The 116,924-nt window shown below is 42.1% G+C and overlaps 3 protein-coding genes across 13 annotated transcripts; 1 reads left to right on the top strand and 2 right to left on the bottom strand.

Moving 5' to 3' along the window:
• Positions 1-6,070: 6,070 nt before the first annotated feature.
• On the top strand, positions 6,071-74,855 carry mapk8ip3 (mitogen-activated protein kinase 8 interacting protein 3). 8 transcript variants are annotated; one of them, XM_036937917.1, is made up of 36 exons: positions 6,071-6,527; positions 6,758-7,116; positions 24,840-24,960; positions 33,357-33,427; positions 33,591-33,682; positions 34,281-34,304; positions 38,439-38,496; positions 39,385-39,619; positions 39,886-39,988; positions 40,059-40,177; positions 40,955-40,966; positions 41,422-41,439; positions 42,086-42,143; positions 42,583-42,735; positions 42,813-42,876; positions 50,224-50,375; positions 50,634-50,690; positions 53,852-54,022; positions 54,721-54,880; positions 58,783-58,833; positions 60,224-60,310; positions 61,172-61,336; positions 61,479-61,553; positions 61,684-61,774; positions 63,586-63,774; positions 65,245-65,434; positions 65,742-65,864; positions 66,126-66,206; positions 66,333-66,400; positions 66,599-66,747; positions 67,025-67,196; positions 67,627-67,740; positions 69,106-69,144; positions 69,725-69,901; positions 71,881-72,027; positions 72,302-74,855. In XM_036937917.1, exons 2-36 carry the CDS (start codon positions 6,817-6,819, stop codon positions 72,427-72,429), a joined length of 4,014 nt encoding a protein of 1,337 aa, XP_036793812.1. In that variant the 5' UTR covers positions 6,071-6,527; positions 6,758-6,816; the 3' UTR covers positions 72,430-74,855. The 8 variants fall into 8 exon arrangements, with proteins under 8 accessions (XP_036793812.1, XP_036793815.1, XP_036793811.1 ...); XM_036937920.1 differs by having other exon boundaries at positions 6,071-7,116; positions 54,754-54,880; XM_036937916.1 differs by having other exon boundaries at positions 6,071-7,116.
• Positions 74,856-84,059: 9,204 nt separating this feature from the next.
• nme3 (NME/NM23 nucleoside diphosphate kinase 3) lies at positions 84,060-89,323 on the bottom strand. Of its 4 annotated transcripts, none has more exons than XM_021624342.2 (6): positions 88,933-89,265; positions 88,491-88,544; positions 85,358-85,488; positions 84,964-85,065; positions 84,679-84,791; positions 84,060-84,361 (listed from the first exon to the last, which is right to left on the bottom strand). In XM_021624342.2, the coding sequence occupies exons 1-6, from the start codon at positions 88,973-88,975 to the stop codon at positions 84,244-84,246; spliced, it is 561 nt and encodes a 186-aa protein (XP_021480017.1). In that variant the 5' UTR covers positions 88,976-89,265; the 3' UTR covers positions 84,060-84,243. The 4 variants fall into 4 exon arrangements, with proteins under 4 accessions (XP_021480017.1, XP_021480016.1, XP_021480018.1 ...); XM_021624341.2 differs by lacking the exon at positions 88,933-89,265 and adding an exon at positions 88,663-88,808; XM_021624343.1 differs by lacking the exon at positions 88,933-89,265 and adding an exon at positions 86,076-86,238 and having other exon boundaries at positions 88,491-88,760.
• Positions 89,324-93,352: 4,029 nt separating this feature from the next.
• Positions 93,353-103,421, bottom strand: mrps34 (mitochondrial ribosomal protein S34). The gene is made up of 5 exons (XM_021624339.2): positions 103,301-103,421; positions 102,412-102,615; positions 101,824-101,979; positions 100,629-100,671; positions 93,353-94,314 (listed from the first exon to the last, which is right to left on the bottom strand). The coding sequence occupies exons 2-5, from the start codon at positions 102,574-102,576 to the stop codon at positions 94,016-94,018; spliced, it is 663 nt and encodes a 220-aa protein (XP_021480014.1). The 5' UTR covers positions 102,577-102,615; positions 103,301-103,421; the 3' UTR covers positions 93,353-94,015.
• Between the last annotated feature and the right edge of the window lie 13,503 nt (positions 103,422-116,924).

The raw sequence follows: 116,924 nt of genomic DNA, 5'->3' as shown, positions 1-116,924 counted from the left end.
GGGCGACCGGGAGCATTCAACCAGGTAAGGTTGGGCAGGCTCGGTGCTCAAGAGCTCCAGTGCGCCTGCACGGTCCGGTCTATCCAGTACCACTTCCACGCATCAGAACTCCGGTGGCAGCTCCATGCACTCGCCCTGAGGTGCGTGTCCTCGGCCCAGTACCACCAGTGCCGGCACCACGCGCCAGGCCTACAGTGCATCTTGTCTGTCCAGCACTGCCAGAGCCTTCCTCCTCTCCAGCGCTAGCAGAGTCTCCCGTCTGTCCAGAGCCGCCAGAGTCTCCCGTCTGTCCAGAGCCGCCAGAGTCTCCCGTCTGTCCAGAGCCGCCAGAGTCTCCCGTCTGTCCTGAGCCGCCAGAGTCTCCCGTCTGTCCTGAGCCGCCAGAGTCTCCCGTCTGTCCTGAGCCGCCAGAGTCTCCCGTCTGTCCTGAGCCGCCAGAGTCTCCCGTCTGTCCTGAGCCGCCAGAGTCTGCCGTCTGTCCTGAGCCGCCAGAGTCTGCCGTCTGTCCTGAGCCGCCAGAGTCTCCCGTCTGTCCTGAGCCGCCAGAGTCTCCCGTCTGTCCTGAGCCGCCAGAGTCTCCCGTTTGTCCTGAGCCGCCAGAGTCTCCCGTCTGTCCTGAGCCGCCAGAGTCTCCCGTCTGTCCTGAGCCGCCAGAGTCTCCCGTCTGTCCTGAGCCGCCAGAGTCTCCCGTCTGTCCTGAGCCGCCAGAGTCTCCCGTCTGTCCTGAGCCGCCAGAGTCACCCGTCTGTCATGAGTCGCCAGTCAGCCAGGATCTTCCAGAGCCGCCAGTCAGCCAGGATCTGCCAGAGCCGCAATTCAGCCAGGATCCGCCAGAGCCGCCAGTCAGCCAGGATCCGCCAGAGCCGCCAGTCAGCCAGGATCCGCCAGAGCCGCCAGTCAGCCAGGATCCGCCAGAGCCGCCAGTCAGCCAGGATCCGCCAGAACCGCCAGTCAGCCAGGATCCGCCAGAGCCGCCAGTCAGCCAGGATCAGCCAGAGCCGCCATTCAGCCAGGATCCGCCAGAGCCGCCAGTCAGCCAGGATCCGCCAGAACCGCCATTCAGCCAGAAGCTGCCAGAGCCGTCAACCAGTCTGAGCTACCTCTCAGTCCTGAGCTACCTTTCAGTCCTGAGCTACCTACCCCTCAGTCCTGAGCTACCCCTCAGTCCTGAGCTACCTCAGTCCTGAGCTGACCCTCAGTCCGGAGCTGCCCCTCAGTCCAGTGGGGCCCTCTGTTAGGGTTCTTAGGCCTAGGTCGGCGGCGAGGGTCGCCACTCAAGGGATGCTAAGTAAACGGACTAAGACTGTGTTGGAGTGGGGTCCACATCCCGCGCCAGAGCCGCCACGTAGACAAACGCCCACCCAGACCCTCCCCTATGGGTTTAGGTGTGTGGCCTTTGGGAGGGGGGGGGGGGGGGGGGGTACTGTCACGCCCTGGCCTTAGTATTCTTAATATTCTGTGTTTTCTTTATTATGTTGGTTAGGCCAGGGTGTGACATGGGTGATTTATGTGTCTTGTTTTGTCTAGGGGTTTTTGTAGTCTATGGGGTTGTGTTCAGTTGAGTGTTCTAGGTAAGTCTATGGTTGCCTGGAGTGGTTCTCAATCAGAGGCAGGTGTTTATCGTTGTCTCTGATTGGGAACCATATTTAGGCAGCCATATTCTTTAGGTATTTGGTGGGTGGTTGTTCCTGTCTCTGTGTTTTGCACCAGTTAGGACTGTTTCGGTTTTTCCACATTTTCTTATTTTGTATAGTGTTCACGTTTTCATCTTTCATTAAAGATGTTTATAAATAACCACGCTGCATTTTGGTCCTCCTCTCCTTCCCAGGAAGAAAACTGTTACAAATTAATTGAAGCTGGTTGAGAGAACGCCAAGAGTTTGCAAAGCAGTCATCAAGGCAAAGGGTGGCTACCTTTGATTTGTTTAACACGTTTTTGGTTACTACATAATTCCATATTTGTTATTTCATAGCTTTGAAGTCATCACTATTATTCTACAATGTACAATTGAATGAGTAGGTGTGTCCAAACTTTTGACTGGTACTGTATGTAAATTAAATGTTCCTGTTTTTCATTTTCAATTAATTTGCTAAAAAGTTTATTTTTATATAGTTCCTTTCTGTTCCTTTTTTAACCTCTGAAATCAGTTTTTTTTTACATTTAGCTCATTAATTACTTCACAAATAATTTCGGTTAGAGCAGGTAAGCTAGTGATGGACAGACAAGTGTAGCCTATTGCGCAAAATTCTATGGGTAGGGAGAGAGCTAGATTGGGTTGAGGAGCAGGCTTGAAAAGCTACTCATCTTGTTATGTCATGCATTATCTGAAATAGGTCCACAGAATTATGCCTAGGAGGAGTGGTTCTATGAAGGAACTTTGAATGTCATTTGCGCTAACTAACAAGCTTGAGCTAGCAAGCTAACAAGCTTGTGTGTGCAGAGCGGCACTAGAATTAAAAACACATCTTACCTTTTTGTAGTTAATAAATACAACACGAAACGTGATACCTAGGCCTGAAAAAGTGAATCCATTCTTCTCTAGGTAATAAAACATCTCTCTATTCAGCTTCTCACACTTCTAATGTCAGTACAGTAGCCTATGCTTCAGAGGGGAGGGGCAGGTAGCCTAAACATGCACACACATTGGCAAAGATTTTCAGCTTGCAGGCAGATGCTGGAATATGTTTCTGAGTGACAGAGTGAGGGCTTTGCATAGGCACTTTGTTTTGTTTCTTTGTGTGTCTAGAAAAAAATGGCTGGAGTTACTAAAACATCGGTTCAATTCCAGAACAGTATTGATCACTATTGTTCCAGGTTCCGCTTATGTTTCTTGAAAAATGTCATTATTTTCTGGTTTTCGGTTCTGTTCCCTGAATCTGTTCCAACTCCTGGTCCTCCTTGTTGACTAGCGGAAGCGACACCAGTAGACAGTGTCTTTCGCTCCTGCCAGCCAAACACCTGGCCTCACCCCGTCGTTAACATAACTGCAGGAAAACAGTTCACGACACGCGGTGGGCGAAGGACTGGTCACCCCCGCCTCCCAGTAGGACAGCAGGCAGAGGCTGTGACACCGTGTGCTAGCTTGCTAGTTAGCCACACCGTGTGCTAGTTAGCGACACCACGTGCTAGCTTGCTAGTTAGCTAGTTAGCACACAGTGTCCCACAGTGGCCTCGCACCTGTTGTGTACTGGAGTAAAGCGTGTCTGACAGGCGTGGGCAAAGGACACTGTCTACCGGTTGTCCTTGCCTCCCGCTAGCACAGCAGTGCCAGTTCGCTAACACACGTTGTCGTCTCCCGCCTGCTGTGTACCAGAGTCCTCCTTAGGACTAGCTGGCTAAGCTATCACACACTCCCTGCCGAACACCTGCCCTCGCCGTCATTAACAGAACTCTGGGAAAACAGTGCCCGACAGGCGGGAACTAATGTCACTGCCTACCAGTGTACGGCTAGCTTGCTACCATTGTCGCCACCGGCCCTTCTTCTGTGGGGTTTATCGGTGGCTAGCATCCAACGTTATTGAGAATTAGCACCACCTACTGTACTGGAGCGCCCCCGCCTCCCCCTGTACTAACTTAAAAATGTACCAATATATTGAACAGAGGCGATTTTAGCATGTAAATCATATAAAACATGTTTTAGATGCATGTCAGCAAACCCACAACACAACACTAAACAATACATTAATTGCACTATAACAGTGACAAACGGTGCTCACACACTGTAAAGCTGTCCCAACAGCAGAGTCCCAACAGCAGTGGCAACCCCTTACCCCTGCTACACCTGGCTATCATCTGAGCTTTGTCCGGCAATGAAACAGTTCTTTCAGACTCATTTACTGCCTTTAAAAAAATCATAGCTGATATGGGTGACTTGCTTAAACAAATGTGGTTCTACTGACTATTGAGATGTTCAAACTATGGCATAAGGGGATGACGAGTGGATAAGAGGCAATCCGTAAATGTAATTAAGATATTAATGAGCGAGCTCAGATGGACGTAGTCAATATAACTATTTGTTCAGCAATTTTGAAATGTACAGCAACAAAACTCAAAACATGGTCCATTCTTACAGTATTCTCCCTGTACACAAAGTCAAAACTATAGGATAAATAAAGGGGGCATATAAGCAAACAATGAAAGCTCTTACAATATTCAATAATTACATTTCTCTAAAACAGGCTACATGTGCACCACCAAGTCAGAACAGTAGGCGAAATTAGGAGGGGAAACGGGACCAAATTATTGGGGTGAGGACCATGGGCTACTAACAGCTTACTTAGCTTACACAACATACACTTAGTATTACTTTCTTAGCTACAGTATACGTATCTCCCTGGTATATTACATAATTTATGCAACAGCATACAATACATTTTTGGACTCACCTTGTTGTGCTGTGCTCACTTGAACAGGAAGGTGGAATGACTTTCCTTCGTGGGCAAATTTTGTCATCAAACATTGTCATCAAAGTCTGGCATTCTCTGGATTTATGGTGCTTTGAGGTCAACTGGAAACTCGTAAAAAACAATGTTGAATCATGATGACATCAGTGACCTTCAGGTCGGAGCTCCCGACTTGCAATTCGGTGTTGGATGGCAGTTGAAAATGTATTTTCCAGTTGTTTGAGTTTGTCAGAAGTCATGCTGTATTGACACCATGGCCAATGTTAAATGTGTATCCTTTTAAGCTTGGAAAAGAGACTCTTCAACCCAGACTTGGGACCACACACCTACTCCACTGAATAGCAGGCTAGTGATTGCTTTGCAATGCTTGCAGTCAGCCACTGATTCCTTCCAAACCATTAATTGTTGAATTTGCGATTTCCAACTTGTTGTATAATGTCCAATGGCCGATGAACACCGATACATTTTATCTATAATTTCTCTTTATTATATATCTTCATATGACAAGGAGATGGTCGACTTGATTCATGATGATTACTGCTAGCTTGTACTTTTGAGTAAAAGTACAAAGTAAAAGTAAATGCTCTATATCAAATTCCTTATATTAAGCAAACTAGATGTCACTATTTTATTTTTTGTTATTTTATTTACAGACAGACAAGGGTAAACTCAAACACTCAGACATCATTTACAAACGCAGTATGTTTAGTGAGTCCACAGGATCAAAGGCAGTAGGGATGACAATTCGTTATATTGATAGGTGCATGAATTGGACAATTTCTGTCCTGCCTCGGCATTCAAAATGTAACGAGTACTCATTGGTGTTTGGGAAAATGTATGGGAGCAAAAGTAAAAATTGTCAAAAAATATAACTGCAGAGTAAACAGCATGACGTCAGCCAGAATTGGTCAGCTGGCACCTCCATCCATCTACAGCCAGGGAGTTCCGAGCCGATTACCGTTCTCCTAGCAGCAGGATATTATGCTGGCAGATGATCCGGATTTTTTTCAAAGTTTTATAAGAGTCTCCCTGCAAAGAAATACTCAACTTTGGGAATATCGATTTTTTTTTAAAACGCTGTGCAGTGCAACTGTTTTTCACAGCTTGCAACCACCTTTGAAAAAATACATGGACCATTTTACATATTTAACCAGCCTTTATTTTTAAAGTTTACACATACTGTTATGTTGAAAGCTATTGTGTAGTCTATATTTAAAGAAATACCCCTTTCATAAAACACAGATACATGTTATTCGAATTACTCAATCGAGTCTGCCAAAATTAAATGGGTCTCTTGTGCTGGACAATTGGTTTAATGAGTACTGGTGACTCCTTACTCCACCCACTCCATTCACTGCAATGCAATACATGGTACATGGGATACCTGGTAGAAAAGGTATCTCTACAGTCCAATATTCTCAACATACCAGTGTCAACATTCTATTTTTTTCATTTTTTTGTCTTAATTATTTTTTTCACCATATTTTTTTTATTTTTATAAATTACTTATTGCATTTTCTTGTTGGCACAATAAAAGTGTCCATTGATTCAAGTTGAATACAATTTGAATGAGTTATCCACATTGAAATGTATTGAAATGCGGGCTTTTATTTAGAAGGTCTCACTAGTATCATACGAAAGTGACGTTATAGTTTGTGCTGCTGTCAGAATACTAGTGCAGAATACTAGTCCACAGCGCCACCGACTCCGAAACAGCATCGTCCTTCACCGAGAACAACATCGGTAGAAAAAAAACGGATCAAATATGATTTAAGGGGCGGCTTGGGTGTTGGCAGCACAAGGGAACGCCGTTATCCTCTTCATTTTACCTATTTATATATTGTTTTTTTTATTTCCCAACGGATTTCGAATCCTCCCAGTAATGGCTGGGGCCATGCCTCCGGCTGCTGAGCGGCAGGTGTATTGTTGAGGACTTATTTCTCATACATTATGTATTCAACTACGGCGGATACACAGGTCGGTAAGGACTGAACCGACTGCTACCGGAATTGGATGTTGCTGTCGCGCGGAAGGCAGTAGCAGGGTGCGTCGTTCCGTCCTCGAGGCTGCGGTGCAGCAGCAGCAGTGGTGGTCGGCTCGGGAGGGCGGTCTCTCTATCCCCTTGTAAATAGCCTATATATTTTTTATTGTGAATAAAAATGTCTCAATACAGTTTAGTAGTTCAAGGTTATAATCCTAACTGCCAAAAATACCACCCAAATGATAACAATCTTTGAAATCGTTCGGAATATGGAATGACACAGGAAATATTTATTGATGATTAATCAGAACGGATTATAATTTCAATGAGTAGTATTTTCCCTTTCATCTTGGTAAACGTGTTTTATAACTAGGCCTATCTAATCAACATCATCTCACATCTGGAATCGGACCCAGACCTCATTTTGCCAAGATGATGGAAATCGACGAGGTTGTCTATCAGGACGACTATGGCTCAGTTTCGGTTATGTCGGAGCGGGTCTCGGGCCTGGCCAACAGCATCTATCGGGAGTTCGAGCGCCTCATCAGCAGCTACGATGAGGAAGTGGTCAAGGAGCTAATGCCGCTGGTGGTGAACGTTCTGGAGAATCTGGATTCGGTTTTAACTGAGAACCAGGAGCACGAGGTGGAGCTCGAGCTGCTGAAGGAGGACAACGAGCAGCTCATCACCCAGTACGAGCGCGAGAAGGCGCTGCGCAAGCAGGCAGAGGAGGTGAGGGTTACTCCATCCATGGCTGTTTTGTTTATAAATACTCTGCCAGTGTCTTCATCACTAGACATATCTATGACTAATAATCACTGCACATACATTCACTTTCAATAGCAGTTCAGTTTTCATTGCCACTGTATGCCCATTTTACCAAAATGAAACCCTAAACCTAACCATTATAAGCTACACCCACATCCCATCACATTCCTTCTGTAGGCCATGTATTTCTAGGCCTAATTGGCCAGGCCCATATAACAAGGGATACGTCTCAAATGGCACCCTATTCCCTATATTCTGCACTACTTTTGACCAGAGCTGATAGGGCCAAATGTAATATACACTGAGTATACCAAACATTAGGAACTACTTCCTAATATTGAGTTGCACAGCCCCCCTCCCCCTTTTACCTTCAGAACAGCCTCAATTTGTCAGGCATTGACTATACAAGGTGTTGAAATCATTCCATAGGGATGCTGGCCCATGTTGACTAATGCTTTCCACAGTTGTGTCAAGTTGACTGGATGCGCTTTGTGTTTCTTTTTATTCTTGATACACACGGGAAACTGTTGAGCGTGAAAAACACAGCAGCATTGCAGTTCTTGACACAAACCGGTGCGCCTGGCACCTACTACCATACCCCATTCAAAGGAACCTAACTATTTTGTCTTGCCCATGCTCTGAATGGCACAAACGTGGCCAAACGTTTTGAGAATGACACAAATATTAATATTCACAAAGTCTGCTGCCTCAGTTTGTATGATGACAATTTGCACATACTCCAGAATGTTATGAAGAGTGATCAGATGAATTGCAATTAATTGCAAAGTCCCTCTTTGCCATGCAAATGAACTGAATCTCCAAAAAACATTTCCACTGCATTTCAGCCCTGCCACAAAAGGACCAGCTGACATCATGTCAGTGATTCTCTCGTTAACACAAGTGTGAGTGTTGACGAGGACAAGGCTGGAGATCACTCTGTCATGCTGATTGAGTTCGAATAACAGACTGGACCCATCAAAAGGAGGGTGGTGCTTGGAATCATTGTTCTTCCTTTGTCATCCATGGTTACCTGCAAGGAAACACGTGCCGTCATTATTGCTTTGCACAAAAAGGGCTTCACAGGCAAGGATATTGCTGCCAGTAAGATTGCACCTAAATCATCCATTTATCATCAAGAACTTCAAGGAGAGTGGTTCAATTATTGTGAAGAAGACTTCAGGGCGCCCAAGAAAGTCCAGCAAGCTCCAGGACCGTCTCCTAAAGTTGATTCAGCTGCGGGATCGGGGCACCAGCAGTACAGAGCTTGCTCAGGAATGGCAGGAGGCAGGTGTGAGTGCATCTGCATGCACAGTGAGGTGAAGACTTTTGGAGGATGGCCTGGTGTCAAGAAGGGCAGCAAAGAAGCCAATTCTCTCCAGGAAAAACATCAGGGACAGACTGATATTCTGCAAAAGGATCAGAGATTGGACTGCTGAGGACTGGGGTAACGTCATTTTCTCTGATGGGTCCCCTTTCCGATTGTTTGGGGCATCCGGGAAAACCTGTCTGGAGAAGACAAGTTGAGCACTACCATCAGTCCTGTGTCATGTCAACAGTAAAGCATCCTGAGGCCATTCATGTTAGCTTCTCAGCCAAGGGAGTGGGCTCACTAACAATTTTGCCCGAGAACACAGCCATGAATAAAGAATGGTACCAACACATCCTCCGATTGCAACTTCTCCCAACCATCCAGGAACAGTTTGGTGACCAACAATGCCTTTTTCAGCATGATGGAGCAACTTGCCATAAAGCAAAAGTGATAACTAAGTGGCTTGGGGAACAAAACATCGATATTTTGGGTCCATGGCCAGGAAACTCCCCAGACCTTAATCCCATTGAGAACTTGTGGTCAATCCTCAAGAAGCGGGTGGACAAACAAAAACCCACAAATTCTGACAAACTCCAAGCATTGATTGGACCATCATGTGACCCAGAAGTTAATTGACAGCATGCCAGGGCGGATTGCAGAGGTCTTGAAAAAGAAGGGTCAACACTGCAAATATTGACTCTTTGCATCAAGTTAATGTAATTGTCAATAAAAGCCTTTGACACTTATAAAATGCTTGTAATTATACTTCAGTATTCCATAGTAACATCTGACAAAAATATCTAGACACTGAAGCAGCAAACTTTGTGGAATTAATATTTGTGTCATTCTCAAAACTTTTGGCCACGACTGTACATATACACAATCCATGTCTCAATTGTCTTAAGGGTTAAAAATCTTTCTTTAACCTGTCTCCTCCTCTTCATCGATACTGATTGAAGTGGATTTAGCAAGTCACATCAGTAAAGGATTATAGCTTTCACCTGTTTTCACCTGGTCAGTCTGTCACCGATTGCATGCAGTGAGTACTCATATCTGGACTAATGGCCCATCCATATAAACACAGCAGATCAGAGACAGTGGAAAGGCTTATCTATGTAGCATCATCAGTGGTGGTTCAATGAGGATAGGGGCTTTTGAATAGCCTAGTGCCTGCATTGTGCCTGGGCCAAGTTTGTGATCAGTTCAGTGTGCTTGTGTGTTTGCTGAAGGATTCCTGCAAAGCTGGGGTGTTGTGATGCTGACGTGAATGTACTATATTTCATTCCATTTTATTCAATAAAATAATTGTATTTGACACAGACTTTTAATTGACAACAATATGCCTGAAATGAAACTGGACTTTTCACAATTACAAGTTGTCTTGTAAACTATTACGGACTACAAAGGGAAACCCAGCCGCTAGCTGCCCAGTGACGCCAGATGGGCTCAATGCCTTTTATACAGACTTTGAGGCAAGCAACATTGAAGCATGCATGATTGCACCAGCGGTTCCGGACAACTGTGATAATGCTCTCCATAGCCGATGTGAGCAAGACCTTTAAACAGGTCAACGTTCACAAGGCCGCGGGGCCAGAAGGATTACCAGGACATGTGCTCCGGGCATGTGCTGACCAACTGGCAGGTGTCTTCACTGACATTTTCAACATGTCCCTGATTGAGTCTGTAATACCAACATGTTTCAAGCAGTCCACCATAGTCCCTGTGACCAAGAACACTAAGACAACCTGCCTAAATGACTACAGACCCGTAGCACTCACGTCCGTAGCCATGAAGTGCTTTGAAAGGTTGGTAATGGCTCACATCAACATCATTATCCCAGAAACCCTAGACCCACTCCAATTTGCATACCGCCCAAACAGATCCACAGATGATGCAATCTCTATTGCACTCCTCACTGCCCTTTCCCACCTGGACAAAAGGAACACTTATGTGAGAATGCTATTCATTGACTACAGCTCAGCGTTCAACACCATGTACCCTCAAAACTCATCACTAAGCTAAGGATCCTGGGACTAAACACCTCCCTCTGCAACTGGATCCTGGACTTACTGACGGGTGATGGTGAGGGTAGGTAGCAACACATCTGCCACGCTGATCCTCAACACTGGAGCCCCACAGGGGTGCTTGCTCTGTACTCCCTGTTCACCCACGACTGCACGGCCAGGCACGACTCCAACACCATCATTAAGTTTGCAGACGACACAACAGTGGTAGGCCTGATCACAGACGAGACAGCCTATATGGAGGAGGTCAGAGACCTGGCCATGTGGTGCCAGAATAAAAACCTATATCTAGCTTCACATAGATGAGTCCGACCACCATTAATCAAAATAGAACTGTCTTATAAATCAGGGTTATTTTAGATAATGACACCTAGCTATATAGTTAGCTAACTATAGCTACTGAAACATATTATGTTGTTTTGCTATGTTTTTGGGGAAGAACATTGTTCGCATCCATTAACTAGCTTTTTTATGACCAGCACTGTAGGTGCGCGAGACAACTTTACCAGCATCATAGCATACTTATCGATGAATTGTTTGTGACATATGAAATACGATTGATAGTGAAATCCATGTGTAATAATTACGTAAAAAATGTATCAACAGGTTACATTATTATGTGACGTGCAGTCATATTCAGGTCCTGATTGGTCAACAAGCTTATTTGACACATCAAATAGTGTTATTTGACACGTCAAATAGTGTTAAACAGTCTGTCCTGAGCACTCTGGAGCAGGTCTTCATCAAGGATCTCTCTGTACTTTGCTCCATTCATCTTTGCCTCAATCCTGACTAGTCTCCCAGTCTCTGCCGCTGAAAAACCTCCCACAGCATGATGCTGCCACCACCATGCTTCACCGTAGGAATGGTGCCTGGTTTCCTCCAGATGTGATGCTTGGCATTCAGACAGAGTTCCAACTTGGTTTCATCAGACTAGAGAATCTTGTTTCTCATGGTCTGAGAGTCTTTAGGTGCCTTTGGAAAACTCAAAGTGGGATGTCATGTGCCTTTTACTGACAAGTGGCTTACGTCTGGTTATTCGACCATAACGGCCTGATTGGTGGTGCTGCAGAGATAGTTGTTCTTCTGGAAGGTTCTCTCATCTCCACGGAGGAACTCTAGAGCTCTGTCAGATTACCATTGATTTCTTGGTCACCTCCCTGACCAAGACCTTTCTACCCCGATTGCTGTTTGGCCCGAGCGACCAAGAAGAGAATTGGTGGTTCCAAACTTCTTCCTTTTAAGAATTATGGAGGCCACACTGTTCTTGGGGACCATCAATGCTGCAGACATTTTTTGGTACTCTTCCCCAGATCTGTGCCTCGACACAACCCTGTCTCGGAACTCTACGGACAATTCCTTCGACCTCATGGCTTGGTTTTTGCTCTGACATGCACTCTCAACTGTGGGCCCTTATATTGACGGGTATGTGCCTTTCCAAATCATGTCTAATCAATTTAATTTACCATAAGTAAACTCCAAGTTGTAATAACATCTCAAGGATTATCAATTGAAACAGGATGCACATGAGCTCAATTTCAAGTCTCATAGCAAAAGGTCTGATGTAAATAAGGTATTTCTTTTATTTTTATACATTTGCAAACATTTACAAAAACCTGTTTTTGCTTTGTCTTTATGGGTTGTGTGTAGACTGCTGAGGATTTTTATTATTTAACACATTTTAGAATAAGGCTGTAACGTAACAAATGTGGAAAAGTCAAGGGGTCTGAATACTTTCCGAAGGCACTGTATGTACATTTATGGAAATTAGGTGCATATAATTATCTTTATTTTAAACAAAAAATGAAATAAATACCTGATACCATTAGACCATTTATATATGAGTGCATTCTAAGAAAAAAGTGACATTTGACAATACATTTAATACCTGAATTCCCACCAAAATCCTTGAACTCCATTTGTTATTTGTCCATTCATGTCAAATGTTTTATGTGCTATAAATTCAAAATGTTTGGAGTATCTTCATCCATTGTCCAACTGTTTTATAAGAATTGTTTTTAAAACCTTTTAACAATTTTGATGACTGTTGCTGGTGTTATCCTAGACACATTCTAGTACAGTATAAGCAGACAGCTGTGCAGGGTTTTACCCAAAATAAAGGTCCAATGCCACATGATGCTTAGTCATAGATGTGTGTACAGTCATATACCACGTCACATTGTAAGGTCCCAAATAGCACCCTATTCCCAGCCTAGTGCATTACTTTTTACTCGGGCCCATGGGGCTATATAGGGAATATGGTGCCATTTGGGACAATGGGGTTTTCTCTGTCTAATTTTTTGCTACATTTGAGAGAAGAGAACATGATTAAATGCGTACATTTGAAATAGATTATCATGAAAGTGTAAAGAGGATTTGTTTATATGCTTTTTGAAGCAAGTGACACAAAAATAGCATGTGTAAGAATTAGTAAGTGTGCCGGTCAGAAAATATGATAAGTATTTGGATGAAATAGTGCTTGATACAACCAAAATGAATAATGATAATGACAACCTGTAAAGATATAGTGAAAGTCCTTTGGAGTAACTCGTACTGTATTATATGAATTAGAGACTTCATGATGAACTGCAGAATAGTGTGCTATACACTAAAGTAACAGTAATAATCACATTACATTACCTGTACAATGTTATAAGGGTAAGAGTTGAGGTCACAGTTATAACCTTCAGAACAGAGTCCAAGAGCTCCATTTTCAATGAGACCATAACACACTATATTTGCTGTGGTGGATTAGAACTTTGAATACAGCACCGAACATATGAGTGCACAGATGCTATTTCGAACATAAATGTTTTAGATGCGACCCAGGGATTGGTTTTAAGGCACTGCCTGAGACAGTGGAGTGGTGCGTTGTGGGGGGATGGGGCAGGGTGCATTATGGGAAATCAATTGTACACCGAGGGAGATTGGCACTGTAACCTGATTTTGTGCTTATGACAGAGAGCGAGAGATGGAGAGAGAAGGGGCAATACAGAGGAGGAGAGAGGACAAGAGAGAGAGTTAGAGAGGAGAGAGAGGGGGGATGAGAGAGAGAGTGATACAGAGGAGAAGAGAGGATGAGAGTGACAGATGGAATATGAGCAGGAATACAAGCCATAAAACAGGGATAGAGAGGAGAAACAGAGGGAGTTAGAGAAAGGTAGACAAAGAGCGAAAGAACAAGACCGAGATGGAGAAATACAAAGGGAGGGAGAGAGAGAACATCTTCCCAGAGAGAGAGAGAAAGAGGCAGACAGAGTGAAAGAATGAGAGACAGAGATGGTGAGAGATACAGAGATAGAGGGAACATCTTCCCAAGTCTAGAGAAAAAACAACAACAGCCCACACCCTGGCTGGAATCTCCTCCCTGTGCCATGTGTTTCCTTTGGAAGTGATTGTGAAGGCTCAGATTACAAGGCCTTTAGACAGACCCAAAAGGCGCCCTATTCCCTAGTAGAGGTCGACCGATTATGATTTTTCAACGGCGATACCGATTATTGGAGGACCAAAAAAATCCGATACCGATTAATCTGCTGTTTTTTAATTTTTGAATTTGTAATAATGACAATTACAACAATACTGAATTAACACTTATTTTAACTTAATATAATACATCAATAAAATCAATTTAGCCTCAAATAAATAATGAAACATCTTCAATTTGGTTTAAATAATGCAAAACCAAGTGTTGGAGAAGAAAGTAAAAGTGCAATATGTGCCATGTTAAAATGCTAATGTTTAAGTTCCTTGCTCAGAACATGAGAACATATGAAAGCTGGTGGTTCCTTTTAACATGAGTCTTCAATATTCCCAGGTAAGAAGTTTTAGGTTGTAGTTATTATAGGACAATTTCTCTCTACCATTTGTATTTCATTAACCTTTGACTATTGGATGTTCTTATAGGCACTTTAGTATTGCCAGTGTAACAGTATAGCTTCCGTCCCTCTCCTCGCAGAGCAAGGGGAACAACCACTCCAAGTCTCAGCTCTTGTGACGTTTGAAACGCTATTAGCGCGCACCCCGCTAACTAGCTAGCAATTTCACATCGGTTACACGAGCCTAACCTTGGGAGTTGATAGGCTTGAAGTCATAAACAGCTGCTGGCAAACGCACGACAGTGCTGTTTGAATGAATGCTTACGAGCCTGCTGCTGCCTACCACCACTCAGTCAGACTGCTCTCAAATCATAGACTTAGTTATAACATGATAACACACAGAAATACGAGCCTTAGGTCATTAATACGGTCGAATCCGGAAACTATCATCTCGAAAACAAGACGTTTATTCTTTCAGTGAAATACGGAACCGTTCTGTATTTTATCTAACGGGTGGCATCCATAAGTCTAAATATTCCTGTTACATTGCACAACCTTCAATGTTATGTCATAATTACGTAAAATTCTGGCAAATTAGGAGGCCCAAACTGTTGCATATACACTGACACTGCGTGCAATGAACGCAAGAGCAGTGACACAACTTCACCTGGTTAATATTGCCTGCTAACCTGGATTTATTTTAGCTAAATATGCAGGTTTAAAAATATATACTTCTGTATATTGATTTTAAGAAACGCATTGATGTTTATGGTTAGGTACACATTGGAGCAACGATACGCACCGCATCGATTATATGCAACGCAGGACACAACCATGTGCAGTTAACTAGTGATTATGATTGATTTATTGATTGTTTTTTATAAGATAAGTTTAATGCTAGCTAGCATCTTTCCTTGGCTTACAGCATTCGCGTAACAGGCAGTCTCCCTGTGGAGTGCAATGAGAGGCAGGTGGTTAGAGCGTTGGACTAGTTAACTGTAAGGTTGCAAGATTGATTCCCCCGAGCTGACAAGGTAAAAATCTGTCGTTCTGCCCCTGAACGAGGCAGTTAACCCACCGTTCCTAGGCCGTCATTGAAAATAAGAATGTGTTCTTAACTGACTTGCCTAGTTAAATAAAGATTAAATAAAGGTGTATAAAAAAAAATACAGATTTACGATTGTTATGAAAACTTGAAATCGGCCCTAATTAATCGGCCATTCCGATTAATCGGTCAACATCTACTTTATAGTGCACTAGTTTTGACCAGGGCCCATAGGTAGTCAAATATAGTGCACTATATAGAGGATAGGGTACCATTTTGGACCCAGATTTAGATAGACCCACTGATAAATAAAGGCAACAACATGTCCTATGATTCCTCCCTGAGTCTCCATTGTATCCACGAAGGAGTGTAATTGACAACCACCGTCACTCTAAGGCTGAAATGTAGATAAATATGTTCAAAGGACCATGAATGTTTATTGTTTGATTCCTGATAGTTTGAGACCTCAACATGTTGATACCAATATGCTATATGCTATAAAGCACTTTGTGACAAAATGTTGTTTTGAAAGAACAATATACAATTTGATTTATTGATTGAAATACAGTATGTTCTATCAGAATATAAATGCACCATCCTACTGCGCGGAGCTTCAATTCATTTATTTTGATTAATAAGAGGGCCTGTTATTGTTTTGGCTGCATCTAGCTGTGGATGCTGCTGAGAGCTGGCTGGGTTGCTGGGTCTGGCTGGGGAGGAAGGGTGCACAGGGGCAAGCAGTGTCCTGGGGAGGGCGTTTGAAGAGCAGGAGGGTCAGCAGGACAGTTGCCCGGGGTGTAATAGTATAGTGTGGCAAGGCGGAGTGTGTGTGTGTGAAGCCAGACTGCAGCATGATGCTACTGTTTTCTCATGATGTTGCCTTGCTTTGGTCAACTGGTGAGAATGGAGTTGTGTCCCAAATGGGACCCATGTTCCCGGTTCCCTATAGTGCACCATGGGCCCCGGTCAAAAGTTGAGCACTATGTAGGGAATAAGGAGATGAGGTGAGATGGGGTGGGGTTGTCTATTCGTTGAGGTCAGGGGTAGAGGTCGACCGATTATGATTTTTCAACGCCGATAATCGTACCGATTAATCGGCCGCTTTTTTTATTTGTAATAATGACAATTACAACAATACTGAATTAACACTTATTTTAACTTAATATAAAACATCAATAAATCAATTTAGCCTCAAATAAATAATGAAACATGTTCAATTTGGTTTAAATAATGCAAAAACAAAGTGTTGGAGAAGAAAGTAATATGTGCCATGTAAAATATGTGCCATGTAAAAAAGCTAACGTTTAAGTTCCTTGCTCAGAACATGAGAACATATGAAAGTTGGTGGTTCCTTTTAACACGAGACTTCAATATTCCAAGGTAAGAGGTTTTAGGTTGTAGTTAATATAGTATTTATAGGACTATTTCTCTCTATACCATTTGTATTTCATATACCTTTGACTATTGGATGTTCTTATAGGCACTATAGTATTGCCAGTGTAACAGTATAGCTTCCGTCCCCCTCCTCGCTCCTACCTGGGCTCGAACCAGGAACACATCGACAACAGCCACACTCGAAGCATCGTTACCCATCGCTCCATAAAAGCCGCGGCCCTTGCAGTGCGAGGGGAATAACTACTCCAAATCTAAAAGCGAGTGAGGTTTGAAACAGTATTAGCGCACACCCAGCTAACTAGCTAGCCATTTCACATTGGTTACACCAGCCATTTGGCTGATAGGCTTGAAGTCATAAACAGCGCTGTGCTTGCGAAGAGCTGCTGGCAAAACGCGCAAAAGTGCTGTTTGAATGAATGATTACGGGCCTGCTGCTGCTCAGTCAGACTGCTCTATCAAATCAGACTTAATTATAACATAATAACACACAGAAATAACACACAGTGAAATACGGAACCGTTCGGTATTTTATCTAATGGGTGGCATCCCTAAGTCAAAATTTTCTTGTTACATTGCACAACCTTCAATCTATGTCATAATTACGTACAATTCTGGAAAATTAGAACGCAATGAGCCAGTCAGCCCAAACTGTTGCATTATACCCTGACTATGCGTGCAATGAACGCAAGAGAAATTACACAATTTCACCAGGTTAATATTGCCTGCTAAACTGGATTAGTAGTTTTAACTAGTGATTATGATTGATTGATTTTTATAAGATAAGTTAATGCTAGCTAGCAATTTACCTTGGCTTCTACTGCATTCGCGTAACAGGCAGGCTACTCGTGGAGTGCAATGGTTAGAGCGTTGGACTAGTTAACTGTGCGGTTGCAAGATTGAAACCCCTGGCAGTTAACCCACAGTTCCTAGTCATTGAAAATAAGAATGTGTTCTTAACTGACTTGCCTACTTAAATAAAAGGTATTAAAACATTTTGTTTTTAAATACAAAATAATATTAATCGGAAATCGGCGCACAAAAATACCGATTTCCGATTGTTATGAAAACTTAAAATCGGCCCTAATTAATCGGCCATTCTGATTAATCGGTCGACCTCTAGTCAGGGGGCAACGCCGGGCATTTGTAGGAAAATGGCAGTGGACAGGCTCCATGAATAAGGCTGCCGTAGACTTATAACAGGAGCATTTTTAGGGACGTACTGGGTGAGCAAATGGACATATGTCCCTGTCCCTAACTTTGGCAGGTTTGCCTCCCCATGTTCCCGGATCCTGTTATTTGAGGTCAGCCAGGCGATGGTAGAGCATATCTCTAGCAGCGAGCAGGGCCTCGCTGCAGTCGGGGGATTACAGTCGTAAGACTGCAGCCCGGCCGGCCCATTGTGCAAGGCTTTATAAATCCCTGCAGGCTGCAGAGAGAGCCCTTGGAAGGAAGGCTGGCAGGCCAGGCATCTGTGTTAGTTTCTGTTCGTTTTCTTCTTTCTGTATAGAGAGAGAGGAGAGCAGGGTCTGGTTCAGTTGGCACGACATGGGACAAAACGCTTTGAAATGGAGGAGATATGCTAATACATAAACGTGTCACAAAAATAATGCTAATTTTCATGTTTCTAAATCACATTTATTCACATTTATTTATAAAGCCTTTTTTACATCAGCAGATGTCACAAAGTGCTTTTACAGAAACCCAGCCTAAAACCCCAAAGAGCAAATTAATGCCGATGTACGGCGGCAGGGTAGCCTAGCCTAGAGCGTTGGACTAGTAACCGAAAGGTTGCAAGTTCGAATCCCCGAGCTGACAAGGTACAAATCTGTCGTTCTGCCCCTGAACAGAGCAGGCAACCCACTGTTCCGTCATTGATAATTGATAATAAGAATTTGCCTAGTAAAATAAAGGTAAAAAATAAATAAATGTAGAAGCACGGTGGCTAGGAAAAACTCTCTAGACATGCAGGAACCTAGGAAGAAACCTAGAGAGGAACTAGGCACTGAGGGGTGGCCAGTCCTCTTCTGGCTGTGCCGGGTGGAGATTATAAGAATACATGACAAATAAGGCCCAATTGTTCTTCAAGATGTTCAAACGTTCATAGATGACCAGCAGGGTCAAATAATAATCACAGTGGGTGCAACGGGTCAGCACCTCAGGAATAAATGTCAGTTGGCTTTTAGAGAGAGAGGCACATCCGGTGAACAGGTCAGGGCTCCATAGCCACAGGCAAAACAGCAGCATTAATGTTTTTACGTTTTGCGCCCTACTGAACATGACCCTGGTTTTTGTGATTGGAGATGACAGGTTAGACACATCTCTCTGTGACTCACCCTGTCCAAAACAATACTAGCAGTTCATTTTACCCATCTATCCTCTAGCTTCAGAAATAGGTGGAGGTTTTTTCCCTGACCATGACAGACGCAGAAAGCGGCATTGAAAAATAAAAAGTCCTTATTGATGACATTGCTATTTTATGAGAGACATTTCATACTGTGCAATATTTATTTAATTTATTTAACCTTTATTTAACTAGGCAAGTCAGTTAAGAACAAATACTTGTTTACAATGACAGCCTACCAAAAGGCAAAAGGCCTCCTGTGGGGACAAGGGCTGGGATTATTTGATTTTTTATAACATATAAATATAGGACAAAACACACATCATGACAACAGAGACAACACAACACTACATAAAGAGAGACCTAAGACAACAACATAGCAAGGCAGCAACACATGACAGCACAGCATGGTAGCAGAACAAAACATGGTACAAACATTATTAGGCACAGACAACCACACAAAGGGCAAGGTAGAGACAACAATACATCGCGCAAAGCAGCCACAACTGTCAGTAAGAGTGTCCATGATTGAGCCTTTGAATGAAGAGATGGATATGAAACTGTCCAGTTTGAGTGATTGTTGAAACTCGTTCCAGTCGCTAGCTGCAGCGAACTGAAAAGACAAGCGACCCCAGGGATGTGTGTGCTTTGGGGACCTTTAACAGAATGTGACTGGCAGAACGGGTGTTGTATGTGGAGGATGAGGGCTGCAGTAGATGTCTCAGATAGGGGGGAGTGAGGCCTAAGAGGATTTTATAAATAAGCATCAACCAGTGGGTCTTGCGACGGGTATACAGAGATGGCCAGTTTACAGAAGAGTATAGAGTGCAGTAATGTGTCCTATAAGGAGCATTGGTGGCAAATCCGATGGCCGAATGGTAAAGAACATCTAGCCTCTCGAGAGCCCCCTTACCTGCCGTTCTATAAATTATGTCTCCGTCATCTAGCATGGGTAGGATGGTCATCTGAATCAGGGTTAGTTTGGCAGCTGGGGTGAAAGGGGAGTGATTTACGATAGAGGAAACCAAGTCTAGATTTAACTTTAGCCTGCAGCTTTGATATGTGCTGAGAGAAGGACAGTGTAACATCTAGCTATACTCCCAAGTAGGGTTGCAAAAGGTTGGACATTTTAATGGGAAGTTAAGTCCGTGAATTTTGCTTAAATTCATCAAAGTTAGCTTATAACTGTGAACCTTTTTTGTGGGATACACACATATTTTGGATAAACTATCTATAAAAACTATATTGCAACCCTCTGCACGCACAGTGCATTTTTCCATCACATGTGCAGTGCACTCTTCCATCACCTGTACAGCTGATTCTCAAGATCTTGCACACTAATGAGATGCTATTGAGCCCACACTACTACACTGTCTGAGTCAAGGACTACATGCTTTCCGGGAGGTTTTGATTACAATACTGGGTGGTGTGAATATATTTTGTATGACATACATGTTTTTTGTTAACTAGTAAGTAGTAGCCTACAGCAACGTGTGTTTAAATCATTTCTAACTTGTTAACAATTTCTGCTAGTTAGTTTTTGCTACCATGTGGGTTTTAGCTTGCTTGAGCCTGCTAACTGAGGAGAGTTAATTCACCTGTTTCCATACATGTTTCATTTTAAAACATTTATCTTACAAAGGAGTTGTTTAATCTGACTCCTTAAATATTTATCTGTACATGGAATTGTATTTTGTTTGTTTTTTTCTCCTTTTTTTCTATTCTTTACAGGAAAATGCCACGGGCACTATCTGATGTGTGGAGATATTTCACTGCAGCTAATGTAGAAGGAAAAGCTGTGTACATTTGCAAATACTGTGCCAAATCATATGTGAAGAATGTAACAAAGATGCAGAATCATCTGGCCACGTGCATAAAGTTCCTTCAGTGCTCACAACAAGCAATCTCTGACAAAAGTCCCTCTACTTCGTTTCGAGGTGAAAATGATGAATCAGACACCTTATCGATAGCAACAGTTCATGGTCCTCCTGGAATCAGAAGGTTTTTTGACTCAATGGAGGAACATAGTCAGAAAAATGCTGATGAATGTCTTGCTCAAGCTGTGTATGCAACGGGTCACCTCTGATGCTCACAAGTAATGTGTATTGGAAGAGTTTTCTGAATGTTCTTTGCCCAGCATACACCCATCCAACCAGACATGCTTTATCTACTCATTTGCTGGATGCAGAGTTCAACAGAGTTCAAGTGAAGGTCAAGCAAATCATAGAGAAAGCAGACTATTGCAATCATCTCAGATGGGTTGTCGAATGTTCGTGTGCAAGGAATAATTAACTACATCATCGCCACCCCTCAACCAGTATTCTACAAAAGCACAGACACAAGGGACAACAGACACACCGGTCTCTACATTGCAGATGAGCTGAAGGCAGTCATCAATGACCTTGGACCACAGAAAGGTATTTGAAGGTATTTGAACTTGTGACAGACAATGCTGCGAACATGAAGGCTGCTTGGTCTAAAGTGGAGGAGTCCTACCCTCACATCACACCCGTGCTGCTCATGCATTGAATATGCTCCTCAGGGACATCATGAAAACAATGGATACATCACTGAAAACAATGGATACACTCTACATGAGAGACAAGGAAATTGTTAGGTATGTGAAGGGTCATCAAGTTATAACAGCAATCTACCTATCCAAGCAAAGTGAAAAGAATAAGAGCACGACATTGATGCTGCCCAGCGACACCCATTGGGGTGGTGTTGTCATCATGTTTGACAGTCTCGTGGAGGGGAAGGAGTCTCTCCAAAAATGTTCATATCACAGTCTGCCGATATTGACAGCCCCATCAAGAAGATCCTCCTGGAGGATGTATTTTGGGAGAGAGTGGTAAGCAGTCTGAAACTCCTGAAACCTATAGCAGTAGCCATGGCACAGATTGAGGGAGACAATGCCATCCTGTCTGATGTTCAGATTCTGCTTGCAGATGTAAGAGAAGAAATCCATACTGCCATGCCCACTTCAATGTTGCTCCAAGCAGAGGAAACTGCAGTTCTGAAATACATCAAAAAGTGTGAAGACTTCTGCCTGAAGCCCATACCTGCCGCAGCGTACATGTTGGACCACAAGTATGCTTGCAAGAGCATTCTGTCTGGTGCAGAGATCAGCAAGGCCTATGGTGTCATCACTACCGTGTCTCGCCACATTGGCCTGGATGAGGTCAACGTTCTTGGCAGTCTAGCGAAGTACACTTCCAAGCAAGGGCTTTGGAATAGAGATGCAATATGGCAGTCGTGCCAACATATCTCATCAACCACCTGGTGGAAGGGACTTTGTGGCTCTGTGGCTCTTTCCCCTGTTTCCTCCATCATCCTCCAAATCCCACCAACATCAGCCGCCTCAGAGCGCAACTGGTCCTTGTTTGGGAACACACACACCGAAGCACGCAACAGGCTGACCAATACAAGGGTTGAAAAATTGGTGGCCATCCGGGCAAATTTGAGGCCTTTTCAGGAGGCCTCCAACTAGGTTGGAAAGTGACAGTGAAGATTCTGATGTTCAAAAGGTGGACATTGGTCCCGGGAGAAGACATGTAAGCCTGAGAGGAAGACCACCAAATCTTTAGTTTCTAGGCTATCATTTTACATATGTATTTTGAAAATTATTTTGGGAGATGAGATGGATCATTTAATATTCCCTTTCTTTTGTTGTTCAGTGAAATCATCCCATGTGAAGAGTCAACTCATTTAATTAAAGTTCAGTTCGTAACTCATTTTTTATTTATTTCTCTATTGGAAGGATTTAATCATTTGCAATTATGTCTACTTATGACAAGGTGAAAGGTTTGTTTCTGTCTCTTTATGATATGGTAAATATATCCAATGCAAAAAACATTTACATTTAAATGGTGTTAATATTAATTTGCATATATTTCCGTTAATTCACATATATTCCCATTAATTCACATATATTCCCGTTAATTCCCACAGAAAGTTTCTACATCTGAATATTCATAAAAATATGCAATCCTACTCCCAAGTACTTGTATGAGGTGACTACCTCAAGCTCTAAATGCTCAGAGGTAGTAATCACACCTGTGGGGAGAGGGCATTCTTCTTACCAAACCACATGACCTTTGTTTTGGAGGTGTTCAGAGCAAGGTTAAGGGTAGAGAAGGCTTGTTGGACACTGTTACGTTACGGCCTTATTCTAAAATGGATTAAATCGCTTTTTTTCATCAATATACACATATTACCCCATAATGACAAAGCAAAAACAGGTTTTAGAAATGTTTGCACATTTATTACAAATAAAAAACAAAAATATTCCATTTACATAGGCATTCAGACCCTTTGCTCAATACTTTGTTGAAGCACCTTTGGAAGCGATTACAGTCTCGAGTCTTCTTGGGTATGACGCTACAAGCTTTGTACACCTGTATTTGAAGAGTTTCTCCTATTATTCTCTGCAGATCCTCTCAAGCTCTTGTCAGGTTGGAACGGGAGAGTTGCTGCACAGCTATTTTCAGGTCTCTCCAGAGATGTTCGATCGAGTTCAAGTCCGGGCTCTAGCTGGGCCACTCAAGGACATTCAGAGACTTCCCCCGAAGCCAATCCTGCGTTGTCTTGGCTGTGTGCTTAGGGTCGTTGTCCTGTTGGAAGGTGAACCTTTGCCCCAGTCTGAGGTCCTGAGCGCTCTGGAGCAAGTTTTCATCAATGATCTCTCTGTACTTTGCTTTGTTCATCTTTCCCTCGATCTTGACTAGTCTCCCAGTCTCTGCCGCTGAAAAACATCTCCACAGCATGATGCTGCCACCACCATTCTTCACCGTAGGGATGATGCCAGGTTTCCTCTAGATGTGATGCTTGGCATTCAGGCCTATGTTCAATCTTGGTTTCATCAGACCAGAGAATCTGGTTTGTCATGGTCTGAGAGTCCTTTAGGTGCCTTTTGGCAAACTCCAAGTGGGCTGTCATGTGCCTTTTATTGAGGAGTGGCTTCTTTCTGGCCAGTCTACCATAAAGGCCTGATTGATGGAGAGCTGCAGAGATGGTTGTCCTTCTGGAAGTTTCTCAGATCTCCACAGAGGAACTCTGGAGCTCTGTCAAAGTGACCGTCGGGTTCTTGGGCACCTCCCTGACCAAGACCCTTTTCCCCCGATTGCTCAGTTTGGCCGGGCAGCCAGCTTTAGGAAGAGTTTTGGTGGTTCCAAACTTCTTCCATTTAATAATTTGTTCTTGGGGACCTTGAATGCTGCAGAAATGTTTTGGTACCCTTCCCCAGATCTGTGCCTCGACACAATCCTGTCTCGGAGCTCTAAGGACAATTCCTTCGACCTCATGGCTTGGTTTTTGCTCTGACATTCACTGTCAACAGTGGGACCTTATATAGACAGGTGTGTGCCTTTCCAAATCATGTCCAATCAATGTAATTTACCACAGGTGGAAACATCTCAAGGATTATCAATGGAAATAGGATGTACCTGAGCTCAATTTCGAGTCTCATAGCAAAGGGTCTGAATATTTATGTAAGTAAGGTATTTCTGTTTTTTATTTTTAATACATTTGCTAACCTTTCTAAAAAAAACTGCTTTCGCTTTGTCATTATTGTGTGTAGATTGAGGAATTTTAGAATAAGTCTGTAACGTAACAAACTTTGGAAAAAGTCAAGGGGTCTGAATACTTTCCGAGTGTGCTGTATTTCCTATCTATTTTATTTTTGATGAAGATTTTTCCATTCTTGATTTGCAATTTCAATTCACTTCCTGAATTAATTATTGGTTGTTTTATCCCACAGAAATTCATAGAGTTTGAGGATGCGTTGGAGGGGGAGAAGAAGGACCTGCAGACTCATGTGGAGAGCCTGGAACTGCAGGGGAAACAGCTGGAGCTCAAGACCAAGAACTATTCTGACCAGAGTGAGTATAAACTACTGTTACTGCTCAGAACTAGAACTACTCTGACCAGAGTGAGCATTAGGATGTTTTCACACTTGGTCCCTTTCTGACAATTTTCATGACCTCAGTGTGGCTCGCTTCATTTTTTGTCCAGTGTGAACACTCAAAAGGAACTCAGAACCCTCAAAAGGGACCCAGAAGGGAACCAAACACTTTTTTAGGGCAATGTACAACACAAAGCTACCCAGTTTCGCTTGTTATTATTCCCGCACCACATACTAGAGTTCTGCAACACCGTTTCCCCTCCCATAACCCCTCACATTCGTGCCACATTTGTTTGCAATATGTGATCTGTAAAGAGAGATTCTAACCTGTTTATTCACCCGTGGGGTTTGAATAGTGTGAGATGACAACAATATATTTGGTGAGAATCACAACATAAGGTACAAAATCAATTCTAGCTCTTAAAGGGGAGTAGACTATATTGGGTGTACAATTTTAAATTACAGCATTATTTAATCTGCAGTTATTCTTCTGCTATTTATTCTGTTACTAATAATATTTGTTCATAGTAATTATAATTATTATGTCTCATCTTTTAACTAAATGGACTCTATTAGCTTCCAAAATATAAGTAGATATAAATATCTGTAGGATAACACGTTCTGATGGATTGTCCTGCACTTTGCAAAAACCCAGAGTGCATTCAGTAAATGTTGGATAAAGATCTTGGTTCCTTTCAAAGCGTAGCGATGTGAATGCAAAGGAGACTCGGACCACAAAATAGCTGAAGTGAACTGGAAGAAAAAAAAGAGTTGAGTCCTCATTCCAAGTCAAGGGCAGTGTGAATACAAAGAGAAGTGAGTTATTTTGCTTTCTTTTACCCCAGAGTTCACTGAGATCGGTTATTTTAAAGAGGACTATTTGTGAATAGACCCTTAGACTTAATAAGTAGGACTACTCTGACTAGAGTGAGTATAAAATTATAATAACCAGAACTACTTCGATCAGAGTGGGTATAGAACTATAATAACTAGAACAACGCTGACCAGAGTGAGTATAGAATTACTACAAATATGAATAGCTAATTATGGAAATTAAGATAAACAGGATTTAAATATATATTTTTTAATAGCTATATATAATACAAATCGAGGTGAGGGCAATGGAAATGCTTTTGGCGGTTGATCTGCTTCTGTTCTGTGGGTGGCACTGTGTGGTCTTTCGAAGGATGGTCACGGTCTCTCCAGGGCCATGGGATCTGGGGGGTTGAGGGTGGTGTGCCGGTCATTGGGATGACAACCCAACTCGGGATGAGGAGGGGTTTTAGCGGGTGGAATAGTGGGGACCAATTGGTGGTTTACTTAGTAGCAATTCAAAAATCATGGTACAGCTATATAGACACTCAATCATCATGTTACTTTTTAATGGTATGTTTACAAACATATATTATGATGAATAGAATTGAAACTTGTCTCATTATTGTAATTGGTGAAGTAAGTATAGCCAGTTATAATTGTAATGGCTTAGCAGATAATAAGAAAAGACGATCAGTATTTACCTGCCTAAAAGAGAAGGAATATAATATCTATTGTTTAAAGGAAACTCCTTCCAATTTTAGATGAAGTTTTATGAAAAAAGGACTGGGGAAGTGAATATATTTCTCCCATGAGCAAAGAAATTCAAAAGGGGGTGATGATATTAATTAACAGTAATGTTGATCCAAATGTGCAAATTGTCCAAACAGATCCTCAAGGTAGATGGATGATTTAAAATATGTTATTGTGCCATAAACAGATATGACTTATTAACCTATATGGTCCAAATAATGATGATCCAAGCTTCTTAGAAAATATAAATAAGAATTTATCAACTCTACAAGCAACACTAGACTCTATTATTATAGTGGGAGATTATAATACTGTTTTAAATACTGATATGTACCTTGTTTTTAACTAGGACAGAATAATTTATAACTTACTTTTTCCGACATAACATAGGTACAGCAGATCTCCTTATTGCCTAAAAGAGTCCATACTAACAAAGGAAATTGAAGGACTAACAGTACAGATATAATTATTATTTTTACTTTTACCCCTTTTTCTCCCCAATTTCATGGTATCCAATTGGTAGTTACAGTCTTGTCTCATCACTGCAACACCTGTATGGACTCGGGAGAGGCGAAGGTCGAGAGCCATGCATCTTCCGAAACACGACCCAACCAAGCAACACTGCTTCTTGACGCAATGCCTGCTTAACCCGGAAGCCAGCCACACCAATGTGTCGGAGGAAACACCATACACCTGGCGACCGTGTACGGAAAAACTTTTGATAAAGTACGACTGGGGTTTATATATAAATGCCTGGAATATTTCAATTTGAGAATCTCTTATAAAATGGGTTAAAGTTATGTATAGTAGGTGTAAAATGGTAAATAATGGCTACATCTCAGAAAGTTTTAAACTGTCGAGGAGTAAAACAAGGTTGTCCACTATCGGCATATCTATTTATTATTGCCATCAAAATTTTAGCTGTTAAAATTAGATCCAACAATAATATTAAGGAATTAGAAATCCATGGCTTAAGAACGAAGATGTTATTGTACATTGTACATGTTTTCTTTTAAATCCACAATAAGAATCCCTCCACGGCTACATAGATCTAGATACTTTTTCTAACCTCTCTGGATTAAAACCAAATTATGATACTATATTACATATTGGATCACAAAAAAATGTAACTTTTATATTACCATGTAGTTCACCAAAAAAATATCTGACGGGGATGTGGACATTCTCAGTATACATATCCCGAAAGAAAGAAATCTCACTCCAATACATTTTAATAGAAAGTTAGCAAAAATAGATAAGATCTTGCTACCATGGGAAGGATAACACCTGTCTATTCCTGGAAAAATCACCCTGATTAACTCTTTAGTCATATCACAGTTTACCTATTTGCTTATGGTTTTGCCTACACCTAGTGACCTGCTTTATAAATTATATGAGCAAAAAATATTGAATTTGATTTGGAATGGCAAGCCAGGCAAAATTAAAAGGGCCTATTGATGATGATATATATGATGAACATGAATTCGGAGGGCAGAAATTAAATATCAAAGCATTAGACCTCTCACTAAAGGCATCAGTCATAAAGTTATACTTAAATCCCAAATTGTTCTCTAGTATATTAGTAAGAATGTCTCACCCCATGTTCCAGAATGGCTTTTTTCCCTTTATTCAGATTACAACCGCTCACTTTTGGTTATTTGAAAACTAAATAAGTTAGCGGTGGTGCGCGCTAATAGCGTTACAATCGGTGACGTCACTCGCTCTGAGACCTTGAAGTAGTCGTTTTCCTTGCTCTTCAAGGGCCGCGGATTTTGTGGAGCAATGGGTAACGATGCTTCGTGGGTGTCAGTTGTTGATGTGGGCAGAGGGTCCCTGGTTTGAGCCCGGTTAGGGGACGGACTAAAGTTAAGCTGTTATAACACCATATAAATTGCGAAATAGTTGGTAAGGGATTTTGATGTACCGATTCCATGGCACATGGTTTATGAATTGACATTCAAAACTTGCAATCAATATAATGTTATACAATCTTCTCAGCTCTGCAGATTTTGTCAGCGAGAAGGCGGAGTCATTTATTTTGGAACTGTCCAGATGTAGCTCGTTTTGTCACAGGTCCAGGGATGGCTGAAGAATTGCAACATTTACCTAGAGCTAACGCTGCAGATAGCAATACAGGGTGATTTGAAAAGTCAGTCAATCGATCAACAATGAGATCAATAATGATTTTAGCAAAAATGTTTAATTTACAATCTGTAGAAACTATGAGAATAGAAAGGTTCAGTACTTTTGTGAAGCCTCACAGCACAGTTAAAATAATGGCAAATAGTAATCCGAGATGGGAGGGGTTAAATGGAGTTGAAGGGTGGGACTAATAACAAATGTAAAACATACGGGGTCTGTAAAATGTATATAGGTTCAGAACCTTTGAAATAGCACAGTTACAAATATATGGTAAATAGAACATCAGTAATAGAGGTAGGCCAGGACTAAAAACAAAAGAAAATATATCTATTGTAAAATAGATTGTCTGTAAAATGTGCATAGTATGTATAAGCTGGAAGTAGAAGCCTAAGTGTTATTGTTTATTAGTTTACTCCAATTGGGGGAGGGGTGGTAGGGTTTGCAGGGAATAATAAAATAAGGTATTGGTACGTGGAGTGGAACAGGGAAATCCAAGAGCAGACTCAGCCGAGGAAACTGTGATGATATTACAACACAGGGGGGAAATGGAGTGCAGGCCAGGGGAAGCTCTGGTGGGTTGCAGGAAACCAGGTACGGAGGCTGAGGTGAGAGGGGTTGGGACAGGGTAAGCAGTTCGAGGGGAATCCAAGGAAGTAGTGGATTGTGGAATCCAGGACAGAGTAGCAGGATGACGAGACGTGGGACTGGAGACAGGGACCAGATTCAGAGCGGGCAGAACTGTAGCGGAGAGGAAAACAGCGTCAGGCAAGGAAAACTGGCATAACAGGTCCTGAATAGTAACAAACTGCTAGAACTGTAGACTGACTGAGCAGAGATAACGATCTGGCAGCGTGGAAGTGGCAGTCCTGAGTATTTGTAGAGGTCTTGATTATGGAACAGGTTGCAGCTGGTGGGGATCTGCTCTGACTCTAGCATACCTATCTCCGCCCACACAATCACACACACACAGAGAGAGGGAGAGGGAGAGAGTACTGGGGGAGTGGCGGCAGGTCAAGGAGACACAGGATGAGCAGTAGAGGACGTTGCAGGAGCAGATGTGACAGGTATATATTTTTTTTAAAGTGTGTGTGTGTGTGTGTGTGTGTGAAGATGTTGACAAGATTATAAATATGTATTTTTTATTGAAATAATAATTGTGTCCTTCAAACTTTGCTTTCGTCAAAGAATCCTCCATTTGCAGCAAATACAGCCTTGCAGACCTTTGGTATTCTAGTTGTCAATTTGTTGAGGTAATCTGAAGATATTTCACCCCATGCTTCCTGAAGCACCTCCCACAAGTTGGATTGGCTTGATGGGCACTTCTTAGGTACCATACGGTCAAGCTGCTCCCACAACAGCTCAAGAGAGTTGAGACCCTGTGACTGTGCTGGCCACTCCATTATAGACAGAATACCAGCTGACTGCTTCTTCCGTAAATAGTTCTTGCTAATTTGGAGCTGTGCTTTAGGTCATTGTCCTGTTGTAGGAGGAAATTGGATCCAATTAACCCGTCGTCCACAGGGCATGGCGTTGCAAAATGGAGTGATAGCCTTCCTTCTTCAAAATCCCTTTTAACCTGTACAAATCTCTCACTTTACCACCACCAACGCACCCCCAGACCATCACATTGCCTCCGCCATGCTTGACAGATGGCGTCAAGCACACCTCCATCATCTTTTCATTTTTTTTTTGCGTCTCACGGATGTTCTCCTTTGTGATCCAAACACCTCAAACTTAGATTTGTCTGTCCATAACACTTTTTTCCAATCTTCCTCTGCCCAGTGTCTGTGTTATTTTGCCCATCTTAATCTTAGCTTTTTATTGGCCAGTCTGAGATATGGCTTTTTCTTTGCAACTCCGCCTAGAATGCCAGCATTCCACTTCACTGTTGACTTTGAGACTGGTGTTTTGCGGGTGCTATTTAATGAAGCTGCCAGTTTTGTGAGGTGTCTGGTTCTCAAACTAGACGCTCTAATGTACTTGTCCTCTTGCTCAGTTGTGCACCAGGGCCTCTCACTCCTCTTTCTATTCTGGTTAGAGCCAGTTTGCGCTGCTCTGTGAAGGAAGTAGTACACAGCGTTGTACGAGATCTCGCATGGAATAGCCTTCATTTCTCAGAACAAGAATAGACGGACGAGTTTCAGAAGAAGGTTCTTTGTTTCTGGCCATTTTGAGCCTGTAATCGAATCCACAAATGCTGATGCTACAGAAACTCAACTAGTCTAAACAAGGCCAATTGTATTTATTCTTTAGTCAGGACAACAGTTTTCAGCTGTGTTAACAAAATTGCGTTAGGGTTTTCTAATGATCAGTTAGCCTTTTAAAATGATAATTCAAGTTTATCTAACACAACGTGCCTTTGGAACAGAAGAGTGATGGTTGCTGATAATGGGCCTCTGTACGCCTATGTAGATATTCCATAAAAAAAATCTGCCGTTTCCAGGCCTCCCGGGTGGTGCAGTGGTCTAAGGCACTGCCACCAGAGATTCTGGGTTCGAGCCGGCCGCGACCGGGAGGCTCATGGGGCGGCGCACAATTGTCCCAGCGTTGTCCGGTTTAGGGAGGGTTTGGCCGGCAGGGATATCCTTGTCTCATCGCGCACTAGCGACTCCTGTGGCGGGCCGGGCCCAGTGCACGCTGACCAGGTCGCTAGGTGTACGGTGTATCCTCCGACACATTGGTGCGGCTGGCTTCCGGGTCGGATGTGCGTTGTGTCAAAAAGCAGTGCGGCTTGGTTGGGTTGTGTTTCGGAGGACGCATGGCTCTCGGCCTTCGCCTCTCCTGTGTCTGTACGGGAGTTGCAGCGATGAGACAAGACAGTAACTACTACTAATTGGATACCATGACATTTTTTTAATTCTGCCGTTTTCAGGAACAAAAGTCATTTACAACATTAACAATGTCTACACTGTATTTCTGATCAATTTGATGTTACTTTAATGGACAAAAAAATAGCTTTTCTTTCAAAAACAAGGACATTTGTAAATGACCCCAAACTTTTGAAGGGTAATGTATATGTATGTATTTGTGTGTATGTACACCAAGCTCTGTCAGGAGTAATGGGCCAACATTCACCCAACTTATTGTGGGAAGCGTGTGGAAGGCTACCTGAAATGTTTGCCCCAGTTAAACCATTTAAAGGCAATGCTACCAAATACTAATTGAGTGTATATAAACTTCTGACCCACTGGGAATGTCATGAAATTAATAAATGAAAAAAAATCGTTCTCTCTACTATTATTCTGACATTTCACATTCTTAAAATGAAGTGGTGATCCTAACTGACCTAAGACAGGGAATTTTTACTAGGATTAAATGTCAGGAATTGTGAAAAACTGAGTTTAAATGTATTTGGCTAAGGTGTGTGTAAACTTCTGACTTCAACTGTATATAGTTACCCCAAAAATATACTGGGGATTGTAAATGATGCAGACTATTACATTGATGGAAGCAACAATCTATCCGCAATATTAAAGCTGATCCACCCCCTAATAAAAAATACATTTAAAAAAAACATGACTTCAACAAGTGTTAACTAGACTTATTAACTAGAAGTACTCTGACAATTTGATTTTGACAATGCCATTTGCCCACTACATGGGATAAACAGCTGCAGGTGATTACGCTGTATCTAATGGCATATGCAGCGAGACAGTTATGCCCAGCAGTGCGATGGATCAGACTTTGTTTACATAAGACAACACATCGATTCGGCATGTGTTTTTCCGTTGCTCATCAGTCTTTAATAACTAGAACTATTCTAACCAGAGTGAATAGTACCTCAGTAGTAAAATACTGTGTACTATTACTCAGAGCAAGAACTACTTTGACCAGAGTGAGTGTGTACTTCTCAAAACTAGCATACTGTAAGTGTGCATTAATCAGAACTAGCACAACTCAGAACTAGCACACTGTGAGTCTTCCCTTCTCAGAACTACCACACACACACTGTGAGTCTGCATTACTCATAACTAGCACAATGTGACGGTGCACTATTGACAGCCAAGCACAAAGTGCATAGCCCAGCACATAGTGACTGTGCACTATTGTCTACCTACACTGTGGAGGACTACACATAGCATACTAGCACACATTGGTTTTGCACCGTGAAGAGCTTTGCATGTAGTATTCAAGGACACGGTATAGCCTGTTTTACACTTAACCCACCATGAACGGATGAGCCAGTGCATGTTCTGTCTTCTGTGGTCAATATGGCTTAATAGGGTTTTGCCTCTGACAGCAAACAGACTCACATATTCAATCAATGAGGAAATAGGCCTGCCACCATTTAGTGTTTCAAAGCAGACCAGCTTTAATTTAAAAAAAAATATTTCACCTTTATTTAACCAGGTAGGCTAGTTGAGAACAAGGTCTCATTTACAACTGCGACCTGGCCAAGATAAAGCATAGCAGTGTGAACAGACAACACAGAGTTACACATGGAGTAAACAATTAACAAATGGAGAGCACCATCACACTATCCACTGTCCAATATGGAGCCATGTCCAGCAAGTCCTGGACTAATAGACACTTTCAATGGAGAATCTCATTTGAACAGGTTTTTGTCCAAGATCTGTGTCCAGGAAACCAGCCCGAAGTATATAACCCACAGTTCTGTTGCAATATGAGGCTGGTTGACTCTGATTCTGTTTTTCTGGGTTTCAGTCACGCGTCTGGAGGAGCGTGAGTCAGACATGAAGAAGGAGTACAACGCTTTGCACCAGCGACACACAGAGGTAGTAACAGCCGTGTGTGTGTGTGTTTGTGCATGGGAGAGTTTAGTATCTGACTCCATACTAGCTGCTAGGTTTGTATCTTGATGTAGTTTGGCTGGTACAATAGAATCAAGTCAATGGTATTACGTACAGCTTCCTCACTCATCCTCTATCTTCCTGTCAGATGATTCAAACATACGTGGAGCATATTGAGAGGTCCAAGATGCAACAGGCAGGGAACAACAGCCAGCCAGAAGGACCAGGCAGTGGACGGACGTGAGTGGCTGACTTAAAAAAAAAAAACATTTTCATCAGAAAACGTTATTATCCCCCAGTGAAGAATTCCATTGAGCAGCATACAGACAAAACAATACAGTTCATACAACAACATAGATATAATATAATTAGTTGTGACCTTTCTGGAAAGTGTGCATGGATGGGTGGGTGTGTTGGTGGGAGTGTGTGTGCAGGGGGAAGAGTATAGAAATTGATCCTGGCATAGCTAGTAGTAACAACTATGCTGAGGTATTGGTATGTGGTTTGTTGTGCTTGGGTTTAGTGTGCTGTAGTTGTGTTGTGCTGTGTGTGTTAGCCTGTGTTAGCTTGTTTTGTGACCAGTGATGTAGTGGTTTACCAAACAGGTTAGTAAAAGATGATCGCTGTTTGTGGTGAGTAAAATAACACTCCCTATACTTTCAATGCCCTTTTTCTGCAGAAGGTGGGTAAATGCTTGTGCAAAATAAAATATTTCACTAAACAAAATGTATGTGTGTTTACCCCCCACTACACCACTTGTGACCTGTTTGGTTTCACTCTAATCACCATATGTCTGTCTCGTTGTCTCACTCTGTGCTCGTGCTGCTGTGTTGCACAGTCAACGCCACGTGTGGAGGAAAAGGTAAATCACTACCCCCAAAAACCTCTTTGCCTCTTACCCCCCCCCATCCCTGTCCCCTCAATCCCAATCTCATTCAGTGTTTGTCAGTCTTGGTCCTGAGTATAGGACCCAGGTTCAAATACTTGAAAAATAATTTTAAACACTCAGATTTTGTTTGAGTCTCTTTGGAACTTTTCTATTGGTTTATAAAGCCAGGCAAGCTGAACCAGGCTCAGATATTTATTTCAGTAGTGCTGAGCGATTAGTGATTTTCGAAGTCTGTTCGGTTTCAGTTCGGTTATTTATTTTTTACATTAAAATGAGGTTTTTAATGGAGATGCCAAAAATAGTGAACATTCAAGTGCCAAAACATTGGAAATATTCCATTGTCTCTGTCAGGTCCACAAATAGAGAATTGTTATTAAATAATTAAATATTTCAGTTGTGTATATTACTTAGTTTTATTTGACAACTTTATAATTTTTCATTCCTTAAAGTCAGCATCTCGTCTCAACTGCTCAGGCAGTAGCAGCCAGCAAGACAACCATCTAACGTTATCTCTGTTCTCACCATACTGTGTTGTCTTTAGTCATCCTATTTAGCTAGGCTAGCCTGCCTAAGTATGCTGCAAAACTGTCAGACGAAATCATTTGAATAGTTCTTTAAAGTAGATAAGGCATACTTTCACAAACTTTCTATCCCTCACTCTCGTCATTGTGTTGTCTACTATCCTCTCTCTCATGCGGTGGCGAATGCGGTCTGTGTGTATCTAACCTAATGTAGCAGGCGTAAAAATGTATCCGAACCAGAAAAGAACAGGCACAATGGATTATGGCCATTGTAGTTAATTACCACATTTCTGAGCTGAGCTAGGTTGATTATTTGCTTAATGAAAACTACAACTCCCTTCAGCCCAGCATCCCATATACAGTGCCTTGCGAAAGTATTCGGCCCCCTTGAACTTTGCGACCTTTTGCCACATTTCAGGCTTCAAACATAAAGATATAAAACTGTATTTTTTTGTGAAGAATCAACAACAAGTGGGACACAATCATGAAGTGGAACGGCATTTATTGGATATTTCAAACTTTTTTAACAAATCAAAAACTGAGAAATTGGGCGTGCAAAATTATTCAGCCCCTTTACTTTCAGTGCAGCAAACTCTCTCCAGAAGTTCAGTGAGGATCTCTGAATGATCCAATGTTGACCTAAATGACTAATGATGATAAATACAATCCACCTGTGTGTAATCAAGTCTTTGTATAAATGCACCTGCACTGTGATAGTCTCAGAGGTCCGTTAAAAGCGCAGAGAGCATCATGAAGAACAAGGAACACACCAGGCAGGTCCGAGATACTGTTGTGAAGAAGTTTAAAGCCGGATTTGGATACAAAAAGATTTCCCAAGCTTTAAACATCCCAAGGAGCACTGTGCAAGCGATAATATTGAAATGGAAGGAGTATCAGACCACTGCAAATCTACCAAGACCTGGCCGTCCCTCTAAACTTTCAGCTCATACAAGGAGAAGACTGATCAGAGATGCAGCCAAGAGGCCCATGATCACTCTGGATGAACTGCAGAGATCTACAGCTGAGGTGGGAGACTCTGTCCATAGGACAACAATCAGTCGTATATTGCACAAATCTGGCCTTTATGGGAGAGTGGCAAGAAGAAAGCCATTTCTTAAAGATATCCATAAAAAGTGCTGTTTAAAGTTTGCCACAAGCCACCTGGGAGACACACCAAACATGTGGAAGAAGGTGCTCTGGTCAGATGAAACCAAAATTGAACTTTTTGGCAACAATGCAAAACGTTATGTTTGGCATAAAAGCAACACAGCTGAACACACCATCCCCACTGTCAAACATGGTGGTGGCAGCATCATGGTTTGGGCCTGCTTTTCTTCAGCAGGGACAGGGAATATGGTTAAAATTGATGGGAAGATGGATGGAGCCAAATACAGGACCATTCTGGAAAAGACCTGAGACTGGGACGGAGATTTGTCTTCCAACAAGATGATCCAAAACATAAAGCAAAATCTACAATGGAATGGTTCAAAAATAAACATATCTAGGTGTTAGAATGGCCAAGTCAAAGTCCAGACCTGAATCCAATCGAGAATCTGTGGAAAGAACTGAAAACTGCTGTTCACAAATGCTCTCCATCCAACCTCACTGAGCTCGAGCTGTTTTGCAAGGAGGAATGGGAAAAAATGTCAGTCTCTCGATGTGCAAAACTGATAGAGACATACCCCAAGCGATTTACAGCTGTAATCGCAGCAAAAGGTGGCGCTACAAAGTATTAACTTAAGGGGGCTGAATAATTTTGCACGCCCAATTTTTCAGTTTTTGATTTGTTAAAAAAGTTTGAAATATCCAATAAATGTCGTTCCACTTCATGATTGTGTCCCACTTGTTGTTGATTCTTCACAAAAAAATACAGTTTTATATCTTTATGTTTGAAGCCTGAAATGTGGCAAAAGGTCGCAAAGTTCAAGGGGGCCGAATACTTTCGCAAGGCACTGTAGTTCTGGACTTAATTTATCTGGTCAATGATTTGATTTCTATCTAGAGAAATGGCACTAAGAAAAAAATATATAACTCGATTTCAAGTAATTGAAACGACGATGGTCAATTAGTTGTTTGTAATAACAACAAAAAAACTAAAACATGGTTAATCGCTCAGCACCTTTTCAGGTATTTAAAAACCTAGCTCTGCTGGGTATACAGGCGTTTGCTCAAGCCCAGCACTAACACACCTGATTCAACTACTAGGGGGCTTGTTGATTAGTTGAATCAGGTCTGCAGACACTGTGGTTCCCAGGACTAGGACTTGATGATCACTGCCCTGGCTCCATTGACCAACCAGCCTCTCCTTCTTGGACTAGAAGTTCCCCTGCCCCCACTATTTCCCAATATGGAATGACCCAGAGTTCGTGCCTTTGTCCTTTACCTTCTCCTCTATCACCAACTGTTTATGGTCTGTCTGTCTGTCTGTCTGTCTGTCTGTCGCGCAGCTGAATCGAGTGGAGACGAATGGATTCGGTTCAGTTAGTTCATGCAATCGTCCTGATGAGCCCTTCCCAGCTCGCTAGTTTATGCTTGTGGCTAGAAACTTCAGCGAGAATTTGAAACTTGTCTGCCGAAGTCGGGACTTGGAATGTATTCAGAATCATTACGTTTTTATCGGAGTAATATATATTTTTTAAGTAGACGTTAATAGCTTAGTTGTACTTATGTATTGCATATTGTTTTTTTGTGGTGTGGTTTTCATATAAGCCCTTGGGCTTCCAACCACACCTGCGCACCGTTTTTTTTGTTTTAATTTGTTTTTATCTGTATTGTTGTTTTCACTTGTTTGCTTTGGTGGAAAAAAGAAGAAAAAAATGTTGCCGACAAACTCTCCCCATTGAGCAGTAGACTGTATCACGGTGACATCCATATGGTTACTACCAATTTTACACATTCTTTTTCATGTAGGCTGTTATCCTACTCAAGATAAAATCAATTGGGATGGAACAAATTGCCCATGTGATACAGCTACCCTGTGGTAAGCAACTCACGTCGGCAAGCCTTGATACCACATCGTTGCACTGGTCATTCGCACCGGCTTGACTGAACCCAATCCACTCGTCTCCACTTTACTCTCAGTTGCGCAACATACAGTACGTCATCAATTTGGGCAACAGGCGAGTCCATATAGTCTCTCCCGTTTCTCCATAATATGGATATATTGTGTCATATTATGTTGGTCTGGTTTAGTGTCAGTCTGTCCAGTAGCTGGCTTTGTGTGTTGTGCTTAATTCAGGGGATTTTCAGTTTTATGTTATGCAACCCCAAAGTTAGCTTTCACGTCTCTCCAGATACCTAATGTACAGTATATTATCTCCCACCCTCCCTCTCTATCTCCCCCTCTCTCTGCCCCTCCCTCTCTCTATCTCCCCCTCTTTCTGCCCCTCTCCTCTCTCTTCCCCCTCACACCTCTCTCTCTGCCCCTCCCTCTCTATCTCATCCTCTCTCTTCCCCTCTCCTCTCTTTCCCCTCACCTCTCTCTCTGTCTTTCATTCTCATTATCTTTTTCTTCTCTCCCTCAAACCTTTACCCTTCCCCTCACCTCCTCTCCTCCCACCCCTCCCCCTGTCTTTTCCCCCAGCAGCAAGGTGGAGCGTCCCCCGTCATTGAGCTTGTACCCCAGTGGAGAGGGCATGGGAATGGTACGTGGGGGTCTCGGGGGGGGGGGGGGGGGGGGGACCAACGTCTGACAGGTCAGCGAGCTCAGCCAATCCCACCACACCTCTGGCTACCAGGTATGATAGAGGCTCTGTCCCAAATGGCACCCTATTCCCTTTATAGTGCACTAATTTTGACCAGAGCACTATGGGCCCTGGTTAAAAGTAGTACACTATAAAGGGGAATAGGATGCCATTTGGGACGCACTTGGACACTCCCCCTGGACCTCACATCTGCAGAACACGTCATGCCTCACGTCATGCCACACCCACCTTCATTCAGAATCATCCAGACACATCCCTCACGCCTGCTTGTGTCCCTTGTCTTCCAAGGGCCTTTCTTTGTGGTGTTTGTCGATTGTTTTTTATGGCAGTGAGTGTAATGAAGACATGACATTGTATAAACAGATATGAGGAATACATTAATATTAGGACAAATATTACATTCAATTTGTGTAATTTCTTTTCACTTAAGTGCTTTTTTCTACAATACTAGAACATAACTTAGCTTCTATCGTCCCATTTGCACCTGTCTTTACATCCCGTTTCACGTGTAAGGCTAAGTGTGATGCTTTGTTACTAAGTCTATGCGCAAGATTGTAAGTATAAGCAAGATCGTGAACGATCCTTGCAAGAGAAGATCCCTGGCTTCTCTATTCTCCACCCTTCAGCCTAAATGTGCACTTGCATACTCTCCGTCATTGATTTTAAAGCATTGGCTTGCTGCAAACATTGTCTGGAGGGAGTTTCCACCATTGTTAAATCCATGAAGGGAAGTGTACACTTTGGGAGAAGGGGGAAGAATCGGGATGCAGCCCCTCTTTTACAATATAACCCCTTGACCTCTTTAACCCCTGACCTCTGATGCCCCAGGAGGATGGTTCCGAGTCGGACTCGGTGGCAGCCACGCCCAGTAGCACAGGAAGTAAGTCCAACACGCCCACGTCCTCCGTCCCTTCCGCCACCGTCACGCCCCTCAACGAGGGCTTCCTCCCGCCCGGCGAGTTCAACCCAATGCATGCTGTAAGCCGCGGCAGGAAGAGTGCTAAACGCCTCAGCAGAAACATGGAGGTGCAGGTCTCCCAGGAAACCAGGAACGTCAGCATTGGTGAGTGTAAAGTATAGTTACACACACACACACACACACACACGCACCCACGCACACACACTTAACATGAGTGGTTCATTGTGTGATCAGGGCCTGTATCATAAAGTCCCTCATAGAAGGAGTGCTGATCTAGGATCAGGTCCCCCCCTGTCCATGTAATCTTATTCATTATGATCTAAAAGGCAGAACTGATCCTAGATCACTCCTATTCTGAGATACTTTGTGAATACGGTATTGAGTGTGTATGATATTCTATCTGTACTCAGGTATGGGTAGCAGTGATGAGTGGTCAGAATTCCAAGAGATCATCGATTCCACCCCAGAGTTGGATATGTGTGTGGACCCCCGTCTTTATGGTGGAGGAAACAGGTAACACACACACACACACACACACACACACACACACACAGCAATGATTAAATATCAGTGCGTGTGTCAGTCCTTCCCAGGGCATCGTGAACGAGGCATTCGGTATCAACACAGACTCCCTCTACCATGAGATCAAGGATGCCAAGTCTGACATCATCGGGGATGTTGACGCTGGGGCGGAGCTACTAGGTAAGCCAATCAGAGGAGTGTGGTATATGCAAATGAGCTATTGGAAGACAGCGTAGGCCAGTCTCTGGTGATGTTCCAGGCTGTCTACATTGTAAACATTGCGTTGCATTAACCAATGGTTGTGTGCCATGTCATCGACTGCACAGTCGTGTGTCAGATTGCTATTTCAAATTATGTGGTGAGCTGATATGTTAAACACCTATCCAGCATTGTGAGTTCTGGCATGCGTCTGGAACCCGACCTGTGTCTGCACTAAGCAAAGAGTCATTGGGAATAGAAGCTGCGGTGCTTAGTGCTAAGCTGGTGGGTGCCCCAAACGCCTCAAAAAGAGGAAAGGGTTATTCCTGTGAAATATGTTTAGCTTATTTTTTTTGTATAAATGTCACAATTAAGCACTATGTTTTGAGGCTGTGTCACCAGCTGTGTCACCGTTGCCATAGCACTGGCTGGCTCTGAACTTTAACCCTACACACGGCGGAATGTTCACCACCACCCCACATTCCCGGCAGCTCCCCCATCCTCCACTGCACTGCAAAGCACTCTAGGATATCTTGCACCATGGCTGCAGTCCCCATTGATTTGATATATTTGAATGGTTGATTTTACAGGGCAAGCTAAATTATTATTGATTTAGTCTTGGTTTACTTTCTGTTACTGGGTTTAGTTGACATAGCTTTATGATTGGTTTATTTCATTGCGATCATATTAGTTTATTGACCCGTGACCCTTCTCTATGCTTCCTCTCTCCCTTCCTGTGTATGCTGGACACGCCCCTAGGGGAGTTCTCAGGTGTGTATCTGAACCCTCTCTTTCTCAGACACACACATACACACACACCCCTGCCTCCCATCTTCCAATACATGAAGTTCCACGGTGTGCCTGTAGGCTTTACCCAATAACACTGCTGGCATTCCAGGCCACACCAGTTGTTTTAAATGTTGATCTAGTCCAGATAATGCTCTTTTTGATTGGTTGGTCGTAATGTTACTAAGCTCAACTGAACCCTGTGGTCAATAAAGGTAAATCTCTCTGAGTTTAAACTGACTTCTAGTGTTCTCTGGTCTTGGACAGGTCCAAGCTCTCTTTTTACTCTCTGAAGCTTTAGTATATAACAAGTGCTTATCAGCATTCTCTCTTCTCTCTCTCTTTTATCTCACCCCATCTCTCTCTCTCTCTCTCTCTCTCTCTCTCTCTCTCTTTCTTTCTTTCTCCTCTCTCTCCCTGTTTCTCTTCCTCTCTCCCAGTCCGTGATGATTTTTTCGGTAAGGCTCCCTCTAGCCTTATTCAGCATCTCTAGAAGGTTGCTAATCTTCCCATGCTGTTGTGTCTGTCTGCGATGTCTCGTCTTTGCTGTGTTCCATGTTGTGATGCCATTTCCTATCTGTTCCTCTGCTGTGATGTCACTTCCTCCCATTTCCTGTTGGCTGTTATTTGAGTCTGGCAAGCTTTTTTTTTTCTTCTTTTGTATTTGTTTTTCATCTTTGACTTAATTTCAGAGATCTATTCTCCTTTCATTTTAGCATGTCACAGCAAACACACTATCATATCTGTATTTCTTTTGGGCTTTTCTTGGTTTCATTTCAGCTTGCGGAAGTTGGCTTAAACACGATGATGCTCCCCAAAACCTCCAAATGTTCATACATTACTGAAGTAGAATTAATCCATAAAAAGCCCCAGAATTCATATTCAAAGACGATTCATGTGTTCATGAAAAAAAGTTAGCTAAGTTTATAGTTAATGAACACTTGGAAAGTTTGTGAAGTGTTTATAGAGCTATAGAAGAAGTCTGCTTGTGTTCTCTCCAACTGTTTGGCAAGACAGACAGCACAAACAGATCTGGGACCAGGCTAGAAAGAGTGTTGTTAGTGCTAATTAATGCTAACACTAACGCTAGCTGATACGTCACAGGGATGGGCAAGGAGGTGGAGAATCTGCTGACGGAGAACAAACATCTTCTGGAGACCAAGTAAGTGTGTGTGTTTCAAACTTACTCTTGTTTGTTGTGCTGCTGCATATTAAAGATGGTTTGGTGCAAGATAGATTTACTAGGGGGGCTGTTCTTTTGCAAGGGTTGAGTAAAAATAAAATTATTTTGATGAATAGAGAGAGCACACACAGACATGCAAGGGTGTGTGTGTGTGTGTGTGTGTGTGTGTGTGTGTGTGTGTGTGTGTGTGTGTGTGTGTGTGTGTGTGTGTGAGAGAGAGTAAGACACGTAGAGAAAGTTTTTTTTTTAATGTTTTTATTTAGTTTTGTCAATTTTTTTTGGAGGTGGGGTTACAGGTACAAAAAAAACAATCAAATAAATGAATGCAAGATGTCCCCATCCATCTGCCCGTCCTCCCTCCCCACCTGGAAACCATTATTGAGTTAAGCAGTATTGATTCCCATTTCTATCCATTCAGAAATGCTCTGAACATCGTGAAGAACGACCTAATAGCCAAAGTGGATGAGCTCTCTGGGGAGCATGAGGTGCTGAGAGAGGAACTGGAGGCTCTTAGGACCGCCAAGAACAAAGTAGACACAAAGGTTAAAGAACTGGAAGAAGAGCTGAAGAGGTGAGGGGTGTTGGGAGTGTGTGCATGCGGGCATAGTGTGTGTGACTTTGGACTCTTATGACTCTTTGCCTCTTCAGGTTGAGAGCAGAGGCTCTGACTCTGGGAGCATCTCAGGACTCCAAGGATGAAGGAGGAGAAGATGTGAGTAAAACAAACAAACAAATAAACAAATTTACATTTAGTCATATAGAAGACACTCTTATCCAGAGCCACATATCACGGTTATAGAGTCATAAGATAGGTTTCCATCCAATTGGCAACAGATTTTCATGCGAATATTCTAAAATATGCTTCCATCGGAGATGTGTTTCCATCAAATTGACTTGTTGCGGATTAAAGGCTATGCGTGGTGACTTAGTGCACATAAAACACACTTTTGCAGTTAAACTCCCATGAACCAAAGAAAAATACAATTTAAATGGGTTTCCATCACATTTTCAATTCTACTGATGGTTTTGTGACAAATTATTTTTGTTATATTGCGAATGTGCCCAATCTGGTCTTGGCACATGCGCTCTAGCCAATACCTCACAGACACAGTCTGGGAATAGCCTACAACATGATGAGATTATTATGGACAAAATAGCGAGATCGATCATCATGTTACCAGAATAAGACCCTAGATATTTATTGGAGAGGATCATTAAGCTCATCAATGTGGACTTTCACCACTCTGTGAAGTTCATAACTTATTTCATTTGTATCCTAATAAACTGCATGCTTTCCCGAGTCGTAGTGGGAGGACCACACAACACATTATCGCGTGACTCCAAGTTTACTTCGATATGAAGCAACAATTTCATAGATTTTACTGAGTTACAGTTCATTTAAGGAAATCAGTCAATTGAAATATATTCATTAGGCCTGAATCTATGCATTTCACAATACTGGGAATACAGATATGCATCTGTTGGTCACAGATACCCTTAAAAAAGTTTATGATAGAGAAATTAACATTCAGTTCTCTGGCAACAGTTCTGGTGGACATTCCTGCAGTCGGCATGCCAATTGCTCACTCCCTCAAAATTTGAGACATCTGTGGGATTGTGTTGTGTGTAACCACATTTTTGCACAAAACTTGAGAGAAATTAGCTTTTTGTGCATATGGAACATTTCTGTGATCTTTTATTTCAACTCATAAAACATGGGACCAATACTTTACATTTTGCGTTTATATTTCTGTTCAGTGTATATCATTATTTACTCATAAAGGCGTTTCCACCGCCTTTTCTTGCATAATTAATTTTACAGACAGAAAAATATCTCACTTTGTCTAGCGTATTTTGTTTTGTCTACATTTATCTACATTTGCTATTTCCATCAGGCCTGTGGTGCAATTGTTTTATCCGACATGTACTTTACGCGCATTAAAAGGTTGGATGGAAACCTGGTTTCTGTAGGTAACATTTTCTTTAATAAAGCAGAAAAATCTAGTAAGAAAAGACTAGTGTGGTGGAATTATTGTAATAAAAAATGAGAGACTTTTAGATTTCTTCAAAACAATCAAACTTTATTATTTAATTACTGCAGTAATGGAGCTGGTTGGTAATCACCCCTGGAGGTGATCACTGAGAACTCAACGAGCTGGTTTGAGCCACAGCGTTTTATAGCAAAGTCCATCCTCCTTCAGTTTACATGACAAACAACATATGTATGGAATGGGTCACGAGGTTAAGATTTATATGAAAGATACTTATAATTCACAGCAGACAGTATCTTCTGTAAAAACTGTCCGCATTGTGTGGAAACGAGGGTCTGGCCCCCCAACTCCACACTGAAGCCATCTCCCCCTGGTACCCCAGTACAGAAACATTAACTCATGTCAGTGTTAAATCCCCCAGAGGCCCACTTTCAGGTCACACAGACACAATAGAGTTATAAGAACTCTCTATTCTGTTGCATAAAACAACCATTTGATGCAATTACAGTTTTATAACATGGTCTGCACTTTTGCTTTCACACTAATGCAGCTGGTAGTGCAAGAAAGGCAAGTACAACAGTGATTTTTTGTTTTTTTTCAAATGTAGAATTACTGTAGTTGGTGGTAGATTTGTTGTATATGGGTTAATCCTGGGAGAATGCCACCTGCCAAATTACTATTGAGATTCTTGTGCCAGTTTTCTCTGTAGAACTGACCTTGGTAGTTTGACAGAAATGCCTTTGCAGGAGCCCTCAATCCTAATTGAGCTCATATGAAATTCACAACCGCATTTCACATACCTACCTGTTCAACTAAGATTAGCTAGGGCAGGGGTTCCCAATTTGTTTTAGCCCACGACCCCATTTTTATATAAAAAATGTTTTGCGATCCCACCATGTAACAAAGTGATGTAATCAACAGTCAATGTTTGACAGTATTTCAATCTACAGGAAGTATGGTTTGAAGTGACTGAAATGCATCAGAAAGGTATTGGGAAGTTCAGAAGGTCACCAGGCAATAATTTTGTGTGATCTTGTTTATATATTTTATCCCAGTCTGATTTAGTACCGGGTCTCATCCACTGTTCTGATGAGTCCTGCGTGGCTTGTTGGCATTGTAGAGTGGCACACATATAGTGCATTCAGAAAGTATTCAGACCCCTTCACTTTTTCCACATTTTGTTACGTTTAGAAGCTATGGCGGTCATGAAACTTTGTCAAATGGTGATTGTCAGGCAAATAACTGCCAGTCTCACGGTAATTGACTGTTAATTATCATGAACACATTTAGCATCTCCTTCCTTCCACGCATAGCCTACATTTTAAAAAGTCTATTATATCCATGTAATATAGCCTACACCAGTGGTTCCCAAACTTTTTATAGTCCCATACCCCTTCAAACATTCAACCTCCAGCTACGTACCCTCTCTAGCACCAGGGTCAGCGCACTCTCAAATGTTGTTTTTTGCCATCATTGTAAGCCTGCCACACACACTATACAATACCATTATTAAACATAAGAAGTGGAAGTGACAAAAAGCTCTTATAGGACCAGGGCACAAATAATAATAATCAATAATTTGGCTCTTTATTTAACCATCTTACATGTAAAACCGTATTTGTTCATTGGAAATTGTGAATAACTCACCACAGGTTAATGAGAAGGGTGTGCTTGAAAGGATGCACATAACTCTGCAATGTTGGGTTGTATTAGAGAGAGTCTCAGTCTTCAATCATTTTCCACACACAGTCTGTGCCTGTATTTAGTTTTCATGCTAGTGAGGGCCGAGAATCCACTCTCACATAGGTACGTGGTTGCAAAAGTCATCAGTGTCTTAACAGCGCGATTTGCAACAAGGCGGGATACTCTGAGCTCAGCCCAATCCAGAAATCCAGCAGTGGCTTCTGATTAAATAAAATTTTCACAGGACCGCTTGTTTAAATTTCGATGAGGCTCTCTTGTTCAGATTTTTTTATTTTATTTTATTTTTATTTTTTATTTCACCTTTATTTAACCAGGCAGGCTAGTTGAGAACAAGTTCTCATTTGCAACTGCGACCTGGCCAAGATAAAGCATAGCAGTGTGAACAGACAACACAGAGTTACACATGGAGTAAACAATTAACAAGTCAATAACACAGTAGAAAAAAAAGAGAGTCTATATACATTGTGTGCAAAAGGCATGAGGAGGTAGGCGAATAATTAAAATTTTGCAGATTAACACTGGAGGGATAAATGATCAGATGGTCATGTACAGGTAGAGATATTGGTGTGCAAAAGAGCAGAAAAGTAAATAAATAAAAACAGTATGGGGATGAGGTAGGTAAAATTGGGTGGGCTATTTACCGATAGACTATGTACAGCTGCAGCGATCGGTTAGCTGCTCAGATAGCAGATGTTTGAAGTTGGTGAGGGAGATAAAAGTCTCCAACTTCAGCGATTTTTGCAATTCGTTCCAGTCACAGGCAGCAGAGAACTGAAACGAAAGGCGGCCAAATGAGGTGTTAGCTTTAGGGATGATCAGTGAGATACACCTGCTGGAGCGCATGCTACGGGTGGGTGTTGTCATCGTGACCAGTGAACGATAAGGCGGAGCTTTACCTAGCATGGACTTGTAGATGACCTGGAGCCAGTGGGTCTGGCGATGAATATGTAGCGAGGGCCAGCCGACTAGAGCATACAGGTCGCAGTGGTGGGTGGTATAAGGTGCTTTAGTAACAAAACGGATGGCACTGTGATAAACTGCATCCAGTTTTCTGAGTAGAGTGTTGGAAGCTATTTTGTAGATGACATCGCCGAAGTCGAGGATCGGTAGGATAGTCAGTTTTACTAGGGTAAGTTTGGAGGCTTTGTTGCGGAATAGAAAGCCGACTCTAGATTTGATTTTAGATTGGAGATGTTTGATATGAGTCTGGAAGGAGAATTTACAGTCTAGCCAGACACCTAGGTACTTATAGATGTCCACATATTCTAGGTCGGAACCATCCAGGGTGGTGATGCTAGTCGGGCATGCGGGTGCAGGCAGCGAACGGTTGAAAAGCATGCATTTGGTTAATATCGGTAAGTGGACTAGAGGCAGGGCATGAAAGGGATAACGAATCCAGTTGTTTGTGTTATCCGTTTCGGGAAAGTACCTGCGTAATTCCGCGCCCAGCTCACTCAGGTGCTTCGCTATATCACATTTGACATTGTCCGTAAGCTTGAGTTCATTTGCACTCAGAAAAGCATACAATGATGGAAAGACCTGTGTGTTGTCCTTTTAATGCAGACAGAGAAGAGCTCCAACTTGTTAATCATAGCCTCAATTTTGTCACGCACATTGAATATAGTTTGCGGAGAGTCCCTGTAATCCTAGATTCAGATCATTCAGGCAAGAAAAAACATCACCCAGATAGGCCAGTCGTGTGAGAAACTCGTCATCATGCAAGCGGTCAGACAAGTGAAAATGATGGTCAGCAAAGAGAGTAACGGTCAATGTGATTGAGGCCATGACTTTTTAATAGAGACCATCACTCTTTGTTTTCTCATGCAATTGCATAGCCTATAGAAATGTTGCGGAACATGAACTCATGGGCTCTCATGAAGTGTTTGATTCGATTTTCGAATACATTTGCATTGCTGTCAGGGTGATTAGAGGGACAATAGAAGCTCGTGACCACCGGTGTAGCGGTAATACGGTCACCGTAACGGCCCTGGTTACGTTACAGCCTTATTTGAAAATGGATTCAATTGCTATTTTCCCTCATCAATCTACACACAATAGTCCATAATGACAAAGTAAAAACAGGTTTTTAGAATATTTAGCAAATGTATTAAAAATAAAAAAATATCACATTTACATAAGTATTCAGACCCTTTACTCAGTACTTTGTTGAAGCACCTTTGGCAGCGATTAAGCCTCGAGTCGTCTTGGGTATGACGCTACAAGCTTGGCAGATCTGTATTTGGGGAGTTTCTCCCATTCTTCTCTGCAGATCCTCTCAAGCTCTGTCATGTTGGATGGGGAGCATCGCTGCACAGCTATTTTCAGGTCTCTCCAGAGATGTTCGATCGGGTTCAAGTCCGGGCTCTAGCTGGGCCACTCAAGGACATTCAGAGACTTTCCCCGAAGCCAATCCTGCATTGTCTTGGCTGTGTGCTTAGGGTCGTTGTCCTGTTGGAAGGTGAACCTTTTCCCCAGTCTGAGGTCCTGAGCGCTCTGGAGCAAGTTTTCATTAAGGATCTCTCTGTACTTTGCTTTGTTCATCTTTCCCTCGATCTTGACTAGTCTCCCAGTCCCTGCCACTGAAAAACCTCCCCACAGCATGATGCTGCCACCACCATGCTTCACCGTAGGGGTGGTACCAGGTATCCTCCAGACATGACGCTTGGCATTGAAGCCAAAGAGTTAAATCTTGGTTTCATCAGACCAGATGCTGCCACCACCATGCTTCACCGTAGGGATGGTATTGGCCAGGTGATGAGCGGTGCATGGTTTCCTCCAGATGTGACTCTTGGCATTCCGTCTGGTCACTCTACTATAAAGGCCTGATTGGTGGAGTGCTGCAGAGATAGTTGTACTTTTGGAAGGTTCTTCCATCTCCACAGAGGAACTCTGGAGCTCTGTCAGTGACCACCGGGTTCTTGGTCACCTCCCTGACCAAGGCCCTTCTCCCCCGATTGCTCAGTTTGGCCAGCTCTAGGAAGAGTCTTGGTGGTTCCAAACTTCTTCCATTTAAGAATGATGGAGGCCACTGTCTTCTTGGGAACCTTCAATGCTGCAGAAATGTTTTGGTACCCTTCCCCAGATCTGTGCCTCGACACAATCCTGTCTCGGAGCTCTACGTACAATTCCATCGACTGTATGGCTTGGTTTCTGCTCTGATCTGCACTGTCAAATGTGGACCTTATATAGACAGGTGTGTGCCTTTCCAAATCATGTCCAATCAATTGAATGTACCACAGGTGGACTCCAATCAAGTTGTAGAAGCTCAATTTTGAGGCTCATAGCAAAGGGTCTGAAAATGTATGTAAATAAGTTATTTCTGTTAGTTATTTGTAATACATTTGAAAAAAATCTAAAATCCTGTTTTCGCTTTGTTGTTATGGGGTATTGTGTGTAGATTGAGGGAAAAAAATATTTAATACATTTTAAAATAAGGCTATAGCGCAACAACATTTGGAAAAAGTGAAGGGGTCTAAATTCTTTCCGAATGCACTGTACGTGTTCCTTAGACTCTTATCTTTAAGTGATGGGGTCAAAATATTTTGCAGTTTAAACCATTGAAAAGATAGAGGCATTTGTTGGAAGATAACAGAGACCTCTCTGTTTATTACAACCACATCTAGCGGCTACTGGAGATTCTCTCGCGACCCCATTTTCAAATCAGGTGACCCCTATTTTGGGAAACTATAAGGGCACAAGGCGAAACCAAAATGCAGACACAGGAGGCAGATGGTTGAGCTCTGATATTTATTACGCCAAAAGGGGTAGGCAAAAGACAGGTCGGGGACAGGCGAGAGTTCATAAACCAGGTCAGAGTCAAAACAGTACAAGGGGATAGGCAGGCTCGAGGTCAGAACAGAGTGGTCAGGCAGGTGGAAACAGCGTCAGGACAGGCAAGGGTCAAAACCATGATGGCTAGGAAAAAACAGAGACTGGGAAATAGGAGCTAGTTGACTTGGCAAAACAAGCCAAACTGGCACAGAGAGACAGGAAACACAGGGATAAATACACCGGGGACTAATGGGGAAAACAGGAGACACCTGGAGGTGGGTGGAGACAATCACCAAAACTGGTGAAACAGATCAGGGTGTGACAGAAATGCTGATCTAGGGGCATGTTAAGCTAACTATACCTCTTGGGTTGGCATTGAATAGTTTTCTTTCTGAAAATGTTGTGAAAAATAACATTTCTGATAGCCAGCACAGAACAGTTTGGGGTCAGCAGGCACAACAGTGTAAAAGGGTATGAATATGCCCTCTTTCCTCCCCCTTCTCTCTTCTTCCCTTCTCATCCTCCCCTCTCTCTTCCTCTCTTCTCTCCCCCTTCTCTCTTCCCCCTTTTCTCCCCCTCCTTTTCTCCCTCAGTACTCGTCTCCGATGGTGGATGGGGATGTGACTATGACGCAGCGTCGGCGTTTCACGCGGGTAGAGATGGCTAGGGTCCTGATGGAGAGGAACCAGTACAAGGAGAGACTAATGGAACTACAGGAGGCCGTCCGGTGGACAGAGATGATCAGGTGATGACAGGAGAAGGAGGAGTGGGAGGAGGGGAGTGAGGGGTGAAAGGGAGAGGAACCAGTACAAGGATAGGCTAATGGAGATGCTGTCGGCCGTCTGGTGGACAGAGAGGATCAGGAAAGGCAGGCCGTATCTCCTATATTTAGCATGACAATGACCAAAGACGTTGGCAAGACCAACAGGTCTGGGACCAGGCTAGATATATGCTGCACCCATGATTTATTCCTGCAAAAACATGTCTCTCTCTGACTCCTCAGGGCATCCAGGGAGAGTCCTCAGATGCAGGAGAAGAAGAAATCCACCATCTGGCAGTTGTGAGTTATTATCAGTGGCATGCAGCATAAAGGTGTCAGCATACTTCAGTTCGGCTAGCACCTAGTTTGGCTGGAACCGAACGAGTGTGCTCGCATATTCCCTTAAAAGATGTTCTCTTGAAAAATTAGAGAAAAGCGGCACTAGTTCTGTTTGTCAATTTTGAGACGACTCAAAATAGTCCTAATTAATCTAAGATAACTCAATAAATCAGTCATTTATTTTGACGTTTTTGCCGAGGAGTTCTTAGTTACAATATTATATCTAAACTAAGATGTTTGGTGCAGTATTTTTTTTGTGTTGAAAACGAGTCGTCTCTTGTTAAATGACCACAGACTTTATAGAAGAATCCCTACTGTTGACCAATCACGACGAAGGGACGTAGACTTCGGATTGCCTCGAAAAAATGTTGTGTGCCCGAACAGCCAAAAAACCCTTACCCGAAATCCAAAACGAACAGAAACGTCACAAAATGCCGTCAGCATATACAGTTGAAGTCGGAGGTTTACATGCACCTTAGCCAATACTCTGTTTTTTACAATTTCTGACATTTAATCCTAGTAAAATTTCCTTAGGTCAGTTAGAATCACCACTTAATTTTAAGAATGTGAAATGTCAGAATAATAGTAGAGAGAATAATTTATTTCAGCTTTTATTTATTTTATCACATTCCCAGTGGGTCAGAAGTTTACATACACTCAATCAGCATTGCCTTTAAATTGTTTAACTTGGGTAAAACGTGTCAGGTAGCCTTCCACAAGTTTCCCACAATAAGTTGGGTGAAATTTGGCCCATTCCTCCTGACAGAGCTGGCGTAACTGAGTCTGGTTTGTAGGCCTCCTTGCTCGCACACGCCTTTTCAGTTCTTTCCACAAATGTTCTATAGGATTGAGGTCAGGGCTTTGTTATGGCCACTCCAAAGCCTTGACTTTGTTGTCCTTAAGCCATTTTGCCACAACTTTGGAAGTATGCTTGGGGTCATTGTCCATTTGGAAGACCCATTTGCGACCAAGCTTTAACTTCCTGACTGATGTCTTGAGATGTTGCTTCAATATATCCACATATTTTCCTCCCTCATGATGCCATCTATTTTGTGAAGTGCACCAGTCCCTCCTGCAGCAAAGCACCCCCACAACATGATGCTGCCACCCCCTTGCTTCACGGCTGGGATGGTGTTCTTCGGCTCCCCCTTTTTCCTCCAAACATAACGTTGGTCATTATGGCCAAACAGCTCTATTTTTGTGTCATGAGACCAGAGGGCATTTCTCCAAAAAGTATGATCTTTGTCCCCATGTGCAGTTGCAAACCGTAGTCTGACTTTTTTATGGCGGTTTTGGAGCAGTGGCTTCTTCCTTGCTGAGCGGCCTTTCAGGTTATGTCAATATAGGACTCGTTTTACTGTGGATATAGATACTTTTGTACCGGTTTCCTCCAGCATCTTCACAAGGTCCTTTGCTGTTGTTCTGGGATTAATTTGCACTTTTTGCACCAAAGTACGTTCATCTCTAGGAGACAGAACGCGTCTCCTTTCTGAGAGGTATGACGGCTGTGTGGTCCCATGGTGTTTATACTTGCGTACTATTGTTTGTGCAGATGAACGTGGTACTTCAAGGCGTTTGGAAATTGTTCTCAAGGATGAACCAGACTTGTGGAAGTCTACAATTTTTTGGCTGATTTCTTTTGATTTTCCCATTATGTCAAGCAAAGAGTTTGAAGGTAGGCCTTCAAAAACATCCACAGGTACACCTCCAATGGACTCAAATTATGTCAATTAGCCTATCAGACGCTTCTAACGCCATGACATCATTTTAAACAAGTTGTTTAAAGGCACAGTCAACTTCGTGTATGTAAACTTCTGACCCACTGGAATTGTGATACAGTGAATTATAAGTACAATAATCTGTCTGTAAACAATTGTTGGAAAAAAGTAGATGTCCTTACCGACTTGCCAAAACTATAGTTTAACAAGAATTTTGTGGAGCAGTTGAAAAACTAGTTTTAATGACTCCAACCTATGTGTATGTAAACTTCCGACTTCAACTGTATGCGCAAACTCTGCCGAACTGTTTCAGCTGGGTAGCATGCTAAGTAAGGCTGTGTACTGTACACTACTGTTCAAAAGTTTGGGGTCACTTAGAAATGTCCTTGTTTTTGAAAGAAAAGCACATTTTTCGTCCATTAAAATAACATCAAATTGATCAGAAATACAGTGTAGACATTAATGTTGTAAATGACTGGGTGGCGCAGTGGTTAAGGGCGCTGTACTGCAGCGCCAGCTGTGCCATCAGAGTCCCTGGGTTCGCGCCCAGGCTCTGTCGTAACCGGCCACGACCGGGAGTTCCGTGGGGCGACGCACAATTGGCCTAGCGTCGTCCGGGTTGGGGAGGGCTTGGTCGGTAGGGATGTCCTTGTCTCATCGCGCACCAGCGACTCCTGTGGCGGACCGGGCGCAGTGCGCGCTAACCAAGGTTGCCAGGTGCACGGTGTAGCCTCCGACACATTGGTGCGGCTGGTTGGGTTGTGCTCTCCCGAGCCCGTACGGGAGTTGTAGCGATGAGACAAGATAGTAGCTACTACAACAATTGGATATCACGAAATTGGGGAGAAAAAGGGGTAAAAAAATAAAATAAAAAAAAAATAAAAAAATAAAAAAATAATTGTAAATGACTATTGTAGCTGGAAACGGGTTACTTTTTTTATGGAATATCTACATTGGCGTACTGTCATCAACCATCACTGTGTTCCAATGGTACATTGCTTAATTCCAAGTTTCCAAGGCTAATTGATCATTAGAAAACCCCTTTTGCAATTATGTTAGCACAGCTGAAAACTGTTATACTGATTAAAGAAGCAATAAAACTAGCCTTCTTTAGACTAGTTGAGTATCTGGAGCATCAGCATTTGTGGGTTCGATTAAGGCTCAAAATGGCCAGAAACAAAGACCTTTCTTCTGATACTCGTCAATCTGTTCTTGTTCTGAGAAATGAAGGCTATTCCATTTCTGATCAATTTGATGTTATTTTAATGTACAAAAAATGTGCTTTTCTTTCAAAAACGAGGACATTTTTAAGTGACCCCAAACTTTTGAATGGTAGTGTACAGTTAATTAAATCTTTACTGAACTTTCTGACTGTACATCTCTCTCTCTCTTCTCTCCTTCCAGTTTCGCCCGTCTGTTCAGTTCCTCGGCCAGTCCTCCGCCAGTCAAGCGTCCGTACTACAGCGTCAACATCCACTACAAATCCCCGTCCCCTGCAGGCTTCCCCCAGAGACGCAGCCACGCCATGTGTCAGATCTCCACCTCAAACCGAACCCTGGAGTTTTTCCCAGAAGAGTGAGAGAAAAACACACACACCAACCTTTTTTATTTACATTCTTCCCTCAATCTGTCTCTGTCCATACCTTCATCCCTCTATCCCTCCACCCCTCTCTCTCTCTCTGATCATCCTCCATCTCTGTCCCTCCCTCCTTCCCATTCCTCTCCCTCCATCCCTCCCTCTTATATCTCCGTCCCTCTATCCCTTCCTTCCTCCCTACCTCCATCTCCATCGCTCCCTTGTCCACCCTCTAACATTGTAGAGTTAGTTGTCTATGCATGTGTAGGGGAGAGTTTGGGGTTGCACTGTCGTAAGTGTAATCCTACAATATGTGTGATATAATTTATTACCTCCCATCATATTTTGAATCAGTTAGTAGTGTTCTTGCATGTGCCATCATGTTAAAGTGCAAAAGGATGTATGGTTGCTAGTTCATATCACTGCTTTGTCCATTGTTCTTAGTGATTATTGCTAAGTGCAGATCACATATTGTGATTGCTGCTTATTTTGCGCTCTACTCCTGTTTATGGGTGTGTTCTTTTGTTTTCCATTCATTTTCTCATAGCTGGCTGTAGCTTAACTGCTTAAAAACTCACAATGCTGCTGTAGCTTCTCTCTTTCTTTGCAGCAGCTTGGCCGCGCTTGCTAACGCTTCGCTTCTCTCTCTCCGCCTCTCTCTCTCTCTCTATGCCTTTCTCTCCACCCTCTGTTCTAGACTGGCCAGTAATGGTGTTGCGTCTCTCCTTAGCGACTCTGCGCTGTCAGCTCGTCGCGAGCAGCGCCGGGAACAATACCGGCAGGTCCGAGAGCACATGCGCCGCGATGACGGCATTATGCAGGCCTGCGGCTGGAGCGTACCACCACGCTTCAAACAGGTACCGTCTCTCATCCACCTGTCCGTCTGTCCGGCCGTTTGCCCACCAATCTGAGTATTTAGCAAGCATTCAGCGTGCAAGTAAAATGCCATCCATTCCATCCCAGCTCTGCAGATTTAGCTGCGAAGAGACAGAATCATTAGATCATTTGTTTTTGGTACTGTCCATATGTAGCTTGTTTTTGGTTGCAGGTCTAGGAATGGCTGAACTATTGTAACATTTACCTGGAGCTAACTCTGCTGGGTGATTTGAAAAGTCATAGTCAACCGATCAATAATATAATAATACTTTTAGCAAAAATGTTGTCTTTAATTTACAATTTGTAGAAACTATGAGACTAGAAAGGTTCAGAACTTTCGTGAAACATCAGAGCACAGTTGGAAAATATTGCAAATAGAAATAAAACATGGATGGTGTTAAGAGATACAGTGCCTTGCGAAAGTATTCGGCCCCCTTGAACTTTGCGACCTTTTGCCCCATTTCAGGCTTCAAACATAAAGATATAAAACTGTATTTTTTTGTGAAGAATCAACAACAAGTGGGACACAATCATGAAGTGGAACAACATTTATTGGATATTTCAAACTTTTTTAACAAATCAAAAACTGAAAAATTGGGCAGCAAAATTATTCAGCCCCTTTACTTTCAGTGCAGCAAACTCTCTCCAGAAGTTCAGTGAGGATCTCTGAATGATCCAATGTTGACCTAAATGACTAATGATGATAAATACAATCCACCTGTGTGTAATCAAGTCTCCGTATAAATGCACCTGCACTGTGATAGTCTCAGAGGTCCGTTAAAAGCGCAGAGAGCATCATGAAGAACAAGGAACACACCAGGCAGGTCCGAGATACTGTTGTGAAGAAGTTTAAAGCCGGATTTGGATACAAAAAGATTTCCCAAGCTTTAAACATCCCAAGAAGCACTGTGCAAGTGATAATATTGAAATGGAAGGAGTATCAGACCACTGCAAATCTACCAAGACCTGGCCGTCCCTCTAAACTTTCAGCTCATACAAGGAGAAGACTGATCAGAGATGCAGCCAAGAGGCCCATGATCACTCTGGATGAACTGCAGAGATCTACAGCTGAGGTGGGAGACTCTGTCCATAGGACAACAATCAGTCGTATATTGCACAAATCTGGCCTTTATGGAAGAGTGGCAAGAAGAAAGCCATTTCTTAAAGATATCCATAAAAAGTGTCGTTTAAAGTTTGCCACAAGTCACCTGGGAGACACACCAAACATGTGGAAGAAGGTGCTCTGGTCAGATGAAACCAAAATTGAACTTTTTGGCAACAATGCAAAACGTTATGTTTGGCGTAAAAGCAACACAGCTGAACACACCATCCCCACTGTCAAACATGGTGGTGGCAGCATCATGGTTTGGGCCTGCTTTTCTTCAGCAGGGACAGGGAAGATGGTGAAGATGGATGGAGCCAAATACAGGACCATTCTGGAAGAAAACCTGATGGAGTCTGCAAAAGACCTGAGACTGGGACGGAGATTTGTCTTCCAACAAGACAATGATCCAAAACATAAAGCAAAATCTACAATGGAATGGTTCAAAAATAAACATATCCAGGTGTTAGAATGGCCAAGTCAAAGTCCAGACCTGAATCCAATCGAGAATCTGTGGAAAGAACTGAAAACTGCTGTTCACAAATGCTCTCCATCCAACCTCACTGAGCTCGAGCTGTTTTGCAAGGAGGAATGGGAAAAAATGTCAGTCTCTCGATGTGCAAAACTGATAGAGACATACCCCAAGCGACTTACAGCTGTAATCGCAGCAAAAGGTGGCGCTACAAAGTATTAACTTAAGGGGGCTGAATAATTTTGCACGCCCAATTTTTCAGTTTTTGATTTGTTAAAAAAGTTTGAAATATACAATAAATGTCGTTCCACTTCATGATTGTGCCCCACTTGTTGTTGATTCTTCACAAAAAAATACAGTTTTATATCTTTATGTTTGAAGCCTGAAATGTGGCAAAAGGTCGCAAAGTTCAAGGGGGCCGAATACTTTTGCAAGGCACTGTAGATGGGAGGGGTTGAGTGGAGCTGAAGGGTGGGACTGAAAACAACAAGATAACTAATGTAAAATATACTGTGTCCGTAAAATGTATATACTGTAGATACAGAATTTTTGTGAAACAGCACAGTTAAAAATATATGGTGAATAGAAATAAAAACGGGATGGTCTTCAGAGATAGATGGGAGGGGTTGAGGGCAGATGGGATTAAAAACAAACAAATAACTATTCTAAAATACATTTTGTCCGTAAAATGTATACCCCTTCACTTTTCCCACATTTTGTTACATTACAGCCTTATTCTAAAATGTATTATTCCCTCATCAATACCCCATAATGACAAACACCCTTTTCTATGACACTCAAAATTTAGCTCAGGTGCATCCTGTTTCCATTGATCAGGATTATGTCGAGTCACAGATCTGGGGAAGGGTACCAAAACATTTCTGCAGCATTGAAGGTCCCCAAGGACACAGTGGCCTCCATCGTACTTAAATGGAAGAGGTTTGAAGCCACCAAGACTCTTCATATAGCTAGCTGCCCGGCCAAACTGAGCAATCAGGGGAGGAAGGGCCTTGGTCAGGGAGGTGACCAAGAACCCGATGGTCACTCTGACAGAGCTCCAGAGTTCCTCTGTGGAGATGGGAGAACCTTCCAGAAGGACAACCATCTCTGCAGCACTCCACCAATCTGGCCTTAATGATGAAGTGGCCAGATGGAAGCCACTCTTCAGTAAAAGGCACGTGACAGCCCGCTTTGAGTTTGCCAAAAGGCACCTGAAGGACTCTCAGACCATGAGAAACAAGATTCTCCGGTCTGATGAAACCAAGATTGAACGCTTTGGCCTGAATGCCAAGCGTCACGTCTGGAGGAAACCTGGCACCACTCATCACCTGGCCAATACCATCCCTACGATGACGCGTGGTGGCAGAATCATGCTGTGGGGATGTTTTTCCACGCCAGGGACTGGGAGACTGGTCAGGATTGAGGGATAGATGAACAGAGAAAACTACAGAGAGATTATTGATGAAAACCTGCTCCAAAGTGCTCAGGACCTCAGACTGGGTGGTTCACCTTCCAACAGGACAACTACCCTAAGCACACAGCCAAGGCAACACAGGGGTGGCTTCGAGACAAGTCTCTGAATGTCCTTGAGTGGTCCAGCCAGAGCCTGGACTTGAACCAGATTGAACATCTCTGGAGAGACCTGAAAATAGCTGTGCAGTCACGCTCCCTCTCCAACCTGACAGAGCTTGAGGGGATCCACATAGATGAATGGGAGAAACTCCCCAAATACAGGTGTGTCAAAGCTTGTAGCGTCATACCCAAGAAGACTCGAGGCTGTAATCGCTGCCAAAGGTGCTTCAACAAAGTACTGAGTAAAGGGTCTGAATACTTATGTAAATGTGATATTTTAGTTATTGTTTTTTTACACATTTGCCAAAAATTCTAAAAACCTGTTTTTACTTTGTCATTATTGTGTGTAGATTTAAGGAAAAAAACAACAATTGAATCCATTTTAGAATAAGGCTGTAGTGTAACAAAATGTGGAAAAAATGAAGGGGTCTGAATACTTTCCAAATGCAGCGTAAGCTGGAAGTAGAAGCCTAAGTGTTGTCCATTAGTTTACTCCAATTAGGGGTGGGGTGGTAGGGTTAGGGGAAAATAATAAAAGGAACATGTTTTTTTTAAATATCATATTTACAAAAGAATATATGGGGGATTGGAAATGATGCAGACAATTACATTGATGGAAGCTACAATCTATCTGCAATATTAAATTTACCCCCTAAACATAAATATATATAACAAAAAATGCCATCCATGTAGCAGTCAAAATACATAATGTCTCTCTAACTCTATTTCTCCCAAAGACTGGTGCTCAGCTGGACAGTGCACTGGAAGGCCCGCTGAAGAAACAACAGGCAAGTTACACCCACAGGGTCCCTCCCTAACCTAGCATGAGCCGCACTTAGTTACCCCATAGACCCATCACAAGACACACCAACAGACCTGACACAACACCTATACTGCATTCAGAAAGTATTCAGACCCCTTGACTTTTTCCACATTTTGTTACTTTACAGCCTTATTCTAAAATGGATTAAATACATGTTTTTTCTCATCAATCTACACACATATTGACAGAGCAATAACAGGTGTTTAAACATTTTTGCAAATGTATTCAAAATAAAAACAGATACCTTTATTTATGTAAGTGTTCAGACCCTTTGCTATGAGACTCGAAATTGAGCTCAGGTGCATCCTTTTTTCATTGATCATCCTTGAGATCTCCACCTGTGGTAAATTCAATTGATTGGACATGATTTGGAAAGGCACACACCTGTCTATACAAGGTCCCACAGTTGACAGTGCATGTCAGAGCAAAAACCAAGCCATGAGCTCGAAGGAATTGTCCGTAGAGCTCCGGGACAGGATTGTGTCGAAGCACAGGGAGCTTTCCTCTTTTGTTCTCTATTTCTATTTCACCTTTCTTTTTTTAGCAGGAGTCCCATTGAGATTAAGATTTCTCTTACAAGGGAGCCTTGCATATACACAATGTATAAATACAACATAATACAAAATTACAAAACATACTCAGGAGAATCATTCATCAGCATAGATGTCCCCAAACAACAATTTGAACTGCCTGAGAGGCACCAGTACATCTAGTTGCAGGGAACTCTGTAGATTGTTCCACACATGGGGTGCAAGGAAACCAAAAGCAGATTTATCCAACTCTGTGGAGACCGAAGGGATCTCCAGAGTTAGCCATCCCTAAGACAGGGTTTGGTCATTTGTACATTAAAAGTTTGTTAATGACGTTAGGTACTGCGGAATTGTATTGTTCCCCCAAGCAAGGGGGAGGCCAATGACATCAGAGGGCACCATCAGACCAACTTCTTAAATGTCCTAGTCCATGAAGTTTGCACTTGTATCTAGAAAACACTATTCTGCTCAAAACATATATATTTTTATACCTTAAGTGTGTGTACATTACTGTATTAATGTCCCAAAGTAGACACATCAACCTACAACACACAATCTGACATAAGCTATTGACACAATGCCCCTGTCCCTCAGTCATGTTAACAGACACCCCATAACCCGCTGACACTGTTTCTCTGCTATATCAACCTACCTCCAATCTCAAAGCTCTTCCCCAAGACACATCAGATATGTCAAAAGTGTGGTTATATGGCTATATGAATACAGCAATGTCGGTTTGATTTAATTGAGTGGTAATGGCTTCTTTTATTGGAGGTCTTGGAGCAGTTTTGTGATTGGAGGGTTTGTCTGTCTGTCTTCTCCCAGGCCAATGAGAAGGAGGACAACCGCATGAAGAATGTCCCTGTTCCTGTCTACTGTCGCCCCCTGGTGGAGAAGGACCCCAACAGGAAGGTAAACAAACAAACAAATATGTACTTGGTTAAAGCCACAATCTGCTATATTTACTGCTGTTCAATCAATCGTCATGTTAATTCATTATATATATACCCATTGATTCTTTATTTAACTAGGCAAGTCAGTTAAGAGCAAATTATTATTTACCATCACGGCCTACCAAAAGGCCTCCTGCTGAGATGGGGGCTGGGACTGATTTTTTATTTTTTAAATATAGGACAAAACACACCACGACAAGAGACACCACAACACTACATAAAGAGACCCAAGACAACAACATAGCATGGTAGCAACACATGACAACAACATGGTAGCAACACAACATGGCAGCAGCACAACATGGTAGCAGCACAAAACATGGTACAAACATTATTGGGCACAGACAACAGCACAAAGGGCAAGAAGGTAGAGACAACAATACATCACACAAAGCAGCCACAACTGTCAGTAAGAGTGTCCGTGATTGAGTCTTTGAATGAAGAGATGGAGATAAAACGGTCCAGTCTGAGTGTTTTTTGCAGCTCGCTCCAGACGCTAGCTGCAGCGAACTGAAAATAGGAGCGACCCAGGGGACCTTTAACAGAATGTGACTGGCAGAACAGGTGTTGTATGTAGAGGATGAGGGCTGCAGTAGATATCTCAGATAGGGGGAAGTGAGGCTTAAGAGGGTTTTATAAATAAGCATCAACCAGTAGGTCTTGCGACGGGTGTATAAAGATGACCAGTTTACAGAAGAGTATAGAGTGCAGTAATGTGTCCTATAAGGAGCATTGGTAGCAAATCTGATGGCCAAATGGTAAAGAACATCTAGCCGCTCGAGAGCTGTGTTAACAATGTGTGTAAACAAACTCTGTTTAGTTGTGGTGTGCGGCGGGGGTGGACCTGACGGGATGGAAGACATGCACTCAGGAAATTATGACAGTAAAGGCTGGCCCCGGCAACGGCGTTACGAATCCTCTAGCCATAGAGGAGGGAGAGGGAGGAGACGGCAAGAGCAACCACAGCTCACCAGAGAAGAGAAAGGTACTGTCTGTCTCTTGATCTAGTTGGTTTGTTAGTTAATTTAGCTAATGTTTTAGTTTGAAAACATACTTATTGCCCCTTCTTCCGTTTCTCACCCCCACCTCTCCCTCCTTTTCTGTCCCTCTCCCTTTCCTTCCCCCAGTCTAAGGAGCTCCATGAAACAGACACTATGAGTAGCAGAGTCTGGATCCTGACCAGTACCCACTCGGCCAGCAAGGTGTTAAATAATACTTTTAAATAATATTTTTTTGTTTCTAATAAGTTGTACTTGTAACTCAGCTTGTTGCTGCTATTTGTTTCAATTGATCAAATAATGAAAAACTATTATCATCATTATCATCATCAAGGTGGTCATCATTGATGCCAACCAGCCCGGCTCGTTGGTCGACCAGTTCAACGTCTGCAATGCCCACGTGCTCTGTATCTCCAGCGTGCCAGGTTAGCGGTCAAACCGTAACACAAACACATAGTACTCACCTATTAGACCAACTCTACCGCTACTTGACAACTTAGCACCCTACTACTATAATAACACAACCAGATCTACTACCACAACATGACCACATACATTAGCACTCACCATCTGGACCAAATCTACTGCAACTTGACCACTAAGGAATCTACTGCCATAATAACATGACTACCGACTACACCCTGTCTATTAACACAACACAACCATATAGCACTCTCCACCTGAACCAAATCTACTACCATGACATGACCATAGTATTCAGATCAAATCAACATAATATATACAGTGCATTTAGAAAGTATTCAGACCCCTTGACTTTTTCCACATTTTGTTATTTTACAGCCTTATTATAAAATTGCTTAAATTGTTTTTTCCCCTCATCAATCTACACACAGTACCCCATAATGCCAAAGTAAAAAAGGTTTTTGAGAAATTTTAGCAAATGTATAAAAAAAATAAAAACTGAAATATCACATTTACATAAGTATTCAGACCCTTTACTCAGTACTTTGTTGAATAACTTTTTACAGCAATTGGGAAGGTGAACCTTCACCCCAGTCTGAAGTCCTGAGCGCTCTAGAGCAGGTTTTGATCAAGGATCTCTCTGTACTTTGCTCCTTTTCATCTTTCCTTCGAGCCTGACCAGTCTCCCAGTCCCTGCCACTGAAATACATCCCCACAGCATGATGCTTCCACCACCATGCTTCACTGTAGGGATGGTGCCAGGTTTCCTCCAGATGTGACGCTCGGCATTCAGGACAAATCTTGGTTTCATCAGACCAGAGAATCTTGTTTCTCATGGTCTGAGAGTTCTTTAGGTGCCTTTGGGCAAACTCCAATCTGTCATGTTCCTTTTACTGAGGAGTGTCTTCTTTCTGGCCACTCTACCATAAAGGCCTGATTGGTAGAGTGCTGCAGAGATGGTTGTCCTTCTGGAAGGTTCTCCCATCTCCACAGACGAACTCTGAAGCTCTGTCAGAGTGACCATCGGGTTCTTGGGCACCTCCCTGACCAAGGCCCTTCTTCCCCGATTGCTCAGTTTGGCTGGGCGAACCAGCTCTAGGAGGAGTCTTGGTGGTTCCAAACTTCTTCAATTTAAGAATGATGGAGGCCACTGTGTTCTTGGGGACCTTCAATGGTGCATAAATGTGTTGGTACCCTTCCACAGATCTGTGCCTCGACACAATCCTGTCTCGGAGCTCTACGGACAATTCCTTTGACCCCATGGCCTGGTTTTTGCTCTGACATGCACTGGCAACTGTATATAGACAGGTGTAGACGGGTGTGTGCCTTTCCAAATCATGTCCAATCGATTGAATTTACCACAGGTGGACTCCAATCAAGTTGTAAAAACATCTTAAGGATAATCAATGGAAAAAGTATGCACCTGAGCTCAGTTTTAAGTCTCATAGCAAAGGGTCTGAAAACTTAAGGTATTTCTGATTTAAAAAATATTATACATTTGCAAACATTTCTAAAAACCTGTTTTCGCTTTGTCATTATTGGGTATTGTGTGTAGATTGATGAGGGAAAATATTTTTTCATACATTTTAGAATAAGGCTGTAACGTTTCAAAATGTAGAAAAAGGGAAAGGGTCTGAATACTTTCCGAATGCACTGTAATTCCATCTAAATCTACTGAACTAGAATCACATCTAATGTTTGTGCTTTTCTTCTGTGTGCATGTGTATGGGTGTGTATTTCTGTGTGTGCGTGCTTGTTTCTTTGTTTGCATATGTGCGTGTCTGTGTGTGCTTTTCTGTGTGTCTGTCTGCAGCGGCCAGTGAGAGTGACTACCCGGCGGGTGAGATCGTGCTGGACTCTGGGGAGGGTGGTGGTGAGGAGACAGGTGGGGTGGAGGGCATGCTAGCAGGCATCACCCTGGTGGGCTGTGCCACCAACTGTAGCGTGGTCCGCAGCAACTGCTCCTCGCGCACAGACACACCCGTACTGGACCGGGGGCAAGGTGAGAACCCCAGAGATTTATCTATTGTGCCTTCAGAAAGTATTCATACCCTTGACTTAGTCCACATTTTGTTGTGTTACATCCTGAATTCAAAATGGATTAAAAAAAATAAAGAATCGTACCCATCTACACACAATAACCCATAATGAGAAAGGGAAATATGTTTTTATTAATGTTAGCAAATTTATTGAAAATGAAATACAGAAATATCTAATTTACATAAGTTTTCAGACCCCTGGGTCAACACTTTGTAGAAGATGCTTTGGCAGCGATAACAGCTGTGAGTCTTTCTGGATGAGTTTCTAAGAGCTTTCCACACCTGGATTGTGCAACATTTGCCCATTATTATTTTCAAAATTCTTAAAGCTCTGTCTAATTGGTTGTTGATCATTGCTAGACAACTATTTTCAGGTCTTGCCATGGATTTTCATGTAGATTTTAAGTCAAAACTGTAACTAGGCCACTCGGGAACATTCACTGTCTTCTTGGTAAGTGACTCCAGTGTACATTGGCCTTGTGTTTTAGGTTATTCTCCTGCTGAAAGATGAATTCATCTCCCAGTATCTGGTGGAAAGCAGACTGAACCAGGTTTTCAACTAGGATTTTTCCTGTGCTTAGCTCCATTCCATTTCTTTTCAACCTGAAAAACTTCCCAGTCCTTAACGATTACAAGCATATCCATAACATGATGCAGCCACCACTATGTTTATGGAGAGTGGTATTCAGTAATGTGTTGTATTGGATTTGCCCCAAACATATAACACTTTGTATTCTGAACAAAAAGTGAATTACTTTGCCACATTTTTTGCAGTATTACTTTAGTGCCTTGCTGCAAACAGGATGAAGGTCTTGCCATTTTTATTCTGTACAGCAGGGTTCCCCAACTGGCGGCCCATGGGCTCAATTTGACCGTGTTAAACACTATTATTGCACACAGAGTGAGTCCATGCAACTTATTGTGTGACTTGTTAAGCAAATCACTTATAAACTAATTTAAGCTTGCCTTAACAAAGGGGTGTGAATACTTTCTGAAGGCACTGTATATGTATCATCGGGCTTGCAATGAAGAAATATAGGCTTTAATTGCGGCACAATTCTTCCTCTTCTTCTTGTCCCTCCTCCCTGTGGCTCTCCCGCTCAGTGGGAGGCTGATTTCGGGTGAATCTAGTTGGGAACCTCCACTATATATGTTGGTGTATACTGTATATCCCAGCAAGTGCTGATATGTCCCCCCCCCCCAGTAGTTTCCCCTCTCATTGGAAGCTGCACCCAGCCCAGTCAGTTGAAGAGTTATAGTTAATAGGCCTCCACATGTTTAAAAAAAAAATCCGATATGATATCAATTGCAAATAACACATTTCAACTAATATCAATAGGGACTTTCCGTATTAGTGCCCATCTATAGTTAATAGGTATAGTTGTAGTAGTATATAGTGTATAATGTATCACCCTGTGTCCCTGTCGCCTCAGCTCCTATGGCTCCACCACTCAGTGGGAAGCTGCACCCAGCCCAGTCAGCAGAGGAGGCCACAGAGGCTACAGAGGTAGCTGAGCCGGCCGCCAGCGAGACAGACAACACCTTGGGACCTCCAGGGCCCTTCATGGAGCACGTCTTCACAGACCCCCAGCCTCCGGTGGTTGATGCTGGCCAATACGACCGGTAAGACACAAGATTTGACCAGTTTTGAATTGCTAGTAGTTGTAAAGAGAAGAATATCGCCAGTACATTATTGAAAAGTTGTCATTGAAACTTTCAAAAATGTTCCAAGTTTTCAACATTTTTACTGAAAGTGTATTTACATACACTTTAGTTTGATTTGATTTAGTTTTAGTCTAACTTCTACTATTTAAATCCTTTAGTCATCTCTTTACATTTCTGCAGCAGATAATACTGCCAACATGCTACAGTAGTTGGACTGTGGTAGTCTATAGTGGACTTCAAGACAACTCTCTGTGTCCCCTGTCAGGTGTGCAGGCCAGTCAAAAGAGGAGTCTAACTCCCCACCCCAGGAGACGGAGGATGGAAGCGACGACCCGAAAGCTGGAACCAGCGTAGCCCCCACCATGTGGCTGGGAGCACAAAATGGCTGGTGGGTAACTAATCACTTAATGCCTAGCTAGTGGTGGGAATGTAATATGGGACATCATAGTGATGTTGTTTTCTAAAAAAGTGCAAAACATTTATTTTTACAACTCTTGACCACAATGTCACAAAAAACATCATCATGATTTTTTCGGCAACCAGTTTTGCCTCCATATGTCTCCCAACCCATAACCGATAACCGATAACCCTAACCCATAAAACCCTATCTCTGTCTATGTCCTAACTAAGCTTTACATCCCTTCTCCAGGCTTTACGTCCATTCGGCAGTGGCCAACTGGAAGAAGTGTCTCCACTCCATCAAACTGAAGGACTCTGTGCTCAGTCTAGTGTTAGTCCCCCACTACTGACCACTGTCTGCTTTTAGAATGGCCATTTTTACCAGTCCTTCATTAATGTTGTAGTAAATGGGTGTATGTTGCTTTGTGTAACATTAGCGTGACTGTCTCTGTTTCAGGCATGTGAAGGGTCGTGTGCTTGTGGCTCTGGCAGACGGGACACTGGCTATCTTCCACAGATCTGAGGGTAACGTAAACTTAACCCTAACCTACCTAATTCTTCTGAGCTTTCACCTATGAGCCTTAACCATTAACTGTCTGCTGTGCTCAAAAAATGACATTCCATGAGAGCAACATTACTTTTTCTAATCGTGATTTAAAGCTTTACATAATTTGTTTATGTGTGTGCATGTGTGCCTGTGTGTGTGTATCTCTTTATCTCCAGATGGGCAGTGGGACCTGTCTAACTACCACCTGATGGACCTGGGTAGACCGCACCACTCTATCCGCTGCATGGCCATGGTCCATGACAAAGTGTGGTGTGGCTACAAGAACAAGATCCATGTCATCCAGCCCAAGAGCATGCAGATAGAGGTTGGTCACAAGAGGGGAGGGACTGTTTGCATAGTAGAGGAAGTTGCAAAGTAACCTTTTTTGAGACCTGAAGACTCACGCTAGCTCCCAGACATAATAATGCCAAGACATTAGCCCAGTGGGCTAACCCAGTCTTGAGTCTATCTGCAGTTATGTTGCAGATAGAGATGGGTAGGGGAGAGCTCATGTAATGTCGCTCCACATTGATAATATTCTGAAATAAATCAAAAGTAAATCAATCCACCAATTCACCCCCCTAACCACTCTCCCACGTCAGAAGTCCTTTGACGCCCACCCTCGCAGGGAGAGCCAGGTGAGGCAGCTGGCGTGGATCGGGGATGGGGTGTGGGTGTCAATCCGTCTGGACTCCACGCTGCGTCTCTACCACGCCCTCACACACCAGCACCTACAGGATGTCGACATCGAACCCTACGTCAGCAAGATGCTGGGTAGGAATAACCTAAGCTAAACAGCAGGAATGAAGTCAATTTCCATGTCAATTCAGAAACTAAACTAAAATTCCAATTCCAGTTTTCCTCTATGAAAAAGATATGGAATTACAGTTTACTTCCTGAATTGACTGAATTGAAATGGAATTGACTGCAACCATGCTATCCAGCTCTGGCTAGGCTGGTGGTCCAAGATCTGTTTGTGTTGTACGGCCAATTTGTATGTTGTCATATCAAGACAATGACTATCGGAGTTGGCAAGACGGCTCAGACAGATCAGATCTGGGACCAGCAGGCTAAGCTTCGGCCAACTCATTGATAGGACACCATGTTATTTGACTCCACTTTTAGTCTATTGACATGCATCCAATGTATGGATTGACCTGTGTTCTATCTCTTTCTCTCTTCTCTCTCTCACTCTGATTGACAGGTACTGGCAAGCTGGGCTTCTCCTTTGTGCGAATAACAGCCCTTCTTATTGGTGGAAACCGCTTGTGGGTGGGGACTGGGAATGGTGTGGTCATCTCCATACCACTGACAGAGAGTGAGTTTGAGTGGTGCGCACACACACCTCTTTGATTCCACTATTCTGTGTTTATGTCTGCTTCTGTCTTTTACTTTCCCTTTTTATACTGAACAAAAATATAAATGCAACATGCAACAATTTCAAAGATTTTACTGGTACAGTTCATATAAGGAAATCTTTAAATTTAAATAAATTCATTAGGGCGTAATCTATGGATTTCACATGACTGGGAATACAGAAATGCATATGTTAGTCACAGATACATAAAAAAAAAGTAGGGGCGTGGGTCAGAAAACCAATCAGTATCTGGTGTGACCAAGATTTGCCTCATGCAACACGACGCATCTCCTGATCAGGCTGTTGATTTGTGGCCTGTAGAATGTTGTCCCACTCCTCTTCAATGACTGTGCAAAGTTGCTGGATATTGACAGGAACTGGAACACGCTGTTATACACATCAATCCAGAGCATCCCAAACATGCTAAATGGGTCACGTCTGGTGAGCATGCAGGCCATGGAAGAACTGGGACATTTTCAGCTTCCAGGAATTGTGTGCAGATCCTTCCGACATGGGGCTGTGCGTTATCATGCTGAAACATGAGGTGATGTCGGCGGATGAATGGCACGACAATGGGCCTTAGGATCTCGTCATGGTATATCTGTGCATACAAATTTCCATTGATAGAATGCAATTGTGTTTGTTGTCTGTAGCTTATGCCTACCCATACCATAACCCCACTGCCACCATGGGGGCACTCTGTTCACAATGTTGACATCAGCAAACTGCTCACCCACACAACGCCATGCACGTGGTCTGCAGTTGTGAGGCAGGTTGGACGTGCTGCCAAATTCTCTTAAACGACGTTGGCGGCTTATGTTAGAGAAATGTACATTCAATTGTCTGGCAACAGATCTGGTGGACATTCCTGCAGTCAGCATGCCAATTGCACGCTCCCTCAACTTGAGACATCTGTGGCATTATGTTGTGTGACAAAACAGCTCATTTTAGAGTGGGCTTTTATTAAGGTGCACCTGTGTAATGATCATGTTGTTTAATTAGTTTCTTGATATGACACACTTGAATGGATTATCTTGGCAAAACAGGGATGTCAACAAATGTGTGCATATAAACATTTCTGGCATCTTTTATTTCAGCTCATATAAAATGGGACCAACACTTTACATGTTGCTTTTGTATTTTTGTTCAATGTATATCGGTCTGTCCATTTTTCTGTCTTCTCTTATTCCGTAATGGCTTCTCTTCGTTTTCTCTCTTTCTCTCTTTCTTTCTCTATTTTATGGCTGGTATCCCTGTACTTGTCCTCCCTGTCCTGATTGTCACTCTTGTCCACTCTCTCCTCTCCTCCCTCCTTCCCTCCCTTAGCGGTAGTACTTCATCGGGGACAGCTCCTAGGTCTGAGGGGTAAGTTAGGACTCCCTCTGTCCCACAGGGATGGTGTCACATACATCTGCCTGCCTGTCTTACCTCCATCTCCCCTTAATCGCTCTCCAACATAGGCCTGGTTCAGTTTCAGTCCTAAGCACCCTTATTACCCTAATGTTCACATATCTGATAGACTGGATAGGTGTGAGTAATATAGTGATTGGACCGGAGTAAATTACAGTATATAGCACTTGTGGAGATTTGAGAGGATTAGATTTGAGAGGATTATCTCTCCAACAGGACAAGCACATGTTTGTTCATAAGGCCACCTATCCAGTCATTTCAGATCTGTCAACCACAAAGGGGACGAGGGGCTAGGGGCCGAAATGGAACAGAAACAGTGGTCTGGTGGTCTGGATCTGATTCAGGGAAATTACTTTTGTTCACGTGTAACTCTGCATGCTATCTTCAGCTATCTGCCCAATTGATGGGTCTTATTGGCAAGCCTGCTCTGTGTGTGCTAATGTGATTGGATGGTCTCATGCATCAATGTCCTTGTCCTATTCGCTGGTCTGTCAGATGTTCTGATTGGCTATTGACGCCACTCTCATCCCGATAGCCAACAAGGTGTCTCCGACGTCGTCCGGCGGCGTGGCCGGGGGTGTGATTCATGTGTATGCGGACGACAACCCAGAGAAAAGCAGCGGCAGCTTCATCCCATACTGCTCCATGGCCCAGGCTCAGCTCTGTTTCCATGGACACAGAGATGCCGTCAAGTTCTTTGTCTCTGTGCCAGGTCAGTTAGTAATCATAATTTGATTTTATAAAGTCAATAAAAGTAAATAGAGTTTATTATACTCTTAAACACATTACATCAAATGTGGAGTAATTGACTAACTAAAAAGTATTATACCTACTGTCAATACTCTCAACTTGATGTATTTGAGGACTGTGAGGATGGACCAGGTTGTCAACTGGGCACTAAAATGCAAAAGTGGTTTACAGTGTTTAATTTGTGGGTACCTATTGGTAACGTCCTTTACTACTATGTGACAACTGCTATTGTAAAAAGGGCATTATAAATACAATTGATTGACTGATCTCTTTCTCGTTACCTGTTAAAAAAAATATGTTTACATACACTTTGGTTGGAGTCATTAAAACTTGTTTTTCACCCACTCCACAAATTTCTTGTTAACAAACTATAGTTTTGGCAAGTCAGTTAGGACATCTACTTTGTGCATGACACAAGTAATTTTTCCAACAATTGTTTACAGACAGATTATTTAACTTATAATTCACTGTATCACAATTCCAGTGGGTCAGAAGTTTACATACACAAAAATTACTGTGCCTTTAAACAACTTGGAAAATTCCAGAAAATTATGTCATGGCTTTAGAAGCTTCTGATAGGCTAATTGACATAATTTGAGTCAATTGGAGGTGTACCTGTGGATGTATTTCACGGCCTACCTTCAAACTCAGTGCCTTTTTGCTTGACATCATGGGAAAATCAAGATAGCTCCACAAGTCTGGTTCATCCTTGGGATTAATTTCCAAATGCCTGAAGGTACCACATTCATCTGTACAAACAATAGTATGCAAGTATAAACACCATAGGACCACGTATCCATCATAATGCTCAGGAAGGAGACGCGTTCTGTCTCCTAGAGATGAACATACTTTGGTGCGAAAAGTGCAAATCAATCCCAGAACAACAGCAAAGGACCTTGTGAAGATGCTGGAGGAAACCGGTACAAAAGTATCTATATCCACAGTAAAACGAGTCCTATATCGACTTAACCTGAAGGCCGCTCAGCCAGGAAGAAGCTACTGCTCCAAAATCGCCATAAAAAAGCCAGACTACGGTTTGCAACTGCACATGGGGACAAAAATCGTACTCTTTGGAGAAATGCCCTCTGGTCTCATGACACAAAAAGAGAGCTGTTTGGCCATAATGACCAACGTTATGTTTGGAGGAAAAAGGGGGAGGCTTGCAAGTCGAAGAACACCATCCCAAACGTGAAGCACGGATATGGTAGCATCATGTTGTGGGGGTGCTTTGCTGCAGGAGGGACTGGTGCACTTCACAAAATAGATGGCATTATGAGGGAGGAAAAATATGTGGATATATTGAGGCAACATCTCAAGACATCAGTCAGGAAGTTAAAGCTTGGTCGCAAATGGGTCTTCCAAATGGACAATGACCCCAAGCATACTTCCAAAGTTGTGGCAAAATGGCTTATGGACAACAAAGTCAAGGTATTGGAGTGGCCATAACAAAGCCCTGACCTCAATCGTATAGAGAATTTGTGGGCAGAACTGGAAAAGCGTGTGCGAGCAAGGAGGCCTACAAACCTGACTCAGTTACACCAGCTCTGTCAGGAGGAATGGGCCAAAATTCACCCAACTTATTGTGGGAAGCTTGTTGAAGGCTACCTGAAATTTTTGACCCAAGTTAAACAATTTAAAGCCAATGTTACCAAATACTAATTGAGTGTATGTACACTTCTGACCCACTGGGAATGTGATGAAAAAAAAGCTGAAATAAATCATTCTCTCTCTACTATTATTCTGACATTTCACATTCTTAAAATAAAGTGGCGATCCTAATTGACATAAGACAGGGAATTTTTACTAGGATTAAATGTCAGGAACTGTGAAAAACTGAGTTTAAAAGTATTTGGCTAAGGTGCATGTAAACTTCAACTGTGTGTGTGTGTGTGTGTGTGTGTGTGTGTGTGTATAATTTATTTTTTTCTGTGCTTCTGTCAGGCAACGTGTTGGCCACCCTAAATGGTAGTGTGCTGGACAGTCCGTCAGAGGGTCAGGGGTCCTCGGCACAGCCGGAGGCTGAGGCTCAGAGCGTACATAATGTCCTGGTGCTGAGTGGAGGGGAGGGCTACATCGACTTCCGCATCGGTGAGGAAAATCACTCACGCATGCACGCACACTCTGCCATATACACCCTAGTCCATGTGGCGCTCTTTTGAATTACAAATCAAATTCTACTTGTCTCCAGATTATCTACCCTTCTGCCCTAGTTGTGCACTTGTTCATTTCACTTAATGCATTTAAAATACCAATCCAATGCTTTTATGTGTGTGGATGTGCAGAAACACTTCAGTGCAAAGGTTACAGAAAGCGGGTGTGTCTTTTCATGCTGACTGACTCTCTCACGTCATCTGTGTGTCAGGTGATGGTGAGGACGATGAGACGGAGGAAGGGGAGGTGTCGGGGGGCGCCCCGCAGATGAAGCCTGCCGTGTGCAAAGCCGAGCGGAGCCATATCATCGTGTGGCAGGTGTCCTACGTCCCCGAGTGACACTCCCACCCTCTAGGGTCACCTTGCATCCCCCTGTCCCCCTTCTTGCACCCAGATGATCACCCCCTTCTCCCATCCTAAAACTAACCCACCCTACCCACCCCGCTCTTTCCTGCCCCTGTATCTACCCCTGGTCATCTACCCCTGGTCATGATGTAACTATCCCTACGGCCCCTGTACGTACCCTTTTAACTATCGATATCCCCTCCAAAGACCTTGTAACTACCTATTGCCTTGTAAGTATCACTCCCCCAGTCTAGTGACTTTCAAAATACATTGACCTTCCCCTCCCTCCCTCGCCCTGTTTTTTGCCGCTTCTACCAATGTAATCGTCTCCCCCACTATGAGCCTTGTAACTACCCCTGCCCCCTAACTACCTCCGGCTACCCTGTATCTACTCCCTAAAGCCTGGAGTGTCTTAAATGGCACCCTAGTCCCTATATGGTGCATTACTTTTGATAAAGACCCATATTCCGCTGGACAAAACTAATGCACTATATAGGGAATAGGGTGCCGTTTTAGATGTCACTCAGATGTACTTTCCCCTGGAAGTACATCTGTATCTCTCCTGTATTTGACCTTTGACTTGTAATGGCCTGCATCTTCCCCCAAGCTACCCCCTGATACCTACAATCACCCCTAACCCAACCCTTTCTCGCCTCGCCCACCTGCATCTTATCAACAACACAAGTACAGGAACATTAAAGACTACTGCATAATATAACGTCTCTCCAGAAATTACCCAAGTTTTGCCAACCAGTAATCCCAAAACTATTTATGGTATGACTTACTAAGACCCCCCACCTCCAATCAGCTTTCAGCTCACTGAACCACGCTGGAAACAGAGACAGCTGATTGGTCAAGAGGAATTCAGAGATAGGCAGCTATTGGTCGGAGTGAGTGACACGGTCACTAGCCGCTCATTGGTGAGTTGAATGTAGAGAGAGAGACTGACAGGTGATTGGTTGGTTCAGGGTGATTTTACCTCAGCCAGCTGTTAGTTAGAAGGTGAGGAGACGTTGTTGAATGTACTGGGGAAAAAAACAAGATCAGTCTTGAATGCCTGTAAATACAGTGAAGTTTGATCAGGAGGTGTGCAGACTCAGGATGCCTCGGAAATGGCGCCCTATGCCTTTTTATAATACTACTTTTGATCAGAGCCCTATGGTTCCTTGTCAAAAGTAGTGTACTATATAGGGAATAAGGTGCCATTTGGAATACAGATGTAGTTAAATTCATGGGGGATAACTGAGCCAGTAAATCAGGTGTAGTGGAGTGAAGAGAAACTTTTGTTTTGGCATCAGAGGATGAACAGGGATTTGAATTGCTCCACATTAGAAGCAAGTTTCCAGACAGCCTTAAGGACAGATTGGCCGTGTTTGAGCGGATCAAATATGTGATGCATTGTGGGTAAATTGTGACTGATCTACAAATAATAATGAGTAGTTATTTATGATGCAAGGTGATTTGTAGATCAGTCAGGCTGCACTGTCGATCAAACCCAAACTCTCCTGTAGAGAAAATGGACAGGTAAAGAGGCTCAGTTCTGTTTCGGCCTTTGTAAAAACCTATCTAGTCTTCTCAGGTCTGTGAACACCAAAGGGGTAAGGGCGAAGGGGAAAGTAACCGTGCCAAATAGTGGAAGGAGAGAGAGTGCCAGGCATATCCTCGACTGTGGGCTGTTTGGTTCATAACTAATTCACCTACCGCCCACTCTACTCTGATTCCCAGACTGACAGTTGGACAGTGAGGTTTGTGCATGGTTGCCTGTTTTGAATGACAGCTGTAATTGACGATTCTGTAACTCTCCAGACATGCCCAAGGCCCCTCCCCTTCTTGTTCAGTATGTTACTCATATGTTGATCTCTTTATCTGTGTGGATTAAATATTAAACCTATTTGTGCGCTGAAAACCAGAGGCTGTGTTGTCTGTCGTTCTCTGTTGATTGACTTATTTTCAACCTTTTTTTGTGATCTTTTTTTTTATTTTACTTTTTTAATTAGGACCAGAATTCAATCTGATTGCAAGGCCAACCTATGCCGCATTTAAAGGTAATTTCCGATTGAGCCGACATACAGTATGCAGAGTTTACTGTGAATGAAGTCTCCGCTAACATGGGAACATTGCCTTTAAATGATGCTGCAGTTCTGAACTTCCGGGTTTACGGATTGAATTGAAGATGTACAAAGAAGTAACAAGGACAGTGGTTCAGATTCGGAAGAGTGAAGCTCAAGTCCATTTGGAACATACCCTGTCAACTTTAGGCACCTCTAACAGCAGTACTATAGATGTTCATGTTGCACAGTGGACATTACGTTACATTTTAGATCCTGGTTAAAAGTCCTTTGAGTACAGTACATAGCCTATCACACATACAACCACCCTTAATGTATATGACATACCTGTAACAATAAAGGAATGAAATTCATTGAGAATTTTTTTATTCATTTCAATTCATTCATCCAAATTTATTTGAAGCGATACAGTTGGCTGTTTGACCACATTCAGCGTTTACAAACTTCCTTCTTCACTGTTGGTTCTCCTCTGAGGTTTTTTGGATTATGATGAGGTAAGAAAGCAGGACACAGCTTCTTCATGACATATTCTTCAAAAACCAAGAGGTGTTATGTTACAGACGACATCTTTAAAACTGCTAAAATAAATAAAATAAATACACTGACCAAACTGTGAATGTGTGCCTTCAGATTAAAACACAATAAATCACTATGAATGAATGAGATTAGAAATATGTGCCCTTTATTCGCCTTTCTCTCTTCTCTTTCTCTGTCAGTGGTTATTGCTAAGTTTCAGAGAGAGCACTATTGCATTCCACATCCATGACCGTCCAGTACATACAGAAAGCAGCAGCAGATATGCAATTAAAGAACCTACAGTACAAGGATTCTCCTTGCAGTGTAAATTCAATCTTAAAGTTAACTCACTGTGAATCTCACACCTTGCAGTTTAATCTCAATGTTATACCTTTATTTAAATAGGCAAGTCAGTTAAGAACAAATTCTCTTGTGTAAGTAACCGTGGCGAAGATGTGTTGTCATTCCTTCAATAAATATTTCATCAAAGCAGCAATATCACTCCTATCATATACAGCTGCCTACTACAGAAATCCGCAAAGATATTTTGTATCAGTGTGTGTTTTAAGTGTCTGTGAAGAGAGTGAGTGTGTATGATCAGTGGTCATAAAAGTAGACCTACATTGATAAGTACAGTGCCTTCAGAAAGTATTCGCACCCCTTGACTTTTTAAACATTTTGTTGTGTTACAGCCTGATTAAATTTAGATTTTGTGTAACTGGCCTACACACAATACCTCGTAATGTCAAAGTGGAATTATGTTATTAGACATTTTTCCAAATTAATGTTATTAGACATTTTTCCAAATTAATAAAACATTTTTTAAAGCTATAATGTCTTGAGTCAATAAGCAGTCAACCCCTTTGTTATTGCAAGCCTAAATAAATTCAGGAATAAAAATGTGCATACATAAGTTGCATGGAATCCCTCTGTGTGATATAATAGTGTTTAACATGATTTTTGAATGACTTTATGCACACATAAAATTATCTGTAAGGTCGAGCAGTGAATTTCAAATACAGATTCAGATACAGGCGCTCTCTTTTGATGACTTCTGTAACCGTAATAGCCTTGGTTTCATGCATGTTAACATTAGTTAACATAAGTTTGTTTTTTCCCTAAGTTTGTTTTATTCACTGCTTTAGCACTCTGCCAACCCGGATGTTCTAACTGTGTCTGAATCCTGGCTTAGGAAGACCACCAAAAATTCTGACATTTTCATCCCTAACTACAACATTTTCAGACAAGATAGAACTGCCAAAGGGGGCGGTATTGCAATCTATCAAATCAAATCAAATGTTATTTGTCACATACACATGGTTAGCAGATGTTAATGCGAGTGTAGCGAAATGCTTGTGCTTCTAGCTCCGACAATGCAGTAATAACCAACAAGTAATCTAGCTAACAATTCCAAAACTACTACCTTATAGACACAAGTGTAAGGGGATAAAGAATATGTACATAAAGATATATGAATGAGTGATGGTACAGAGCGGCATAGGCAAGATACAGTAGATGGTATTGAGTGCAGTATATACATATGAGATGAGTATGTAAACAAAGTGGCATAGTTAAAGTGGCTAGTGATACATGTATTACATAAAGACGCAGTAGATGATATAGAGTACAGTATATACATATACATATGAGATGAATAATGTAGGGTATGTAAACATTATATTAGGTAGCATTGTTTAAAGTGGCTAGTGATATATTTTACATCATTTCCCATCAATTCCCATTATTAAAGTGGCTGGAGTTGAGTCAGTGTGTTGGCAGCAGCCACTCAATGTTAGTGGTGGCTGTTTAACAGTCTGATGGCCTTGAGATAGAAGCTGTTTTTCAGTCTCTCGGTCCCAGCTTTGATGCACCTGTACTGACCTCGCCTTCTGGATGATAGCGGGGTGAACAGCCAGTGGCTCGGGTGGTTGTTGTCCTTGATGATCTTTATGGCCTTCCTGTGACATCGGGTGGTGTAGTTGTCCTGGAGGGCATGTAGTTTGCCCCCGGTGATGCGTTGTGCAGACCTCACTACCCTCTGGAGAGCCTTACGGTTGTGGGCGGAGCAGTTGCCGTACCAGGCGGTGATACAGCCCGACAGGATGCTCTCGATTATGCATCTGTAGAAGTTTGTGAGTGCTTTTGGTGACAAGCCGAATTTCTTCAGCCTCCTGAGGTTGAAGAGGCGCTGCTGCGCCAATTGGTGATGACCGTAGTAATATGGCTTCAGTTAGATTAGTTTTTCTCGATATCTGACTTAAGACAGCTAATTAACTGTACCAGTGATTGTCTGTGAGCTTCTCGCCTCTTCCTCCTCGTGTTGGTATTCAGGCTTTAGACCACGATGGACATGAGCTGCAGCTCTTCGTCTCTCTCTGGTCTAAAGGAAGGTAAGTTTATTTCTCCACCGCATGTTGAGGTTTAGTTTCAACCATTTACATGTAGCTCTCGCCTCACCTTTCCTGGTCTAAATGTTGATTTCCCTTCCATGCCTTTATGCACTCTTAGTCAAAAGGGGCGGTCCGTCAATAATGGCAAGCTCTCCGACCTCACTCAGGGCATGGCTACATAATGTGCAAAGGATATCAAAACTATTACCTTATTAGAAAACTAAAATCACATTCCTATCTTAACAAAATATTGGATGAAAACTTGACAGATAAAGTTTCCAAGTTACAGTATTTGGTTCATACAGTTTTTAATCACATCAGAAAATGAAAACCAATATTACATTCGTTTTCCATAGTTCCCCACTGACCATTTCCCACATTAAAAGTATTGTTCCGTTATCCACATTTGGACGTTGCAGTTTTGGGAGGGCAAAAGAGAGAGTCTCCCTCTCTTGTAATTAACAACCGGGTGTGAATGGTCGACCATCCAGCAGCTCCCCCTCTCCCCTCTGTGGGAGAAAGAGGCCTGATTACTGTCACCCCCCACAAGTCTCATCCGACCCATTCTGATCCTTACAGGAGTCATGACACTGCCTATACACCATCGCCACCATGGGGCACTCTGTTCACCATTCTGACATCAGCAAACCGCTCGCCCACACAACACCATACGGGTCTGGCATCTCCCGAGCACAGTTGAAACTGGGATTCATATGTGAAAAGTACACTTCTCCAGCATGCCAGTGGCCATCGAAGGTGAGCATTTGCACACTGAAACTGGTTACGATGCCGAACTGCAGTCAAGTCAAGACCCTGGTGAGGAGGACGAGCACACAGGTGAGCTTTCTTATGTTGTGCAAACCCACAGTTTCATCAGCTGTCCAGGTGGCTGGTCTCAGTTCATCCCACAGGCATAGCCGCGGGAAGTAGGGGTACTGAAGGTGCTGCAGCAACCACTGAACAATCAGAATACAATAAAAATAGAATAAAAACATTTACACAAAAGCAGTGCATTGTGCCTTTACTAATATTAGAGGTATTGCAGACAAAAAAAATATTAATCATCCCTCCTTTGGCAAAAGAGGTTGTTGAATAATTAAGAACAGTATCTTGCAGGATTCAACAGTTGGAATTTGAAGAGTTGCTGTCCCATTCTCTGCGATTGTCATTCTAATGGAATCCAGAAACAATAAAACCCTGTCCATTTACATCAAAAGGTGCAAAGTTATGGGCAAAGACACAAAACATACACATCAAATTAAATATTTATCTTGATAAAATAACATGGAAAACAACCACTTTTGGTGTAGTATTCATTTACCATCCTTACAAACCACTTAATGTAAATGTACTTTACTGTTTTGTACATAGGCTGGTCATCTAGGTTTGTACCTGTACACTTTACATCACCATGATGAAAAACATTGCAGAATACAGTAATTGAGCACTTTGAGCCATCAAGTGGTTTGTGATGATGTGATAATGTGGCTCAGTTGGTAGAGCATGGTGCTTGCAATGCTAGGGTTGTGGTTTCGATTCCATTGGGGAACCAGTATGAAAATGTATGCACTCACTACTAAGTTGCTCTGGATAAGAGAGTTTACTAATATGGAAAATGAATGAATAGACCATTTCAGTTTTCACAAATAAATAAGTTGCATTTGCAAAGTATTTCAAGAAACTGGAAAACATAGTGTATTCAGACCCCTTGACTTTTTCCACATTGTTACATTACAGCCTTATTCTAAAATTGATTAAATCATTTTTCCCCCTAATCAATCTGCACACAATACCCCAAATGACAAAGGTTTTTAGAAATGTTTGCAAATTTATAATAGTTTTTTTTTAAAATCACATTTACATACAGTTGAAGTCGGAAGTTTACATAGAGTTAGGTTGGAGTCATTAAAACTAATTTTTCAACCAGTCCACAAATGTCTTGTTAATAAACTATAGTTTTGGCAAGTCGGTTAGGATATCTACTTTGTGCATGACACAATTTATTTTTCCTACAATTGTTTACAGACAGATTATTTCACTTATAATTCACTGTATCACAATTCCAGTGGGTTAGAAGTTTACATACACTAAGTTGACAGCTAAGAAAATTTCAGAAAATGTAATGGCTTTAGAAGCTTCTGATAGGCTAATTGACATAATTTGAGTCAATTGGAGGTGTACCTGTGGCTGTATTTCAAGGCTTACAGTGCCTTGCGAAAGTATTCGGCCCCCTTGAACTTTGCGACCTTTTGCCACATTTCAGGCTTCAAACATAAAGATATAAAACTGTATTTTTTTGTGAAGAATCATCAACAAGTGGGACACAATCATGAAGTGGAACGACATTCATTGGATATTTCAAACTTTTTTAACAAATCAAAAACTGAAAAATTGGGCGTGCAAAATTATTCAGCCCCTTTACTTTCAGTGCAGCAAACTCTCTCCAGAAGTTCAGTGAGGATCTCTGAATGATCCAATGTTGACCTAAATGACTAATGATGATAAATACAATCCACCTGTGTGTAATCAAGTCTCCGTATAAATGCACCTGCACTGTGATAATCTCAGAGGTCCGTTAAAAGCGCAGAGAGCATCATGAAGAACAAGGAACACACCAGGCAGGTCCGAGATACTGTTGTGAAGAAGTTTAAAGCCGGATTTGGATACAAAAAGATTTCCCAAGCTTTAAACATCCCAAGGAGCACTGTGCAAGTGATAATATTGAAATGGAAGGAGTATCAGACCACTGCAAATCTACCAAGACCTGGCCGTCCCTCTAAACTTTCAGCTCATACAAGGAGAAGACTGATCAGAGATGCAGCCAAGAGGCCCATGATCACTGTGGATGAACTGCAGAGATCTACAGCTGAGGTGGGAGACTCTGTCCATAGGACAACTATCAGTCGTATATTGCACAAATCTGGCCTTTATGGAAGAGTGGCAAGAAGAAAGCCATTTCTTAAAGATATCCATAAAAAGTGTCGTTTAAAGTTTGCCACAAGCCACCTGGGAGACACACCAAACATGTGGAAGAAGGTGCTCTGGTCAGATGAAACCAAAATTGAACTTTTTGGCAACAATGCAAAACGTTATGTTTGGCGTAAAAGCAACACAGCTCATCACCCTGAACACACCATACCCACTGTCAAACATGGTGGTGGCAGCATCATGGTTTGGGCCTGCTTTTCTTCAGCAGGGACAGGGAAGATGGTTAAAATTGATGGGAAGATGGATGGAGCCAAATACAGGACCATTCTGGAAGAACCTGATGGAGTCTGCAAAAGGCCTGAGACTGGGACGGATATTTGTCTTCCAACAAGACAATGATCCAAAACATAAAGCAAAATCTACAATGGAATGGTTCAAAAATAAACATATCCAGGTGTTAGAATGGCCAAGTCAAAGTCCAGACCTGAATCCAATCGAGAATCTGTGGAAAGAACTGAAAACTGCTGTTCACAAATGCTCTCCATCCAACCTCACTGAGCTCGAGCTGTTTTGCAAGGAGGAATGGGAAAAAATGGGAAAAAATGTCATTCTCTCGATGTGCAAAACTGATAGAGACATAACCCAAGCGACTTACAGCTGTAATTGCAGCAAAAGGTGGCGCTACAAAGTATTAACTTAAGGGGGCTGAATAATTTTGCACGCCCAATTTTTCAGTTTTTGATTTGTTAAAAAAGTTTTAAATATCCAATAAATGTCGTTCCACGCCGAATACTTTCGCAAGGCACTGTACCTTCAAACTCAGTGCCTCTTTGCTTGACATCATGGGAAAATCAAAAGAAATCAGCCAAGACCTCAGAAAAACAATTGTAGACCTCCACAAGTCTGGTTCATCCTTGGGAGCAATTTACAAGGTACCACGTTCATCTGTATAAACAATAGTACGCAAATATAAACACCATGGGACCAAGCAGCCGTCATACCGTTCAGGAAGGAGACGCGTTCTGTCTCCAAGTGATGAACGTACTTTGGTGCGAAAAGTGCAAATCAATCCCAGAACAACAAAGGACCTTGTGAAGATGCTGGAGGAAACAGGTACAAAAGTATATATAGCCACAGTAAAACAAGTCCTATATCGACATAACCTGAAAGGCCGCCAAGCAAGGAAGAAGCAACTGCTCCAAAACCGCCACTAAAAAAAACAGGCTACGCTTTGCAACTGCACATGGAGACAAAAATGTTACTTTTTGGAGAAATGTCCTCTGGTCTGATGAAACAAAAATAGAACTGTTTGGCCATAATGACCATCGTTATGTTTGGAGGAAAAATGGGGAGGCTTGCAAACAGAAAAACAGCATCCCAACCGTAAAGCACGTGGGCGGCAGCATCATGTTGTGGAGGTGCTTTGCTGCAGGAGGGACTGGTGCACTTCACAAAATAGATGGCTACATGAGGAAGGGAAATTATGTGGATATATTGAAGCAACATCTCAAGACATCAGTCAGGATGTCAGCTTGGTCGCAAATGGGTCTTCCGAATGGACAATGACCCCAAGCATACTTCCAAAGTTGTGGCAAAATGGCTTAAGAACAACAAAGTCAAGGTATTGGAGTGGCCATCACAAAGCCCTGACCTCAATCCTACAGAAATGTGTGGGCAGAACTGAAAAAGCGTGTGCGAGCAAGGAGGCCTACAAACCTGACTCAGTTACACCAGCTCTGTCAGGAGGAGTGAGCCAAAATTCACCCAATTTATTGTGGGAAGCTTGTGGAAGGCTACCTGAAACATTTGACCCAAGTTAAACAATTTAAAGGCAATGCTACCAAATACTAAATGAGTGTATGTAAACTTCTGACACACTGGGAATGTGATAAAATAAAAAAAAGCTTAAATAAATATTTTGTTCTACTATTGTTGACATTTCACATTCTTAAAATAAAGTGGTGATCATAATTGACCTAAAACAGGGATTTTTACTAGTATTAAATGTCAGGAATTGTGAAAAACTGAGTTTAAATGTATTTGGCTAAGGTGTATATAAACTTCCAACTTCAACTGTAAGTATTCAGACCCTTTACTCAGTACTTTGTTGAATCACTTTTGGCAGCGATTATAGCCTCGAGTCATCTTGGGTATGACGTTACAAACTTGGCATACCTGTATTTGGGGAGTTTCTCCCATTCTTCTCTGCAGATCCTCTCAAGGTCTGTCAGGTTGGTTGGAGAAAGTCGCTGCACAGCTATTTTCAGCTCTATCCAAATAAGTTTGATCGGGTTCAAGTTTGGGCTCTGGCTGGCCACTCAAGGACATTCAGAAACTTGTCTCAAAGCCACTCCTGTGTTGTCTTGGCTGTGTGCTTAGGGTTTTTGACCTGTTGGAAGGTGAACCTTCGCCCCAGTCTGAGGTCCTGAGCTCTCTGGAGCAGGTTTTCATCAAGGATCTCTCTGTACTTTGCTCCGTTCATCTTTCCCTCGATCCTGACTAGTCTCCCAGTCCCTGCCACTGAAAAACCTCCCCACAGCATGATGCTGCCACCACCATGCTTCACCGTAGGGATGGTACCAGGTATCCTCCAGACATGACGCGAGTTAAATCTTGGTTTCATCAGACCAGATAATCTTGTTTCTCATGGTCTAAGAGTCCTTTAGGTGCGTTTTGGCAAACTCCAAGCGGGCTGTCATGTGACTTCTACTGAGGAGTGGCTTCCGTCTGGCCACACTACTGTAAAGGCCTGATTGGTGGAGTGCTGCAGAGATGGTTGTACTTCTGGAAGGTTCTCCTATCTCCACAGAGGAACTCTGGGGTCTGAATACTTTCTGAATTCACTGTATATCAAGCAAGTATTATCATATTAACTTTTTTTACAGATAATAATCAGACAAATGCTGGTAAACACTCAAAATACATTTTGTAAAATGTTTTCACAAAATGAGTGCTCTGGGCCTTTACTAGTCCTGTATTAGTGGACCAAAACAGACATCTTCAGCGCAGGCAAGCATTTTTGCAGCAGCCCCACCCTCAAACTACTTCCTGCGGCTATGCCCACAAGGGAAGAAGCCAGATGTGGTGGTCCTGGGCTGGCGTAGTTACACGTGGTCTGTAGTTGTGAGGCCAGTTGGGCGTACTACCAAATTCTCTACAACAAGGTTGGAGGCAGCTTATGGTAGAGAAATTAGCAACAGCTCTGGTGGTCATTCCTGCAGTCAGCATGCCAATTGCACACTCCCTCAAAACTTGAGAGATCTGTGGCGTTGTTCTGTTTGACAAAACTTCACATTTTAGAGTGGCCTTTTACTGCCCCCAGCTCAAGGTGCACCTGTGTAATAATCATGCTGTTTAATCAGCTTCTTGATATTCCACACCTGTCAGGTGGATGGATTATCTTGGCCAAATTGAACAGCATTTGAGAGAAATAAGCTTTTTGAGCATATGGAACATTTCAGGGATCTTTTATTTCATCTCATCTCAGCTTGAAAATATATGGCAAGACTTGAAAATAGCCGTCTAGCATGATCAACATCCAACCTGACAGCGCTTGAAGAATTTTCAAAAGAATAATGTGCAGATATTGTATAATCCAGGTGTGCAAAGCTCTTAGAGACTTACCCAGAAAGACTCACTGCTGTAATTGCTGCAGAAGGTTATTCTAACATGACTCAAGGGTATGAATACTTATCAAAGACATATTTGTTTTCTATTTTTCAAGAATATTTGTACATATGTTAGAATTTCTTTCACTTTGACAAAGTATTGTGTAGACCGTTGACACAAAAAAATGACAACTAAATCAATTTTAATCCCGCTTGGAAAAACAAAATGTGGAAAAAGTAAAGGGGTATGAATAGTTTCTGAAGGCACTTGGGTGGTCTACAAGTGGTGTGTGTGTGTCACTCATAGATCCAGTGTCCGCTGCTGTCCTCCCAGCACTGTAGCTCATTCTGCCTGAACCACAGAGAGATCTCTCTCTGAGCGCTCTCCACAGAGTCACTGCCATGGATCACATTCCTACAACACAGAAAGTCAACAAGATATAATTTCATGGTCACTGATGATAACATGTAACAGTTTTGCTTCCATCCCTCTCTTCGCCCCTACCTGGGCTCGAACAAGGGACCATCTGCACACATCAACAACTGCCTCCCACGAATCATCGTTACCTATATTGCTCCACAAAAGCAGAGGCCCTTGCAGAGCAAGGGAAACAACTACTTCAAGGTCTCAAAGCAAGTGACGTCACTGATTGAAACGCTATTAGTGCGCACCAAACTAGCTAGCCATTTCACACCAGTTACACACACACACAATACACAGACACACTTTACCTGCCCACTTCCAAACAGTAGTCTCCTCTGATGGTTCCTGGTAGGGAGTCTGCCGGGTTGGTCTCCCCCAGCATCTTGCGAGACATCTTCACCACATCCAGACCTTGCCACACCTAAACACATGCACACATATACACACCTGGATGAACAATTGCACAACTAGGGATGTGCACATTAACGTGGATAACCAGTAACGTTTAAATTGTGTAAACAATAATAAAATATGTAAAATATCTTGAGCGGGAGAGGGCAGCTGTGTACGTAGTAGTAGGCATGCTATCTCACCATGGCAACGATGGGTCCAGAGCTCATGTTGCGCACCAATCCATTGAAGAAGGGTTTGTCTCTCAGGTCCCTGTAGTGCTCTCTCAGGAGATCCTCGGACGCCTGCCGAACACACACACCCACCCACATCACATCAGAGAGAGATCCAACACAGACAGTATATCATAAGCCCCTTTCACAAACATAAATCACATATTTTATTTAAATATATTTTACAAGATTTCTCCAGTTACCCCCTTCACACTGCTCTGGAAAGGCAAATTATTGCCTGTTTGTTTTGAAAGATGGCGTACAAGTGTTGTAAACTATGTTAATAAGCTGTCTAATGAAGTGCTTCCTCCTTCTCCTCGCGTGTGGGTTTGATGGATGTATATCATGGTGTGTGTGCTCTTACCTGGACTAGTTTCATTCCCACCAATCTGAAGCCCTTTTTCTCAAAGCGCTGGATGATCTCTCCCACTAGCCTCCGGTGCACACCATCCGGTTTCACAGCTATGAAGCTGTGCTCATTGACACCCGTCCAACCTAGGACAAAAGCATGACCATCATGTCCAGTCCCAAATCAAACCCTAGCCTATGACATTTGTTGATTGGCCATACCTCGTAGATTTGAAATCGGCAGCTGGGGTGTGTGAGCAATATGGTGGAAACTAAATCTAGCCCACAGATTATGGCAAACGTACAAATCTGTTAGGGTGGCAGGTAGCCTAGCAGTTAGAGCGTTGGGTCAGTAACTGAAAGGTTGCTGGTTTGAATGAGCAAGGCACTTAACCCGAATTTACTCCAGGGGCGCCATACTACTATCGCTAACCATGTAAAACAAAACATTTCACTGCACCTATCCCGTGTGTGTGATAATTGTTTTTTTTTAACAATCATATGTGATACACATAATCAGTCCAAGCAAGTACAAGCAACAAAATATCACATTTGTGATGTGACTATTACTACAATATCTCATGGCCAATTTAAAATGTTCTAGAGAGGATTTAGATAACTGATGAGCTGAGGAGGTGTCGGATTACACCCCCCCCCCCCCACACACCTTCCATAAAGCGTTGCTTGTAAAACCATACATTTTGGCTTGCGTGAAATATGAAATAGCACCTTACCATCAGATTCCTCAATTCGTGCATGTTTTGCCTCCAAATCCTCATTTTTTTCCTGCTGAACAGGCAATGACCGTTTTCTTCGTCCCATATCATAGACTCGCTTGCGCCGTGGTGCTCTTGTGTGAGTGCGACCAACCAATCAGATTGCTAGCGTCACCGGAACCTGGTTCCCAAGTTAACACAGCCACAAAGTCATAAACCCCGCATATGACTACAATGTATCTTATTAAAATCTGATTACACAACCCTAACCTTAACCACACTACTAACCTTATGCCTAACCTTAAATGATGACCAAAAAGCACAATTTTGTTTTCATTAATTGTTTTGATATACTGTAGGCCTAGACAATTTTGACTTTGTGGCAAATAGTGAAACTGGATACAGTGTCCGTGATGGAATTGTTCTAACTATGTTACAGCAAAGATTATGGGTATACTGACAAAATACATGTCTCTCCGCCCTAACAATTTGAGTCATTGTCCACAAAGAAGAACGTCGGGCTGACTAGCTCCCGCCTATCCTTTCTTTGGATTGGTGGACACATCTCATTATTGTAATATTCGACGAGGGTTGTCGATGTCAACCACCCGTATCCAATGAAGAGATGCTATGCTACTAGCCTCATGATATGAATATGCATAGCCATCTCGCGACAACTCCGATATAAAGTGTTTTTTCTCATTGTTGCCTGGATATCACGTGTCCTACTTATATCAGTACACTCAAAACAATGTGTGCATTACAAAACTTATTCGACCAAATAAGCCATTCCATTTTTTGTTGACCATATTTCGATACATCTCCATACAAAAACTCATTGCTTGGTGGGTAAAGAAACACCACCTGCTGGAGGGAGACAGATTTTCCGCCGAATTTGGCCATGCTCTTCCTCTTCCTATCTGGGTACAGCTGGGACGATCGCGTGATCAGTGAAGGTTTTTGTGAAAGCGTTTCTTGGTATCTACTATTACCACAGCCACAAAGTCTAAATTGGCTGTACGATTAAAATGTGCTTAATTTAACGTTAGGAATAAGGTTAGCAGTGTGGTTAAGGGTTATGTTGACAATCAAAATTTAAGAAGATAAATTAAAGAAATTGGCGGGGTTTATTACTTTGCGGCTGTAGTAACTAGTGACAACCTGTTTGCTCTGTTGCTTGTGGTGCTTTCAAGACAACTGGAAACTCGGGGAAAAACGAGGTCAAATCATGACCTCAGTGATCTTCACGTCGAAAATTCGGAGCTCCAGAAAGAGGCTTTTACCCAATCGGAGCTCGTTTTTTCCCGAGTTCCCAGTTGTTTTGAATGCAGCATTAGAATTCCGAAGCGTAGACATAGGAAAGCACTATAAAGACAACTTATAGTGATGATAAATAGGTTATCAACGCATTTGAATGGTAATGTTGCCAATGAAAAAGCCAATCTGACAGCGGTTATGATTAAAGCCGGCTTGAACTTCTTCTACCCTGACCCTCCAATATTGGCAATTTACGAAACAGCAATCGATGGACGATCACACAAATGTCACAAGTATGAGGATTCTGTGTTATGCACTATAGCCCGTTACCATATATGTGATTGAATATTATCTGCTGTTGGCTTGTGTGGATGTATGTATGTGTTATGAAACATAGCCGACATGAAACATTGTTAACAGTTTCAGGGCCATGGGCCTTTCTCGTGATGTAAAAATACAGAATAACATGAAGACAGGAACTGTGCAATGAGTTGGAGGGGGCACATTCAGAACGTAGTGTTGCGAGAACAAACAGTCTTTTGTTAGATAACAGGAGCCAGGTGCGAGATAACAGTATCGAGCATGAGCGCATAGATATTCTTCACAGCAACAGTTACATCTATCAACTGGAGCGCCTGGGGGCCTGGACCAGCTCTACGCCAACAATCAACGATAGGCTGGGTGAGTCTAAACCACGCCCAGTCTCTACTCTGACAGGCCGGCTCGGAAGCAGGAACTACCTCTGTCAGAGTATATTTATAATATCTTTGTCAGGAACAAGTCAGTTCTCTGTTTTGCCCTGCGAGGTGGGACAAAGAGCCTGTATATACGAAAATTGCATTTACCACTTATTGCTTAGTTAATAAAAAATACATAGCATACTGACTCATTGTCATATTTATCCTGATACCAGATTCGAATTGACGCAACTCTAACACAAGGCAATAGTTAGAGTCCCACTCCATTCGCAAAATAACTCGGAACCTTCTGCTACGTTCATAATATGCAGGCCTACAGTGTCAGGTGAAAACTTGAATCACTATAGCTGCGAGTACTAACCACTACCGCCAGTCTGCTGCAAGCAAACAAGTATCGAACATATGCAATGCATTTAACTTCAATCAACAATATGAAATTGAGGAAATGTCATATAAAACCATAATAAGTGCAACCAACCTGTTTGGAAAACACTTGCCAATATAGTTAAGAGGAAAATCATCGTTGCATCATCTACAGGGAAAAAGTGAAAATAAGGAAGAAAGTCCTTAACGTATCTTCGGAAAGCAGCCAGGAAGTAGGGCGCGAACGCGCAGTGTGGAGAGTGATTCAGGAAATAAACTACTGATACCTTTCACCAAGTTACCTAACATCTTCCTAGCTTCATAAGATACCGCCATACATTAACATGCACTGTCAATTGAGACAAGGGCTGGAGTCCAAACATGTCAATTTGACCCTGGTTTGTATAATTTGTGGAACGTTCCAAGAGGAATCTGTTCCAAAATCTTCGTAAATAACAAGGTTGCCAACAACAGTTGTATAGCGGCGGAATGGGATACCGGGTAGGGAATATGAAATTGAGGAAATGTCATATAAAACCATAATAAGTGCAACCAACCTGTTTGGAAAACACTTGCCAATATAGTTAAGAGGAAAATCATCGTTGCATCATCTACAGTGAAAAAGTTAAAATAAGGAAGAAAGTCCTTAACGTATCTTCGGAAAGCAGCCAGGAAGTAGGGCGCGAACGCGCAGTGTGGGGAGTGATTCAGGAAATAAGCTACTGATACCTTTCACCAAGTTACCTAACATCTTCCTAGCTTCATAAGATACCGCCATACATTAACATGCACTGTCAATGGAGACAAGGGCTGGAGTCCAAACATGTCAATTTGACCCTGGTTTGTATAATTTGTGGAACGTTCCAAGAGGAATCTGTTCCAAAAAGGTTGCCAACAAATAACGCATACAAAGTTGTATAGCGGCGGAATACCGGGTAGGAAGTGTGCTATGTTTCACTCACCACGTTTATTCCCCCCAAAATCATTCTGGTAGCATCCACCATTTCTCGTTTAATGTTTTAGTTATTATTTCCGGTGTGTCGGCATTCGGCCAGTGAACTCTACTGCGCCCCAATTAAGCTATCGCTATGGTTAACATGTAACTTAACTAATGACTGCTAGCTCCAATATTGTATTAGCTAGGTGGCTTGTACACAATTGTTACCGATGATACTGTATATACCAGCCTACATACATTGTATTTTGCCAAATTCTCTGTGTTAATCCTGTAGCCCCGAACCCTAAGCTAAAAAATTCTCCATGTGTGCAATTTCTGCAACCCCCTATACTGATCTATGCCGGTATGCAAAAGCAATGATAATGCATGCAATGCTTTATTATAAAGTAGTTTTTTCATGCATTCTGGTACCTCAGTGTACTCTGGGTCACCCCCCTCTCTGGCTCACTTTTTGTTCCTGCACTTCCCAATTTACAAATTAAGCACTGCCAAGGTGTCTTTATTTCCATAAGCTCTCACTCACATCACTTTTTCCTTTGCCATCTTTCATTTATGGCATTTCAACATTGATACAGAGGGGCACATCACACTCATGTCTTTTCTTGGGACTCCACACGCACGCACGCACACACACACACACACTACTGTAGCATATTGTTTACATTTCTCAAATTTAGGCATCCACTGACATGGGCACAGACGTATGAATAGTCATTTTCTGTGTGGTGGACAAATTTGGTTGCACAGGAGAAGAGGATGTGATTACTTGTGGGGGTGGTGGGTTCAACAGCTGCAGGGAAGCTGATTGGTTGCTTTGGCTATCACATCTTCTTGATTAAAAGAAAGACAGATTCAGAAATTAGTTAGACATTGCCATAGTTCAATGCTGAAAAGCCTTCATTAACATGGTCCCAAAGATAGACATTCAGTATTCACTGAATGAAGTAGCCTACCCATCCCCATTTACAATTTAATTATTCAATTAAATAAATTATACTAACAGCACATTCAATGACTCATGATTATTATTGTAGGCTACTCCTGTACCTACCTTGTACAATAATGTAATCATTGAATGAAGTAACATATCATCCACATTTAAAATGTAATCAATTAGATAAATAATGCTAGCACATAAAGTTATATTATCGTAGAATAGGCTACTCCCGTATGCCCACTATGATAGGATACCATTATGATACTGGTGTGATTTTAGGTCTTCAATCGAAGTTGTATGTTGTACCTCGTTTCCGCCCTTCAAGGAAAGGCATACCCCATTCTATTCAGTGCAGGTGTGAATGTCCCATAGCTTTAGCACACAATGGCATGTAGGGGTAGTGTATTACAACGTACCATTTTTATATATCCTATAGCACATGTTTGTATATTTTCATTTACCATTTAATTAATCCATGAAATAAATAATAGCACATCAAATTACATTATTATTGTACACTAGCCTACTCCCCTATCGACACAGTAATTAATATTGCCTTCGACATTACGTTATCAACTCAGCAAAAAGTAATTATTTTCAAATAATCAAAATTTGCCTTATCAACACAGTAGGCCTAAATATTTCTTAACAATATTATAACTTAAATATACTTACTCCTCAATTGGATCAAGGACATCTTGTGAATTCTTTTCATCTTTTCTAAAGAAACTATTTGGGGCAGACACTCGAAAGTTGTTGTGCGGTGTACCATTTATTTGCCATAGTTTTTCCTGTTAAAAAAACAAGCTCTCAAACACCTTGCTCGTCTCTCACTCTATAAACGGCCACTGATATCCAGATTCCTTGGGACATCCCTACCCTGAACCAAACCCTAAACCCTAACTGTAATCATAACCCTTACCTATAACACTAAACTTAACCCTTACCTTAGCCATTTTACATTTCTACTTGATTGAGGTAGGGACATTATAAGGGACCCTGCCGCCCCAGTTATGGTTAAGGCGTTGGACTAGCAACCGAAAGGTTGCAAGATCGAATCCCCGAGCTGACAAGGTAAAAATCTGTTGTTCTGCCTCTGAACAAGGCAGTTAACCCACTGTTCCTAGGCCATCATTGAAAATAAGAATTTGTTCTTAACTGACTTGCCTAGTTAAATAAAGGTACAATAAAATTCCTAGAGTAGTCGATGTGATAAATATTTTTTCCGGAGCATCTGGTCTTTGCCTAAACCTTAAGTGTGAATTGTTTGCTGTTAAAGACCGTGTGATACCCTCTATATGCAATATTCCAGTCAAGGAAAAAGTTAACATACCTTGTTTAACCATGTCTAAGAATCAACAGGAAAGATGCTCATTAAATTTCATACCTATTATTGAAAAAAACAAACAGAAGTTGAACCATTGGTTCAGAGCGATTTATTCTTGAAAGGTTGAGAATTTCTTTCTAAAGCTGAAGGTATCTCCAAACCTACTTATGCAGCCCAGTCTCTACATCTTGACAACAAAATAGGTAAAGCGTTTGACCAGATGCTTTTCAACTTCATCTGGAATAAATGGTACACATTATATTAGGAAATCTGTCGTTATGAACACATATGAATATGGTGGTCTCAATTTTTTTGATTTTCCTTCTTTGAATAATACTTAAGATAAATTGGGCTAAGCATTTTTTAAAGAATCCAACTTCAATTTGGAATTTCATCCCTCATCTTCTCCCATTTTGGAGGCTTCAATTTTGTTACTTTGTAACTATAACATTGATAAGATTCCTACAAAATGATCTGCTTTTCATAGACAAGTATTAGCGTGGTCGTTAATATATAAAAACAATTACCACACAGATACCCGCTTGTTAATAAGGTCAAATAGGTCTCTTTCAGAATTATCCATAAGTATTACCCTGCAAATCATTACCTGAAGAAACTCAAAAAAGACATTAACATTAACTGTCCTTTGTGTTGAGCATACAGAAACAGTTCTGCATTTATTTTGGCATTGTCTACATGTAAAACAATTATGGAAAGATTTTCATAATTTTAATTGTTAATATTCTTGATGACTTCTGTTTTTTATTGGATAATGTGCTGCTCGGTTTCCTTAACCATAATATGGATAAAGAAAAACAATTTTTACCTCAAATCTAATTGTGCTAATGGCAAAATGTAATATTCATAAATGTAAATTCACGAATAGAAAAACACTCTTACGTGTTTTCTATAAGGAATTCGAGCAGGACATTAAGACTGCTCTACATTCTTCTAATAAGAAGCTGTTAAAAGAAACACACACATTGTTTTAAGGTCTTTGTGTAATCTGTCATTTGTTATCATTGTCTGTTTGTATACTGGTTTTTCTGCAATAAAATAAAAGATTCAAAACAAAAAATATAAAAACAATTAAAAAATTGTAAAACAAAGTGACATTCCTCCACAAATACGTCCTCAATCAATACTTTAAATTGCCTGAATGGCAACAGAACATCAAGATGAAATGTATTTAGAATTATGTTCTAGCGATACGGTGCATTAAAACTAAAAGCAGATTTATCTAGCTCGGTGGAGATCCTTGGAACCTCAAGAGTTAACCAATCCTGTGAACGGATTAGGCAACTCAGGTGTATATGCTTTAACAGAAAAGTTAGATATGACAGAAGTATGAAGTAGGGCCTTGAAAACAAAAAAAAAAGGGACTAATGTAGAGATCTATAAAGGTCTTCAGCCAAGTGCAGCCAACCTTTTGACACAGGATGCAGTGATGAGTATCAAAACTGTCATAAAACGAAGGGCACTAAATGATGGCATCCAAAGGTTTAAGAGTAGTAGAAGCTGCACTTTGATAAATAATATCACCATAATCAAGAACAGATAAAAAGGTTGACTGAATAATCTGCTTCCCACTTCTTAGAGAAAAGCACAATCTGTTTTTAAACGTTAAATCCATACGCCTAAGTATTTATATGCGGGAACACGTTCAATTAGAGAACCATCTAATGAGCGAACATGTACTTAACCTGAAACATTCTTAGGAGTTCAAAAACATGTATTTCATTTAGCCCGTATCAAGCAAAAGGTTTATTTGATCGAATAGAAGTTTCGCAATGCTTTAATTGTTACGAGTGTACTGATTTTAAGTAGGACAAGTGACATCCCGGCAACTTTGATAAAAAAACACACATCAGAGTTGTCGAGACGGATATGGAATAATAATTGCTTTGACATGGGTGGGACAATAGTTTTTATTTATTATCGATCTTAACCCAGTCATCCAGTTAGAATGAATCAATTTTAAGAAAAACTAAGAGTGCCCATTCTTTTCATAATGTAGTATTATATTTTACTATTTACAATACAAACACACAAGCATCACATCACAATACGCATAAGAGACAAGTGCCAGTTGTGGAAACCTTACAGCAAGCTGTCACTCAAGTCCATCTGATAATCCAAATTCTTTCTATTCAGTGGAATTGTTATAGAAGGCTCATATGAATGTAAAGGAAAACGGCTATAGCGATGGTCCAATTCTCTACCCTTTTCCTGAGATGTGCACTCCTACACCTTCTCATGGATTTAAATGGAATGGATTGGTGCAAAGGATATGGTCAAAACTCCATGCTTGCACCAATTCAATACTTTGAGAAACAGAACGCAGCCTATGATCTATCCAAGTTGACATCACAGTCCCTTCTTGGTAACCTTTCACCCCCTTTCCGCTTGACCCCTCTCTCACACTGCTGTCCCCTCCTGCCTCTCCCTCTTTTTCTCCTGACTTCTGAAGTACTCTTTGCTGAGTAGGACATCCCTCTTTAGGGGTAAGGTTGGCTCCTCAGCTGCCGACCCTAGCTTATCTTTCTGCCGCTGGGCGAGGAGCATGGCACGGAGCAGGGGCGGGTACGACACATAGCGTATGGGGGGCTCGGGAACAGGGTTGTAGAGTTTGAACTGCTCCTCCTCATGTTTGGGCACCAGACGCCAGTCATGGTACATCACCTTGTCCATCTCCTTTGCTTCACTCTCCTGCTTGCCTGTGGAAAATAATAATATACACAATGGTGACTTGGTCATCTTTTCCTAATCTCTTTTCACAACCACTGCTGTGATAAATATGTCAAATGGCAGTAATGCGGAGGTAGTCTGGCCCATCAGCCAGCTCTCTCTGTCGAAACGTCTGGTCTCACAGCGCCTCAGAACGGGACATGACTGGGAGTCTATGGCAGGAGCGGCGAAAACAGCCACCGGTTTTAATTGACTGTTCTCTCAGTCCATCACCATCTAGCACAGGGGTCTCCAACCTTTTCTAGCATGAGAAAATTAAACATGTCAAGAGCTACACATTTTTTCAAGATTTCAAATAGGCACATTCTTCTCGTCCTCTCCCCTGCAACTCTTCCCCAGGTCCTTAAGTGTACTGTTCTCTGTCAATATAGCTGGTAAAATAATTGATAATAAACAACTAACGGGGGCCCTATAAAATCTTTTCCCGCCCCCAAATTCTGTTTAATATTTTCCCAAATTATGTTCCGTTGTATTTTTCCATATTTTATATTGTTTGTTTTTTACTCTAAAAATTACAATTGTTAGTAGACAAACTACGTTGATGTTCAAATTCATGTCAATGCTTAAATCTGAAGACACTTTTTTTAGGTATGTGAAAAAAAGAAAAAAAAGGAGAAAAAAAACGTGCGCGTTTTTAAAACCTCTTGAGCGTAGGGGGCAGTATTTTGATGTTTGGATGAAAAATGTACCCAAATGAAACTGCCTATTTCTCAGGCCCATAATCTGCATATAATTGTCAGATTAGGAAAGAAAACACTCTAAAGTTTCCAAAACTGTCAAAATATTGTCTGTGAATATAACAGAACTGATATTGCAGGCGAAAACCTGAGGAAAATCCAACCAGGAAGTGCCTAAGAGAAACAAATCTCCCTGTTCCATTGCATGCCTATCCTCCATTTAAAGGGATATCAACCAGATTCCTTTTCCTATGGCTTCCACATTTTGTGAACAGTCTTTAGACATAATTTCAGGCTTTTAGTTTGAAAAATGAGCAAGAAAGATCACATCGAGTCATTTGATGGCTGGGTGCCAGCAGCGTTTTGCATGCGCCAACAGAGTGGAGCAGACATTTTCTCTCTCCTATTGAAGAAGCTACTGTCCGGTTGAAATATTATCAATTATAGATTGTAAAAACAACCTGAGGATTGATTATAAAAAACGTTTGACATGTTTCTACAAACTTTACGGATACTATTTGGAATTTTTGTCTGCCCTGTCGTGACTTCTCGAGCCTGTGGATTTCTGAATATAACACGCCAACCAAATGGAGGTATTTTGGATGTAAAAATAATCTTTATGGAACAAAAGGAACATGTATTGTGTAACTGAGAGTCTCATGAGTGCAAACATCCGAAGATCAAAGGTTCAAGATTCATTTTATTGCTTTTCTGACTTTCGTGACCAATCTGCTGTTAGCTTTTTGTAATGTTTTGTCTGCTGAGAGAGATGTCCTTACATAAACGCTTGGTATGCTTTCGCCAAAAAGCTCTTTTGAAATCTGACACGCCAGGTGGATTAACAACAAGCTAAGCTGTGTTTTGCTATATTGCACTTGTGCTTTCATGAAAATTAAATATTTTTAGCAATTACATTTTTATTTGGTGCTCTGCAATGCAGCGGAAGTTGACGAAAATGATCCCGCTAAAGGGATGGGTGCATCAAGAAGTTAAGGAATGTGCCATCTAATGTTCCGGTCTAGTGATGGTTCTGTACTGCAGCAGCTCATTTCATGTAAAGTTTGCAACTAACAATTAATAGATACAAATGATATACTTACTCATGATATACTTCTGCCAAGTAAGCCTACTTTGCAGTTAACATTTAATGAGAAGGTTTTGGGGAAAGTATTTCTATCAACCCACAAGACGATAATCACATCGACTAGCTACACACGGAGTGATGGACAAACTTGCACATCACAGACAGATGCGATTAATTGCAATTAATTGGAAGATATGTTAGGTTTGGCTTTTTAAGCCAATAGTGGCTGACCAGGGGTGGGATAATGTCAATGTTGCATTGGCAAGATATAGCCGCTGGGAGCTTGCAGTGTCTGATACTTGAGATTTGTTTATGAGTTTTGCGGCAGAATACGTGAAAATTGCATGTACTTTCAGAATTGTTTGGCGAGCTACTCATATAGTGCCTTCGGAAAGTATTCAGACCCCTTGACTTTTTCCACATTTTGTTATGTTACATCCTTATTCTAAAATATCTACACACAATACCCCATAATGACAAAGCAAAAACAGGTTTTTATTTACAGTGCCTTGCGAAAGTATTCGGCCCCCTTGAACTTTGCGACCTTTTGCCACATTTCAGGCTTCAAACATAAAGATATAAAACTGTATTTTTTTGTGAAGAATCATCAACAAGTGGGACACAATCATGAAGTGGAACGACATTCATTGGATATTTCAAGCTTTTTTAACAAATCAAAAACTGAAAAATTGGGCGTGCAAAATTATTCAGCCCCTTTACTTTCAGTGCAGCAAACTCTCTCTAGAAGTTCAGTGAGGATCTCTGAATGATCCAATGTTGACCTAAATGACTAATGATGATCAATACAATCCACCTGTGTGTAATCAAGTCTCCGTATAAATGCACCTGCACTGTGATCGTCTCAGAGGTCCGTTAAAAGCGCAGAGAGCATCATGAAGAACAAGGAACACACCAGGCAGGTCCGAGATACTGTTGTGAAGAAATTTAAAGCCGGATTTGGATACAAAAAGATTTCCCAAGCTTTAAACATCCCAAGGAGCACTGTGCAAGCGATAATATTGAAATGGAAGGAGTATCAGACCACTGCAAATCTACCAAGACCTGGCCGTCCCTCTAAACTTTCAGCTCATACAAGGAGAAGACTGATCAGAGATGCAGCCAAGAGGCCCATGATCACTCTGGATGAACTGCAGATATCTACAGCTGAGGTGGGAGACTCTGTCCATAGGACAACAATCAGTCGTATATTGCACAAATCTGGCCTTTATGGAAGAGTGGCAAGAAGAAAGCCATTTCTTAAAGATATCCATAAAAAGTGTCGTTTAAAGTTTGCCACAAGCCACCTGGGAGACACACCAAACATGTGGAAGAAGGTGCTCTGGTCAGATGAAACCAAAATTGAACTATTTGGCAACAATGCAAAACGTTATGTTTGGCGTAAAAGCAACACAGCTGAACACACCATCCCCACTGTCAAACATGGTGGTGGCAGCATCGTGGTTTGGGCCTGCTTTTCTTCAGCAGGGACAGGGAAGATGGTTAAAATTGATGGGAAGATGGATGGAGCCAAATACAGGACCATTCTGGAAGAACCTGATGGAGTCTGCAAAAGACCTGAGACTGGGACAGAGATTTGTCTTCCAACAAGACAATGATCCAAAACATAAAGCAAAATCTACAATGGAATGGTTCAAAAATAAACATATCCAGGTGTTAGAATGGCCAAGTCAAAGTCCAGACCTGAATCAAATCGAGAATCTGTGGAAAGAACTGAAAACTGCTGTTCACAAATGCTCTCCATCCAACCTCACTGAGCTCGAGCTGTTTTGCAAGGAGGAATGGGAAAAATGTTCAGTCTCTCGATGTGCAAAACTGATAGAGACATACCCCAAGCGACTTACAGCTGTAATCACAGCAAAAGGTGGCGCTACAAATTATTAACTTAAGGGGGCTGAATAATTTTGCACGCCCAATTTTTCAGTTTTTGATTTGTTAAAAAAGTTGTTGTTGATTCTTCACAAAAAAATACAGTTTTATATCTCTATGTTTAAAGCCTGAAATGTGGCAAAAGGTCGCAAAGTTCAAGGGGGCCGAATACTTTCGCAAGGCACTGTATTTTTGCTAATTTATAAACATTACACACGGAAATATCATATTTACATAAGTAATCAGACCCTTCACTCAGTACTTTGTAGAAGCACAGCTGTATTTGGAGTTTATCCCGTTCTTCTCTGGAGATCCTCTCAAGCTCATCAGGTTGGATGGGGAGCATAGCTGAACAGCTATTTTCAGGTCTCTCCAGAGATGTTAGATCAGGTTCAATCCGGGCTTTGGCTGGGCCACCCAAGGACATTCAGAGCCACTCTTGCGTTGTCTTGGCTGTGTGCTTAGGGTCGTTGCCCTGTTGGAAGGTGAACCTTCACCCCAGTCTGAGGTCCTTAGTGCTCTAGACCAGGTTTTCATCAAGGATCTCTCTGTAAATGTGCTCCGTTCATCTCTGCCTCAATCCTGACTAGTCTCCCAGTCCCTGCCTCTGAAAAACATCCCCACAGCATGATGCTGCCATCACCATGCTTTACCATAGGGATTGTGCCAGGTTTCCTCCAGACGTAACGATTGGCATTCAGGCCAAAGAGTTCAATCTTGGTTTCATCAAACCAGAGAATCTTGTGTCTCATGATCGGAGTCCTTTTAGGAGCCTTTTGACAAACTCAAAGAAGGCTGTCATCTGCCTTTTACTGAGGAGTGGCTTCTGTCTGGGCTGGTTGGTGGAGTGCTGCAGAGATGGTTGTCCTTCTGGAAGGTTCTCCCATCTCCACAGAAGAACTCTAGAGCTCTGTCAGAGTGACCATCGGGTTCTTGGTCACCTCCCTGACCAATTCCCTTTTCCAACGATTGTGCAGTTTGGCCGGACGGCCAGCTCTAAGAAAAGGCTTGGTGGTTCCAACCAAACTTCTTTCATTTAAGAATGATGGAGGCCACTGTGTTATTGGGGTCCTTCAATGCTGCAGACATTTTTTGGTACTGTTCCCCAGATCTGTGCTGAAACACAATCCTGTCTCGGAGCTCTACGGACAATTCCTGTCCGGGGCACTCTGTTCACAACATTAGCATCTGCCCATACCATAACCCCACCGCCACCATGGGGCACTCTGTTCACGTTAACATCTGCCTGGTACTGTTGAAACCGAGATTCATCCGTGAAGAGCACACTTCTCCAGTGTGTTATTGGCCATCGAAGGTGAGCATTTTCCCACTGAAGTCAGTTACGACGCCAAACTGCAGTCAGGTCAAGACCCTGGTGAGGATGACGAGCACGCAGATCAAGTTCCCTGAGATGGTTTCTGACAGTTCGTGCAGAAATTATTCGGTTGTGCAAACCCACTGTTTCATCAGCTGTCCGGGTGGCTGGTCTCAGACGATCCTGAAAGTGAAGCCGGATGTGGAGGTCCTGGGCTGGCGTGGTTAAAGGTGGTCTGCGGTTGTGAGGCCGGTTGGAAGAACTGCCAAGTTCTCTAAATATATGAGGTGGCTTATGGTCGAGAAATTAACATTACATTTTTTGGCAACAGCTCTGGTGGACATTCCTGCAGTCAGCATGCATATTGCATGCTCTATCAACCTAAGACATCTGTGGCATTGTGTGACAAAACTGGACCTTCTAGAGTGGCATTTTGTCCCAAGCACAAGGTGCACCTGTGTAAAGTGATGCTGTTTAATAAGCTTCTTGATATGCCACACCTGCCAGGTTGATGGATTATCTTGGCAAAGGAGAAATGCTGACTAACAGCTATGTAAACAAATTTGTGCACAACATTTGAGAAATAAGCGTTTTGTGTATATGGAATATTTCTGTGATCTTTTATTTCAGCTAATGAGACCAACACTTTACATGTTGCGTTTATATTTTTGTTCAGTGTAATAGGCCAAGGCTACAGCTACAGCTCCCGCCTCAATTTTAACTACACCAATTTCAAGTCCCACATTAATGCACACTGTTGTCTAGCCCAATAGCTGGACTACAGGAGCCGATAGTATTTTTCAGTTTACAACACGTTTATGGCTTCCGTCTTATGTTTACACACAGGTGTTCGGAGACACAGATAGCTCATTAGCCAATTATTCTTCAGCGGTTTCCATAAACAAGTGCTCTAACATGGAACCCTAACTCTATAAAGGTGTAATAATTTAACTTTTTAAAATATATTAACTCTTAAAAAAACTCCCCCGGTCAGAAGATACTATCATCAATAGACACTTAAACTGTTACCAGGCTCTATGTAACCAGCAATTTGAGCCTGGGGACGAAGTTAATGCTGAAGAAACCTAAACCTAGGCATTATTTCATCTATGAGAGATTATGCAATGACAGAGAGGCATATGAAAAGCTGCTGAAATGTCATTCTGTGAAAACAAATAAAAAGGTTGTCATCTCTTATCTGTTCACGACCACTATCGTGAATCACATGTCGGTACTACAGAGTACTACAGAGGAAAGCCAAACCTATTCTTTCTTCAGGAAGAGAGCATGATATAGGATGTGTGAATGGAAAATTCTCACCTTTATAGGTCAGGACTCCCCATGCTCTGCCGTGGTCCATGTTCTACAGAGAAGGCAGCAGAGTTATAAACATGTACACTACATTACCAAAAGTATGTGGACACCTGCTCATCGAACATCTCATTTTAAAATCATGGTTATTAATATGGAATAGGTCCCCCCTTTCCTGCTATAACAGCCTCCACTCGTCTGGGAAGGCTTTCCACTAGATGTTAGACCTTGCTTCCATTGAGGTTGAGCATTGATGTTGGGCTCATAGTCGGCGATCCAATTTCATCTCAAATTAGTTTGATGGGATGGAGTTCACGGCTCTGTGCAGGCCAGTCAAGTTCCTCCACACCGATCCCAACAAACCATTTCTATATGGACCTCGCTTTGTGCACGGGGGCACTGCTATGCTGAAACAGGAAAGAACATTCCCCAAACAGTTGCCACAAAGTTGGAAGAAGAAAATCGTCTAGAATGTCATTGAATGCTGTAGCGTTAATATTTCCCTTCACTGGAACTAATGGGCCTAGACCAAACCATGAAAAACAGCCTCAGACCATTATTCTTCCTCCACCAAACATTACAGTTGGCACTATGTATTGGGGCAGGTAGCATCTGCCGAACCATGATTCGTCTGTCGGACTGCCAAACAGTGAAGCGTGATTCATCACTCCATAGAATGCCTTTCCATTGCTCCAAAGTTCAATCGCGGCGAGCTTTACACCACTCCAGCCGAGGCTTGGCATTGCACATGGTGATCTTAGGCTTGTCTGCGGCTGCTCGGCTCTGGAATCCCATTTCATGAAGCTCCCAACGAACAGCTCTTGTGCTGACATTTCTTCCGAAGTTGACCGGGGCAACTCTAGCAGGGCAGAAATTTGACAAACTGACTTGTTGGAAAGGTGGCATCCTATGTTGGTGCTACGTTGAAAGTCACCGAGCTCTTTCAGTAAGGCCATTCTACTGCCATTGTTTGTCTATGGAGATTGCATGGCCGTGTGCTCGATTTTATACACCAGTCAGCAACGGGTGAGGCTGAAATGGCCTGAATCCATACATTTGAAGTGGTGTCCACATACATACACTATATATACACAAAGTATGAGGCTTTATAGTCAGACTTATCAGTGTAATAACAGTGTTATAAGCTTCCACTCCCCTTCACCCTCTACCCCTGAAACTCCTTTCCACCCCCCTCCCCACTCACTTCTGCAGTGTAGTCCACCTTGACCTTGGTGACCTGCCAGTAGCTAGGTGCTTCAGGGTGCTCTGTCAGCCAGGACTTGCGTGTGAACAGGTGGCCCACCCCGAACATCCTGAGGCCAGACAGCAGGGAGAAGAGACGGCTCTCTCTCCTCACGTCCTGAATAGAAATAAAGCAGTTCTAGGTTTTTTCCCCCAAACCTAGGGTTCCCAGGTTTCTGAAATTCCCAGGTTTTCCCAAAAACACAGTCGGAAGGTTCCCAGGATCTTGCAGAAATAAGCAGGAAATCCAGGAATCACACCAACCAGGATTTCAGAAAAAACATTTGGGAAATGTACCCGAATTTTGCAACCCTATCAAGGGAACAACAGTAGTCGATGGGATCTGGCATCAGAGACCCACAACTTTCTACTCATTATTCATTGTTAATAAAACAAACATTTATGCTTTCATTTGATTGAAATAACTATAATTTCTGATTGTTAGTTAAGCTCCCACTTTTTACACCTGGCCTGGGGCTTGAACCATCAACCTTCTGGCTACTGGTCCTGCTTTCTAACCTCTAGGCTACCTGGTGCCCCACACACATACCTGCCAGGCAAGCACGGGCAGGGTCTTCCTGGTGTGCGGTCGCGTCATGGTGTCGTAGTCCAGTGCATACTTCTCAGACTCCCGTGGCCGATTCTTAAGCTCCCGGTACACACGGATCTTCCGGGCCATCTCAGCGATCAGGCGGATGCGCTTCTTCTTCACCATGATTGGTCAATAATTTTGTCACTGGGTCTCCTTCAGAACCTGGAGGGGGGGTGGTTACATTAGGGGTTAGGCTCACAAAGGAGTAAATAAAGACAGTTCTGACCATTTTACAACAGGGGTACAAATGAAGACATTCACAGATCTGATAACCTGGAGACACTCGCAGGTTTGATAAACTAGAATGACCCAAATACACTGAATGCAAACCCAGGTAAAAACAGAGTTTCTGGTCTAGTGAATTTGGGGCAGTATCTATCTAGCTATCTGCTGAAAGAGAATCATTAGTCCCAAATACACCAGACCATGGAACCCTAGTTTTTCCTGGGCCTGCATTCAGTGTACTCCTCAAGAGTCTGACTGTTATGTAAGATAGCAACATTCTAGTCATTAAGTAACTAGTTACTTACTGTAGGTAATCCCATTACAGCCAAACATCTTTATTAAGAATCTCAATCAATACCGTTAAATTGAATAATGATTACCGCTAAATGCGGTCCGCTTAGGTTAGCTACTATTTCACATGCTGGCACTGGCAATCTGTCTATAGCAAGCTAGCTAACATTACATATGTTAGCCAGAGAGCATGACACGCTAACGGTAGCGGCCTAGCTAAGTACTCCACTATTCAACACACAGTATTCTTGTTATCACAATTAATAAATAAAAAAGAGTTGCTTAAATTTCCAAGGGATGTTTTATTTTGCATAACTAGATAGCTAGCTACCTGAGACTTGACTTGACCTCCACAACACACTGCTTCCTCCGAAATTGTCAAACGACGGACAAAATTCCTCCCTAGAATTATTGATGCATTACTTTAGTTCCGGGATAGAAACCGTTCCGCTTTGAAACGTTTTGGGGGTGGTCACTCCGGGGACACTCCAGACTTAGTTTTTGCCCTGCGTTGTTTGCAAACATTGAGGTTATAACAAAGCAAAATACAACTATTGTAAAATAGATTCTGTAAAATGTATATAATATGTATAAGATGGAAGTAGAAGCCCAAGTGTTATTGTTTATTAGTTTACTCCAATTGGGGGAGGGGTGGTAGGGATTGTGGGGAATAATTAAGGAAAATATATTCTAAAAATATGTATATATGTACACTACCGTTCAAAAGTTTGGGGTCACTTAGAAATGTCCTTGTTTTCCATGAAAACATACATGAAATTAGTTGCAAAATGAATAGGAATTATAGTCAAGACGTTATAAATAATGATTTTTTATTGAAATAATAATTGTGTCCTTCAAACTTTGCTTTTGTCAAAGATTCCTCCATTTGCAGCAATTAGAGCCTTGCAGACCTTTGGTATTCTAGTTGTCAATTTGTTGAGGTAATCTGAAGAGATTCCACCCCATACTTCCTGAAGCACCTCCCTCAAATTGGATTGGCTTGATGGGCACTTCTTACAGTCAAACTGCTCCCACAACAGCTCAATAGGGTGAGATACAGTGACTGTGCTGACCACTCCATTATAGACAGACTACCAGCTGACAGCTTCTTCCCTAGAGAGTTCTTGCATAGTTTGGAGCTGTGCTTCAGGTCATTGTCCTGTTGTAGGAGGAAATTGGCTCAAATTAAGCACCGTCCACAGGGTATACCATGGCATTGCAAAATGGAGTGATAGGCTTCCTTCTTCAAGATCCCTTTTACCCTGTACAAATCTCCCACTCTACCACCACCAAAGCACCCCCAGACCATCACATTGCCTCCACCATGCTTGGCAGATGGCATCAAGCACTCCTCAAGCATCTTTTTTTTTTCTGTGTCTCAAGAATGTTCTTCTTTGTGATCCAAACAACTCAAATTTAGATTTGTCTGTCCATAACACTTTTTTCCAATCTTCCTCTTCCCAGTGTCTGTGTTCTTTTGCCCATCTTAACCTTTTCTTTTTATTGGCCAGTCTGAGAAGGCCAACATCTCAGAGTTGCCTCTTCACTGTTGATGTTGAAACTGTTGTTTTTTGCGGGTACTATTTAACGAAGCTACCAGTTGAGGACTTGTGAGGCGTCTGTTTCTCAAACTAGACACTCTAATGTACCTGTCCTCTTTCTCAGTTGTGCACCGGGGCCTCCCACTCCTCTTTCTAATCTGGTTAGTGCCTGTTTGTGCTGTTCTGTGAAATGAGTAGTACACAGCACTGTACGAGATCTTCAGTTTCTTGGCAATTTCTTGCATGGAATATCCATAATTTCTCAGAACAAGAATAGACTGATGAGTTTCAGAAGAAGGTTCTTTGTTTCTGGCCATTTTGAGCCTGTAATCGAACCCACAAATGCTGGTGCTCCAGATACTCAACTAGTCTAAAGAAGGCCAGTTGTATTGTCTCCTGACCCCTCCTGTCTCAGCCTCCAGTATTTATGCTGCAGTAGTTTATGTGTCGGGGGGCTAGAGTCAGTTTGTTATATCTGGAGTACTTCTCCTGTCCTATTCGGTGTCCTGTGTGAATCTAAGTATGCGTTCTCTAATTCTCTCCTTCTCTCTTTCTCTCTCTCGGAGGACCTGAGCCCTAGGACCATGCCCCAGGACTACCTGAAATGATGACTCCTTGCTGTCCCCAGTCCACCTGGCTGTGCTGCTGCTCCAGTTTCAACTGTTCTGCCTTATTATTATTCGACCATGCTGGTCATTTATGAACATTTGAACATCTTGACCATGTTTTGTTATAATCTCCACCCGGCACAGCCAGAAGAGGACTGGCCACCCCACATAGCCTGGTTCCTCTCTAGGTTTCTTCCTAGGTTTTGGCCTTTCTAGGGAGTTTTTCCTAGCCACCGTGCTTCTACACCTGCATTGCTTGCTGTTTGGGGTTTTAGGCTGGGTTTCTGTACAGCACTTTGAGATATCAGCTGATGTACGAAGGGCTATATAAATACATTTGATTTGATTTGATTTGATTTAATCAGTACAACAGTTTTCAGCTGTGCTAACATAATTGCAAAAGAGTTTTCTAATGATCAATTAGCTTTTTAAAATGAGAAACTTGGATTAGCTAACACAACGTGCCATTAGAACACAGGAGTGATGGTTGCTGATAATGGGCCTCTGTACGCCTATGTAGATATTCCATTAAAACAATCTGCCTTTTCCAGCTACAATAGTCATTCACAACATTAACAATGTCTACAATGTATTTTTGATGAATTTGAAGTTATTTTAAGGGACAAAAAATGTGCTTTTCCTTCAAAAACAAGGACATTTCTAGGTGACCCCAAACATTTGAACGGTAGTGTATAAATATGTATGCATGTATATGTATATATATATATATATATATATATATATGTTTGTGTGTGTGTGTGTGTGTGTGTGTGTGTGTGTGTGTGTGTGTGTGTGTGTGTGTGTGTGTGTATATACAGTCACGGCCAACAGTTTTGAGAATGACACAAATATTAATTTCCACAAAGTTTGCAGCGTCAGTGTCTTTAGATATTTTTGTCAGATGTTACTATGGAATACTGAAGTATATTTACAATCATTTCATAAGTGTCAAAGGCTTTTATTGACAATTACATGACGTTGATGCAAAGAGTCAATATTTGCAGTGTTGACCCTTCTTTTTCAAGACCTCTGCAATCCGCCCTGGCATGCTGTCAATTAACTTCTGGGCCACATCCTGACTGATGGCAGGCCAATCCATGCTTGGAGTTTGTCAGAATTTGTTGGTTTTGGTTTGTCCACCCGCCTCTTGAGGATTGACCACAAGTTCTCAATGGGATTAAGGTCTGGAGTGTCCTGGCCATGGACCCAAAATATCAGTGTTTTGTTCCCCGAGCTAATTAGTTATCACGTTTGCCTTATGGCAAGGTGCTCCATCATGCTGGAAAAGCCATTGTTCGTCATTAAACTGGATGGTTGGGAGAAGTTACTCCCGGAGGATGTGTTGGTACCATTCTTTATTCATGGCTGTGTTCTTAGGCAAAATTGTGAGTGAGCCCACTCCCTTGGCTGAGAAGCAACCCCACACATGAATGGTCTCAGGATGCTTTACTGTTGGCATGACACAGGACTGATGGTAGCGCTCACCTTGTCTTCTCTGGACAAGCTTTTTTCCGGATGCTCCAAACAATCAGAAAGGGAATTCAATGGAGAAAATAACTTTATCCCAGTCTTCAGCAGTCCAATCCCTGTACATTTTGCAGAATATCAGTCTGTCCCTGAAGTTTTTCCTAGAGAGAATTGGCTTCTTTGCTGCCCTTCTTGACACCAGGCCATCCTCCAAAAGTTTTCGCCCTACTGTGCGTGCAGATGCACTCACACCTGCCTGCTGCCATTCCTGAGCAAGCTCTGTACTGCTAGTGCCCCGATCCCGCAGCTGAATCAACTTTAGGAGACGGTTCTGGCACTTGATGGAATTTCTTGGGTGCCCTGCAGCCTTCTTCACAACAATTGAACCGCTCTCCTTGAAGTTCTTGATGATCTGATAAATGGTTCATTTAGGTGCAATCTTACTGGCAGCAATATCCTTGCCTGTGAAGCCCTTTTAAAGCAAAGCTATGATGACGGCACGTGTTTCCTTGCAGGTAACTATGGATGACAGAGGAAGAACAATGATTCCAAGCACCACCCTCCTTTTGAAGCTTCCAGTCTGTTATTCAAACTCAATCAGCATGACTGAGTGATCTCCAGCCTTGTCCTCGTCAACACTCACACCTGTGTTAACGAGAGAATCACTGACATGATGTCAGCTGATTCTTTTGTGGCAGGGCTGAAATGCAGTGGAAATGTTTTTGGGGATTCAGTTAATTTGCATGGCAAAGATGGACTTTGCAACTAATTGCAATTCCTCTGATCATTCTTCATAACATTCTGGAGTATATGCAAATTGCCATTATACAAACTGAGGCAGCAGACTTTGTGAAAATTAATATTTGTGTCATTCTCAAAACTTTTGGCAACAAATGTACAGTTGAAGTCGGAGGTTTACATACAATTAGGTTGGAGTCATTAAAACCCGTTTTTCAACCACTCCACAAATTTCTTGTTAACAAACTATCGTTTTTGGCAAGTCTGTTAGGACATCTACTTTGTGCATGACACAAGTAATTTTTCCAACAATTGTTACAGACAGATTATTTCACTTCTAATTCACTGTATCAGAATTCCAGTGGGACAGAAGTTTACATACACTAAGTTGACTGTGCCTTTAAACAGCTTGGAAAATTCCAGAAAATTATGTCATGGCTTTAGAAGCTTCTGATAGGCTAATTGACATCATTTTAGTCAATTGGAGGTGTACCTGTGGATGCATTTCAAGGCCTACCTTCCAACTCAATGCGTCTTTGTTTGACATCATGGGAAAATCAAAAGAAATCCGCCAAGACGTCAGAACATTTTTTTGTAGACCTCCACAAGTCTGGCTCATCCTTGGCAGGAATTTCCAAACGGCTGAAGGTACCACGTTCATCTGTACAAACAATAGTACGCGTTCTGTCTCCTAGAGATGAACGTATTTTGTTGCGAAAAGTGCAAATCAATCCCAGAAGAACAGCCAAAGGACTCTGTGAAGATGCTGGAGGAAACAGGTACAAAAGTGTCTATATCCACAGTAAAACGAGCCCTACATCGACATAACCCGAAAGGCCGCTCAGCAAGGAAGAAGCCACTACTCCAAAACAGCCATAATAAAGCCAGACTACGATTTGCAACTGCACATGGAGACAAAGATCGTACTTTTTGGAGAAATGTCCTCTGGTCTAATGAAACAAAAATAGAACTGTTTGGACATAATGACCATCGTTAAGTTTGGAGGAAAATGGGTGATGTTTGCAACCCGAAGAACACCATCCCAACCGTGAAGCATGGGGGTGGCAGCATCATGTTGTGGGGGTGGCAGCATCATGATGTGGGGGTGCTTTGCTACAGGAGGAACTGGTGCACTTCACAAAATAGGTGGCATCATGAGGAAAGAAAAGTATGTGGATATATTGAAGCAACATCTCAAGACATCAGTCAGGATGTTAAAGCTTGGTCGCAAATGGGTCTTCCAAATGGACAATGACCCCAAGCATACTTTTCAGCAGAACTGAAAAAGCGTGTGCGAGCAAGGAGGCCTACAAACCTGACTCAGTTACTCCAGCACTGTCAGGAGGGATGGGCCAAATGTGATGGGAATGTGATGAAAAAAATTAAAGCAGAAAATGTTATTTATTCATTTTTTATTTCACCTTTATTTAACCAGGTAGGCTAGTTGAGAACAAGTTCTCATTTGCAACTGCGGCCTGGCCAAGATAAAGCATAGCAATTCGACACATACAACAACACAGAGTTACACATGGAATAAACAAAACATACAGTCAATAATACAGTAGAACAAAAGAAAACAAAACGTCTATATACATTGAGTGCAAATGAGGTAAGATAAGGGAGTTAAGGCAATAAATAGTCCATGGTGGTGAAGTAATTACAATATAGCAATTAAACACTGGAATGGTAGATGTGCAGAAGATGAATGTGCAAGTAGAGATACTGGGGTGCAAAGGAGCAAGATAAATAAATATATACAGTATGGGGAAGAGGTAGGTAGATGGGCTGTTTACAGATGGGCTATGTATAGGTGCAGTGATCTGTGAGCCGCTCTGACAACTGGTGCTTAAACCTAGTGAGGGAGATATGAGTCTCCAGCTTCAGATATTTTTGCAGTTCGTTCCAGTCATTGGCAGCAGAGAACTGGAAGGAAAGACGACCAAAGGAGGAATTGGCTTTGGGGGTGACCAGTGAGATGTACCTGCTGGAGCACGTGCTACGAGTGGGTGCTGCTATGGTGACCAATGAGCTGAGATAAGGCGGGGCTTTACCTAGCATAGACTTGTAGATAACCTGTAGCCAGTGGGTTTGGCGACGAGTATGAAGTGAGGGCCAGCCAACGAGATCATACAGGTCACAGTGGTGGGTAGTGTATGGGACTTTGGTGACAAAACGGATGGCACTGTGATAGACTGCATCGAATTTGTTGAGTAGAGTGTTGGAGGCTAAATAAATATCTCTCTACTATTATTCTGACATTTCCCATTCTTAAAATAATGTGGTTATCCTAACTGACCTAAGACAGGGAATTTTTACTTTGATTAAATGTCAGGAATTGTGACCAACTGAGTTTAAATGTATTTGGCTAAGGTGTATGTAAACTTCCGGCTTCAACTGTATATATATATTTTCATTCGATAATGATAATCATCAGGATATTAATCAAATAGTGTTTCAAAGTTGCATATCTGCTTCAGACTCAAGAATACCTGAACAAACGAAAGGCTTTAATGTTTCTTATTTGTCAGAAGTAGAACTCACAAATAACATTTTAACTCCATTAAAAAAAAGCTGTAAACCCTTACAAGTCATGAGCAATAAATATATATTTTTTAAATAAAATAGTGCAAGTCAATATTCATTATAACTGTTAGCCTAATGGCACATCACCGTTTATATTGGGGTAGTTGTCTTACCTTACAAGTAAGAAAGACAAGTCTGTCTACTGTCTCTAGTTTTAATGATAATTATCACAATATTTATCAAATAATGTTTAAAAGGGTCATTTCTGCTTCAGACTCAAGCCTGCCTGAACAAATCGAAGGCTTTAATGTTTCTTATTTATTGTCAGAAGTAGAAGAACTCGCAAATAACATTAACTCCTTTTTTAACTTGTTATGGCTGGGCGCAGTATTGAGTAGCTTGGATGAATAAGGTGCCCAGAGTAAACTGTCTGCTACTCAGGCCCAGTTGCTAATATGTGCATAGTATTAGTAGATTTGGATATAAAACACTCTGAAGTATCTAAAACTGTTTCAATGATGTCTGTGAGTATAACAGAACTCATATGGCAGGCAAAAACCTGAGAAAAGAATCCAACCAGGAAGTGGGAAATCTGAGGTTTGTAGTTTTTCAACTCTTTGCCTATCGAATACACAGTGTCTATGGGGTCAAATTGCACTTCCTAAGGCTTCCACTAGATGTCAACAGTATTTGTTTGATGCTTCCTTCTGTGAAGTGGGGGCGAATGAGAGAGGCATGAGCTGACCACGTGCTTTCACGTGATAGTTAGCTTCAGTTCCATTGCAATTCTACAGACAAAGGAATTCTCCGGTTGGAACATTATCGAAGATTTATGTTAAAAACATCCTAAAGATTGATTCTATACATCATTTGACATGTTTCTACAGACTGTAACGGAACTATTTGACTTTGTCTGCACCTAGTGATCGCGCGTCATGAATTTGGATTACTGGGCTAAACGTGCAAACAAAAAGGAGGTATTTAGACATATATTATGGACTTTATCGAACAAATCAAACATTTATTGTGGAACTGGGATTCCTGGGAGTGCATTCTTCTGATGAAGATCAAAGGTAAGTGAATATTTATAATGCTATTTATGACTTCTGTTGACTACACAACATGGCGGATATCTGTTTGGGTTGTTTTGGTCTCTGAGCGCTGTGCTCAGATTATTGCATGGTGTGCTTTCTCGGTAAAGCTTTTTTGAAATCTGACACAGCAGTTGCATTAAGGAGAAGTCTATCTTTAATTCCATGCATAACACTTATCAATGTTTATTATGAGTATTTCTGTAAATTGATCTGGCTCTCTGCAAAATCACCGGATGTTTTGGAACTACTGAACATAACGTGCCAATGTATACTGAGATTTTTGGATATAAATATGAACTTTATCAAACAAAACATACATGTATTGTGTAACATGAAGTCCTATGAATGTCATCTGATGAAGATCATCAAAGTTTAGTGATTAATTTATCTCCATTTCTGCTTTTTGTGACTCCTCTCTTTGGCTGGAAAAATGGCTGTTTTTCTGTGACTAGGCACTCACCAAACATAATGGTTTGGTTTGCTTTCGTAAAGCCTTTTTGAAATCAGACACTGTGGTGTGATTAACTAGAAGTGTATCTTTAAAATGGTGTAAAATACTTGCATGTTTGAGGAATTTTAATTATGAGATTTGTTGTTTTGAATGTGGCGCACTTTCACTGGCTATTGTCATATCGATCCCGTTAGAGGGATCTCAGCCCAAAGAGGTTATAGCTGTAAATCCTTACAAGTTATCAACAAGAAATAAAATAAAAACATATTATGCAAGTCAATATGCATTATAACTGTTAGCCTAATGGCACATCACAGTTGAAGTTGGGGTAGTTGTTGTCTTAAGAAAGAAAGACAAGTCTATCTACGGTCTCTGGCTTTAAAGCTACCCTATGGCAGGTCACCATGTTGCCACCTGTGCTAAAAACACGCTCTGAGGGGGAGCAGGTCACAGGAATGCACAGGTAGCGCATTGCCAGGTTGCTGACTTGGGGAAAGTTTTTGGGGGTGGATCTTCCACCAGTCTAGTGGATTGGTTTCACGGTCAGCATCAGGAGTCTGAAGGTAGCAGCTGAGTTCCTTTTCTACCAGCTGAATTTCAGTAAGACCTGTGGTGGTGGAGCATGACTTTTTGAAAAAAACTGCCCAGTGACTTTCTCTTTTTAGCTGGCAGTTGTGGTGAAGCAGCAGCAACGTCTCCCTGTGCTGGGCTTGGGTTTTCATGTCCCTCATTGACCATCAGAGACAGCTCGTGCTTTTATGTGGCCCTCCTTCTCCTCTTTGATGTAATGTGTTTTAAATCTAGGGTCGGCCAAAGAGGCTATTTCCAGGAAGTCATCTTATTTCTCATTCAGAGGCCATGACTATCGTTTTGATTTGGGTGAGCTCTGTTTCACCATCATCAGGTTTCATGACCTCTGTATTGAACAGGTGTAGTACTGGCTTCAGGTAAGACACACTGACATAAGACTAACCAGACAGAGCATCTGCAAATTCTAGGAGTGGGGTCAATGCCTGGATGATGGACTCAAGAACAACTATATCTGTATAGGTGGGAGCTAAGTGCTGGGTCTTCATGTCACTGGACAAGACCTGCGAAATGGCCTTGTCCTGCTCCAGTATTCTTTGCACCATCTTTTGACATGATCCCCACCTGGTAGGCGACTCTGTCACCAACTTGTGCAGGGGTAGGTTGTGTTCTTTTTGAGCAACTGCCAGGTCTCCCTTATTTTTCCAATAATAGGAAAAGGCACCTACCACTTTCTTTCACACTCCAATTGCTCAATCCACCCGTTTGTCTCTACCCACTTAGAGAAATCAAAAGATTTTAATAAAATGTTAATCACAATAATCCCTTTAGTTATGTACAAATGTAATATTTAACTTCATCAGTTGATGAAAAAAAAAATCACATTTAGCACTTCAATATATACAATTGACTAGGTTTCTTACCAATGACGATGTCCAAAACATTGCAGTCGGGTCCATTTGTTGATTTGAGCGGCCTTCACCACGTTCACACCACTATCTGTTGTAATAATGCAGACTGGTCTGTCTTAACTGAGTCCCCAGGAGGCGAGAGCTTCAATGAGCCCCTCTGCTATAGCTTCACCCGTGTGGTCGTCGGGAAAGTATGATGTTTGAAGGCATTTCTTTTGAAGATTCCACTCTTTGTCAATATAGTGGACAGTGAGGCTAATATAAGGCTCTGACGTGTAACTAGACCACAGATTGGTAGTAGTAGCAAAATACGTAAAATCTGTCTTGAGCGGACTTCAAAAAGCCAAACCCCATCCAAATAACTGAAACAGTTGAACCTCCTTCTCCATGGTTATCACTGCCACTGTTTTCGCCTACATCACTAATTTCTGTGGTTAATAATAGCTACTCCATCACTCGAGGTGGTTTGTAGTGGGCGTATATCTCCCCACATGCATATTGTCACTTCTCCCCACGTTCCTGCTGCGTCACAGAGGTGAAATAGACTGCTGTACCTAATTATTCTATATCAACATTATCGAAAATGAATCTAAACGTTTTTATATCGTTATTGAGGGAAGTAATTACCTCAATAATTATTGATTTATCGCCCAGCCCTACTGCTCTCTTTGTTCTGAGTGTTTGCAGTGCTACTGTTTTTAGTTAATCTGTGTATCTCACATATTATGTGCCCAGTATGAGAGCAAGAAATGTTAATTAGCAGATAATGACAACAGTAGCTGTAGATGATGTAATGAAAAATTGGAGGCTGGTTGGATCCACATCTGGGTGTTGAGCAGAACCCCTATGTCCTGGAGAACAGGAGCAGAGTTAAAAGGGAACAGGGTAGAAGAAAGAGACAAAACATACAGGTTATACTTTACTGTGAGAAAATTTGATGGATTAGTGCAGTGTTATAAATGGTTGATATGTACTTTGCAACAGTTTTGGAAGGTATAGCCTACCTCAAGAAGGTCCCCCTCCAACTCAGAGCACAAAGAATCCGACTGATCTGAACTCACTGGCTCTGGTGGATCGGAAACCTCATGGGGGGCTCAGACAGTCGATTGTCCTAAAGTCATTTGGAGAGGTAAATTGAATAAGTACATTCTTATAAGCTCAGCATAACTACCATTTTTTGCATTCTCAAATGTCAACCAAAGCATAACATACTTTGTCTATTGAGCTTCACCGAAGTGTAGGGCGTCAGGGCTTTCAGTGGTCGATCGTCCAACTGCGCCAACTGGAGAAGATTGTTGGCTTCCACCGAGGTAACCCTAGGAAGATGAAGAGAAAAATATCAGTGATAGGGAAACTGAAACTACTTTAAGGTTATTTTGTGTGCAAATGCAAATAGTTTTTATCTGTGATTTTTTTAAATTCACCTTAACAGATGGTGACCCCAGCTAGGAGCTAAAGAGCGGCGAGGTTTCCCAGCTCTCGCCTTCCTTTCATCCTTCTTCCAAACCAAGTAATTTGCCCGTATGTCGAAGCACTTGGTTCCCTTCTTGATTCTCTGCCTTGTCCATGTTCAGTCTCACCTTGATTGATAACAGGAATAAATGCAATTATATTTAATATTACAAATACATTTCTTATATCTCTTGGTGGGACCTTATATAGACAGGTGCATGCCTTTCCAAATCATGTCTAATTAATTGAATTTACCACAGGTGGACTCCAAGTTGTAGAAACATCTCAATGATGTTCAATAGAAACAGGATGCACCTGAGCTTAATTTTAAGTCTCACAGCAAAGGGTATGAATACTTACGTTATGTTTTTTATTTTTAATAAATGTGCATACATTTCTAAGAACCTGTTTTCACTATGGGGTATTGTGTGTAGATTGATGAGGAAAACATTTTATTTAATCCATTTTAGAATAAGGTTGTAATGTAACACAATTTGTAAAAAAAAGAGTCCCTCGGTCAAGTTTTGAATTTCAAGCACAGATTCGACTACAAAGACCAGGGAGCTTTTCAAAAGCCTCAACGAAAGGCAGTGATTGGTTGATAGTTAAAAATAACAAATCAAACATATCTTTTTGAGCAGGTTAATAGTTATGCTGTGCATTATATTCTTAAACATAGCCGGACACATAAAAGATAGTCGCCCTTCTGAACTGAGCTGCAGGACAGGAATGAAATTGCTCAGGGACGTTAACATGTGGCCATTGGTGATTTTAAAACATTTATAGAGTTCAATCTGTGATGGTAGAAAACTGAGGATGGATCAACAATACTGGGGAGTTTTTCAGGGTAAAAAGAAACAGGATGGAGCTAAGCACATGCAAAATCCTAGAAAAGCTGCTTCAGTGTGTTTTACACCAGAGAGGGAGAGGAATTCCCCTTTCAGCAGAACAATGACCTACAACACAAGGCCAAATCTACACTGCAGTTGTTTACCACGAAGAGAGTGAATGTTCCTGAGTGGCAAAGTTAGTTGACTTAAATCTGCTTGAAAATCTATGGCAATACTTTTTTTCTACGACAACAAATCGCCTTCTACCATGAGAACATCTTGTCTATGTGTGAGAACTTAGTCTTTTTCTTGTCTTCAAATCCCTGCCAAAAGTCACGTGACCTAAACGCTTCCAAATATGGAGTTGCAGGTTCTCCATATCTCTCCCATGTGCAAATATTTATGGCAGTCATTTTACTTAAGGCCCTCAATTTACAGTTAGGAACCAATATACACAGTCAGTTAGGAAAGCAAATGCTAGCTTTTTTAAACAGTAATTTGCATCCTGTAGCACAAATTCCAAAAGGTTTTAAGACACTGTAATGTCAATGGAGAATAAGAGCACCTCCTCCCAGCTGCCCACTGCACTGAGGCTAGGAAACACTGTCACCACCGATAAATCCACGATAATCGAGAATTTCAACAAGCATTTTTCTACGGCTGGCCATGCTTTCCACTTGGTTACCCCTACCCCGACCAACAGTTTTGCACCCCCGGCAGCAACTTGCCCAAGCCCCCCCCCCCCCACACTTCTCATTCATCCAAATCCAGATAGTTGATGTTCTGAAAGAGCTGCAAAATCTGGACCCCTATAAATCAGCTGGGCTAGACAATCTGGACTCTCTCTTTCTAAAATTATCCGCTGCAATTGTTGCAACCCCTATTACTAGCCTGTTCAACCTCTCTTTCGTATCGTCTGAGATCCCCAAAGATTGGAAAGCTGCCGTGGTCATCCCCCTCTTCAAAGGGGGAGACACTCAAGACACAACCTGTTATAGACCTATATGCATCCTGCCCTGCCTTTCTAAAATCTTCGAAAGCCAAGTTAATAAACAGATCACCTACCATTTCGAATCCCACTGTACCTTCTCTGCTATGCAATCTGGTTTCCGAGCTGGTCATGGGTGCACCTCAGCCACGCTCAAGGTACTAAACGATATCATAACCGCCATCGATAAAAGACAGTACTGTGCAACGACCTTCATCGACATGGCCAAGGCTTTCGACTCTGTCAATGACCGCATTCTTATCGGCAGACTCAACAGCCTTGGCTTCTCAAATGACTGCCTTGCCTGGTTCACCAACTACTTCTCAGACAGAGTTCAGTGTGTCAAATTGGAGGGCCTGTTGTCCAGACCTCTGGCAGTCTCTATGGGGGTGCCTCAGGGTTCAATGCTCGGGCCGACTCTTTTCTTTGTATATATCAATGCCGTTGCTCTTGCTGCTGGGGATTCTCTGATCCACCTCTACGCAGACGACATCATTCTGTATACTTGTGGCCCTTCTTTGGACAGTGTTAACAAACCTCCAGACGAGCTTCAATGCCATACAACACTACTTCCGTGGCCTCCAACTGCTATTAAATGCTAATAAAACTAAATGCATGCTTTTCAACTGATCGCTGCCCGCACCTACCCGCCGACTAGCATCACTACTCTGGACGGTTCTGACTTAGAATATGTGGACAACTACAAATACCTATGTGTCTGGTTAGACTGTAAACTCTCCTTCCAGACTCACATTAAGCATCTCCAATCCAAAATTACATTTAGAATCGGCTTCCTATTTTCGCAAAACAAAGCCTCCTTCACT

This window comes from Oncorhynchus mykiss, chromosome 12, assembly GCF_013265735.2.
Source record: "Oncorhynchus mykiss isolate Arlee chromosome 12, USDA_OmykA_1.1, whole genome shotgun sequence".
Lineage (NCBI taxonomy): Eukaryota > Metazoa > Chordata > Actinopteri > Salmoniformes > Salmonidae > Oncorhynchus > Oncorhynchus mykiss.
This window is presented reverse-complemented; position numbering and strand designations above follow the sequence as displayed.

Bases quoted from the DNA above. Each gene is read 5' to 3' on its own strand.
- mapk8ip3 (XM_036937917.1), top strand. From the start codon at position 6,817: ATGATGGAAATCGACGAGGTTGTCTATCAGGACGACTATGGCTCAGTT. The intron at 33,428-33,590 runs GTAGTAACAGCC...TCTTCCTGTCAG, and splicing joins TGCACCAGCGACACACAGAG to ATGATTCAAACATACGTGGA. The intron at 63,775-65,244 runs GTGAGAACCCCA...CTGTCGCCTCAG, and splicing joins CGTACTGGACCGGGGGCAAG to CTCCTATGGCTCCACCACTC.
- nme3 (XM_021624341.2), bottom strand. From the start codon at position 88,711: ATGGCGGTATCTTATGAAGCTAGGAAGATGTTAGGTAACTTGGTGAAA. The intron at 88,545-88,662 runs GTATCAGTAGTT...TTTTCCCTGTAG, and splicing joins GTTAGGTAACTTGGTGAAAG to ATGATGCAACGATGATTTTC. The intron at 84,792-84,963 runs GTGAGATAGCAT...GCATGTGTTTAG, and splicing joins CTGGACCCATCGTTGCCATG to GTGTGGCAAGGTCTGGATGT.
- mrps34 (XM_021624339.2), bottom strand. From the start codon at position 102,576: ATGGTGAAGAAGAAGCGCATCCGCCTGATCGCTGAGATGGCCCGGAAG. The intron at 100,672-101,823 runs GTGAGTGGGGAG...CCTTCTCTGTAG, and splicing joins AGGTGGACTACACTGCAGAA to AACATGGACCACGGCAGAGC. The intron at 94,315-100,628 runs GTGAGAATTTTC...TATTTTCCACAG, and splicing joins GGGAGTCCTGACCTATAAAG to GCAAGCAGGAGAGTGAAGCA.